The 136,479-nt window shown below is 33.4% G+C and overlaps 2 long non-coding RNA genes and 1 pseudogene across 2 annotated transcripts; 2 read left to right on the forward strand and 1 right to left on the reverse strand.

Annotated features, from left to right (window-relative positions):
- Positions 1-22,047: 22,047 nt before the first annotated feature.
- Positions 22,048-72,427, reverse strand: LOC127840766 (uncharacterized; annotated as a pseudogene).
- A 14,779-nt stretch (positions 72,428-87,206) lies between these two features.
- Positions 87,207-90,273, forward strand: LOC127842928 (uncharacterized). The gene is made up of 4 exons (XR_008031988.1): positions 87,207-87,336; positions 88,187-88,250; positions 89,180-89,254; positions 89,826-90,273. It is a non-coding gene; the product is annotated as an uncharacterized LOC127842928 (long non-coding RNA).
- A 20,202-nt stretch (positions 90,274-110,475) lies between these two features.
- Positions 110,476-120,940, forward strand: LOC127840967 (uncharacterized). The gene is made up of 4 exons (XR_008030647.1): positions 110,476-110,605; positions 117,864-117,927; positions 120,041-120,157; positions 120,506-120,940. It is a non-coding gene; the product is annotated as an uncharacterized LOC127840967 (long non-coding RNA).
- Positions 120,941-136,479: the final 15,539 nt, after the last annotated feature.

The following is a 136,479-nucleotide window of genomic DNA, read 5'->3' on the forward strand; positions in this document are numbered from 1 at the left end:
AATTAATTCGCTTGTGTGCGGTTTCTTTTAAAATCTCGCGATAAATACGTATATCTTTGGTTGTAAACGCAATAAATAACGGTGTTATATATAAATAATTGAACTAATGTCAACGGATAAATATGCCTGGTCATGTAAAATTACTGTTCAATTAAAATTATTATAACTTTTGTTCCTGATTAAGTATCATTTTGAAATAAGTCAAAGACTTAGTATATTTAGTAACGTATTAATCAAACAATTATATATGATATCATATCTAAGCAAACGCACCACATTACGATGTTTTTAATTATGTCCTTAATCGGGTTGTTAATGGTGACTTTCAATTTGTTTGGCAGTAAGTATGTTTAAAGCCACACAACTTATTTGGCATAGTAAATTTAAGTATAAATAAGAAACATATTTTATATATGCCAATTAGAATATAGGTGGTTGCAAGGTAGAAATCCGTCTTTTTGCGCTTTAAAACTTAAAAATAATCGCGTTTGTCGAAATGGACGAATACGTATAGAAATCCTCGGTTTTAAAAGCGGTACAGTTTGAAAAATAATAAATTACTTGCTAATTAGGCAATGATTTAATGACAATTTTGCACACTTTCAAATTGCATCTATATGTATTGATTAACATGTAATTCATTTCAAGGTCAGAGGCTTTAAAATCTAAAGTGTGTGGCTTTAATTATATAACATGAAATTATGGGTCTTCAGCTTTTATATTCCTGCGGTAATAGTTTTGCGTTGGACTTTTGTTCAATCACATTTGCATAAGCTATTTAAATGACTTGTTATCTACCATTTCATCCTGATAAGAATGTACATGATACATGACATCATAAACGTCATAAATATTATGCCCAACCATTTTCGTGAAGACAATCGCAAGCCGTTTACAAGATTTTTTTTTTAATGGACTAGCATTGTTTTATTGATCAATGCAAAAATCAATAAGATTCATTAAACTGTACTTAAGCAAATTGCAGTTTTACTCTAAGAACAACATGTAACAATTACATAATGGTTCATCAAATGCAGGGATAAACAGTGTGTGAATGCTCTCAATCTTAACAAATCTATAGGTTACTACAAACTAATGAGAAAAAAAATCGTTAAACATACGTTTTATTTTCTTCGATAGCTGGTCGGATTTGCTGCTTCAATCTTATCCGAACTTGAATCATTTCTGTATGAGAACTAGGTAATATATTATTTTTCCAGTTATCTATCTTATGCCCTATTAGCGTTTGATTTTCTAATGTTTGTCACTTGAAAAACTAATTTAAATTCCATTCTCCAAACATGCATCCTCAATACCATAATTGATGGTATAATCTGTAATTATTCGCGTGACTAGAGTGCACATATTCATTTAAATGCATAACGCAGTACTATCATCATCAAACGTCAAACGGTTCATAAATTAGCGTAGTGTTTGAACTTTTAAAAAGCGATTACAAATTTGCTTGGCTTACTTAACAAGCGATCTGTCTCTATAAAAATGCATCATCTGTACACGAACATAGATGGTCCCACTTAAACTTATAAACACAAGTTTTCAGATAACGTAGTTTTGTTAAACATTTCTTGGACAAAATCAAATAAATATTATTTTTAACATTTTTGAAAGTGTCTCATGATGGAGCATGTTCGTATGGAATTGCGTTCAGTTAATAAATCTGCTGTAAAATGTATCTTCGTCATTTAGACTTGCATTTATGTGATGTTTCGGCAAATTGTCAGCTAATTGTAATAGATTTTGTTTCAATAGAATACATTATTCCACTGTTTTCCATTAGATATAGCAGAGCAATGCGTGTTTTTCTGTTTTACACGGTGCCACAGAGGTGACAACCGCAATTCTTTATTTATATTGTGGCCTCAATTTAGTAACTTGTGGGAACAACTTATAAAGTTGAGGGCACAACTTCATAAGTTGTGGCTTCAACTTAATAACTTGTTGAAGCAACTTTTAAAATAACTTGTGGAAACAACAAAGTACGTTGTCCCCACAACTTATTAAGTTGAGACCTAAGCTTAGTAACTTGTGGCCACAACTTCATAACTTGTCCCCAAAACTTATTAATGTGTTCATTTAACTTATTAAGTTATTCCTTCAACTTAATAACTTGTGGGAACAACTTATTAATTTGAGGCCTCAGCTTAGAAACTTGTGGCGACAACTTCATAACTTGTTCCACAACTTATTAGTTGTTGCCTCAACTAAATAACTTGTGGAATCAACTAACTAAGCTGAGGCCACTACTTAAAGTTTAACCAATCAGATCGACCGTTTTATCTTTACCGTTTTATCACAATTAGTACCCCTTATACTACTAGGTGCTCGGGTTCGAGCGCCTGTCTGAGCACTATCCCTGTTAGCTATAGATCCCCGGTTCAAGCCCTGTCTGAATACTTGCAATGTAAGCCATGGATTCCAGATTTGAGCCGCTATTTGAGCTTAGAAGACGAGTGCTCAGTATGGTATGTAAGCGACGGCTGTTTGGTTCGAGTCGCTGTGTGAACCCGTAGCTTTCGGTGCGAACGCTCAGACTAAGGTTCGCAACCGGGATCCTTCCCTCACTGTGCAAGTGGTAAGACACAGGCTTGAACCGGGATCCATAGCTTTCAGGCTAGTACTCAGACTGGGGCTCGAACCCGGAACCTGTCACTGTTGGTGCAAATTCTCACATCGGAATTCAAGCCGTCGCTTATAGGGTAAGTCCTCAAACCGAGGCTCGATCTAGAGACCCAATGCTTTCAGGGGTAGTGCTCGTATCGTGATTCAAACCCCGAGACCGTCGAAAACTCCTAATTAGCTTTAAGCACAAGTGCTCATACCGTGATTCGAACCCGGGGACCGTCGAAAACTTAAGCATCTAGTACTCGCCTCGTAAGCGATGGTTCCCGGGATCGAGCCCCGGTCAGAGCAATCGCCCTTTACTAGAAAGGTCCCGGGTTCGAATCCAAAAACCATGGACCCCTCTCTTATGAAGCGAGTGCTTCGGGACTCGAAACCGGGATCCGACGCTTACGTTGCTAGTGCTCAGACCGGGGTTGGAACCCTGAACCCAGTCGTTAACAAGGCAAGTGCTCAGACAGAGGCTCAATCCCGGGATCCATAGCTTACAGGGATAGTGCTCAAACAGGCGCTCGAACCCGAACACACATTAGTACGAGTATAAGGGTACTTACTGTGATAAAACGGTGAAGATGAAACGGCCTATCTGATTGGTTAAACTATGTTGTGGTCCAAACTTAGTAAGTTGTTCCCACAACTTATTAAGTTGTGGTCTCAACTTAGTAACTTGCGGCCAGAAGTTATTAAGTTGAAGGAACAACTTACTATGTTGAGACCTCAATTTAATAAGTTATAGGAACAAGCTATTAGTTGTGGCCACAAGTTACAAAGTTAAGGCCTCAACATTTTTATTATTTTGATCTCTTTTTGCGTTCATCAATGCTATAAAATGTACATCATTGAATTATTTTATAAGCAAAAGTTAACGTTTCGTCAATTTACCTTAAAAATACATGGCTATATTGATACTTTAATATATTAATTAGCGCGCAAAATGCCGAAGTTACAATTTTTTTCAGCTTCGTCATTTTGACTTCAATCAATTGCGGTTCATCATTACATCACATGACTGTTTTGAGCTGTTACGATTGGTTAACTAGTTCGTTATTTTGGGGGTATATGCGCATTGATTTCCCTCTTTGCACAGTATCAAAATCGCGAAATGCCAAAAAATGTAGGTTCGGCATTTTAAATTGGCACCATCGACATGTGTTTAACATAGCAAATCAATACTAATGTAATTTAAACGTATTCAGATTCTAGTTCTCTTAAGCCTCGATACACACATAAATAAAATACAAAACCATGAATATAACTTGTGTCAACCCCTTCAAACAATTAATTCAAATCATTTGGAGTTAAAACATGTTTACGGAGCTCCATGCATAACACACGGCTAGTTCTGAGAAATTTGGTTCTTATTAACCAAGCTCATTATGAGAAAACGTGATTTGAAATGACGTAGCTAAATTGCGCTTAATTGTGTTAATATTGTTTTATTGAGTGCAAGGTTAATTTCCAAAAAAACATTTATTTACAAATGTTTTAACAAATAATTGTGTTATGAACATTGGTAGCCATGGTTGAAAATGGATGAAAACTTAAAATATATTGGTTAAGTTATTTTTAAGACAGATATTGCAATGTTATTAAAGTTGTAAAACATTGTTGAGCTGATTGAACTGATTTATCCAATTTTCTTCGAACTAAGTCAGAGCAATGAATCACAGTTTTACATGACGTATGTATAGTGAATGGTGTACATGACCGGAAGCAGCAAATATTAGCACGTGGCTATAGAAAAAACTGTTTTAATCAGTTTAATAGAACAGAACAGAACTTTATTACGTCTTGTACATAGCACATCGTCTGTCTCAGTCATGTTTTATTTTACATATCAAAACGCCATGTGAAAGGAAACTAATTATACAGTAATAAGTAGTATACAAAACAAATTGAATAATACATAAAGTTTTTGGAAACAATCGCACTTTTAAACAAAATTATTGTGAGGGGTAATCGATTATCATGTTAAAATATTTTTGAAAAATAAACCAAAATGGATGTGGTTTATCTTTCGCATACCATGTGGGTAATATGCTAATGAAACTAACAGTGCACATGTTTGTTTATATCAACTATGGCAACACATTTAACAATCAGACAGGTATATTTATATTATTAGCTTAATGACCATCATCGACACAGATGAACAATCACAGTAGTCTACAATTCCGACATTTCATTGACCTGGGAATTTTTTCTATAGTTACCGTTTTCCCGATATTTTTTACGCAACGCTTTGAGATATTTAGCTGATTTTTTGTATGTTTGTCTTCCTACAGGACCTACAGATGAAGTGTGAAATTCGTTCCGATCCATTGATATTTTGCGATGTTATTGCCTTGGTCTTAAAAAGTTCCTCTATAATAACCGTTTTTCGGAGGTTTATTACGCAACTCTTTTAGATATTGAACTGATTATTTGCCCCTGGAAGCAAAGTAGGATGGATTATAGCAGTCAGACTTTCCGTCCGTCTGTCCGTCTGGTTTTTCATTTTGCAGACTTTTTTCAAAACGCTTTAATATATTGACCTGCTATTTGAAATGTGAGTCTACCAACATGACTTGACATCAGATGAAGTGTGAAATTAGTATGTGTTTTTTTTTTTGGTCTATTGATTTTTGGCGAATTTATGGGCCTTGGATTTAGACAAAAAAACTTACCGGTTCATATTAATGACAATTACACATATAATTTCATATTAATGACAATTACACATATCATCTCTCAAATAGCTTCCAACATTATTTGTTTTTCACAAATTATTAGCGTCAGCAATGTTAAAACCTTCGGCCTCCTGTTTAGGTTGCTTCTCTTTTCTTGGTATTTTAAAAAAGACGTGTCACGTCAACCATCGGTAGATGAAGCATTCAGGATCACATGGGGTAATAGACTTATCCCGGAAAAGCACGAGTTTAGAAAAACCCACTTATCACCCCGGTACAAACAACGCTGGTCCATTATATCAACCAATGATATCTTATTTTAAATCATAACGGTTGATACAGTGTGTGATTTTGAAAGGATTATAAATGCGTCAGCTTTATTTGTACCAGCAGATTAGTGGGGTTTTCCAAAAAGTAGTTTTTTTTCCGGGATACATGTATTGACTGATCGAGGATGTGTGTACAAGGCGATAACAAAACATTGCCTAGGGCTTATCTCCACTGGCGAGTACATTAGCGCTAATCCCATTGTTTATCAGGACAATAAAACACAGCTGCTGTTTTGTATTGAGGGAAAGTAGGCCCTTTTATCACCCCCTGTACGTCGATAATCCAAACTGAGTTGGATAATTCAAACTGAAGAAAAAAACGTCGGCCGAAACTAAAACTGAAACTGAAAGGTAGGTGATTGTTTTATCATTTCTGCTAATTTAGTAACAAAAGGACGTAATTTTTCTACACATGTGATAATAAATGTCTGACACACACAAGCGTTTTGAGTTTTGCAATGATTTAATAGTTTTCTAGTAAAAAACGATAAATTTGTCAGCGGAAAACGCTAATTTTCGTGAAATGCGACCTATGTGTTGAATTATGTACACGTTAATTGACAAAAGAGCGAACGAAACTGTAACAGAGATATGCCAAATTATATCATGAATGTCCTTTAAAATTTTACTTTTCACACCTAATGTGTTTCTGTGTTAAAATCATGTGTTTACAGGACGGGTATAAAATTTAATGGATAATTCCAAACTCATATGAACATTTCTGTGGATAATAACCAAACTGAAAATGGATAATTCACAAACTGCGATGTATTGAACATGTTTTCCAAAGACAGGTTGGATATTATTCTTTGCAAACAACTATTTATAATCAAAAACTCACACAATGTGTATAATAGAATATAAAATACTTTCATCGAACATCAACATTCATTTATTTGTTATTAGTGAAATCAATTTCAACGGAACTTGCATATATATACAATTGAGATTAGAAGCAAAATAAGCATGCGAAATTTGAATTCCACACACAAAGAGATGATATAACAAGTGTTCCATGTCATTGTGGATAGCATGAACAGCATAGAAATTAAAAAAATGTCCCTACGTATAATTTAATCACTTGATTTAAAGGAGTTCGAGTCGAAGCTGCAGTTTAAAGTGTCACTTGCCCCGCTGATTCATGTTTTTGTCACCATATTTGAGGTTTCGAATATTATTTGAGGCATTACTGATCTGATTTATTATACGTTATATCAGAAAGATTGCATCGAATGGTACACAAATATTAAAGGGGCATATCGACGGCTAGTTTAGCATTTTACTTTCCGAAATATATTTACATATTGAAAAGAATATATCAAATGATACACCGTTACGCGCATGCTCACTGACGATAAACGACTTTGACGGTATTTTAGCATAGAACGCTTGCGAGTTCTATATATTTTTATGGAATGACTTTAAACCCTATTGAAACCTTGGTGGGAATAATATTTATGGACTTATAACTATTTTTCTTTCCGATTTCATTAATAACGTATTATTTCTTTCGATTGTATATTAATAAAATTTTGACTTTTGTAATTTAAATATTTGATATTTCATTATATACGAAAAAACCGTCGATTCGCTCCTTTAAACTGGTGGCAAATAGTTTTAGAGCCGAGGCTTGGGCACATAGTATTGGCTTTATTTCGCTACGTGGTAGGACCAAACTGATAGAGGCAATCGTATGAAAATGCTTTTTCTTCATCATTTGAAGGCAGTTTTATTAAATATACATTTTTCAGTACAACTCCTTTGGCGGAAATGGAGATCAATCGGCATGACGAAGGATTTGAATTGTCATTTCAAGACGAAGAAGAAGAAAAGAAGAAAAAAAGAAAAAGTTTTACATGAAAAGGAAACAAAATCATATTTTATGATGATTGTTTAAGAATGTGCTAACATGCTTTTGTTGTCAGCAATTAAATAAATCACGAAATATTTTACAAGAGTGTTCATTTTACATAGATCTTTACATAAAGACATATGGCAGTCATTATCCATCGACTTCCTAATGTTAGTTTGGAATTATCTATACACTAGTTAGGTCATTATCCAATTTGTATATTCTTGTCCCAAACAAATGCGAATATTTTGCGTTTTTGAGCATTGACGCCAATCAACATTTTTTACATACATATATTAAAGGTTAATTCATAAGTCCAAGCATTAAAACATTAAAAACATTCGATTATAATTGTTTTTGGCCTAAAACTTTCGACAATTTCATTTACTTTTTCCAGATTTTCAAACATATTCATTTTATTTCGACGTAATTGTTTTTTTATTGTTATGGGTTTATTAGCGCATGGTATCAGGCAAATATCATTTTATTAAAAAGAAACGTTTATTATGTCACAACTTAATTTATATAAACGTGTTCTTAGAAATAAATGACTGGAGTCTTTATTTCTGACGCCATTTTTTTCTTCAGTCTGAATTATCCTACTCAGTTTGGATTATCGACGTACAGGGGGTGTTTATGACAGAAAAACTTTCAGTAGGCCCATTATTTTAAAAATTCCTTACTCGACAGCCAGCTTGGGGCGGGCCCCTGTGCCTGGGTACGAGCCTGTTTCACCTCAGTGTTATTGCAGTTATTGGTACTGCATAATGAGGATTATACACTTAAACTATACAAGAAATCAAATAAACAAACAAGTCCACGCAACATACATTTCAGCTGGTATTCTGAACAATATTTTGATTGACTTTCTGTTTTAAAAAAGCGCTTCTTTCACAAAAACAGATAACCTAATAAGAATTTCTTTATTACATATGATCATAAGGCTTAATAATCTATACACTGTTGGCCATTTTAGATAGTAAGATTGTATTTATTTATTTTGTATATCTGTATAACATGAGCAGATGAAGATAAATGGTATTCATCTTAGATGCCACGTGATATACAACAAAAACACTATGTTTCTTATCTAATTTTGTGGTTATTGCTGCATCCACCCGTTTGAATTCTTGATGGATGACTTGACATTCGTAATACACAGAAGTAAAATCTAAGACTTTTAGGTACGATATCTAAATATTGTACATATTCAAATGACATTTTAAATTCTGTATGCGGAACATTCTGTTTTCCGGAGGGTTGGGTGGGCATGCGTACTTATTCTACAACATTTATCTCTACAAGCTAACCTTAGTTACAATGACTCAACATATTGGCTCGAATGGACTCTGGGCTTCAGGCGTATTATATCAACCTAACCCTTCCGGGCAATTCCAAGTAATTGAAAGGTAAAGCTTTAAAAATAGTAGCAATGCCGAAGGGAAAAAAATTGTATGTGTCAAATCGATGGTTGAGCGTTTATTGGTATTAAATGTCCGAGTTAAAAAGTTTGTACTGGTTGAGCGATTAATGGTCAAGTGACCATTGATATAAAAAGTGATATCGCTGGTTGTAAAAGGGTGATCGCAAGTGTAGAGATCAAGTAAAGTGTAATCGCAAGTGTAGCGATTGTTGTAAAAGTGTGATCGCAAGTGAAGCGATCAAGTAAAGTGTGGAGCGATCAAGTAAAGTGTAATCGCAAGTATAGCGATCATTGATATTAAGAGTCATGTAAAAGTGTGATCACAAGTCGATTATTGATATGAGCATTGATATCAAAAGTGTTGCGTAAAGGTATAATCGCTGGGTGAGCGATTAATGGTCAAGCGACTGGTAGAGGAGGTTTTTCCTGGCCCGGTCGTTTGATGAGCAATTAAGAGCATTTTTTATTTGGGTAGGTGGTGTTGCTACTATAGCGTCGTTACTTCACATCGGTAATTCAACGTGTGCTCGTCCACCTCAGGTAGGCATAATTTTCTTGCAGCCAGCTTCCACGAGTGAATCATCCAATCTTGCTGGGCTAGTGGTTACCAACGGCTGTTTGTGGTTAACGCTGACGAAACATCTCCCCAAAATCAAGGCAAAACACTACCTGGATTGGGTTTCGGAATCGAGTAAAGTCCTCCATTGATTCCACTTGCTTCCTTTTTCTTCCTCGAAGAATTTCAGAAGATTGCTCGAGATATAATTGTAAACGTTTGTGACGATCTTAACACCAGCACAGGCAGTTTACAAAAGGCGGAATGACGTCATATCGCGTGGTACGGATATTGCGTAATTCTATTGTACTAACGATCTCAACCAAGGCAATCCGTACATAACGAAACAGACAAAGTATTCCGTAATCGTATCTATAGAAACCAGTAAACAACAATCGTTTCCGCGAAAATAAATGTTATTAATTTATATTCAGAAATTAATAAGTCTTAATGACATAACAAAATAACATTCGATAACAAATAATAGTCACTAAAATACAAATACAAATAAATACAATCGATGGTAAGAACATGTAGGTTCTATCAAAGCGGTACTAGAGTTTATTGAACAGTATAATTAAAATAAATTACAAAAGCTTCTTTTACATTTACGCACATAATAAATTATGGATTTGTCACATGAATCTAGTACGTTGTGGAATTAATAAACAGATGGGTTAACATGTACGGCTTATATTTTTTCTTAACTCAGTGTAACAGCGACATATAGATAAAAATGGTATCAATCTAAATCAAAATGATTAAAACATGGACAATAACGTTCTTTTCGTGGTATGGTATTTTGAGCATATCTGACAGTTTCTATTCTCAACAGGTGTGAAGAGACTCTTAATCATCCAAAAAAATAAGCGCAGTCGTCAAGGAAGTAAATCTAAATATTCTTCTTATTCCAAACTGGTTTTGAAAACTTTATACATATTTAATACATAATTATTATTCATATTACCATACGATTCTTGTTTAAAGTTGTCAACAAGCCTTAAACTCGCTAATAAAACCATTAAATTGCACAACGTTGGGATTTTCAAATTCATACCAAATCCAATATTATTTTACATTTGCGTGACATTTGAGACCCAATTTGTATAACCTTTATTACGATCGTTTAAAGCTTGTTTGTATTATACCTTGTATGCCTTTTACATGATGATATATTCATTGTTTGGAATTTTACACCAATATTTTAGAATTTTAACAAACCTATTTTCATAGAATTGATATCTACCTAATTCACTATAAATAGTAACATGTATTTATGTTAACCTAAATCAATCGTTTGGAAAATTTCCAATGAATGCGTTTAATATCATCTGACTTTGTGAAACCTCATACTTCTGAAGAATTATTCAAATTTTCCTGTTTAATTTAAAATGTCAACACCGTTCCCTAATAGTTAAAAATATCAAGCTCTTCAATGTCATAAGTATTTTTCATTTCCTTTTAATCAAAGATCTATCAAGAAACATTGTATTTATAGACATTTGTTTTAATACATCCCTCTTCCGAAATACCATTATTTTTGTTTTTGCAGTATTAACATTAAGTTAAAATTAACCCCCCAAGAATTGCAATATAAATATAAGTAATATAAATGCGATTGAACTTCAGCAGGTGACTTGGCTTAAATATCCATGTTATCAGCCAATTGTAATAACATCAATGCAATATATTTATATATAGAAAATTACCTGAGAATTTTTCATGACGCATAAGCAGGAATGGTGTGGTGGTACAAATAGAAGTACTGTTCTAGACATATATAGATTTTTTTTAAATTTTATCTTGAATATGAATAGATAGAGTTATAAACCAAGAATCTACGTGTGTACTTAGTAAAATTAAGGGCTTATGTCCACCATTTGAAAATTCAGACCGATATTGGTAAACATATAAGTCGTGAAAAACGTTATTGCAACTGTTGCAATCAACAGCACATAGAAAATAAATGCAAATGCATCTGTGTATGTCCTTTGAGCGGTTGTCTTCGACACAAATGTGTTAAACGTATTTATTTCACGAATCCATGTCTTCTTAAGTTTCGTAGTGTTTTAAAATTAACATGTTAACATGTAATTATTATTGTCGGGATGTGTAATATTAAATGAAGCTTTAAGTATACGAAAATCTATTATAAATAAAACTTAAATTAATAGCTTTCCGTAATGCCTTTTGACCCTTTATATCTTTCTTACTATTATTTTCGATTTCTTTTGTTCAAAATTATAAAATATACATTAGAATAACATTATGATCTATTGGCATCAGGAATTACGTTCTTGAAAATTGAATGCATCAAAGACTATGTGCATTTTAAACAAAATTGATTATATTTTAAAAATGGATTTTCCACAGAATCCCTTTTAAAATGGTCATTTTAAAGGAAATTTCTTTTAAAAAGCCCCACATTTTTCTCACTTTTTATAAGAAAGTACAAAAACATTTACGCTGGCAGTACAACCCATCTTACATTCAGACAGGAAAATTGAACTGAAACTTAAATGTTATGCTGGCGGTACAACCTCCCAAAGGTTCACTATAAAAACTGAATATTCTTTGAAAATGTTACGCCGGCAGTACAAACTCCCTAATGTTCATAATCAAATAGACAGATAATTGTTTGAAAATGTTACGCCGGCGGTACCAACTTCCAGCAAGGTATAATCACACAGTAAAAATCACACTGAAAAAAAGGAAGATAAACCACTTTTTAAATGTTTAAGTTCTTAGGTTCATAATCACAACAGATAATTGTTTGAAAATGTTACGCTGGCGGTACAAACTCTCAGAGGATCATAATCAAAATGTTACGCCGGCGGTACAATCTCCCTAAGGTACTTATAGTAAAAATCACACAAACCACTTTTAAATGTTTAAGTTCTTAATTTAATAGTAAATTATACAAGTAATGTAAATACAGAACACACAAAATGATATAACCATTAAAATTTAACTGAAAATGTTACGCTGGCGGTACAACCTCCCTTAGGTTCATAATCACAACAGATAATTCTTTGAAAATGTTACGCTGGCGGTACAAACTCTCAGAGGATCATAAACACAATGACAGATAATTGTTTAAAAATGTTACGCCGGCGGTACAAACTTCCAGAAATGCATAATCACACAGAAAAAATCACACTGAAAAAAAGGAAGATAAACCACTTTTAAATGTTTAAGTTCTTAAATTATTAGCAAATTATAAAACAAGTCATAACAAGGGCTGTTTGTAAAACATGCCTGCCCCCCATATGGGCTCTCCGTTGTAGTGACAGCCATTGTGTGAATATGTTTTTTGTAACTGTGACCTTGACCTTTGACCTAGTGACCTGAAAATCAATAGGGGTCATTTGCCAGTCATGATCAATGTACTTATGAAGTTTCATGATCCTAGCCATAAGCGTTCTTGATTTATCATTTTACTATTTCGGGTCACTGTGAAATTGACCTTTGACCTAGTGACCTGAGAATCAGTAGGGGTCATCTGCGAGTCATGATCAATCTACCTATCAAGTTTCATGATCCTAGGAACAAGCGTTCTTCAGTTATCATCCGAAAAACATTTTACTATTTCGGGTCACCGTGAACTTGACCTTTGACCTAGTGACATCAAAATCGAACGGGGTCATCTGCGAGTCATGATCAATGCACCTATGAAGTTTCATGATCCTAGACAAAAGCGTTCTTGAGTTATCATCCGGAAACCATTTTACTATTTCAGGTCACCGTTACCTTGAACTTTGATATAGTGACCTGAAAATCAATAGAGGTCAACTGCGAGTCATGATCAATGCACCTATGAAGTTTCATGATCATAGGCATAAGCGTTCTTGAGTTATCATACGGAAACCATTTTCCTATTTCGGGTCACTGTGACCTTGACCTTTGACCTAGTGACCTGAAAATCAATAGGGGTCATCTGCCAGCCATTATCAATCTACCTACGAAGTTTCATGATCCTAGGCATAAGCGTTCTTGAGTTATCATCCGGAAACCATTTTACTATTTCGGGTCACTGTGACCTTGACCTATGACCTAGTGACCTGCAAATTAATAGAGGTCATCTGCGAGTTATGATCAATCTACATTTCAAGTTTCATGATCCTAGGCCTAAGAGTTCTTGAGTTATCATATGGAAACCATTTTACTATTTCAGGTCAACGTGATCTTGACCTTTGACCTAGTGACCTCAAAATCAATAGAGGTCATCTGCGAGTCATGATCAATGTACCTATGAAGTTTCATGATCCTAGGCCCAAGCGTTCTTGAGTTATCATCCGGAAACCACCTGGTGGACGGACCAACCGACAGACCGACATGTGCAAAGCAATATACCCCCTTTTCTTCGAAGGGGGGCAAAGTAAATACAGAACACACAAAATAATGTGTAAATTTTCAATCAGTGAAATTCCAAAAATAAAAAACAATACCAGTATACTAATATGTACTCAATCCACCAGTCAGCAGGTCAGAAAATATATATTAAATAGTGTGAATGATTCAATATTATTTATGTCACACTTAAATTAGTTCTCAAAATATACTAGTATTAAAAAATGCTAAACATTTTTTTTAACATGTGAAGTCATTATGAAAAATTAAATATTTAAATAAAACAATCTTTACCGCTATTACATGTATAACCATTCAAAGTTCTTTAACAGGTGAAATTGCTGCAATTTATATTTTCATTACTAAACAATTCTGCCACAATTTTAGTATGCATTGTAAGGGCAAAACTTTATTGTTTCTCTGAAATACTCAAACATCATATAGGACATACAAAATAAAACATTGGTAATCACAAATTAACAAAATCAATTTTAATTCAGCATTTTAAAATGAAGACAAGTTCATACAAAGCATTTCTAAACCGAAATCGAAAAAATGTTAGAATAATGCACATGAACACATTCACAGTTACAATGGCTTACAAAGGCTGACTGAATATGAATTGTTCACCATTAGAACTTATTCTTTTGTCTAGTTTCTTAAAAGAGCTCAGGTTATTTTAAGATATTAAATTGATTGCAACAGTAAGAAACGTGAAATCTCTTTAATTAACTTTTGTTTATATAGCAAAAGAAATTCAAAAACAGTTTTATTTAAAATAATCTCATAAACCATTAAAACCTATAAACTGTTATATACAAGTCCCATATTCTACTGACCGAAATGACATAAGAAGAATATGACCACCACCACTGAACAAAACCAATAATGAAAAAAGCATATACCTAAGTGAAAAGACAAGTTCTCATCAAGCATTTCAAAATGGAATTCAAACATTCTTTGGATAATGCACATAAACAAAAGTGCAGTAAAGAGAATCAAATTGTTGATTAGGGAATATTCAATTCCAACATTAAACTGAACAAAAAGATGTAGAATAATGCTTACACCTAATATGATCATCAGTGTGATGTAAAATTAATGTTTTTTTCTTTTACTTCAAAAAAAGGGCAATCATTTGCATGATTTGATAAAAAAAAATGAAGCTATCAGTCTCACAATTTGATAAAAATTATCTATGCATTTTTTTTATAAAACAGAAATTTCACACCATAAAATTTAAGTTAATTCCGTAACTTGACAGGGAAATGTCTTAGTATGAGAAACCTGACTTCAATCATTCAGAAAAATAACATCAAGTGCCTTACTATGTACTCTGGTTGCAAATATTGATATCAACATTTATTTTAAGTTCATTGCATTTTTAGTCTTGAGAAAATAGGTATAGCTTCTAGATGTGGCAATAGGATGACCTTACATCTGTCCCACCTCTCTCACCCATGAGGACCTCACTCTACTAACTCCATCAGAGTACTGGACTGAACACTCTCCTGAATAAAAGACATCTTGAAATGTAAGGATTTGAATGCTGTTATACAGCCAGGCGATATGATAATCATATGGTTATTAATTATGTCTTTTAAATTATAGCATTAGTACTCATAGCAATTGATACTGCAGAGTCGAATGTACAATGTTTTGCTTGAAAACTATAGTTTGGTACTCACAATGGGATATGTAAAGATACTGCATAAATATACCATTCATGTTTTCAGCGCCAGAAATAACCAATATGATTGTCAATTTGAAATATCAAACACAGTTGTTGTGTGATGTGAAATGTCTTTGCATGTTTAAATTGTCACTTACATAATTGAAGGGTGTCTGACAGACAAATCCCTGCTATAGGTTCAATGAGTGAACGGGAAAAAATGGCCAAAACAAGATGGACTACAGCAATTTATGAATATCTGTTTAAGTTGAAATGGTACAATTCACTGCTTATGAATAAATTGTACAGCAATATGGATAAGTAACATAAAATCTACACACAATAATAACTATCTTTAATTAATTTCAATCGCCAACCATCACGATATGAATGGCAGTTCTTGATGATAATCATTCTGTATTTTTATGTTTAATGAATGAGAAATGAAAACGCCTGTGGTGGGGTAAAATAAAGCAGTTAGTTATTAATAAAGTTATATATATATATTTCACTATGATTTTAAAAGTGTACCTTTTAAGCAAGGTGTTTTTAATACTAACAGTCACTTTACTAGTTGAAAATATGCATGCTGTCAGCTTTTGACAAACAACCAAGAACAGAAAAAAGAGTTTATATGTTGAGTTTCACAATATAAACAAGATTATCATTGCATGCAATGCAAAATTCCCCTACTGGTCAAAACACCATTACAAAATTGTCAGCAACATTGTCAGTGTTGTTTTGATATATCCTATAGTTCCCTCTGGGCATACCGGTAGGGAACTCACAACTGATTATTTATTCACAGTAATTAAAGCTTAATTTTGTACATGGTCAGTATCATATGGGATTTTGCTCATCTCACTTGAAAATTGTACATTATTCGTAAAATATTTTATTATGTTTAAAATTACCGTTAGCATATTTTCGGATCAATTTGGCCGGCAACCATTCCTCTCGTCCGTCTTCAAATCTCCAGAATGCTTCAATGTCTTTGTCCTTTGATGAATTTTCCTTGGACTTCGAGCAATCTGTTTTCAGATAGAATAAAAGACCCTGAACTGATTTGATGAACTGCCGAGCTTGAGCCACCTGCAGACAGTGTTATCCACTTGTCCGAGTGTTGGGTAGAGAAGAGGAAATCATTAGTAATAATATTAAGGTTAATTGTCCATGTAAAGTAAATGTTACTAGTGACACTCCAACACTCAATGTTCAAAATGGGGCACACATTTAGCAAAATAATATCAAGGTTTATCTGCCATTGATAAATATGTTCACTTTGTGACAATAAACAAGAATACTTGACTATGACCAAATATCTATTTCCATTTTTTATAGAAATTGTCCTCAACAATAGGGTCAATAAACAATGAAATTTACAACATGAAAATGGGCCATAATTATGAGAACAGGTTATAAAACTAAAACTTTAACCCATTCTCCCAAGTGTGTTCTTATCTTTATGAGCCCAGCTCAAGTTTTAGGGCCCATGGCTACTGGACTCTCGCTAATTCATAGCCCTAATGATTCAATTTAGGCTTATTTGCCCTTGAGAACTGAGATGCATTTTTAATTGGTAAACATGAATACCTAAGTTGAACCAAATGACAGTCTCTGAGAAATGGACCATAAAAAAATGTTCATCTTGATAGTACAACTATTCATGGTTTTATTTGGGACAGGTGACAATGATAAGCGCAGTCGTCAAGGAAGTAAATCTAAATATTCTTCTTATTCCAAACTGGTTTTGAAAACTTTATACATATTTAATACATAATTATTATTCATATTACCATACGATTCTTGTTTAAAGTTGTCAACAAGCCTTAAACTCGCTAATAAAACCATTAAATTGCACAACGTTGGGATTTTCAAATTCATACCAAATCCAATATTATTTTACATTTGCGTGACATTTGAGACCCAATTTGTATAACCTTTATTACGATCGTTTAAAGCTTGTTTGTATTATACCTTGTATGCCTTTTACATGATGATATATTCATTGTTTGGAATTTTACACCAATATTTTAGAATTTTAACAAACCTATTTTCATAGAATTGATATCTACCTAATTCACTATAAATAGTAACATGTATTTATGTTAACCTAAATCAATCGTTTGGAAAATTTCCAATGAATGCGTTTAATATCATCTGACTTTGTGAAACCTCATACTTCTGAAGAATTATTCAAATTTTCCTGTTTAATTTAAAATGTCAACACCGTTCCCTAATAGTTAAAAATATCAAGCTCTTCAATGTCATAAGTATTTTTCATTTCCTTTTAATCAAAGATCTATCAAGAAACATTGTATTTATAGACATTTGTTTTAATACATCCCTCTTCCGAAATACCATTATTTTTGTTTTTGCAGTATTAACATTAAGTTAAAATTAACCCCCCAAGAATTGCAATATAAATATAAGTAATATAAATGCGATTGAACTTCAGCAGGTGACTTGGCTTAAATATCCATGTTATCAGCCAATTGTAATAACATCAATGCAATATATTTATATATAGAAAATTACCTGAGAATTTTTCATGACGCATAAGCAGGAATGGTGTGGTGGTACAAATAGAAGTACTGTTCTAGACATATATAGATTTTTTTTAAATTTTATCTTGAATATGAATAGATAGAGTTATAAACCAAGAATCTACGTGTGTACTTAGTAAAATTAAGGGCTTATGTCCACCATTTGAAAATTCAGACCGATATTGGTAAACATATAAGTCGTGAAAAACGTTATTGCAACTGTTGCAATCAACAGCACATAGAAAATAAATGCAAATGCATCTGTGTATGTCCTTTGAGCGGTTGTCTTCGACACAAATGTGTTAAACGTATTTATTTCACGAATCCATGTCTTCTTAAGTTTCGTAGTGTTTTGAAATTAACATGTTAACATGTAATTATTATTGTCGGGATGTGTAATATTAAATGAAGCTTTAAGTATACGAAAATCTATTATAAATAAAACTTAAATTAATAGCTTTCCGTAATGCCTTTTGACCCTTTATATCTTTCTTACTATTATTTTCGATTTCTTTTGTTCAAAATTATAAATTATACATTAGAATAACATTATGATCTATTGGCATCAGGAATTACGTTCTTGAAAATTGAATGCATCAAAGACTATGTGCATTTTAAACAAAATTGATTATATTTTAAAAATGGATTTTCCACAGAATCCCTTTTAAAATGGTCATTTTAAAGGAAATTTCTTTTAAAAAGCCCCACATTTTTCTCACTTTTTATAAGAAAGTACAAAAACATTTACGCTGGCAGTACAACCCATCTTACATTCAGACAGGAAAATTGAACTGAAACTTAAATGTTATGCTGGCGGTACAACCTCCCAAAGGTTCACTATAAAAACTGAATATTCTTTGAAAATGTTACGCCGGCAGTACAAACTCCCTAATGTTCATAATCAAATAGACAGATAATTGTTTGAAAATGTTACGCCGGCGGTACCAACTTCCAGCAAGGTATAATCACACAGTAAAAATCACACTGAAAAAAAGGAAGATAAACCACTTTTTAAATGTTTAAGTTCTTAGGTTCATAATCACAACAGATAATTGTTTGAAAATGTTACGCTGGCGGTACAAACTCTCAGAGGATCATAATCAAAATGTTACGCCGGCGGTACAATCTCCCTAAGGTACTTATAGTAAAAATCACACAAACCACTTTTAAATGTTTAAGTTCTTAATTTAATAGTAAATTATACAAGTAATGTAAATACAGAACACACAAAATGATATAACCATTAAAATTTAACTGAAAATGTTACGCTGGCGGTACAACCTCCCAAAGGTTCATAATCACAACAGATAATTCTTTGAAAATGTTACGCTGGCGGTACAAACTCTCAGAGGATCATAAACACAATGACAGATAATTGTTTAAAAATGTTACGCCGGCGGTACAAACTTCCAGAAATGCATAATCACACAGAAAAAATCACACTGAAAAAAAGGAAGATAAACCACTTTTAAATGTTTAAGTTCTTAAATTATTAGCAAATAATAAAACAAGTCATAACAAGGGCTGTTTGTAAAACATGCCTGCCCCCCATATGGGCTCTCCGTTGTAGTGACAGCCATTGTGTGAATATGTTTTTTGTAACTGTGACCTTGACCTTTGACCTAGTGACCTGAAAATCAATAGGGGTCATTTGCCAGTCATGATCAATGTACTTATGAAGTTTCATGATCCTAGCCATAAGCGTTCTTGATTTATCATTTACTATTTCGGGTCACTGTGAAATTGACCTTTGACCTAGTGACCTGAGAATCAGTAGGGGTCATCTGCGAGTCATGATCAATCTACCTATCAAGTTTCATGATCCTAGGAACAAGCGTTCTTCAGTTATCATCCGAAAAACATTTTACTATTTCGGGTCACCGTGAACTTGACCTTTGACCTAGTGACATCAAAATCGAACGGGGTCATCTGCGAGTCATGATCAATGCACCTATGAAGTTTCATGATCCTAGACAAAAGCGTTCTTGAGTTATCATCCGGAAACCATTTTACTATTTCAGGTAACCGTTACCTTGAACTTTGATATAGTGACCTGAAAATCAATAGAGGTCAACTGCGAGTCATGATCAATGCACCTATGAAGTTTCATGATCCTAGGCATAAGCGTTCTTGAGTTATCATACGGAAACCATTTTCCTATTTCGGGTCACTGTGACCTTGACCTTTGACCTAGTGACCTGAAAATCAATAGGGGTCATCTGCCAGCCATTATCAATCTACCTACGAAGTTTCATGATCCTAGGCATAAGCGTTCTTGAGTTATCATCCGGAAACCATTTTACTATTTCGGGTCACTGTGACCTTGACCTATGACCTAGTGACCTGCAAATTAATAGAGGTCATCTGCGAGTTATGATCAATCTACATTTCAAGTTTCATGATCCTAGGCCTAAGAGTTCTTGAGTTATCATATGGAAACCATTTTACTATTTCAGGTCAACGTGATCTTGACCTTTGACCTAGTGACCTCAAAATCAATAGAGGTCATCTGCGAGTCATGATCAATGTACCTATGAAGTTTCATGATCCTAGGCCCAAGCGTTCTTGAGTTATCATCCGGAAACCACCTGGTGGACGGACCAACCGACAGACCGACATGTGCAAAGCAATATACCCCCTCTTCTTCGAAGGGGGGCAAAGTAAATACAGAACACACAAAATAATGTGTAAATTTTCAATCAGTGAAATTCCAAAAATAAAAAACAATACCAGTATACTAATATGTACTCAATCCACCAGTCAGCAGGTCAGAAAATATATATTAAATAGTGTGAATGATTCAATATTATTTATGTCACACTTAAATTAGTTCTCAAAATATACTAGTATTAAAAAATGCTAAACATTTTTTTTAACATGTGAAGTCATTATGAAAAATTAAATATTTAAATAAAACAATCTTTACCGCTATTACATGTATAACCATTCAAAGTTCTTTAACAGGTGAAATTGCTGCAATTTATATTTTCATTACTAAACAATTCTGCCACAATTTTAGTATGCATTGTAAGGGCAAAACTTTATTGTTTCTCTGAAATACTCAAACATCATTTAGGACATACAAAATAAAACATTGGTAATCACAAATTAACAAAATCAATTTTAATTCAGCATTTTAAAATGAAGACAAGTTCATACAAAGCATTTCTAAACCGAAATCGAAAAAATTTAGAATAATGCACATGAACACATTCACAGTTACAATGGCTTACAAAGGCTGACTGAATATGTATTGTTCACCATTAGAACTTATTCTTTTGTCTAGTTTCTTAAAAGAGCTCAGGTTATTTTAAGATATTAAATTGATTGCAACAGTAAGAAACGTGAAATCTCTTTAATTAACTTTTGTTTATATAGCAAAAGAAATTCAAAAACAGTTTTATTTAAAATAATCTCATAAACCATTAAAACCTATAAACTGTTATATACAAGTCCCATATTCTACTGACCGAAATGACATAAGAAGAATATGACCATCACCACTGAACAAAACCAATAATGAAAAAAGCATATACCTAAGTGAAAAGACAAGTTCTCATCAAGCATTTCAAAATGGAATTCAAACATTCTTTGGATAATGCACATAAACAAAAGTGCAGTAAAGAGAATCAAATTGTTGATTAGGGAATATTCAATTCCAACATTAAACTGAACAAAAAGATGTAGAATAATGCTTACACCTAATATGATCATCAGTGTGATGTAAAATTAATGTTTTTTTTCTTTTACTTCAAAAAAAGGGCAATCATTTGCATGATTTGATAAAAAAAAATGAAGCCATCAGTCTCACAATTTGATAAAAATTATCTATGCATTTTTTTTATAAAACAGAAATTTCACACCATAAAATTTAAGTTAATTCCGTAACTTGACAGGGAAATGTCTTAGTATGAGAAACCTGACTTCAATCATTCAGAAAAATAACATCAAGTGCCTTACTATGTACTCTGGTTGCAAATATTGATATCAACATTTATTTTAAGTTCATTGCATTTTTAGTCTTGAGAAAATAGGTATAGCTTCTAGATGTGGCAATAGGATGACCTTACATCTGTCCCACCTCTCTCACCCATGAGGACCTCACTCTACTAACTCCATCAGAGTACTGGACTGAACACTCTCCTGAATAAAAGACATCTTGAAATGTAAGAATTTGAATGCTGTTATACAGCCAGGCGATATGATAATCATATGGTTATTAATTATGTCTTTTAAATTATAGCATTAGTACTCATAGCAATTGATACTGCAGAGTCGAATGTACAATGTTTTGCTTGAAAACTATAGTTTGGTACTCACAATGGGATATGTAAAGATACTGCATAAATATACCATTCATGTTTTCAGCGCCAGAAATAGCCAATATGATTGTCAATTTGAAATATCAAACACAGTTGTTGTGTGATGTGAAATGTCTTTGCATGTTTAAATTGTCACTTACATAATTGAAGGGTGTCTGACAGACAAATCCCTGCTATAGGTTCAATGAGTGAACGGGAAAAAATGGCCAAAACAAGATGGACTACAGCAATTTATGAATATCTGTTTAAGTTGAAATGGTACAATTCACTGCTTATGAATAAATTGTACAGCAATATGGATAAGTAACATAAAATCTACACACAATAATAACTATCTTTAATTAATTTCAATCGCCAACCATCACGATATGAATGGCAGTTCTTGATGATAATCATTCTGTATTTTTATGTTTAATGAATGAGAAATGAAAACGCCTGTGGTGGGGTAAAATAAAGCAGTTAGTTATTAATAAAGTTATATATATATATTTCACTATGATTTTAAAAGTGTACCTTTTAAGCAAGGTGTTTGTAATACTAACAGTCACTTTACTAGTTGAAAATATGCATGCTGTCAGCTTTTGACAAACAACCAAGAACAGAAAAAAGAGTTTATATGTTGAGTTTCACAATATAAACAAGATTATCATTGCATGCAATGCAAAATTCCCCTACTGGTCAAAACACCATTACAAAATTGTCAGCAACATTGTCAGTGTTGTTTTGATATATCCTATAGTTCCCTCTGGGCATACCGGTAGGGAACTCACAACTGATTATTTATTCACAGTAATTAAAGCTTAATTTTGTACATGGTCAGTATCATATGGGATTTTGCTCATCTCACTTGAAAATTGTACATTATTCGTAAAATATTTTATTATGTTTAAAATTACCGTTAGCATATTTTCGGATCAATTTGGCCGGCAACCATTCCTCTCGTCCGTCTTCAAATCTCCAGAATGCTTCAATGTCTTTGTCCTTTGATGAATTTTCCTTGGACTTCGAGCAATCTGTTTTCAGATAGAATAAAAGACCCTGAACTGATTTGATGAACTGCCGAGCTTGAGCCACCTGCAGACAGTGTTATCCACTTGTCCGAGTGTTGGGTAGAGAAGAGGAAATCATTAGTAATAATATTAAGGTTAATTGTCCATGTAAAGTAAATGTTACTAGTGACACTCCAACACTCAATGTTCAAAATGGGGCACACATTTAGCAAAATAATATCAAGGTTTATCTGCCATTGATAAATATGTTCACTTTGTGACAATAAACAAGAATACTTGACTATGACCAAATATCTATTTCCATTTTTTATAGAAATTGTCCTCAACAATAGGGCCAATAAACAATGAAATTTACAACATGAAAATGGGCCATAATTATGAGAACAGGTTATAAAACTAAAACTTTAACCCATTCTCCCAAGTGTGTTCTTATCTTTATGAGCCCAGCTCAAGTTTTAGGGCCCATGGCTACTGGACTCTCGCTAATTCATAGCCCTAATGATTCAATTTAGGCTTATTTGCCCTTGAGAACTGAGATGCATTTTTAATTGGTAAACATGAATACCTAAGTTGAACCAAATGACAGTCTCTGAGAAATGGACCATAAAAAAATGTTCATCTTGATAGTACAACTATTCATGGTTTTATTTGGGACAGGTGACAAGTTGAGCAGACCACCGTGTCGTCATCATTTTAGCACATTTTTTAAATTATACCCAAATTATGTATTTCAATGGGTGAACAAACAATAAACGGTAGATAAATTGCGAAAAACTGTTGTCTAAATCTTAGGATAATTGTGGGAAAGAATACTTCTATTAGCATTAACTTGACCATTGAATAAACAGAAAAATTTAATAGAAATATATTAAGTGTTGTTTGTAAAACACGCATGCTCTCCAAATGGGCAGTTCATTGTAGTGGCAGCCAGGCCATTGGGACCTTTAACTTTGACCTAGTGACCTGAAAATCAATACGGGTCATCTGCCAGTCATGATCAATGTACCAATGAAGTTTCATGATCAAGGCCTAAGCATTCTTGAGTCCCGAACCACTGTGACCTTGACCTAGTGTCCTGAAAATCAATAGGGGTCCTCTGCCAGATGGACCGACAAACCGACCAACAAACGGACCGACCGACATGTGCAAAACAATATTCCCCCTCTTCTCAGAAGGGGTGCATAAAAATATGTATTACATATAAATCATGATAACTCACGTATGATCAAGTGTCAATGTATGTCAACTTATATCTGATCAACTGTCACTGGTGTCTCAAACAGGGTCTTTATGAGGTTATTTGGTACTTGAAGCCTGGACATTTGTGTCTATGCCTAATAACTCAAACTGCATATTCAGGTTTAAAAACATTGAAATATTAGGCAAATTAATGGGGTTGGCATAAGAAGATGTGTGTTCACTCAAAGTGGTCTTAAACCAGTTTTTGTAAATTATTCTAAACTCTGTAAGTCAAGAAATAGTTATCATTTATAAAAAAGATCCATTCATTAAGTGTTCAAGAATATTATAAGAAATATATGCACTTACGCTCTGTCAGTTGACGCCTCAATTCTGAGTTTTCCGTTTCCAGTTTGGAACATTTGTCCTTCATCATTTGAAGCTCATCAACTACCTTGCTGTACTTCTCCTAGAAGTACAAGTTAATATATTGATCTATGAGCAGACCCTTTTTCTGCCGATTTTAATAGTAGTTTCATGTTCCCCCCAAAAAAAAATCTGAAGTTTTTGTTTTTTTTGGCATGCAAACAAACTTTTTTATTCTCACAAGGAAAATTGAAGCACAACTTCCCAATTTCACAGGTAATGTTCTCAAAATGCTTTTTCAGGCTATTTAAAAGATCAAATACTTTTTCATTTTAACATCATTTTCCTTTTTTCCAATCAAACACAAGGCCTTTCTTAATACTTGCAGTTCACCAGTGTAAATACATAAACCAAATACTATTTATTTAATTGCTCATGTTTCTGTTACACAAAAAAGGAAATTAATTAACTTACAAGGAGTCCCTCAGAAGTGTTTGAACATTCCTCATTGGCATCATCTTCCAGGTCAGTTTGCTTTCTTTTTTTTGTAAGTGGTCTGGATCCCAAAAATTCCTTTCTAAAAAATAATCAAAAATTAACTTCAAATATATACAACACCAACATGTTTTACATTGTCTGTGGCTTCAGGGCTTTTTTTCTTTCTTTGGGACCCGCCGTAAAATGGCCCTTTCCCCTCGGATTTTTTTCCCCTCAGCAGGCAAATTAACAATAATAATAATAATAATAATAATAATAATAGTAATAATAACAATAATAATCGTGCTCAATATGAGTAATGTGTACTTTTAAGCGACTAACATTTTTATTCGAGCCGATCGTCGAGTCCGAATGGTGAGAACGACAGCAATTTACCAGTACAAATAAATCTCACTTGTGTAGAGAACGCTACCGTACTATACAAATAATCTTGATAACAAGTAATATCATTTCTCGACTGAAAATGAAAACAGTATGGATATTGATGTCAGCAATATGATAAATATTGACAAAATGAAAAACCTTGACAATAATTCCGTTTCGAATACGCATTGGATTATAGCAATCAAATTCATATAAGCATTGATAAGATAATATGCGAAAATGGGTCTTATGTCATATACGGCCAGCGTAGCTCCATTCCGTATTGTTCGGTATTAAGTCACGTCAAGTTTCGTGGTCGAATTATAGCATGATAATAATTTTCACATTACGCGAATCATATGAGTTTCCCTATATATATTGTATTAACATTTATGTTACACTATTGTGCGATGATGAAAATTGTTTGGATTTTTCGAAACACGCTTTCCTGATTGTGTTAATATAAGCTATGCATTACCGAATGCGGTTGACGGTTAACACAGATCAAATAGAATGAGATAACCGTTATATAATGATGGAACACACAAACTGCAAGAGCGCCCAATATTTATTATTCTATTTGATATACATGTATACACACATCGGCCATCTTCATATAGTTTCACAAACTTTTAAAAGACGTCATCATATTCAATGTTGCGTCAACTTCACGAACTAAGAGAATGTTTAGGTGTTTTTTAGTTTTTTATTCCACGTTATACACAGTTGCAGTATTTCATTGTCTGGTGAATACAATTGTTCCTCTCAATATTTATATCACATATGCTGTCGATTTGATTTCATCAGAATAAGTCAGCGAACACTCAGAAAAAAACCTGAAAACAGTGAAAATTATCCACTATACTATTCATTTTTCGATAATAGACGTTTTTGTTTTGATATTGGGATAAAAATAAAAAACAATCAGTGATTTGATTCTGATTATTGTGAAATGAGAAATAATTATTATTCCAGCCCAAAAAGTACACACCATATACATAACATAATTGATTTGGTAAACAATAATTCGAGAACATATTAAATATCATGCGAAAAATATCAAATAATGGAACATTTTACATTTTATATCGTTTATATATGTGTATATCTAATCAGTGTGCATAGTGAATGTTTTAAGATTTTTGGTACAAAAAAGGTGTATTATTTTAAAGATTTGCACTAATCTTAATAAATTAAATTCAATCAATTCAATAAACGATGACAAATTCAATAGTGATACTTCTGGATACTTCTGGATAACACTTTAATCGGCTTAGCAAATCGACCAGGCTAAAATATGTTTCTTTTCTGCAAATACACGTTAATATTTAACCCAACAATACAGTCACTAATAACCTTTTCCAGACGCGGCATGTCTACGGTACATAGTTTACGGTGACGCTGTGCATATGATGAAAATGCACTAATTTAACGAAGTACCTGCGCAGGCGTGAAAATAATTACACCAAACATATATCCACGATGGAGACACTGTATTATATTATATTATATTATATTATATTATATTGTATTATATTATATTATATTATATAATATTATAGTATATTATAGTATAGTATAGTATAGTATGGTATGGTATGGTATGGTATGGTATGGTATGGTATGGTATGGTATGGTATGGTATGGTATGGTATTGTATGGTAGAGTAGATTAGAGTAGAGCAGAGCAGAGCAGAGCAGAGTAGATTAGAGTTGAGTAGAGTAGAGTAGAGTAGAGTAGAGTAGAGTAGAGTAGAGTAGAGTAGAGTAGAGTAGAGTAGAGTAGAGTAGAGTAGAGTAGAGTAGAGTAGAGTAGAGTAGAGTAGAGTAGAGTAGAGTAGAGTAGAGTAGAGTAGAGTAGAGTAGAGAGTAGAGTAGAGTAGAGTAGAGTAGAGTAGAGTAGAGTAGAGTAGAGTAGAGTAGAGTAGAGTAGAGTAGAGTAGAGTAGAGTAGAGTAGAGTAGAGTAGAGTAGAGTAGAGTAGAGTAGAGCAGCGCAGAGCAGAGCAGAGCAGAGCATAGCATAGCATAGCACATCATAGCATAGCATAGCATAGCAGAGCATAGCATAGTATATATAAAATTGTGCGTACAATTAATTTTGGTTTTTCGTTTTGATGGCCTATCTGACAGCATATTCACAGAAAAAAAAGACGATAAAACCTACGTGATATGAAATCATACTCATTGTTTACTTTGCGAAAATTATAATATAATAGATATACAATGTACCACAATTGTATCGTATCGTAACCAAGAGCTTTGATCTTGGTGATCGTGTTGATCGTTGAATTTCATTGACCGCATTGACATGTGTTCGTGTGCGGTTGCAAAACAGCGAAGACGTAGAAAAAGCATATTTAAAAACCCATTTTCCTAAATTGGAACGCTCTTAACGGACCTATGTAATCGTAAACGGGTGACGCATGGACTTTTGTATCGGGAATAGATCACAAACGGGCGCAAAGCAATTTATCTTCACGGATGGACTGACATCGCATCGTACCAAAGTCTAAACAATCAAATAAAGTCCACGATCAGTAATGTGCTGTTCGTAAAAGAAATTACGACAGTAGAAACATAGCACTTAAGAGATACCAAAATCTGGTTCATTTTATCAATCGTTGCGTCCTTGGCGGACAAAATATTTTGAAAACAACAAAGCATAAAACAAGAAAACACAAAGTTCTTCAAAGGCGTGTTTCAATCTCAAATACACATTATCGACAGTAGTTCCAGTCAAGGACAATACTTCAGTCAGCACACTAGAGATCAAAGTTGAGGATATTAATTTTTATTCAGGGATGTCAATTGTTTACAATCTGGAAAATAGAACCGTGAGTCTGAGAAAGTAGGTTCCTTACAGGGATGAAAGGGAGATCAGCCGCCCGAGCCGTGGCTAATTGTTTTATTGTAGTCTTCTAGTTGCTATTCCTGGTGAGTACATGCGGAATTTTATGCATGTGCATATGTCATTCTATAAAAAATTGACAATGTAATTAACAACGTCAAAAATAAATTAAATCGTCGAACCATATCGTATCGGACAATGAATGTCCGAAAACATATTGAGATACGTCTTTTGCACATAAAATAAAATATGCATGTCGTTTGACTTAAGAAAATTAAAACCAGTCACCAGTAATCTAGCAAATGAGCAATATATATATATATATATATATATATATATATATATATATATATATATATATATATATATATATATATATATATATATATATATATATATATATATATTTCGAAAAGTAGTGAAGAGGTTTCGTCAGTTAATGTTCATGTCCGTGACGGAAGCTAATTTATCAGAAATCAATAATAAAAGACCAGGGAAAATCGGTGTCAACATCATTTCTTCTCAAATGATCGCGCATTCGAACGAATTTGTCACTACGCCCCAATCCCCTTTAACATTTACATTTATCTCAAAATCGATCCTTGACGGCTCAAATACGATTTCCGGAATAATTTTGAGTATTGACAACCCTTAATTATAAAAATGATCTTTCGAATAAAAAAGACACGCTATATTGTAACAAAATACTAACAATTTAAAATAGTTAAACGTTGTCATTTTATAAAATAATTAAGTCTTATACGTGATTTCAGCGACTGACATCGGTCGTAGACACATACACTTTACCGCTACCGTGTACATGTACATGTATATTGAATATCTTGAAAAATAGTAATTTCAAAGCGTGAACTAATATTTAATTTTGAGTATGTTTATTTTTTCATGTTTTTTGTATTGCTCAGATGTTGAGTGTTTCTTTGCAAAATACCAGCATCGGAAAATTGCAGAAGAACTAAGGTTAAGACTATCCCAACGAGCTTTCATGAACTCCGGCCGTGGTAAATAAAAAAGTTATTTCAAAAAGTTCAGTAATACTTGACGTTAATGTTTAAGAAATAGTTTGTTGTTGTTTCTCATATCATGCAGTCTTTACAGTTTATGTAAATTAACGTGTAAACATTCGAACCGGGAAAACACAGGTTTCCGACACGCTTACCTTAATGCCATCGTTAATCCAATTTTTATAACAATTAAGTCGACAACTTAAATCCGATGACGATGTTTATAACAAAAACGTTTAAACGATGTGCATTTCCACTTCTATCTCCCGTGTCTTTATCGAAACTTCCGTTGATGTTCTTTTATCTCCACCAACGTTTTCGTCGTCATCTGTCCAGCGGATCATTAAGACAATACCATTTTATGCATGTTCAAAGTTAAAACATTTCGCAAATAAAATCGATCTTTATTCGTTTAGACGGTTGTTTTGTAATACACGGAAACGCATATTGACATTACGTTGTAGAAATTGTTCTACTTATAGAACATGTCCGTTTGCAATGTGTATGAAACACATACGTCAGACGTCATCAACCTATTACTCAGCATGTTTTAACGCATATTTTAAAGTTATGTTATACACGTTTCCAAAAGATAAATCAATCACATTTTCAACTTTTTGGACAATGTCTTCATCTGTGCTTATTATTCACTGATAAATTATTACGTGTAGCTGTCTATTCTTGTGCGCCGCTTGTGCAGCTTGATTGATAGCTTGCTTTGCTTTTTTGGCCGCTTTTTGTTCTTGCGTGTGGACCTTCTTTTTTCTGATTATGACTTTCAGATGCTGCTTATGTTGCGTCAATGGCTTTGGCGTTTGTTTCCTTTCCACCGCGCACATTTGCGTCAGTCTGGCGATTTCTTTCTTATCTTGCTCCGGAGAATTTAAAAATATATTTTGTATATTTTATATATTGTTTTAATATTAAAATATGTTATTTGACCTTATATGTATCTGTACATGCGGTCTGTGTTTACGTTAAGTATTAAATATTATTGCGTTTTTAAACGTAGTCTTAGAATTGAATTGCCTTAACATTGATCGACCTGAAAACTCAATAGTTGTTTGAAAAACTGATATACACATGACGGTGAACTGAACTACGTAATACGTCGTGCTAATTTACCTTATATTTTCGGCCATAACACATAAGCCAAAATAGACCTAGTCGCGCAAATTTACTCAGAGAAAGAATGCTATTTATGAATTTGCTGACGGTTAAGATACACAAGAGATTAAACCGAAACGAAAACTGAATAAACACAACATACATGTATTAAAAAAATATTTATATTAAGGTTGAATATCTTTGTTTTTATGTATATCAAAATTAAATTACTAAAATCAAACGCTTTTGTTGTAATAAATGCATTTTACATACCGTCAAATGCTTTGCATTATTTCATGATTGAAAACTCATCTCTCGCGGATGTGTTATATTTGTTTGTTGTTACCTCACGCGTTCAGTGCGTTGATATAGATCAAACTTATTTTTGTTTACAAAAACCAATGGCAAAATTATAAACTATTTATTCAACAAAACTTTTGCAAATACAAACAATAACTTCCTTTCAGTTTAATGATTTTAATAACACCATAAGTAAAATCAATGCATTTAAGATAAACTTTAACATATCAATTGGCATGATTGACATAATAACCATGCCCATGTACAAATCGATAAAGCGAATCGCGGCCAACCTTCCTCTTCCGTTATTCGCTCATCTTCAAATAGCCGTCGTGTACATGCACTCTATTTCGACATAAGCTTAAGCACAATATACAAGTCGAATAATTCAAAACATCAAATGGTCAATGGTATTGCATCTTGAAACATATTTTGAATGAGAATGGATTAAACGATGTTGTAAATTATAATTTATTTTTACGCCTAGGCCTCTTGTAACTTCGTCACACATACAGACAAGATGCTCAATATTGAAATCGTAATATAAATGCATGCGTTTGAGGACAACAAGGGTAGAACGCTCGGGTACAGTGACTCTGCCACCTCACTGTTGACGCATGTTTGTTGAATTTAAAACCAGTGAACAATGGATGCGTCTGACACTTGTGCATGAATGCATCCGACGCTCAAGGTATTATTGCGTTTATCGTGCGCTTTTCATAAATTCGTTGCCGAGCGTCTGAGAAGCAGTTTTCGCGCAGTTGTCAAAGAATTTCAACAGTTTTTACTAAGCCTCACGAAAATGTCAATATGCATCATACAATAATATATTCAAAGTACGTTTTTACCGTCTTGATGTTAAAGAATCTGTATGAAAAAGGAACACAGGATAGGTGACAAATCTATCACTCACTTTACAGTTGGGTTCAACAGTTGACAGTTTGCTGCAGCCGATAATTCCATCCATGAATGTGTCAATCGCGGACTGTTATCATTTGCAAAATGCACAATAAAATTAAAATCAACACACCTTTCAGCGACTGTCGTTCATCGTATAAAAACATAAAAAAATGTCAAGAAGTGAACAACTGAAACAGTTTTTAAACTAACAATGACTAATAAAGAAACATATGCTGAATAAGATAATGTTTAGAAGGCCCTTAGTTGTTTAATGTTTGCTAAAAAAACAACAACACAAGCCAATGCCCGCAAACGCACTTACTCTATTTATTCACAATGCAAATATATCGCACGCACACAACTACAAAGTGTGTACTCTTGAATACATATTACTTACTTTCCAATTATAAAATTTTACCCAAATATGCCAAGCAATTATATTCACCAAGTGTTTCAAGACTTCTAAACCCATAATCTAGGCCCAGTTGCTCATAACAACGTTAAGGTATCTTTACCATTAAGCTTTGCATTCGATAATTACCATAAGGCAGCGTAATTTAATCAGCCGTTAAAATGCACTTTTAAATTTGGTCGAAAAATAGTCCGTCAGCAAATGTTCTGACATAGGAACAATGTTCCATTACAATTTGACGTCGCACATGTCACAATATGGCGTTGTGCCTCAAACTTACGGCAATTAAGGCTCAAATATACACCAATAGTGTTTACGACGTGAATCATGTAGTTTAATACCAACATATAAACGCTTTGCAGTAGAGTATCCATATTCTGACGTCATAACGCCGACGGGACAACATATATTAAACGTGTTTTTCTGGGAGCATCACAAAGCTCAACTTGTACAAAGTCTACACAGAGCAGTGTTCATCGCACCATATAAACATTCAAGCAACTGCTTTCAGCGATATATGTTTGCAATGCATCAACACATTCGGAAAGCCTCTCACCGCGATAATGTCTAAGGTACGTGTCAAAACATACGAAATCGCTTGTAACGCATTACAAAAGGCAAAGTTTCAGGTGACAGACGCGTACTATGGCCATATAATGCGCGGTGGCATTGTTTTCCATATCGATGCGACAAAAATAACAGATGCCAAATAGATACTACCCCTACCCCTAACCCTAAACCTAACCCTAACCCTAACACTACCCGTAACCCTAACCCCTAACCCCACCCCTTCCTCTAAACCTAAACCTTCGTCTGCGGAATTAACACCGCACTTTCAAATGTGCATTTTCTCGTTTGGTGTGAATTTATTTGGATTACAATATTCTCGTATAGTGCGTACTCAAATGGTTATCATCGATAATATTAAAAATCATAAATGAGGTTAAAGTGTGCCATATTTATTCTTCATTACTTCATAATTATTGACATTCATTTCATTTGTCTGATTCAGTAAACGCATACTGAAAACATAAACAAGACGATAATGTAGCATTCTTTGTACATGAAAAAAGTTCAAATATTTAGTTAACAGTCTAATTATACGTATTAATACCTGGAAAATTATATGCATGTATGGTGAAGGACGCTGGATCATCGCCGTGGTTTTCGATATCCCAATAAAACATGGACATGCCAGCGTTCATGCCTTGAGCATCGCCTACAGCAGTAGCCATACTCTCATTGTGCTTTTGACTTGACGTTGCTTCGCATCTATTCTCAAACAAAAGATTTGTAGTTGCCAAAGAGAAAGGAATGTCCATCTGGTTGAAGTTATGACGAAGGCACTCACTTTTGCTGAGGTTAACTTAAAATAGATCAGCGTTCGGTTTTTCATGACTTCTTGGTTTACACTAATAATAACGCCCAATCCTCCTGAAACATCAAATAATAACAAACGAAATACATGATTTCACTTAATAAATTTATATCATGCGTAATATTTTAGATATTAACTATTAAAACAGAAGTAAATTCCAGAAGTTCAAATAAGTACTTTATAACATTAAATCCTAATTACCTTAAAATATTAATATCTTTCATTGTTAATGAACAATTTTTGCATGAATGTATGTGTTCGTATTGAGTTCAATAAAAAGACAGAAAAACAGTTTATTTCGACTTATATTTTGTGCATCCGGTTTTAGAGCGCTCAACCTCACACTTGGCCCAGCAATATTCATGAAACATTTAAGTGTAAATACAAATTAACCTCATAGCATTGTAACTCAAATTAAACAATAATAAAAGGGAATTAAAACGTATTCAATTTATTTACCATTTAATTACTCATTGGTAGGAAAGAAACCAGAGCAAGAGAGTTACAATTTTTTTTAGGAACGATTAAATAAAACTACGAACAAGCTTTTGATTTGACGTGGCTTCGCATCTATTCTCAAACAAATGATTTGGAGTTGTCAAAGGGAAAGAAATGTTCATCTGGTTGAAGTTATGACGAAGGCACTAACTTTTGCTGAGGTAAGCTTAAAAAAAAATCAGCGTTCGGTTTTTCATGACTTCTTGGTTTACACTAATCGTAACGCCCAATCCTCCTGAATCATCAAATAATAACAAACGAAATACATGATTTCACTTAATAAATTAATATCATGTGTAACATTTTAGATATTAAAACAGAAGTAAATTCCAGAATTTCAAATAAGTAGTTTATAACATTAAATACTAATTACCTTAAAATATTAATATCTTTCGTTGTTAATGAACAATTTTTGCATGAATGTATGTGTTCGTATTGAGTTCAATAAAAAGACAATACAATATGTCAATTGTCATAGAAACACATTAAATACCAAACCGGTTTCTTTTGGCGTTTTGGTGAGGCGATTAATGACTGGACAGCAACAAACCACCGAATAACTTATGTAGATGCAAGATTGGTTCGTAAAACAAGGTACACATATTAAAATTGATTCGCAAATATAAACGTTTGGGTGTTTTTAATAATTTCAACTTTTTTACATATGCATTAAATCATGTTTTAATCTTAACACTATTAACAAAATGAAAATGAAATAGAAAAAAAATGAGGAAGCATTTTGGAAATTGAGAACAACACAAGTAAGTAATTATAAGGACAAAACAAGCAACTGAAAACAGGAAGTTAATTAACTGAAAAACATCATCATAGGACATATACAATGCTTAGTGGACGGAGGGATTGGGAATATTTAGTCGCACTGCAAAAGTACCGATTGTAAAGCATGGACCTGTTGTGAAGGCCATAATTGTGTTAATAATTGTCAGAAACTAACAGCGCCTTGCAATACACGGCATGGACCTGGAGGATTTGAAACCAGATAATTGGAGACCATTTCAATTTACTTACTGAAATACAGCTTCATCACAGCAAGACATGCATCTGACCGATGTTTGACCCGCGTACGGGACCATTTTACCCAGGATTAGACGCATAATGAGAACGCTCATCCTGAGTGATTCGCAACATGAAGTGTTGTGTTATCAGAAAGGCATTGAGTTTTAGTACACCAAAATAAAAATATACAGTACTCAACTTAAGTAGTGCTGTCCAATGTTATCTTCGATACATATTTCGTCACTTCGTTGCTATGCCGCAATTTTTATTTTGTATGATAACATAATAAATTAAAACACTTAGTTAACCAATGCGTTGGTACATAGTATAATCAACACGTTACTCTTTTGTTGTAACGAAACAAGAATTTAAATATAGCATTTGATAGTGTCTTGATTCGTCCCGAATTACTTCAATGTAAATATTAACTTTTACAATACATGAGGTAACGATTGTACCCATGACTTTGGCGTTTCTATTCCGATTTTATTAAGTTGTTTCCAATTTAACTTGAAAATGAATCCGCTATTACACTGAAATAAAGAACGGAAACATGTCAAATTTGTTCGAATGTATTGTTGAGGTTAAGGCATCCGTAGATAAATAAGTCGAGCGATTTATGCGATTTATGAAAACACAAGCCCAACTAGTTCTGGAATCATTTGCAATCAATAAATATTATTTGAAAAAAAGCAGCATGTTACCAAACTAATTCCGAGAGCATTTTTCTAATTTATTAAATGAAGTTTATGTTCACGTTTAGCTGATTTCTGGAATTTTAACGTTACAAACGATTTCGGCGGAAATAAAATAATTATTCTATTCTTAAATGTTCCTATGACTACGAATATACTTTTAGGGTGATTAGGCGTTTGAAACAGATTAAATTTTTTTCGATTATGGTGATTTACCAAAAGTTTGGTTCTATGGTTTCATCATGTCTTAATATGAAAACGGAACACACCAAATTATGATAAATTATTGACCAGCGTACTTAGAAAACGATTTTAAAAGTGGGTCGTAGAAAATATAATACTACGATGGCACTATGGATACATTACCGCTCCAAAAAGATGGAAAAACAGAACTTGTGTTTTCCGCTCCAAAAAAATTTGTCTTTTTAATGAACTACACAAGCATGAACCCACAATATTACACAGCGAGTTGTACTCGTTATTTCGTGTTTAATTGTAATTTAATGTAAGATTATCTGAATCGTGTTCTGAGAAAACTGGGCACAATGCATTTGCGTAAAGTGTCGTCCCATATTAGCCTGTGCTGTCCGCACAGGCTAATCAGGGACGGCACTTTCCGCTTTTATGAAATTTTTCGTTTAAATGAAGTCTCTTCTTAGCGAAAATCCAGTGCTACTTTGTGTTTAGGCACACATTTTAGAATGCTGTTTTCACAAAAACGAGAGCTTTTACACAAAGTGCCATTTGTTTTATATTTTACTCAAACCATCACAAGTTTTGCAATAAATTTAAACTTAAGTATAGCGCGCTCCGTTATCAAGCGTGTCTTATAAATCAACAACGTTATGCGCCTTGAATGTTCAAGACAAACAAACAAACTTACATGTAACAATCGTTACCAAAAATGAGCAAACATTTTTAGAAATCAGAAACGTTGACCCTCGCGAATTCGTGCAAGCGACATAAACTTTTATGAGTATATAGCACTAAAAACAAACTGTTCTGAGAGACCTCAAGCCAACCGAAAGTTGGAGCGAGGTTAGCTCGTGAGTAAACTGAATACCTAACGCTCAACCTTGATAATGCTGGCAATAGTCTTTTTTAAGCTGGTGTGTATATATTTTCCATACATTTTCTTTGCTCTACACATGGCTCAGTTTAGTAACACCAGTTCCTTCTTTATTTCTTTGTATTATTTTTTTGTTTTATTTCCTAATAGCATGTTGAATGCGTTGGTAAAAGTCCTTTGATTGGGTGATTGAACAAGTCGAAATGACCTGTAATACGGATCTATGAGAATCCCCATTGCATGCGTATTTACAAAACGCGTTTAACCCATGTATTTATCAACAGCAGTTTAATTGAGATAATTTAAATTAATATGTTAGTTTATTTTAAATAGTTTTATCGGTTGACTTGCGTAGTACCTATACATATCGGTGAGGTATTCCAACATACAGACACTTTTGAAGTAAATGAAAAAAATTGATATGCATTTGGTATACCAAATCTTCAACGTATCGCTTTGAATGAACATCCACGGTAATTATCTAAACAACATCATTCAGGAGTAGGCTTTATAGGACTTAGCTCATCGAAACGTTTTTTTTTAATTCTTTGTATCTGTATGTTCCAAAACATGCCCCGAACAGTAATTCTTCAGTGAGGAAATTCAGTACACATATTATGTGACCCGCGTTAGCAACACATGGCTATATTCATTATAAGCGTCATACTTTTTGTTTTGATAAAATAATGCACATCTGCTATATAACTTTACACTGAAGGACCTTAAAATAAATCTTTAGCCTATGTGAATATGTATTTCTTTAGAAGTTTATTCGGTGTAATGGATTGAGAAATATCAATATTTTCCGCGCGCCATTTTCCATGGAAACTGAGTTTCGATAAAAGGTTTCTAAACCATTGGGCACAGTATGTACTCGTGTTTCATTTGTCATCGCGATGTTATAGAGGAAACAGTGTTTGTGCAGTCAATTATTGCTTATTAAAGAGTTGAATAGGCGTGTTTCGCAAACAGTTGTATTATACAGTGAGTTATTTTTAATCTTCAGTTCATCTTTTGAATGACAATGAAATATGTGTTTCAAAAGGATATTGTAAGCGTTTTATTAAAAAAAAATATTTTGTTTGTATTACTTACTTAAATAATACATATTGTTTTTGTCTTAACGTGAATATTGCTGTTTTTTCAATTTACATTGTTAAGATTTAAGGTATGTTATTATATTACAGACAAAGTAGCTTATCATGGATGAAGTAAATCTGTCTGACAATGCGTCTTCACTTAATACCGGAAATGTTACCGATGGATTACCGATTATTATTATTGTCATCTTAACATGTCTCCTCATGGTTGCCATCGCAGGAAACGGACTAGTTTCGTTTGTTCAATATTATAACAAGTACAAAACTAGCACGGACGTATTTGTCACGACACTAGCTGCCTTTGATTTATTTGCTGGAATATGTTCTGTGCCAATGATAATACTCAGTGTCCGCAAAACTGTTTGGCTGCGCGTTGCTTCGGATACCTACTGTGGGTTATATGCCTATTTTGTCTATGTAGCCAGCATAAACACGAGTATTTTACTAACAGCTATTGCAGTAGACCGATACATGAAAACATGTTAGTCACGCAAAAATATAATTACGTCACCGAGAGCTAAAATATTCTGTATTGCTTTAAGCATTATAACAATCAGTTTGTGTTCGCCTGCATGAGTTTCCCGTACATATTCGAATATGCGTTATTATTGCCAACGAAAATCTTTTGGGGTGATAATTGAATATACGTTAGCATTTCTGTTTGTGGTATTGTTCATTACAACGAGTGTCACATACACGCTTGTCGTTTTGGATCTGAGACGAACAAATAAAGTTAGAGCTTCGCAAACTACAGTGACCATGTATCCATCATCGTCTGATACAGGTATAAGCAATGCCATGGTCGGTGCACATACGACGCCACCGACGTTACACTCGACTTATATTATTGACGTAAACGCTGCCATAACGTCTGCATTGAACAGTGTTAGACAACGTAATATAGCGCAAATACGTCAAACAGAGGTCAAGGTGAGATTGGTGACTTTTGCTATGTTTCTGATTACAATGGTATTTGTGCTTTCATGGATTGTGACGTGGATTGCGTTAGCTTTTCCTGATTCGAACAACGGCCTTGTGAGACTGGTCAAAAGAATGTTTGGGCAAGCCCATATCATCACCTGCGTCGCAAATCCGATTTTCTACGCATGGCTAAACTCGGAGTTCCGGACAAAAGCAAAGAGTTTGTTACTTAAAGTAGTCAACAGTCTTGTGGACAACAACTTTACTTAGACAGATTTCTGAAATTATTCCACCTTATTACTGTAGCCGGGTTGTGTATGTAGAACACAAGTGGGTTGTTGTAAATATTCTTTATTTTATAGATGTCTATAACAATGAAAATGATGGCCTGAAAAAACAATAATGAATAACTAATTCAAATTGCAATAATTGAACATTGCAATGAAATACATAATAATCAAATACATTTATATTACAATAAGCAATACAATACAATACAATGTAATTATATTAACAATAAAAGTAAACTCACCAGCGACCTGAGGACTTAAGTTTTAAAATAAATATATGCTGACAAATCGAAAATGCCAACATCTATCTCTTACGAGACTTTATGGTGGAATGAATCTACACTGGTGTATAAAACCATTGAAATTCTATTGTTAAAATATCTCACATAAAAGCATGAAGTGTTTGTAGATCATTCACTCACCAATTAGCACCCACACTGATACTCGCTCACATTATTGCATGGGTTAGTAATATTAAGGGATTAGTGTCAGAGTGAATACCCTGTTACATACTCCCTCTGTTGGAAAAATGGCTCTTGACATTTAAACCATATCACACAAAAATTTAAATAACCAATCCCTACCATCACGATGGCATTTAACTTTTAAGTTCTTCCCTGCTATCGTTATTAGAGCCAAGGATATCCTTGTCGGCTATTCCGGAATGTATAATATACTTTGAAGTAAGCGATATACAAGTTTTAAAAAGTACTAAACAAAAACACACGGTGTGGTTTGATTGATTGTTTAAAATGCATGAACAAATTATTTTTAGTTTGTCTCATTAATAAACAATACGTTTAACTATTATTCACACCTAGCGTCTAGAAAAAAGGCCTTAGCAAACAGCGTAGACCCAGCGGCGTCTCATCAGGATCTGCGCTGTTTGCTTAAAGGAATTTCTGTAAGAAATATTCTAAATATAGAACTAAATATACTAGACATCCCTAAGTTTGGAGATAAATTGTTCCAATTTAGAAGGATGGGAGAGTCCACAAGTCCCAATAAATAGTTTTTTTGTTAAAAACCAAACAATCATTTACTAATAACAATAGCACATATATACACAACGAATTAATTTCAAACAAATGCAGCGTATGCATATAACGACTTTGACGTCACTTTTGGTATATCATACAGAAAATGTACTTGAGTTAATTTGTCGGAAACAACGATCTGAGTTCAGTTTTGTAATACCATCGAGCGCAACGTGACGATGGGCGGTTTCTCAGTTATATACTTACTTATTATTGTTGTTGGTCCATTACTTTCCATTGATTGCGTTAGTTGAGTTATACAACAGTTTAACACAAACATGTCGAAAAATATCCGTTGCAGCTCATACATCCACATATAAACCTGTCCACGCAAAAGTAATTTCTTAAAAGAAAACACACACAAGTTAATTTTCGTATATAAATGATTGTAAGTCGTGTACGTATTTATGAAAATGACATTTTTAACAATGAGGTTCGCTTTTTTAGTTAAATAACTTCTATATGTCCTAGGTATGCACATACCAATATACGGTTACGAATAATATGTGTTTGTTAGGTTTAAATACCCTGAAATAAAGTTGTAATATATTTATATTTTCTAATTGTATGAACATTAAAAACTATGTTTGTTCAATCGACCAAGAAGTCCGAATTGTTTTATGAAAAATTAATTGTGTGTTATGTAATAAATTTAACTTTAATGGCAATAAAGGCAACTATGTATTATATAAATATATTTATTCATATACGGACAATAATGTTCAAGCCTATGTTACACTTTGGATGAATTCATATATCAGCGAGTGAAAAACAATAACGCCGTCGACATGTACTGCATGTTCAGTTATGATAAATCATCACATTTATTTAAAAGATTCACATGTAAAATGCCTGCTGTTAACAGTTTCATACACCATCTGCATAGAGTATGAATTGTATAATGTTTAGGTCGATTTTTATGTTGGCGGAGACTTTAAGTCAATGACCTTCCAGTCAAAAGGATCAAGTCTCGAATGATAGCGGTGCGTTTTTTGACGATGCTGCGAAGCAGCTCGTATCAGTTGATCATACCATGAAACAATAAATATCTTTAAAAAAAGATATACGGCGTTGATTGTATTTGGAGTTTGTGAAAGGTAAAGAGTGCAATGAATGATATCAAGGATAGCGAATGTCTTTTTCTGTGCAGTTCATAGCTGCATCACACGCAGTACGGGATGTAACGCGGAGTTTTCGCGGCTTATTTTAAATTATTACATATTGCTGGTCATAAACCTATAGATACAAAACAGAAAACCAAAAGAAGAATGGAGGTGAATTAAAACATATGAGTCAACCGGCCACACGCGAAGTATCCGTACATATTTTAAATATTTGTACGTGCGTTCTTCGAACAAACCTGTTTTAGTGGTTTATCGGGCATTGCTATTTGATTCGATTATTAGCAGTATCGAGATTCATCGCGCTCATGCTTAATAAATTAGTCAATATGGTGGAATAATCCTTGTTAAATTAATTAAAAATAATATTTGTCATGGTATTTTTGAAAACATATTAAGAAGCATTTATTGACATACCATAATTATATCGCTGGATATCTTCATTTAACATCTTTCTGGTCTAAAGAAAATTCCAGTTCACCTAGTTCACGCTAAAGCGTCATTATTACGATTATTTTACTGGCCGCGAACTCCGGTCAGCACATAAGGTAGTTGTGAAGACGCAGCGATGTATATATATATAAACTCTGACATCCACACACACTGGCCGCGAATTGACTCGATACCTCGCGGGTTGAATGCAATGCATTAAAGTGAGGCCTCGCTTCCACTGCTCTTTATACTTGTACATGTTAACATGTTGACAGGAATATGGAAGTTAGTGCTAAATATGAGAACATAGCCTTTAAGTACAAACGTTCTCGCGGGCTGGCAATCCTCTGAAAATAAAAGGTGCACGCAAAACTGTATTGATGTCGAGATCGAGTGTAAAACTGTTCTATCTATTAAGCCTTTTCATTAGAGATCAAATTGTTTCATGCTGAACACGCAGTAAAACAGTGTTACAAAGACGCGGACATGTTTCTAATGTTCTGGTCGTATGCTCAAATCAGCGTATGGGATAAATGAAGTGTATTAATTCTGACCTAGCCGCGGGAAATTTTATTTGAATTTTATTGGACAGTTACAAAGGTCCGGTAAGGTGAAAAGCTGGCGTATACAGCTACGTCGAAAAATTCCTCACAATGGCGACCTATGTAAATGACCGAGCCTGTCCGATTGAGATAGCTCGATTTTTCTAATCGGCATACCTCGCTGATTATCAATGATAAAGGTATAGGAAGCTCTGCTATAAATAGGAAAGCATATTCTGGGAAAAAGATTTAATAATAGTTTGAAAACGTTAATTTTAAATAAGTTATATTCAATCCATTATATGTTTATAAATCAATGAAACAACTATGCATTTTCTGTATTGTATTTGACATTTGTCGTGATTCAGTAAATAAATTGCGAATTAAAACGTGTATAATTAACTTTCAACGCGATCATGAGTGTAAAGAAAACGAATTATTTCGAGCCTGCCATTAGTAAACGTTGTAGCGAACAGTGGAATATAAATAAACATAATAGTCGTTTGACATCTGTGCAACTCGCTCTTATGCGTGCTTTCTTATTTTGCATATTTAATACATTTTTCAAACAGAAATTACAGAGCCACATCAGTGCACATTATAAGTTTGACTATTCATTCGTTTGTTGGATATTTTTCGCTGTTTTAAACACATATAAGGTCATATTGCGGAGATTTAGTTAACCTTACCATGTGTTCATGGGCGAACTCACGTATTCAAGTGCTCTTACGACTATGTGCTCATACCTACTTTCGGGAATCATCATGAAATTATTGCCGTACTTACCGAACAAACATGCCCAAGCTTATTGAATAAGAGAAAAAAAAATATCAAAAGAGAAAATTTTATATGTTCATGCACATGGGCATGTGTAATCACGTCTGTACACATAGCATCATTAACTTAGGAAAGGAAACAACGAAATAAAAAGTTTGGTATGATATACACGTGAAATTAAAGAGCATGGTGTAATTAAAGAGCATGTCAAGTTTTAATTTATATGCTGAAACGTAATGTTATAACCCACAAACGTTTTACTGTAACAGAACGTTTTTTTAAGATAAGTGGTACAGAAAATACACGTCGAATATCTTTTAAAGAAATTTCTTGTTATATTTGATCGAGAATGTAACCCGCCTCCCAGTTTCGCTGAATGAATCAAGTTCCCCACGGGTACTACTTCCCCGTACCCCCAATTTTTTTTTCGTAACCTACATTTATCGTACCCATTTTTTTCGTACCCAATTTTTTTTTCGTTCTCAAATTTTTGCTCGTACCCAAAATTCTTTCGTACTCATTTTTTTTCCTACCCAAACTTTTGTTCGTTCCCATTTTTTTTCGTACCCAATTTTTTTCGTACCCAAATTTTTGCTCGTAACCACATCTTTGTTCGTACCCAATTTTTGGGGGCGTAATTTTTGAACCCAAAATTTTCGACCCCATTTTTTTCCTACCCAAAATTTGTGTACCCACATACACAATTGTGGTGATGTAGATTAACTTAAAAAGATGCTTTCAGATCAATCCTCTTCAAAAACATCGTCACACCAGTACTGTCAATACTTTGATTTGCTATTATACTGTATTTCATAAGATTTATCCGTGTTGTTAAAATTATTTTTTAGCAATGCAATATGATCAATTGATATTTAAAGATTTAAAAAATCAAACAATGTGTGAACTTTAAATGGTTTATTATTTTTCCGAAAAGTGAACTCCAGGAGGCCGTTTCTGGTACAATGCGTAACTTTACGGACGAAAATGTACGTACGTATAAAGTAACGTACGCTCTTCTGAATGCGTAAGTGCGTTTCTAGAAACCGAACGTAGCGTAAAACTAAGTTGCTATGTTTGAATAATCTCTAAACAGAAGTGTGGTGATTGCGCGGACCCTATAGAGAACACTTGAAGAAATTCATAAAGAAGATTTAATTTGCTTTCTCTTACAAACTACTCGGTAGACTAAATATTTATACATTTATCCTTAAGAAGTACAGTATAAAGAGCAAAGTTATTTCCCTTGTTTGCGAAATTGCGACGAAAAAAAGGGGTCAACTGTAAAAAAATTCAATCTCTTGATTCTTATAAAATTAAGTGTGGCCATTCTTTGCTGTACTGGATATTCTCTTTGTTAAAACAGAATTGCGTAAACCTGAACTTTATATGAAATATTTGTGAAAAAGTTCAGTCACTCATAATATACTTAAACATAATGCCATTCACTTATGGAAACTAATGCATCAATTTAAATTCATTGAAAAGTTTAACACATCTGGCTTTATGTACATATGAACAAAACACAGGGAGAAAGCAAACCATTTTTAAATGTTCCTATTTTTATGAAGTTAAATTTAACTGGTTGAATCATGTCAGGATGACACAATTTATTCTTGCAAGTTCCTAATATTTATGCTATTAAAAATATGTGTACATATACTTGATATTAAATTTCTATTTCATTTAAAAAACATTAAAAAATATGTGTCCATATACTTGATATTAAATTTCTATTACATTAAAAAAAATCAGTAAAAACTGTGCTATTCAAATGTTTTTTCATGTGTTGGGGAAAGATACATAATTATGAGAATATGTTAAATCTGTTGTTCAAATCTTTAATAGTTTTTTTTTCAATTGATTTTTGAACACATACACTGATACCATACATGTCCGCAAAAGCTTTATTTAGTGCAAAACAATCACTTTCTTTTGAATTTATATTGTCTTATAAGTTATGTTTCTGACAAATAACTAAATGTGATTATTATGCATAACTATGGTGTTAAAAGTGAAGAAACAAAAATGATATAATTTAAATTATTTGATTGCAATGGTAGTAAATGCTCTACACAACACAAACATTGTCTATTTTATGTTTCTTATTTATTTGTACAAGTTAATGGATTTAAAACATTAAACATATACATTTACTCATAATAATAAAGACAGTTTACCTTATTCTAATAATTCCCAACAAAAAATGGTATAAAATAACTGAATGTAAAAAAATGAGAAAATTCGCAGCATTGCTTTTCACAATGTAAGATAAAATAAAGTGGGTTTTGCAATGTTTACAGCATTATTATAGAACTTTAAATGGTATAAATGGACATTACAGTATGTACAAAAACACAGTATAGAGTTTAAAGAAATGTGTTCAAAGATATTGGAAAAAAATTGATTGTTGATAGTTTTCTGTCAATCTGTGTGACGACCTATAACGAAAAACGGTTCTAAATAACTTCTTATGACATAACAATTTCATTTGAACATATCACTTAAACTGCATTTAATGTGTCCATATGGTTTATAGGAAACTAAAAAATAATCTTAAAATCAGTAATTACATATTTCAGACAGTAAAGATTACCCATGACCTTAGTTAAAATTTGACACTTCTTCTTCATGGCAACTGCATTTATAATAATAAAATAAAGGATATTTAATGTTGATGATATCATATATAAAACAAAATGAAATAATTGTGTATCGTCCCCATGGTTTGTGTTCTAAAATTTCTTTGTAAAAAACCTAAAAACTCAGAAAAAATGAGTGTAAAGCATACAGCAATAACAAAGTTTTGCCATCAATATGATATAAATATGATTGATTACCGATGAAATCTGATAATAAACAAGAGCACCGCATAGCTGACGCCACGCTGGGCTGTGAAAGCTTGTCAGAATTTTATATTTTTGTAGAGGTCACAGTGACATTGACCTATAACCTAGTAACCCAAAATGAGTGTAGCGTTTAGAACTCATCAAAGTGCATCTACATATGAAGTTTCAAAGTTGAAAGGTGGAATCACTTTGATTTTAGAGTCCAACTGTTAAGGTTTTAGCACATTGCCTACAGCGGACGGGCGGACGTTTGACAACTAGCTGGCTATGACTATAGCTCGGGTTTTCTTCTCTCCGAAAACAGCCTCGCTAAAAATCAGACTTTGAGCATCTTACAACTGTAACTTACCAAAAACAAATCTCAATGGTTTAAAAGTCATAGTGTTTTGACAGTTTTTGTATAAAACGACGTATTTGGTACATTTCAATACATGTTTTCAGTAAATTTACTTCAACAGTGACAACTTTTCAAATCTACTTTAAAATAAGCCATTATTAATATTCAGATAACTTAAGTTTAAGTTGTTACAATAACCATTGCGCAAAGTTAGCCAAGTGTGTGAGCCTTCACCTTTACTTCCAGTTAATAATTACAGCGCTTAAACAACTGAAACTTGATTGGTCATTGTTTGCCCCGTACTACTTAAAAGTACCAGGGGTACTCTTAAGTACACTTCAATGTACCCTGGGTACAGAGTTTTAATCCTGCCTAAACTCTGATGTCATCAAACGCACTTCCGAATACGAAACAAAATCCTCTTTGAACAAAACCTAACTCAATATGCTTTTTTGAGTACGAGTTTCGATATTATCATCGCGGAGGCCATTTCACAGAATGTAAACAGAAACCTTATTAATTTGAAAATAGAGCCAACAACAGCAGATTTAGCCTAAGTATTCCTGGGTATGTTTAAGTATATTTTCTGTACCCAGGGTATATTGTAGCATACATAAGAGTACCCAGGGAACTTTCAAGTAGTACCAGAGCTGACAAAGACCAATCTAACTCAACTAAGCTAACATATCGACAGGTTGTATCTCACAGTCTCTACAGTATATTTTATTTTACGCAGTTTTGACAAAATGATATATGCATGATATTATTTCCAAAGAAATGGATCTTGATGCAGAACTTCTGCTTAAACTGTAAATGTGCCAAATTCAACAATAAAGTGGCAACCGCTGTTAACATATCAATTAAAATTATATTAGCCCAGATTACTGTATAATTGTTATTCATTGACACAGCAGTATAATATAAATGCAACTATTTACAAAATCGTAGATTATACAATTCTAATACATAATTCTTACAGAAAAAGTAGACTTTTACCCATGTTTACAATGAATCAATTCTATCACTCAGCAAACATCACATTCGTTGAGTTCAACTTGGCGTCTTGTGATGGATAAAGCCTTGTTCAAAACGAAAGTGGAATGAATTGTCAACAGGAAAATGGAACAAATCATAACAACAATCGATTCGAATATGTAAAATGTCCTCTTTTAGCAAAACTCCAATCCACAATCGTACACAATAGATCCTGCACAATCAACGCAGGATTTCTGTTACAGTATCTTCCCATGCCCTACCAAGATCTTAATATAGATAAAGGTTTAAATTAACTAAAATGATGTTGCGCTCGTAGATTTCGTAGTCTACGTTCGGTTATCCGAAATATTGGTGCATACGCCGCCATATTAACGCTAAATTACTGATTTACGTGAGCCCTTGAGCACACGCAACTTTACGTGCAACAATACGGTAAACGTAACTTAACGAAGTTTATAGAAACGCTACTAACTGAACATTTTGCACTTACGCATGATTTTTGAACCGTACGTAGTTTTAAGAAACGGTCCCCTGGTGCTTGTATCGCAGCACTTCTTTGTAATTTTAATATAGGGTAGCCCACACTTGATCTAATAATGTATTATCAATTTTACTTTGACCTGTGTTTCGGTCATCAATTAAAACTCTGTACACGTGTATATACAAATATAATGTCTGAAAAAAATCGAATAACTTACATTAATGAAAATGTTACATGTATATTAACGTTAATATTATTAATGTGTTTAATAAAATTACGGAAAATAATATTTTGCTAGTTATATTTAATTATTTAAATTATATAAACAAGTCACTTAAATGTTTTTTGGTTACCCTTTGCAAATTTTTGCATTAAACTGAGAGGTCAGCATTCTAAAATTGACATTGAAATAAATAATTAAGAGAATCTTTAAATCAAGCGCAATATTGGTAATTCAATTCACTACTCTTGTAGTGTGCATTTTTGGTTGACATTCACTCGAAATAGTATATAATTTCCTGATTGAATTAAGACATCATTATACGGTTTATAAATTAAGACATCATTATACGGTTTATATTTTAAAAATGTTTTTTTTTAATTAAGCACTATATTTAAAAAAAAAAGAATTTGTTGTGTCATATTTGTAAGGACATTGCTTTGTAAAAATATTTAATGTATTCAAATATCTGCCGAAATATCATCTGCTATTGTTAAGAAGATATACAACTGAAAAGAAAAGAACGCAAAAATCTGAACCAATTTAACGTTTTGTTAACTGTAAAATATAAGTTATTCAATGTGACCAATTTGATACCTATATTTCATTATCTGGAAACACATCCCAGAACACTCGTCGCAGCTTCCAATTGTGCGATCTCGAACGGTTAAATGCACTGGTCAAACGATCGTATTTGAGCTAAATGAGGTTTAGTTTCGTTTGTTAGGCACAGATGAAATTGATAAAAGAAAAACATGTGTTAAAACACGCTCAGTAACTTATAACTCCCAATTTGTTTTTATCAAATGTTCTACTGTCTTCAAAACACTATTGTATAATAAATTTAGATGATAAAAACAGCAGGAATATAAGCACAAATACACACTTTTTTCTTTATATCAAATATACTAATTTATAATGAAATAGCACAATTTTGGACTCATATTCCAATAAAAATATGCCGTACATGATTAAAAATTATCAAGACATAACAGGAGCAGATATTATATTAATTATTTAAAATATTCATGTTAAATTCATTTATTTATATCAGAGAAAAAGGTATACCATGATTATTTGTATGCAGAAAGTGATTGCAAACGTGTCTGTATCAACTAACCTTGTGTTTCGATAAGCCTTTACAGCGTTTTGATTACTTGTATGTTTGGTACACATAGCATCGACATCATAATCATAACGCAATCACGAAAGTTTTTTGGTATAATTAAAATGAAGTCGGATTCACATAGTTCTTGGAAAACACAATAACATAAACGTCCATTTCTGTTTTCATAGTGATTTATTTCTATTGATAAAAATTCTAATAAAAACGCTTTCCAATGTCCGCACACTATTCTGAACTACCAGATACATGCGGCGGCCATAACGGCCGAGCGCCGACCCGCTACAAAACAAACGGTGTGCCTTCTATCCAACAGTTTGCGTGATACTGTTTAGTACCTCGGTCAGAATACAGATACATACAATCAAACAGTCGATTATTACGTGCGCCAATTTTTAAGGGCCGTGTGCAAAGTCACGTGTCTAACAATTGCATCATAAATATGACATATGCAACGGACCAAATAACGAATACTTACGAAATGTTTTGACAAACAAAGGAAACAATGACTCATATCCGGTACTTATTGATGTTGGATAACCGAAGGCAATATATTATTGATCTCGAGTGACTGCCTTTTTAAAGATTTATGAAATTTGGTTTATTGCGTTGATACAAATTTCGATTATTATATTAATAAATGATAATACTGTTGGTGACGATGGTGATAATGTGAATGAGAAGTAACTTGATAAAAGACCGTGTAAACGCATTTTTGTTATAGTATAACAAACCAATAATAATTTAATAAACCATCTGTTACGATTATAATCATTTTAATGGACCATTATGTGAATATCTGAAAATACTCATTTAAGGCGATATTTTGTCACATTATGATTTATCAGTTGGTATTGCCATTGTACATATTACGCAAACTGACAGTTTTACGTTAGCAACTGTGTACGTGTTATGAGAAAAAACGATTTACAATCGTCGGTGATAAACCGTATCAAATTTACTATTTTGATGAATACAAGTTTCTTTTTAATAACAATTTAATCACCATAAAGAATGCCGATGTTTTCATATACACTTCAACACCGTTATTTCGAAGTCGTCGGGACCGTTAAAAAAACTTCGGATTAACGATAATTCGAAATAAACATTTGACAAAAGACTTCTTTGATTCTGTAAAAAATGAAACGTTGTGGAATTCACATGGTTCGGTTACACGCTTACTGAAAAGCGTAAACTAGTCAGATAGCAATAGATTTCCACTTGTAACAAACGGAGGAATAAAACGATTATTTTTCTTGTTTTTATTTTTGTCTTATTACAGAACATATAAAATATAATGAATAGCACAAATATACATTTTCGGAAATTAATTAACATTTTTTTAACTAATACGCGATGTCTCTCTGAACACCGGTGTTCGCGCAGACAACAAAGGTGTAATTATTGGCTTTTGACGAGCCACGACAAAGGTGTGAAATTACGCTCAGTATTTTGCAGTTTTTACTTCGGATTAAAGATTGTTAATAAGGTGCGAATTATAGTGTTGGGACCGACTGAATCACTTCGAATTAACGATTTCTTCGGTTTAACGAAGTTCGGATTAACAATGAAATTTTACATTAAACAAAGAAGAACCAGTATCGGGACCCGAAAAATACATCAAAATCATCATCATCATCATCATCATCATCATCATCATCATCATCATCATCATCAGCATCATCATCATCATCATCATCATCATCATCATCATCATCATCCTCATCCTCATCCTCATCCTCATCCTCATCATCATCATCATCGTCGTCGTCGTCATCATCATCATTCATAATCTTTATTAATAACATCGACATCAGCCATCTTTATCATCAACATAATCATTACCGTTAGCAAGAAATAAGTGTCATCGGCAACGACATCATCATAATTAGTTTACGAATAACAGCCTGAGGTCCGTATATTTCATTTGACGACACAATACAACCACCATCTTATTTAGGACGGTACTTAAAAAATTTAAATCGAGGAAAAAAGTGTTTTCTGTTTCTTAGATTTTCTTTGAACATACATGACTAAATTAAACGTAATACCAAACTAACTCTCTCTTAAACACACGAGGATTTCGATCCCATCTTAATGCCAGTATGTCTGTACATCTCAAAATAGATCCAAGTATTAATTTCTGTTTAAATGATAACGCCGTCTGTGAAAAAATTGACAGTGCACAACTTGCTTATTTTAATGCTAATTATATTTAACGTAATCGCGTAGAACAGCTGCACTTTAATTGAAAAAAATAGTGCAGCTTTCATTTACTTTACGAACTTTTGTTAAGAAAAACAAGACATAACTATTGACTTACATTGAAGACTATTTAAATGTCTTAAGTTTGTCGATTGGCCCGATACAATTAAGGCTATACAAATCTTTGAGGCAAAATTGAAACATATCAGTTTGCAGACAGGACTTACGTAATTTTAATAAGGTGAGGTATTCAAAAACAAGTAAATGCATTTTTAAACATAGCAACAAGATTCAAGACTAGAACTAGATTTTTACTGTAGGGTGTGTGTTTAAAGTTGCAACAAAGGAATAAGCAATTTGTACGGTAAAACTTGGGACGTAATGAAGCACGATGTATTTACTCTTTCTAAACAGGCTAGCTCTTAATGCTTTTTTATTTTTATTGTTATGAGTGATTGTAGCTTTCTGCAAGCTTTCACACACACTTTTATGTCATTACTAATGGGATCAATTATTGTTGCGACATTATTATGGCTATAACTCTTACATATTTTGTGTCTATATATCATCAATATCAAGACAAAACTTTCATAAATTGTTATGTATCCACGTAGCGGGGAGTATGTGTTAAGTAAGTGGATTTAAATGCGTTGTCCACACAGGATGATGGGTTTGTGGAATATGGACAATCATAAATTTGAAAAAGTGTGAGGTATGACGTCAGCAGCTGAAAGTCCAAACACAACAAACTAATTATTAAACGTGTATTATATGTAAAAAGCTAAACATCATTAAGATTGGTTTTGAAGAAATGCTCATCTAAGCATATAAGCATACATTTATCTTTTTGTTTCATTTAGATCATGATTACCCTTGTCTATACTCATGGGCACATTGTCTATCGCATCGCTCAATTAACCGTACGCGCTCAGTATCACTTTCGGTTATTTTGCCCTGATATAAAAACAGTGTTGTCTTCTTTTATAATCTTTGTAAATCGGTGTCATATATGTTAGTTCTTTTATGCTGAAATACACAATTGTTCTTTGTATAGTTGTTCGCAAAGAAATATAAAGTATCGCCAGCCTTTACTGTGACCGAATATAATAAATATAATGACAATCCTGTATTAATTGCATATACGTGAACCACACTCGAAAAAGCCGGGCTAAGTGTGTCTCATTACCGTAATTGAGATCAAGTGAGAAATATCCTGTATCATTATTTTCAGAAAATTATATTGATTGTGATATCATTATTGTCAGTAATTGAACTTTTAATGATATCTAGTGTGTTATTTGATTGCCTATTTATTGACAAACATGTGCTATGCAATCATTTCATTAGAGCAATGCATTGTAGCTGTTAATTAATAGTGGGTAATGGGTTTGCACTTTTCAAAACATGGAATAATAAATAGTGTTGTTTTGCCTTGTCTTGATTTGATCAAAAATGCGTGTACAACACGCAATTTAGTACGATGCTAGCGTTTTAGATTTTATTTATTATGGAGGTTACATTTGCCATTTTGTATGTTACTAAAGAGCTTCATTCTTGGCTGTTGAATACATTTGAGCCGTGAGGAAAGGGGGATTTAATGCATTTGCGTAAAGCGTCACCCAGATTAGCGTGTGAAGTACATACAGATTAATCAGGGTCAACTCTATCCGCTTTTATGTTGCTTTTTTCTGTTTAAAGAAGTAGTTTCATAGCGAAAATAAAATTCAGACGGAAAGTGACGTCCCTGAATCTGGGACGACAATTTACGCACTTGTATTAAACCCCTTTTCACAGAACGAGGCTCTTTTGTTTCATTGATAAATACTTTGGTCAATAATAACATTGAATTTTTAGCTAAACACATAAAACATTATATATTATCAATTTTCATGGTGTCACGTAATCGTTCATAGTTCATAGACGACACATAGTTACTAGCAATGTTCATTACTCTTAAATTACCGGTGTGTAGCCTATTATTCGATATCTCGTCATGCGCATAATGCCAAGATGACGAGTTTTGCATTAACTACCATTTTCTCGCGTCACGCATGGGACAAGTCGGTCCCTTTCTTTTATGTTGGTTTCTCTGCATAATGTAGGATAAAATATTCAACAACACCATGTATCAGTTTCTAGTCCAATTTAATGTCTAACATACTTAATATTTTCGGTTATACAAATACAGTCTGATAGCTACATGATCGTATCTTTCTCGATCCGTACACCTCCAAGTCTAAACGCTAACTGTCTTGTTTCCCTCTAACATCTGGCCCGTGAAACTCAGTTATGAATCCCATTGGTCAGTGTTCTATACGTGCTTGTTCCTGATTGGCTGAATTTCAACCTACTGGAGAGGTCACTATTCAAGTATGCATACGTTAATGAGCGTTGTGGTACAAATAATAACTAATGCAAATACAGCCTAAGGCTTGTGTCAACAGCATTGTAACCCCTTTGTTGTTAAACACACACCAGATCCAAATATTTAATCTTTTGACCGTGATATACTTGTCAATATTTCGTACATAAAGAAAACCCAAATATTTCACCCAATTTCTCATCATTATTTGACACAACTTATCCTCTCAATTTGAATTTTATGTATTTTAGGATACAGAAAAATCTTTAAGAATGTAAGTATGGAAGTAAACGAAAACCTATTAATACATACGATGTAGAAAATCAAACACGCAAACATGAAAACATCAGTGACTAAAACATATATATGATGAATGACTGCAAATTATTAATGAAAGTTTTAACGAATGTTTCTGCTGAAATAATAAAACTTCAGAATATTTAAACAGTCAATGTCAATCACAATGACGTGGAATGCGTCACTGATTTGGGAAATCCAATACGAATAGTGTACCATTTTTGACATCTTTGCTGGAGGCGAAGTGGCGTATGGGTGGAGAGATGAGACGTCCGGTTAGAGAGTATGTGACATCTGGTTGTAGATGGTGACATGCAGTCGATTGAAGACGTCGGCTTCCGAATGAAGACGATGATGGTCGGTCGGAAAAGCTGTTGGTCCTCGGTTGTCACACGATTTAGAATACTTCAAACGTTTATTATATAGAGTTCTGAAGAATGTCTGCGTTCATGACTGTAGTATTATACTAACTGTTTATGTACACGTAATTAAGGTAACACACATATATATAAGTTCATAGACGATAAAATTTTCATTAATATATGTACAAAGTACGCGCGATTTTTCATTATCAAGTCCATTCATAGCATTGTATCTTTAAAATCATTTTCGACGACGCGTGAAATGTCCATTAACAGTCCACTCGTTGTATGGTACTGATGCTGGTTCACAATTTGGATCCATGTCGACAATGTTGGATCCTAATTGAAGTCGTCTGTTACGTCATCTGATTCTCGACGGATACATCGTCGTCGAAGATATCTGTATGTCGATGACATATTCTTCTTCTTTGTCGGGGTGTTAAGATCTGATCACGATCTCAAATGCGTTATGAACGCATGTTGCTGCAGGCAAACCACGCCAACCATGTCAGGAGCACTGTTTTTCTCCTTAACTTGTATCGCATTGGCAAATCTTATAGGGTCAATTACATCAAATGATAAATGGGCCTTTTATTTACATATTAATGGAATTTGCTATATAAGCACTCAGATTACTATTCACACCTATGATAAGATATACCCTAATAAAGTTAATGTGCTAAAGGAAAAACTATACGCGTTTGTCTATTCAATGAAATGCATTGTGCTTTATTATGTTTTATTTACTTTGAGAACAAAAATTTACAAACAAAATCCCTTGTCTTAATATAGTTATTCTTATAAAGAAACGAAAAAGAATAAACTACATATTCGCTCAGTATCAAATTGTTAATGAATCATAGCAATATAGTTGTATCTTTTACATTGTACTAATAAAAGGTCCACTACTTTGCTTTTAAGGATATTTACAAACTGTATTAACATGTTATTTATGCCTAAAATGGTGTTTACCTGAGCGCTGTAGGGCATAAGCTAGCGTTGGTTAATGTCGTTGTCAAGTGCGTTGTCATAAGCTTGTCAAGGTAAATAATACAATATGAATATTTCCTGAGAGAAGGCGAGGCCCTGTCTGCCTATTTTGAGGGTTATTTATACCAATTTCGTTACGTACTCGCCTAATTCGTGACCCACGCCTGTCATCAAGTAATGGGCGTCAACCATGTGTATCTTGGCATTCATAGACAGATAATGTACTTACTAATTGTTTGTATGCATTTTGCGAGTCACGATTCTTATATTTTACGCATCGGAATGTCGCGTTTCTTCCCTCTTAATGTACCTACTAATTGTTTAGGTGCATTTTGCGAGTCACGATTCTTATATTTTCTGTTTGTTACATATTACTGAAATATAATCTATTATATCACCCGTAGACTTAAATATGACATTTTCATTTCATTCTAAACCCGTAAATCAATGCTAATGACGATACATTATCAAAATCGGACGATACCGTCCTCTATAATCCTGTTTTTACATATATACTACATATACATTCAAAACATATTTCTCTATATACAAAATTTTTGGGGTCTTTAAGTCTCGACATCTACCTCGCTTTATTTTGTAGTCCATTCATTTACATGTGTTCAGCCATTGTCTGAAGGCACGTGAAAATTGCTTTCTTCATTGCGTTATTTGAACGTGAAGTCTTTTTTGTCAATTTTCGTTTTTTTGTGTTTTAACGCTACCGCGTCAATTTGCATCTGATCGTCTGAAGAATCATTTTCAAACCTACGTACAGGTGAGTTTTGTGAATTACCGTTATTGAAATGCAACGTATCTGATTCACTGGAGCTTGACTGTATATCCGCGAATTGTTTGTTTCTCAAATGTTTTTGCAGTTCCGCAAGCGGAATATTTTCCTCGTCGTCCGTATTATCTCTAATCTGTCGGGTCTGTTGCGTAATTACAGGTAACCTATGTACTGACGTATTTGAATCGCTATCAGAAGATAATGTGTCGTCCGCAAAGGCTAAATTTGCTTTTCTAATCGGGCGCATTAACGGTTGATTTATCACTGGCCATTCATCGATATTTGCGTGCCTTATTTGATCAGCGTGAACTTTAATAGTTGAGTTGTCTAATTGATTCTTTATTACGTATGTTAACGGCGACTGTTGTTCGATTATACGATAATATGGCCTCCATTTACTGTCTAATTTATTTGTACGTTGAAAGTTTGTGTAGTAAAGGGGGTCATTGATTTAGAATTTAATATCTTTCGTATTTTTATTCGCATAATCAGCTTGTCTACGTTTCGATTTTTGAATTTGGGCACATACCTTTTTAAATGATTTGTGTTGTTCTTCTAATATTATTTTATGATAATCTTCACCGTGATATTTACGTCTAGGCTTTAACAAGTTGTCTATTGGAAGAATAGGGTCTCTATTAAAAAGTAAAAAGAACGGTGTGTGCTTCGAAGTCTCGGATGTACAAAATCGCATTGCCGCTAAAGACATGTTTAAATGTACGTCCCATTGTTGTACATTTTCTTGAACCCGTTTTGATAGTATATTGTTCATAGTCCCATGTGAACGCTCGTTCATGCTATTAGACGCGGGATGATATATTGTCGTCTTTACGTGGTCAATGTTCATTGATTTTAATGTTTCAGTGAAAGCTGTGCTTGTGAATTCTGTTCCGTTATCAGTTATAATTCTTATAGGACAACTATGACGGCAATAAATCTCGTTCATTAACAGGTGTATTACGCTATCAGAAGATTTATCAGGCGATGCGAATGCTTCTATGTATCCTGAGAATTGATCTACGAAACATATTATATATCTATTTCCGGAAAGCGTTTTCGGATATGGACCGCATATATCTATGGAAACAACTGAAAACGGAAACGGCGGTATTGAGGTATCCGACGATATGGGAGCTTTGATTGCTTTTAAATTTCTACTTTGACATATAATGCACTTAGATACATACTCATTCAATTCTTTGAACATTTTAGGCCAGTAATATTTCTCTTTTAGTGTCTGAAAAAGCCTTTGAGACCCAGGATGCCCGTTTTCATCATGGTATTGCTTGACAACTGAACCAGTTAGGTGTTTAGGTACAATAAGCCTAAAGGTAGGTTCTTCATCGACGCTCGATATATAGTATAATATTCCATCCACCATAATAAATGTATCATCTTCGTGTTTGTTTGGTCTCCCTAATTTTAATCTCGTTGTAATCACAGATATGTGTGGGTCTTTTCCTTGTTCAATTTCCATGTTACAATCGTTTATTTTATCGGGTTCGATTGTCTCGTTATTTATAACCGTTTGTGGGATCGTGCTATTATCAATTATTTGTCTGTGATCGATATGCGTAGAGTCAATTATATTAATTTCGCGCGTCTGGTTTTGTCCATTTATTTCCGAACTAATCGTATAATGTTTATCGTTAATATCTAATTCTATTTCCGTTTGTTCGTCTCGGTCATTCGTTATTTTGGTATTTGGGGGTCGGCTTAGAAAGTCGGCAATTATATTCTTTTTTCCCGATATATACTCAATTTTGCAATTGTAACCTGCTATACTTAAGGCCGATAATTGTATTTTCTTGTTTTGCATCGGAGATTCAAGAAGGAAATTTAACGGGCGATGATCCGTTTTGATAACAAATTCGGCGTTGTGTAAATAATGGTGTAATTTATTTAGACTGTTAAATATGCTGTAACATTCTTTCTCAATAGTACTATATTTACATTGTGTTGGGTTTAATCGGTGTGATAGAAAGAATAACGGTTTTTCCCCTACATAATCTCCGGTTTCGTTATTCCCGCATTTTTGAGTTAAGCAAGATCCAATGCATTTATCAGATGCATCAGTATACAGTATATAACCTTTTTTCGGATCAGGGTATGAAAGATAAATGAGTCTTGCGTAAATGAGTCTTTTAATTGTATGAAACTATCTTCGCATTGTTTTGACCATTTAAATGGGACATTCTTTCTCGTGAGATTAATGAGTGGCTCGACTACTTCTGAATACGACGGACAGAATCTCCTATAAAGTCCTGCAGCACCTAAGATGGATCGTACATCGCGCACGCACTTTGGCCTAGGGAATTGTCGGATCGCTTCTACCTTTAACGGATCCGGCCTTATACCATTTTGATCTATGATGAAGCCTAGGTATCTAGTCTCTCTTTGTAAGAATTGACATTTTGATAGTTTTAGCTTTAGGTTATGTTTACTGAGACTCTGTAGTACTGTATCTACGTGTGATAAATGAGATTGCAAGTCAGGTGAAAATATTAGAATATCGTCTAGATACGCCACAGCGAAGCTCTCACAACCTTTGAGTACTTTATTAGCCAATTCTTGAAATATAGCACCGGCGGAAGAGGCACCGAAGGGCATAACATTAAATTGAAATAGACCCCTGAATCCCGAAGCGAAAGCCGTTTTTTCTCTGTCCTCTTCCTTTATAGGTATTTACCAATATCCCGATATCAAATCTAAACTGGTGAAATATTTACTTTTACCTAATAACGCCAATATATCATCTATTAATGGTAATGGATAGGCAATTGGTTTTGTAATTTTGTTTAATTGTCTAAAATCAACACAAAACCTTTTCTCGTCTTTATTATCTTTGTTTGGGTCATGGTTATTTTTCTTTTTATCTACTAAACAATAGGGAAGCTCCACGGACTTCTTGATGGACTTATTATGTTTGCGTCTAGCATTTCGTCGATGGCATTATCTATGAATACCTTATTGTTTAATGGTGTTCGATACGGCCTTAATTTAATGGGTGGATGATCCCCTGTATCTATGGTAAATTCTATCGCTGAAGTTTGTGTTAATTCTAAATTATTTCTTGCGAAGAGAGTTCTGTGTTTTAAGAGTATCGGTAGAATATTTTCTTTTTGATTTTCATCTACACGTAAATCTGATAAGATTTCATCTTTAGATAAACCTGATTTCGGCTGATTATTTTTAATAACTTCTTGTACCGAGCATATTTCATTATCCTTTACCGAATTTATTCGCCCTATGGCACAGTGTCGTCTAAGCCTTATTGTTTTGTGCGTATTGTTTATAATTAAAATGGGAAATTGTCTATCACGCGTTGTCTTGACGACTGAATTAACAATTGTTAAACCGGGTTCATTATCAAAGAAAGAATTGCTTATTCCATTGAATTCATAATTCGTATTTGAACGTATGCAATTTCTTTTAGCTTGAGCAAAGAGTCTATATGCAGTTTGTGGTTTTAACACAGTCTGTCTAGTTAATCTCGCTATCGTTGAAAGATGTACATCTTCTTCTAGAGGTACATAACAGTTATCAATACTCAAACATCCTAAATCAAAGTATAAACGGACACCATTATTTTGTAAAAAGTCTCTTCCTAAAATAACATTTTTATTTATGTTACTTACTACAATAAACATGTGCTCTTTATATATGCCCCCTATTTTGAATCTCAATTTTACACTTCCGTGGACATGTAATGAATTTCCATTTACCGACTTTAGATTTACTTTTTTCATTATCAGTGCTGGTTTGTGTTTTAACATATCATAAGTACGTTTACTCACGATGCTAACTTCAGTGCCCGAGTCTATCAGGTTTCTAAATTGAAACCCACCTGTTGAAATAACACAAGAATTTGGCACTACCACACAAAGCGATATTATATGTCTCGACTTTTTCATTCTTACCATAGACCCCTTTTTGGTAAGAATTTCCTAGTTTTTTTCGATTAATGTACGTTTTTCTTTGAGTACATTCTCTACTAAAGTGTCCTAATTTACCACAATTCCAACAATCAATTTTATCTTTCCAATTTTTGTCATATTCGATCTTGCGCCTGTTATCGTTTTGATTTATCGTATGACCGTTCCGCCCTACCGTATATGCACTTATCTCGCGTTGCTTACGGCGACAGATTTCAATAGAATGACCGTGTTTCTTGAAATATGTGCAAACAATAGATGACCTAATATAATCGATATCTGTCTGAATATTATCGGTCGTAATGTTATAAAGTCCATTTATTTGTGATCGTAACTCAAACCTAGCTCTGACACTTTGCTCATGTATAGCGCTTTTTAAAGCATTTGATAACGTTGCATGATTTTCGCGCATTAATTTAAGTCTCAAATAATCGTGCGATAATCCGTCGATAAAAATTTCTACCAACTGTTTTTCTTTATAGTCTAAATTTCCTTCAATATTTTCGTATGCGTCAGTCGCAAGAGATAAAAGTCGCTCAGCGTATTTTTGAACATTTTCGTCGGTCCTTTGTTTAGTCGTCTTTAATAATGAGAAAGCGTATTGTGGGTCTTGAATTTCCGCGAATCTTAATTTAAGCTGTTCCTTTAAATCTGTCTATGTCCCTGTCGTATCGTCAGTCAAAAAACGATGTATGTAATCACTAACAAGCCCATTACTAGATTGGTAAGCAACAAATTGTAATTTATTCTCATCTAAATTGGTAAGTGTTCCATATTTTTCTACATTTTTAATCCAATTTTTAAATTCTTTTGAATTTCCATCAAATGATTGTACAACCTGCGAAATAGTCTGAGTGCTTATGGCCGTTTTAACATCTTTAATTTGTTCATTCAAATTTTGAAATAACTCAGGGATTATTTGATTTGCCATTTTGATACAAGCGTTAGGGAATAAAACAGTCACTCAGCGGAAGTTGCAGAATATGTGCGGTCTGATGTCGTTGTTCCCGGCTCACGGTTGTTGTTACTGGTTACAGAAGTTGCCGAAACGGAGTTTCTTCGCGTTGTTTTTTTTCATGGCTTCGTAATCGTAAGTGGTAGTATTTCTTTGTTCGAATCCTGATCACGGTATTAAACCCCTTTTCACAGAACGAGGCTCTTTTGTTTCATTGATAAATACTTTGGTCAATAATAACATTGAATTTTTAGCTAAACACATAAAACATTATATATTATCAATTTTCATGGTGTCACGTAATCGTTCATAGTTCATAGACGACACATAGTTACTAGCAATTTTCATTACTCTTAAATTACCGGTGTGTAGCCTATTATACGATATCTCGTCATGCGCATAATGCCAAGATGACGAGTTTTGCATTAACTACCATTTTCTCGCGTCACGCATGGGATAAGTCGGTCCCTTTCTTTTATGTTGGTTTCTCTGCATAATGTAGGATAAAATATTCAACAACACCATGTATCAGTTTCTAGTCCAATTTAATGTCTAACATACATAATATTTTCGGTTATACAAATACAGTCTGATAGCTACATGATCGTATCTTTCTCCATCCGTACACCTCCAAGTCTAAACGCTAACTGTCTTGTTTCCCTCTAACATCTGGCCCGTGAAACTCAGTTATGAATCCCATTGGTCAGTGTTCTATACGTGCTTGTTCCTGATTGGCTGAATTTCAACCTACTGGAGAAGTCACTATTCAAGTATGCACACGTTAATGAGCGTTGTGGTACAAATAATAAATAATGCAAATACAGCCTAAGGCTTGTGTCAACAGCATTGTAACCCCTTTGTTGTTAAACACACACCAGATTCAAATATTTAATCTTTTGACCGTGATATACTAGTCAATATTTCGTACATAAAGAAAACCCAAATATTTCACCCAATTTCTCATCATTATTTGACACTGGACATAATTTAGAAAACAACCATACAAATCTTCTAGCATAAGGCCGTGTTTCTGACCTACAACATTTGATAATTGCAACATGTTGAATAATTCAATGATCTCCCATGACATTGATGTCCAGGTGATAGTCGTGGTTGTGGTTGAAATAGAAGGAATACAGGTATATGTTTAGATTGAAATGAAAAACATCGTACCTTTTATCAATACGAATTCATACTTTTATCTGAAAGTCACTTACTCTTATTCATGACGCGTTTACAAACGGGGATAAATCTGCTCGAAAACTTAACAGATACGTAATGATTATTTTTAAATTGTCAACGTTTTAACGACATATTGAACTATTAATGAAAAACATCTTACAAATATAAAAGTATGAACATAACCGTTATCGTAAATAAAGTCATGGTATTAAACAAATATAAATGAACAATATAACTCATTAATGTTTTCGACAGAATATATAGCATTTCCAGGTTTTAAGCAGAGGGCCAGATAAGATGCGTATTTTCGTAAAATACGCATGACAAAAAAGAAAATACGCATGACTTAAAAGTGTGTTGAGTAAAAAAACTCCTTACTAAATTCGGATTACGCATATTGTGCAAATTCAATGCGTATTAGCCGTTTATTACATGCATATAAATTCATGTAAACATGACTGGTTTCCGTCATTGTGTCCACACCGGTAAAAACGTATTGACATCACCATCTATGTATAGAATGTGGTTCCCGACCTAATTAACTCCTCAGTCAGAACGGTATCATTTCATGTTGGCCCACGTAAAGGCCGATGTTGATACAACGCTGTACTGTTGTGAATCGATATACGCTTATTGTGAAAACATTCCACATCACATTCGATAAAACCCGAATCGCCCAACTTCAAGCATATAATTTTTGGTATCAGTTCATTTCTTGTGTGGCACTATGGACAAACCTTTTACCTTCAAGCACTTTTTAAATGGCGCCAAAATACACATATAATAAACAAGCTTTGAGGGCAAAGGTTAGAATATTTCGATCGTGGCTGTACAGTGAGTGCTAAATAGTGGCTTGCCAAATCAAGACGAAAAAAAGAGATTAATGGCTGCTTCTAAGCCAAGGGAAAAAAACAATAAGAAAAACTGTTAAATAAAACAAAAGTGATTGCTTTCTTGTGTACAAGACTGCTTGTTATAGCGAGTTAACATTACACGTACAATTTATTATCAATTCTGATCATTTGAACATAAACACCCCTTTAAATTATCGGATTTTGATTTTGACTAATCAATTAAAACATTCATGAGAGAATTACCCCTCGGCTGAAAAAAATATCAGGAGCTCTGGTTCTAAGTGCCCATGTGTTAATTTATTCAGTTTGAAATCTCACTAACCGGAAACTTAATAAAACTTATGACAGTTGCAATTTGATCGATATTGTATCTGCCTGAAATTTTCGTTTCTGGAAATGGCATCGACATCCTTTTTTCCAAAAAGTCAATATGTCCATCTAGTCATTCACTTTACAAACATACATTTTCGTGTACATGTATGCAAAACCAGAAATGTATGCGAATCTGTAACAGATAATCAATGACAATTAAAACATATAACAGTTTGATATATTTATAACCTAAACAATACTAAAGAATAGCAACATACCGATCAATTGAACTTAAGAAAATAAATTTTTCTGTATTGTAATTCATTTTGAAACATTTAATTATCGAGACATATGGTATTGAAAAGAAACAATTTATTGAAAAGCCTTAAAATTATAAGATACAAAGCCTTATAATTATGAGATGCACAAATCTGAGGGCTATATAAATAATTGTTTCCACGTCTAAAATCGTAAAAAAATGTCACATATACACGTTGTTTTACAATATATACGGCGCAAATGGCCAAATGCGTCAGCAAGAGAAAATATCTGATCGGAAGCACAAAGCAATTACACGCATCTTACAATGCATGTGATCTTTCCAGGAAAAAGTCATTTTTATCATGTTTGAGATAAAGGACATTTAAGAAAGCAGCTACATATTCACGATGGCGCGTAAAATATCAAACACCATTCATTATAACTACTCAATACGATTTCAAAGTAAAACCAAAATGATAAGCAGAATCCTGTTAACATACGCTTACACATTCATGTCTATGGGACATAGAGATAACATAGTAGTGTGACAAAAGGCAAAAAAACAAAAACATTTAATTTGGCTCGTAGTACGTGCTTTTTTTAATCTAACGGTTCTATCACTATAAACCCATTTTTATAGAAACGCAGCGCATTTTAATCTTAGTACTAATAACAGAAAAAAATAAGTTATAACCAGTGATACTATACTTCAATGTAGTTTTCATTTAATTTTTACCTGTTATTACTGAACTTATGTTACACTCAATGCCTTTCGAATTATCATTATCTATCGGTCCAGTCTTATAACCTCGCACCAAAGTCTCTTTCTTTAGTTTCAATTCATCAGACTCCAACGAATGTGTGTATAAAAACGATACAATGAAAAAATAACATTATGATCCATTTTCTACAATTTAAACCAAGTATTCATTCCTTAATTCATAAATAAAGTAATATTGGTTAAACTTAAATTTATTCTTAAACTATATGCGAGGGTACGGTAAGTATTTTGATGTCTAGATTAAATTGGTATAAACAACTATATGTATGTAACCGGTTTAACTTGTTAATAGTTGCGTGCAACCCTATATTTAGTATATGGGCGACTTCGATCGCAAACTATGGTTTCCAGGGTCTGACTTAACTGTGACCGAATTCACTTTGGTTTGACGAAAGTGACGTCATCTGTTCTCATTGGATGAACAAAACAAAAGCGGCCATACCTCTTGATCAAAGATGGCGGCAAAAGGTAACATGTGTGCGCGCTGTTTCTTTTTTTTTTTGTTTAATTTGACCATATCTCTTGCAATCGGCGAAAAAATAAGTTGTCCAGATGTGTTTATCGATGCTGTTATGCTACATTAAAGTAATATATGTAATATAAATGAATATTTGGTGAGAAAATGCCCATTCAACTGGATTAATATGTTTATGTACTGCACCCATCAGAATCATGTTTCTGAACACGAAGCGTTAGAAATAAGGTTACAGAAAAACTCAAAGTTACACTCAAAACAGTTTTTGAAAGTCCACTTATGCTTTGACAGCGTTTGTAGTCTCGATTCTGGCTATAGCTATCAAATATCCGTAGCCAGGCTGAACCAGGTTCATAAAATTCAAGCATCATATATGCACCGACTTGAAAAAAAATGTATTGTATCTTATGACATCTACATGTACTTTATAAATCTGTGTATTTTGGTGCTAATTTTGTGAATTTCTAGAATTCAAATCAGAGTTTAATAGCAACTCTTACAGTACCATCAGGGTAACTTGCTAGCCTCAGCCTATCAGACTATCTCTGATAAAGTTGGCTCAGTCTCATGTAAAATAAATAATCTAGAGCTATAAAATTGTACATCTTTACAGATGGATGCTGAGACAGTTCAGATAAAGTGGACTTGCTATATCTGCCATCAGAAAGCGCCAGAGGCATTCATTAGCATTATTGGAGGCACAAGCAAATTCCAAACAAAGTGGAATTTTCATTGACGGGGATAACAGGTATTGGTGCTTAAGTAATAAGTATTAGCCTGTAAAATAAGGAAAGATAATAGTAGATTCATAGATTCATATCCAACTTTATGACTAAAATTGCTAACATGACGTTATGTTTTCTGTATTGTACATAAAGAAAATAGTGTGGTATATTCTACAATGTTCTTAAGCTTATGTCAAATGATAGATTATTCCGTAACACAAATCGTGGTTATAATTGAATCCGTGAATAAATGTCAGAACTTGCCGCTAATTAAAGCAGCAAACACACATATGCTTCCCAATGGACTGTTTTCTTGTTAATAGTCAATTATTGATGTGATTGTTTATATGTAATTCTATTTGTTATCATTGTTACATTTTATTCAATATAAAGACTTGTAATATAATCATAACTTTCATGCGTTAGAATGATAGTAATTATCATTCATGTATGGTTCATTTTACAGGGGCTAGTTTCACTGTAAATTTATACAACATTTCAGGATATACCGTCGATGCCTACAGTGTAATCTTTGTTTTCATGCAAACTGTGCCAAGTACGACCTGGAACTGATAATAACAAAGGAACTGAGGGATACAATTTGTGAAACCTGTACAACTGCTACATGTAAATTATTGCTAAATAACAAATTTTGAACACTGTTTAAAAATGTCTACATGATGGGAATTTGTATCGAATGTCCCCTTAGTAAGGTAGGCATACAGTACTCGCACTATGTGTATTTGTCCTACCAGGAATGGAAATAAGTGGTTGCCCGTGAGACTGGGGCAAGTAGATTTTGGCCTGGGCAACTTTCAAAAGTTGGTAGTCCGGCTGGGCAACTAAGCTTGAAACAATTCAGTGCGATGAAAATTGAATACAAATTGGCGACCATGGATCAGCAATGATTTAAATATAATTCATTATTAAGGCATAGGAAATGATTAAATTCATGCTCATAATTATTCATAATACATTAAAAGTGTGTAATGTGAGTAATTTTATGTAATTATCTATTATTTTATTTAAAGAATGTAGTATGTACACATGACACAAAATGTACATATATCTGGGCTCGTTACTCTTTTGCTGGGCAACCAAAATACTAAAAACTGTTGCCCGTGCTGGCAACCAATAGTAAAAAATGAGTTCCCATCCTGCCCACAGTCTGAAGTGTTATGTTTCGATCAGCTTTTCTCTTTAATTAATTGCTGAAGCTAATGACTTAAACTTGTTTTAATTACTGTTGTAAACAGGATGAAGACTTTAACAATCAGGGGCCCCAGTGGTGTGCAGCAGCTGTAGTGTACAGATGAAGTTGCAGACATCTTACTATCTAAACATGCAGGTAATATACTCACAAATACTGTGAATAAAAACTGTTAATACCGTGAAGTGTGTTTACTCAAAGTATCCCCTGCTGAGGGGGATATGGGAATTGTGACCGTACATATGTCCATCTGCCCTGTTTGTGTCCGGATCATAACTATGTCATTTATTAAGCGAATTTCATTAAACTTGCTTCAAATGTTCCCCATCATTAGACGATGTCTCGCGTTAAACAACCCGAGTCTGTACCGTCAAGGTGACGGTCACAATTATAGGTAAAATGCCTATATGGTAAAATGTTTTCATCCTGGACATGTCCGGAGCATAACTTTGTCATTTCTTAAGCCAATTTCATCAAGCTTGCTTCAAAGGTTCCCCATGATTAGATGATGAGTCGCGCTTAAAACCAAGGTCAAGGTCACGATGAAAGGTCAAAATATCTATATATGGTCACATGTTTCCACCCCGTTGGAACAGGTAAGGATTTTATTATTATTATATGCCCATAATTATGTGTGTTTTTAACATTGAAGGTTTATAAAATGATAAACAATAAATAATCGATCAGTTAGCATGTGTCAATGAGTTTTAGATCCGATTCCATCACTGGTCGTAATGACATGCACTGATGTGTAATGACCTGTATTGGTTTGTAATGACCTGAATCGAGCTCAGTGTCCAGGCACTGTTGGAGAGGAAATGTCTCCGACCGTGAAGTTCTTGTACTGGGAATAAATATTAATTTGTTGCCATGAACTATAAGGAATTTTTAGAAATGGTCTCTCCATGTTGACTTAAATCTGTGGATGATAAACTTTTAAGTACCGTTGAAAGATGTTCAAATATTGTGCATTTGTTAAGGCGCTAGCCATGGTTCAATCATCTAACGAAATGCATCAAAATCTATCATGGTTACTTAAATATGTGGATGAGAAACTTTTAAATAAAAAGATGTTTGTCAGTTTGTCAGAGTCGCTAAGTCTTACCTTCAATGTTTACTCAGCCTATGAAGTGCATACAAACAGTGTTTCACAACTGGAAAATATTTGTTTAGAGTAACCAAGTTTTGTTTGCACTAGGTGGCCTTAAAAATATGTATGTTTTTACAAAGACTTAGCATTTGCATAATGGCCTTGTTTCAAGCTTACTGGTAAAAGTTCAGTGAGTTCAGTCTTCAATGTCATATGTAATGTGCAAATTGTCATGTTTTAGATCCCTCGACAAAACAGCTGTTGAAAAACAGTCTCCTGTCAAGTAACTGCAGTCAGACCAAATGCATGTCCAGTCAACCTAGTCCACCTGCACCTGAAAGCCACATGCCTAAAAACCTTCAACAAGATCACGCTGAATGTCAGCCAAGTCAGTCAAGTAACAGCTAACATTCTGCAATTACTATTCATTCATGGACAGGGAATCAGGAAGATCTCCTTGTTTCTCTGCGTCACGAAATGGATAAACAATTTAGGAAAACAAAAAAACATACTGTTCTTTGGAAGGAAATAGTGCAAGAATTGATCAAGACTTTGAACTTTAGTGTAACTCTAACCCAAGCTATGATCAAGTACTTTTCTTTGAAGAAAAAATGGAAGGAAATTGTAGATAGCAAAACAGGAACTGAAACAAAAACATTCAGACACAAAACTCAATTTGATCTATTGTATGGCACTAAAGCAAGCACAAAACCATAGGTCCTCCTGTATAGTGGAAAGCCCTTGTTTGAAAATCTTCAGGCTAAAACATCTACCGGTACAGTTGGACATACTTTATACTTTATTTTGTTGTCAAGTGTACAATAACAAATTTCAATACTCTTCATTGTATTAACCAGGTTTTATACTATGCTGAAAAAGCTGGTTATTAGAATGGAAGACAGGCGGGCGGCGTTCAACAAAATTGCATTCACGTTTTTGGTGTAAGCTTGTATCATTGCCATAATTCAATAAACACTTATGGGATTGGTTTGAAACTTTACCGAAGTATTCAGCAGTATCAGACAATCAAGTAAGCTCTTGATTTAATTAAGTGCAGATCAAGGCTCTTGTTTGACTTAGAAAATTATGTTGAAGATTTTAGTACAATATACTATCATGTTCATATATCATGAAACACTTATGGGATTGACTTGAAACTTTACGGAAGTATTCAGGCGTATTCAGGCAGTCAAGTTGCATAACTCTTGATTAAATTTAGTGCAGATAATAGCTCTTGTTTGACTTAAAAAATTGGGTAAAAGATATCTGTGCAAGCTGCTATCGTGGTTATATCTTGAAATCATGCTTTTGGAGCAGTGCCACGTTTTGTGTTCCAAAGTTGTTTCAAAAATTGATAGGATAGCCAGATTTTTTATTTGTTTGGCCCAAACCTATTGCATTGTTGGTACACGAAAGAATATCATCAATAGCATGTTTAACTCTTTATTCAATTTTTAAGCTATTGATATTTATTAAACTAGCCCTGGTCCACATTTACCTTTCTGTGTCAAAGGTTTAGCTACAGAAGGTAAACTACATGTACTATAAAACATTACGTCATTACCAGTAGTTTGTGGTGCTAATTTGTATCACAGAGGTTTATGTTTTCTATAGTTTTTATTTGTTATTTTAGAATAACATTTCTACAGTCAGAAAGACATTATACTCGTAACATATTTTTACAACATAATGTTTGTGTGTTTTTCAAGGCAGCCGGTGTTCAAGTAAACATTTAGAGCTGCAGTTTTAGAAGGAGAAGATGTGATTGATTTTCTAACAAGTCATAAACATTATTTTACCCTCTACTGTCATTCAGAGAATGATAACATAGCTGGACCATTTATTTGTGCAAGATTTTTGTCAGTTTTTGTTATGTAGCACATCATGAGAAGTTTGGTTTATGATGTAAATGTGTTCAGGGTGAACACTGAAGTCTATGATATCTACATTTCTTCATTTGTGATTTTAGAACGCTGTAGATTGCAATAATAGTGGTTGGGAGGCCTCCGGTTGTGACGGGTATTCGATATTTTTGTCAGTTTTTGTTATATAGGACAAGTTTGTTTTATGATGTTTATTTGTTCAGGGTTATCAATGAAGTCTATGATATCTATATTTTTTTCATTTTTGATTTTAGAATGCTGTAGATTGCATTAATAGCGATTGGGAGGCCTCCGGTTCTGACGGGTATTCAAGATTTGTGTCCGTTTTTGTTAAAGCATATCATGACAAGTTTGTCTTACGATGTTAATTTCTTCAATGTCATAACTGAAGTCTATGATATCTAAATTTTTCATTTGTGATTTTAGAATGCTGTAGATTGCATAAATAGCGGTTGGGAGGCCTCAAGTTATGACGCGTATTCCAAGATTTCAGATTTAGTTTATTTACATAAGCATAAACAAGCTTAAGTTAATAACTGATTACTTTAATTTCTTTTTGGCAAATGACCATTGTAAGTTGATACTGTTTCTATTATTGAATTGAAGAAATTTGGTGCTGTTACTGATTTTATTAAAATATAGACATAATTCATTTTCTTGATTTATTACTAAAAAGAAACATTTTTATGTTGCAATCTTCTCTATCTGCAATAGATAAAATGACCATGTAACTTGACACTGACTGCAACTTTACTTCTTGACATTTAATTACATACCAATAAATGTTCTGTCTGCAATACAAATGATAAAGGATAAGGCAAACTGTAAAATATATGTAAGTCATGACGTGAGTAGTTTGCATCAAGAAACTCTTGTTTAACAAACGTAATCTTCTAACAATCCCTTCGTGTTCATTTGCATAGACATTAAGCCTATTGTTCGGATAATTGTCTTCTTGGATGTACTCCTCAACATCATCATCTTGCAGCAAACACAAATTATGTAAAATGCAACCTGTGTATATAAGCTTGCATATGTCTTCAGCATCATGCAAAGGGACATTCTGTAATCTACGAAACCGACCCTTTAAATGTCCAAATGCCCGTTCTACAGTGGATCGCACGCTAGAAAGTCTCCTGTTAAAACGACTTTGTTGTGGTGTCAAGTTGCCAAAGTTTTTAAAGGGGGTTAGTAGCCAGTTTCTAAGAGGGTAGGAACTCTCTGCCAAAATAAAATGATCATGAATGATAAGACGTCCTGCTTCTGCATCTGCATACAGACTGGAATTCCTTAAGAGACGTGCATCATGCATACATCCTGGCCATCGTGTGTACACATTGGTGAAATTCATGTCGTGGTCCACGACAGCCTGCAGATACAAGGAACACATTGTTTTACACTGAAATGCGCCTCAGTAATATAGTAACGTCTATGCTAAATAATTAAATAAAATACAGCTGTTAATATAGCACTTTGTTATATTCTTAATTGCAGTGAATTACCGAATTAATCACATAGTAGTAATTTATTACATAGTCACACCATTACGTAAAGTGAAAGAAAGTCACTCTTATCTAGCCTTACCTGCATATGCATTGATGGAAAGCCTTTCCGATTGTAATAATCTCTGTCTTCTTATAAAGCTGAAGAGAGTGCTACGTGGCAACCGTCTAAAAACCCAACTACACCTGGGAGTTCGCATTTCTCCTCCACACATCTTGCAGTATCAACTCAAATTAAAATAAAGGCAAATAAATATACAGCTTTTATCAATACTTAACATTTTTATTCATGTTCGCCTTTCCTGTACAATGCTATGATTCTATCCCTTTAAGGACTTCTCATTGAGCTTGACCTTAAGCATCATTTACGATGCTTATGGCTTTATCCTTAAAAAATTGCCACCTGTGCAATCATTTGTGCAAACAACTTATCAACACTCTAGATTAATTCAGTAAATAAATACACTGCCAAAAAATCAGTTCATGAATGAATGCCAGACTCAGAATACAACTCATGATATTATCACAGGTCCAGAGATTAACAAATAGTGCTAACCTGGCCTCCATGCTGTACAATTGCATCAACAGTCTGTCGAATTGTTGCATGAACTGTTGACATTGATAAGTTGAATGTGTGAGCTACCTCCCGCATCGATTGTGTATTAGCCAAGTAACACAGTGTAACTAGTAACTTCTTGTCAGGCGATACATTTTCATGGCGCCCACTGCCCGTGACAAGTAGACTTGTCATTTCAAGCAATATATCGAATCAATGTCTTGTTACTCGATAGTGGACATGAACATCGTCGATAGTTTCTGGTAATCTCATTTCACGTATGACAGATCCCATGTAATCTGGTACTTTAGGTACATAATGCCTTTTAAGTGATGTGAACATGCAACACGCGTTTCTATTCAAACTTTGAGCTCGATGTAAAAGTTCATTGTCGTATTCGTCGTCAGTAAACTCGTTGATAATGAAATTGAGCAGTAGCTCTTTCCTCATTGTCGCCATCTTTAAATAACCCATCCAAACTAAAGTGCATTCGGTCGCTTCCCCTTCCAGACATGCGTATTACAACTTCCGTTTCCAGACTAAAGCGCGCGATCGAAGTCGCTCCATACGATTTGCGGGAAAGAAGTCGTCCATAATGGTCGCAGTTGTAATTCTTCAATTCTATTCTGTATTCCATAAAAGTATGTTGTATTTTAACTATGTAAATGTATTATTTGGATGTTAGTCTAGATGGCCATTGAATAATGCTTTTGTCAGTATTGTATTAAGTAGACAAATTTGGTTGTTTACTCTGACCTTGGTAGTGTTCATGATGGCAGCATATTTTCATAATTTTAACAGTCATAACAAAGATCACTTTCTTCACTATTTGCATGCACTTATGATAACATATGTTAATGTGATTGTTAATCTGTATTTATTTATATCATTGTAGAATATCTGTAAATGTAATTTCAGGGCTTAGACAGTGTTGTGACAGTTAACGTTGCGACGGCTTTGAGAAGCCTCGCTGTTAAAAGTGTTAAGATAAATTATTCTTAAAAACTGAATTACAATTGCAGTATTATTGTTATTATTAAATATTGAGAGAAACATATTAAAAGACATGTAAGAAACTAAGAACCCAGCTTATTTGTTTAATATATTTATTTATATTTAAAATATAGAAATAACACAGTAAAAAGCCACATTGTATACATTTTCAAACAATCAAACACAATTTTTAAAAAAGTTTATTTATTTAACAAAATTCATCGTATTGAACATTCGAAAAACGAAAGTTTGTGTCATAACATGTCAATAATACCTAATATTATAAAGACTATAAATACTTTTGTTTATAACTGAAAACTCTTAACGAAAATAACTTAAATACAAAGCAAAGATATATCACACAAAAATGCGAATAAAGCAGGAATCACAGATTATCCTAGCTGCGTTGTATACCAAATGGAGACCGATGTCGCAATGATATGGCCTGCCCATATTTACGCCCATATCAACTGTAAAATGGCGACAACTCCCGTCATGACAATACTGGTTATCGGCCAGGACGAGATACACGGTGAACTGTTGTTCCCGCATGTTGTTCCGCTGGCTAAAATTAATCCATTTAAATTGATGAAAATATAAAAAGAAACTCGAATGAATGACTTCACGGTCGATGAAATCTACGTACGTCGAGTAAAGGGTCGTACAACTGCATCAGGCAATACATGACATCGTTTACAACTATATCGGATATAACTGATAACACTTTCAGTCTTATTACGTGTTTCCGGGCCAACCGAAAACTTTTTAATTACCATTAAACTGTTTTTTTTTTAATGTTTATTTACCGAAGTTTATTAAGAACCTTAAACGGACCCTTAATATATACGGTAATATACGTTTTAAGCAACTCCCGCATCACTACCTGTTCCAGTTCCGCCAGCAACACCGGAGCTCATTCCACCACTATTTTCATATACGTTATTGTTATTGCTAGATCCACCTCCTTCTGGAGCGCCGGATCCACCTCCAACATTATTCACTGATCCACTACCATCTCAACCAATATTGCCGGCAGTGACCGATCCATTTACACTGAGGTTCCAAGCTCCTGGTGTTGTCCCACTATTCGCTATTCCCAACCCAGTTGCACCTGCTGTGGTTGTATCAGGCTGACCAGTCGTAGTAGTAAATCCTATTCAATATACACAATCATCCTCAAAAATGTACAAACATAGATAATTGTGTCCTTGAAATGCAGGGGTGTGTGATAACAAATGGTTTTCGTGTTATCTTTGTAATGCCTTCCGTTTGATCAAATACGTTTCAAACAAAAAAGAAGTTTCATTCGCAAGTTATCATGAGTAGAATGCCAGTTTGTTTAAATGTTGTTTGTAAAATATGTTTATTTGCCGACATTTATAACCTTAACATGAACATATAGTACATATGGTAATAAATGTGTCAAGCAACTCCTGCATCACTACCTGTTACAGTTCCGCCAGCAACACGGGAGCCATCATTACAGATACGTTATTGTTATTGCTGGATTCACCTCTTACAGGATCGATTACTCCACCGCCAATAAATGCATAAAATAAATTATCAGAAGCTAAATTTGATTATCTAGCTGCAACAAGCCCTTATTATAATTAAATGACAACACAACACTTTTCATTGATACTTTTTCCAGCAGGTCCAAATGAATGAAACCAAACATAACATTACACATTGAGGAAAATGCAACCTAATTCTGGAAATGTATATAAAATACATATTAATAAAGCTATATGTCTAAGTATGAATAATCAGATCTAATTATGAACTAGATTGTCGACATTGCTATTTTCCAAGCATCTGTCTTTACACATGTGATTTTAAGAGAAAGGATTTGTTTTAGAAAAGGGTTTATTTTTATGCAACGTTATTTCAGTTTTAATATGACGAAACATTAATAAACTATTTCAACAAAGCAGTTGGATTTTTAATATTCCATCAGTTTCAATTGCGATGTGCTTTTGAAGGAGTGAACGTTTTTGTTGCCCAAATCATTGTTATAGACTAACTTCTTTATATAAATTGAACTTGAAATTATCCGACGACAAACATGAAAAGCTTTCAGGTACTTCGACTTAATGCTGTTTTAAGGGCATACCAAAGGCACAGCCTTCTTTTCGTAATATATTTTTTTAACAAATAAGTTTCAGGCACTTACATTATTTTTACAAATACGTTATCATGAGTTTAATACGAGCTCATTAACGTATTAAAATCTTTTAACAGTATATTTGTTACGATAGATCTAAAAACTAATATTATTAATAACCATAAAAAAGCGCTGCAAAACAAACATTTGTGTCCTTATGATATATATTATGAAACTCCTACATGAGATATTTAATGCCTACATACCGTTAACCGAAGGCAGAATCGATTTACGATTGTGTGAATGAAACCATATAAGGCGATAAAGGCTTCACACGAACAGGCCGAGCCTGACTAATTTCGAGAATTGACCCTACTGGAGACCGCCATCCGTTTGGGACACGAGTTGAAAGCTGACACACGCGGTCTGGATCACTTTGAACAAGTTCAAGAGACGTCGGGCGATTCACAATCAGTAGATGTAATACGTTTAGATATGATTGAAAAGTCGACTTCAGGATTTATAACACTAATTTTTGTGGTTCATACAAATTATGTGTTGTGACCAACACTCTTTTTAATTGAAATAAGAGGTAGGGTGAGAATGGCCGTATAAATAGCATTAAATACAACAACACGCACACATAATACTTTGACAAGTTCATATTATATTATTTAATACCATATCATTTGAAAGAATCACCCAATAAATCAACAACAAAAATAAGACTGTCGAGACGTTCAATATCCGATAAATACAGTATTAGGTAAACAGGCTTAAACAAATTCAATGATTATTTAAAATAAAATCAATGTATAAAATACGACAACTGAATTATATGTTCTATTAAATTAGATAAATGACGAAATTCTACATACTTTGAAGCCATTGTTTGAGTTGTCACCACGCTGCAAGACTATGCCGATAAATTAGCAGAGGCATACGCATTCATTTAACTGTTTCAGTTACTAGCTAAGATAATCAAGTATTGAAAAATAAGGTGTCCTTCTTTTGTGGAAGGCATAGTAGTTGTTATCTGAACATTTTTACCGTAAGAAATTAAAACAACCCTAAACAGTATGATACATCATAACATCAAAATCATCAACATTTCTTTTCGGATAATAATTCCTAAAGTTGTTATTTTTAATTAATTCTTAAAAGGGACATAGTTTTGAACTAATATTTAAAGATGAAACTTAGATCTTTATAAAACAAAGTTCCGCCTTAAGTGGACATCGTTTGTAGAAAACACACTAGCCAATACAAGAGCTTTCATAGTTTTCCTCATCTGAAAATCGACCAAGCAATAATCAAGGATGCAATTATCCATATAACAAAACCAAGCTCGTTACGAATGAAATAATCATTCACGGATACTGTGTAGGTCCCTTCTATAAAAACAAACAAAACATTTGCTTTACCATGCCCGTCTGCAAACAATACAGTGATCCAAACTGAGTTAATGTTTTCGGTTTAAGAACAAGATCTCCATAAATTTCATCAAGTACTTAACAGTTATGACAGGGTCAAGATTTGTGTCAACCTACATTTACTTTCTTTAGCTGTCGCAGGATCCTGATATAAATCTTAACATAACTCTTTTAGGATAGCAACCAAAATTTATGTCCGACGAAAATACGGTACTAACGCGCACTTTCTTAGATATAACCCTTTATCCACATGTGTGGTCTATAACCATTAAGCCCTAATCCGTAAGTGCTTTAAAGGCGTCATTTGCAATATGCGCGTCTGTTGTTTAACTGTGTTCGTCACACGTTTTTTTAAATTGAGCAGATCACTATTTTCATATTTCATTTATCATTTAATTATTCCTAAGGATAATTATTCCTTTGGGGGTTTGTGGACTCGTGGTAATGGTATCCTGACGTTACCCTTGTCTCTGTTTTGTCTCTGTTTTGTCTTGTTGATCTTTCTTATCTATGGTCACTGTGCATGATGTTTTTTATGTAGTACTTATAGTTCAAGTTTTAGATTTTACTGTTTCATTAATTGTCTTATAGCTATACACATAGGGGTAGTTTTATAGCGTTTTGTTGATCTTTCTTATATATGGTTACTGTGCATGTTTTTTCGTAGTACTTATAGTAGAGGTATAATAAAGTAGTTTTAAAGTATAATTGAGTATGTTTGATCGATTCTTTTGAAACAGTATTGCAAAATGTATTCGTATCTGCGATACGTTAAATGTTCTTATGTAAAGCGCTTTTGAACGTGCACTTTTGCATGAAAAGGGCGCTATATAAATCCGGTATAATAATAATAATACTTAATTCCTATTTAATTAAATAGCTAACGACTAATTCCAAGTGTACTTAAAAATGAATAAAATTTGTAATAAATAAAGTATTTCGATTGTGTTATGAATATTATTTTAGATTGATGAAAATCACAATTGTATTCGATTGTTTAAAAGAAAATTGGAGTCAGATTGTCTCGTTATTAACTAATTGAGAAATACAAATATTAAAACAAATCGTACTTTTCTGAACCCAATGAAGCCTACAGCTCAACGTCTGCAGCACGTGTGCCGCAATTCAAGAACACATCAGGCTTTGGAAACGCTGCAATATTTAAGTGAACATTTTCCTTCAATCTAGTTTGCCTTCAGCGTGTCAGCATTACACACAATTAACTATTTGATACTTTAAAGGATGGTTCTTTGGAAAACGTTGCGATCGTTACGTCGTAAGATATTCAAACCGTTTGAACTACTTACGAGACGTCTTTATATAAATTTATCAAATCATTTAAAATGCCAATCAATAATTGTGACAGTGTATTTGACAGTTAATTTTGAAACGATAACATATTTTTTTTCGGCCGAGAAATAGTGATTGGCCCTTATAGTAAAATAACAAAAATAGTTATAGTCATTACATGTGTATTTATGAACCGAAATGAATGGTTGTTTTATAGATGTATAACTTTATTACTCAAATGGCATTGTCAGTTGAGCGGTAAAATATAGGGCCTCCGTCGCGATACAAGTTCGTTTACAGGTTCGAATCCAGCTGGAGTCTTTTATTTAAAAAGTATAAAATTATACATTATTTTAACTAGTTTTAATCAAAATCAATACAAAATGCCAATTTATAAACATCGACGTATTACGACGCGAATATGAGACGACGACACCTTTGATTGGGCTCTAGTTTTCTTAAACATTTATTTTTCTTTTAAAACAGTTTTATTATTATTAGCTGCAGTAACGTCCAAGTGATAGTTATTATTGATCGAAACCATGTTTATGTTTGATGGCATGCAAGTTGTGCTTTGTTTTGCTAGGCGACGTACAATTGGATAACAATGTATTTGTCAAAAAACGTTGAAGTAACGTTCAATTAAGATTTGTCGAGTTTGAAATGTTATACTCATTTTTGAAAGCACTCTTTGAAATCAGGGGATTATGATCACGATAAAAGGTACGGTACTTTCATAAAGAAGCATGGGCCGGTTCGTGGATGACTTTTGCTGACCTTTGTTGGTGTGTGTTCGTTAACTTAAGCTTGATTTAAGTTTCATACAAGTGTTAGTAAAGTTACTTTTCACTTATGAGTTTTTTTATACAAGAAGCTTTACCGATCTTCCTTGACAAGTGTTTCACTTTTCAGCTAGTATATGCATAACAAACAAAATATTGAATTATGGTGAGTACATGTATTATGAAGTTAAGTTAACCGTTAAAAAAACAAATCATAATTACACGTTTCATGATCGGTTGCTGTGTATATTGTTTAAGTTAGTGTTGTGTGTGTTGTTATTCTTACTCTTGGCGAGTATATACGATCTTAGTATTTTAAAACAACACTATAAAAACGTAGATACATAATACTAGAATACAAGTTTTAAATAAAGATCTATCAGATGTATATAACACATTCTGATAAAGTTTCTGGAGTTTCATTTTTCTTATAATTCAAGCTCGATTTTCGAGGGCATTTCAACGTAAACCACAAGTGAATATGCCATACCTTTGCCGCAGATGAGAGATAAAAATGTTCGCTAAATATATGACCATACGTTATATAGTCAACTTTCATAAACTGCTTATAAATATGATTACGATGTGAAACATCATTTGTTAAAGAAAGCATTCGGTATCTCATTTTGCTCGTTTCATGTTGCTCACCAATGAACAGATATCCAGACTTACCTAGTTTTCATATCGAAAAATTAAATTTTGCAAACGTAGTTTAAAATAAATCTAAATAATGGATAGCTTTTACTTAACTACTAATGATAGGCAGTATATTTACATGGTAACTTTTAGAGATCACAAATGAATAAATCACTTCCAATTACTGTTTTCTGAATGTAAAACGGAACATTTTGACTGTCGAAATAAAAGGATTCGTTCAAACTGTTGCGTTTTCGTTAAAGGCATTGAATGTGTTTATTTATAAAAGTTTGATACTAAAAATCGTCTTAATAAATATAAAAGCAACAACATTCCATAAGCAAGCCATAATGACATAAGATGGACACATGACAATATGGATCCGATACCTCTAAAATTGTAATCAAGCATTAAGTGAGCCGAACCCGGGACGTCTAGTAAAAGTCAACGCTCTACCTCTTCGCCACGGGGACGTTTGCTTAATATTGTCGCACATGGGAGCAGTGTCTTTAGTTGGTATTTGGTCCAATTATCGTAGTTTACACACTTACTCAGATAACGTTCGGAATGACAGTCATTTACAAAATAAGGAAACAATTACACGTAGTTCATTGCAGTTTTACGCTCTACAGTGCAAAACATTCCTTAACTATTACAGCTTCGTGATTTGTGCGGTTCTATTTTCATGGCTTATACGCGCGTTTAAAAAATTATTTTCAATATGTTTTTCGTTTGTCATCATTTCTCGAGTCGAGCATATGAGGTAAGTTTCTGTTCGCCTCGGCTACAGTTACGAGGGTTTCGAGTCATGTGGTGTCACGTTTGAGATCGATATGTCTCTAGAGACAACGTTATCAACAGGTCTCGGCGAGCCTTGATAATAATGTCAATCTTGACAATATAGTTGCCAAGTGTTTGAATGTGCGGTGGGTGAATACAATATGTCTCGACAATTACTATGGCGTACCATTTGGGTCAAAAGTAAACAAGACCTACGAGGTAAATACAATAAATGTACTTCAACGTACAATAGTACGTCGACGTACATAAATTGTACTTCAAAGTACAAATATGAAATACACTGCGAAGTATATATTTGTACGTCGAAGTATAATTTGTACGTCGACGTGTATATTTGTACTTCGTAGTACACATTTTCTGAACACTCGTCTCTTGAGCCGCTTTTCCTTCAGATTTATTTATAATAAATGTTTAAAAAAAAATTTAATTGATGACAAAATAAATAAAATATCATAATGAAAAAAAAAGAAGTTTGAAGTGTTTAATCCATTGAAAAAGAGTATATACCGATTTGAAGAAGATTCAAGGTTACCTTTTTTAAAATTAAACTTATCAATCATATTATGAGTAATTATTGACCATGCGGGTGGAGTATCACGGTCCACGCATTACTGTGTAGGAAATTCCCAAAGGTAGTCAAACAGTTACCAAAGTATTACGGGATTAAAAATGTATAATTAACATACCTGGTTTGGTCGTATTTTCTGATAACCATAATTTTGCATAAGTCAGAGGTTAATTCCGCCTCGCCAGGTCAATAGATACGCACAATAGCTATGAGTTAGCGGTCGATAGTCGCATAAATTGGTATAAAGAAAAATAATAATAATGTTCAATAAATACGCACAATATCTATGAGTAAGCGGTCGATAGTCGCATAATTTGGTATAAAGAATAATAATAATAATGTTAAATGTCCAATAGATCTAAAAGCAATAGATTTTAGGCGTCTTCTGACTGACTTACACTTAAGGGTCGGTAAAAACTGTACTTCAAAGTACAATTTTGTACGTCGAAGTACAAACAATTGAACTTCGACGTACGTCATATTGTATGTAGAAGTACATTTCTCTTTTTACCTAAAAGGTATTGTTGACTTTCGACCCACAAGATACGCCATAAATTACTGTACCTTTGACTCGGGTAAGCGCTTAAAAATAGCCATGCCCATCTTATTAATTAAAGGAATAATGAAACACAAACTATTATACGGAGATACATTTGTGTCACCATCAGCTAGTCTCCTAAAAGCAAGTTACTTATTGACCGTACAGTATCGGAAAATAAAATATGGCTGTAGTATGAACAATAACTTTTACTATTTATGAAATTAATGCATTGAACTTTAATCATATATTAATCATGACGAGTTAACAAACATAAATTTATTGCGACTTTACCCATATAGGACCAGTATAATACCTAATCTTAGTAATGTAACAACGAGCAATGTACAATGCAAATACATTTATTTATTGATAGCGTAAACAATCAAATCAAGATAATGCAGGTTGACATTAAGGGTAGTCCGATTGACCGGGACCATCAGAATACAATTAGGTCAAGTCAAAAAATATTCATCGGCTTGTCTGACAAAACAAGGGAAACGAATCAAGAAGTTATTTTATCACCAATAAGCTGGCTAAAAATTCAGTTATTTTGTTGATATACACTAACAAAATTGTATATAGAAACAAAATGACCAACCACAAAGTCTTCAGAGAAGACACCTTTTCTGTGCTGTTAACAAGGGAGTAGAATCACGATGTATAATCACAGGAGTGTTTATCTTAGTTCCCCTTTATTTGATTGAACAACATAACTCTCGCTTGCGGAATTGAAGTGTTAGCAGTTGACATTCATTCGAAGATAAAGTCAGTTATTGATGTGTGTTTGTTTAGTCAATTACTTTATTGTAAAACTGTACATGTTCATATAGCAAATGCAGCATAATTGTGTAGTTGTGTGATGGAAACTTTACAAGTTTACATTATCAGTCATTTAGTATCGTTAAGTTGTTTGCATTACGAACGAACGAATAATAAACATTTTTGCAGTCGATTTAGACTAACGAGGGCGCTTGTGTTCATTTTTGGTTGTGTTACATTACGCATAATTCAACATTTGGATAGGTGGTGATGCTACGGTTTGTTTTAATTAAATCTATTTTTCCTTATACATTAAACCGATGCCATAAGAATCGCTACATTTTATCCATGCGTGAATGCAACTGGCAAGAATGTTGCCATTTAAAAGGAAACCGTTACAATGATTCAATGACAGCTACGTACATTCGGAAACGATGTTGGCGTTGGAGCTGCCACTCGGAACTGATTCGAAATTAAGTTAGTGTATATAAAGCCAAATAAAACTCCAGAAAAAATGAAAGAAAATATCAGTTCATATGTTGGCAATTTATTTTAGGACAACTGAATTGTCTATACAATACAATACGACACATTGTACACAATATGCAACCAAAACTAGGATAATCGCTTTAAAATGGTTCATGCTTAGCATGTTCTTGACTAATGGTTTTGAATTAATTCATCATAGCTGGATTGAATCGAACGCATGAGATTTATTGAGTCGCTCTTATGTTCATTTCGTGGGTGTGACCAGTTCGCGATGTTTTAAAGGAAAGTCTTAAGAATGCACACAGAGTTTGGATTGAAATCGAGAGGTTCTATGCGGTAACCATATCCACTACGCCTCAGCGACCTATGCATAACTGTTGACCAGTATGCCCATATCGATGTACGATACTATTGTTATATTTTGAAAAATATATTGTTCTTTTATGTTAACTTTGGTGGCGCTTTTTAAAATTATAAACAAATGTTCATATCGAGTATCAAAGAACCGTTACAAAACTGCTTTTTGACAACCGTCTTTAATTGTGCAAGCAGGTGTACTACGCCTCACTATTCGACGTACGACGGGAAATTGTTCTTATCATTTAATTTGATTTTAGTAGTGATTGATTTATCATTTTGTTCGCTTAGATGGCTTAACTTATTAATAGGGGATTCTCAACTACGCATATTATTGCAAAAACAAAACATGTTCATGATGAAACAAAATCCTTAAAATGACATCCGCTGCGACGCGTTCAATAAGTATACTCAAATATTACTATATTTTTCTTGTCTAATCATCACGATACATGTTTTATTTGACACCATAAACGTTCTAAAAGGAATAGACGGACGGATCCATGGAGCCAATAAAAAAACAAACACAAAGCAAAATGCATAAACAGGGGATTGATATTCCATATGAGGAATCATGTGGGGAATTTAAAGAACCTATTTCGTATTGTTCATATTGGTAGGCAAATATAATGGTCATAAAATGTGAACGTCATATGGGGATTTTTTCTTATCAGTTAGTGCTATCGATTTCATTGTAATATCTTTATTTGCATAATGATACACTTTGACGTAGGCAGAGGGAGAATTTTATGCTGTGGCAATCTCAGTAATTAATATTTAATGTACAATATGGTGGCGCTTTTGTCGTAGTATACCGGCATATATGTTGACCAGTTTATAAAACCATCTAGCCAATATTTGTCACAACATTTTTAAGTTTCAAAATAGCATGCATTAATCGTATAGCATTTGCCATTATCACAGCCTGACATTAGACCAATTTAGTTTGACACTTAGGAAACTAGTTCATGTAAGCATTTCCATGTTCATGGCATTACATTGTTGTGAAAGGTTTTTGCCTGTTGTGAACATTATATTATATAAACGCATATTCCAATTCTCGTATTTTGTTATGTTCAATATTTGATTAAAGCACAAATAGTGAGCAAAAATGTCCAATAATCTCTCAAGTTGTGCAAAATCATCTTGACATACCTAAATGAAACATTTATTTCCACCGATACATCTCTTATTGCAAACTTCCTTGTGAATAGATGTATTTAAGATTTTGATGTACTTGAAAACTGATAACCTATGAAAGTGTACTTCTTTTTATAAACAGATACACAGATCAAATGAAGTCGGAATAAAACGACAACTTGATTGAATAAAAAATGTAACGGTTAATAAGATACGAAACAATGTAACAGATTTATGAAAACATGTAGTTTTATGGGCTTATTGTCCGTGCAAAATTGGTCACGGAACCCATTAGATGTTTTACAACTTATTCATTAGTACATTTGTTTCCAGCCTTATCTCCCAACATCAACACACAAACATGGCGAATGCGAGTAAACATGGGTTCCGACAATGAGCGTTTTCCAGGTGATTCTAAATCATATACAAGTAAGACCTATCTCTTAACAAGTTTTTTTGTTTTGCTCATGTATTATTCAAGATTGCCTTGTATGGCCCACTGTACAGTGATTGAAATTATTTTTCTTGCATCGAACGTATCTGATATTCTCCATTTATCTCTTAAGTAAGGTAATACTAGGTTCAATCTGGTATTCGATGTTCAATACATTAGTTCACATGAATCTGACATATATGTAGTGATGGAAGTATACGTTGCACTTAATCAAAAATCAACAGAGCTGCTCGATGCATACTATATGCGTTCTTACTTTTTGAGACTGTTTGTTGTTCCCTGTAACAATTACTTAAATATATATAATTGCAGTATTTATACAGTCGACCGTTTTATTTTCGTGTACGCACTACCGATTCCGAATCTCTATTTAAAGATGTTTCGTGTTTACCTTAACATTAAGAGAAACAATTAAACACAATTTAACAAAATGCATCATAGTCGGGAACGCTATCGTGTTTTACTTTTTATTTGTTTTTAATATAAATTGTGCTATATATCTCAGTAGTTTACTTTACAAACATATCTTACATGAATAATTGTATGCAAATAACAATTTTTAAATTGTTCTCTTTTTCATGCAAAACCTTGAGATTGTTCACCTGTTAATAATAATCACACGCAGTCCGTAATGTTAAACATTGAACATAAAATTGCATTTTTATTTTCAACACAACATAGGAAATACACATACACAAAAATCACATTGAAAAGAAAACAAAAAGAAAAATGTAACAGCATTTTTATCGTGTAAAAGGAAAATTGATACTGAATTGTTTTATTGAGCAAATACTGGAACGTATCGGTTAATCGATTGCTGGACGAATGTTTTGACCAAAGGTATTACAACTGACCGACACACGCAGCAGAATTATGAGTGTTTTAAATAAATTAACGCATCCTTCTCTTCTTTTGAATGTGGAATTTACTTGTTTTACAAATCATAATATGCTTAAGTAAAATGTTTTTGTGTCAGTAAGTTTCCTTTAAAGAATGAGTATTTATTATTCAGCTCGTTTTAAGTATCCCGTTATCTTTATTTGAATGGGGATTTTCTTTTTTTCGTCATTGCGAAATGGACTTAACGGCACTCAGAGCTCCATATAAGGATTTAGTTTAAAGGGTATTTTAATCCCTGAGATTATTGTTAAAGAGTATTTTACTCCTTAATGTATTAGGAATATTGAGGGGGTATTTCCTCAGGTTCCTTTATCATCTTCTGAGTTGTCAGATAATAAATTTACTGCGTTTGAAAGTTATTTCTGGACAGTTTGGTGTTCATTGGACTTATTGGGTCTATCTTCTTTGATTTCGTCAGACAATGTGTCACCACCATGATGTTTAGTTTTCTATTCTAACTTATCAATCGCTGTGACAATGAGATCGCCTAAAATAATTTGAACCATTCTAGAAGCATTATAATATTTATATATATCGACATTTTCTAAAATACAGTTATTTCCTGTAGAAGCCGCTTTTGGTTTAAACGTCACTTGTTCGAACCTAAATCACGAGGGGCCGCCATTTTGGTAACAAGCTTCTTTTGACTGACTTACATTTGATTCAAGGGTGAATTTACACTAAACACTCAACTGGATTATTGGTGAAACCAGTTATGCACTTTAATCGATTAAAAATACGTACCAAGATTTGTATTGCGTAATGTTACATACTGGGCCAATGTTTAAACTTGTATCAATGCGTTATGTTACGTACTGGGCCAATTTTTAAATTTGTACCAATGCAATGCGTAATACGTAGATACGCATCATATCTGGAGCTCTGGAAGGCACCGTACCCTTTAAATGCACTTACAGTACGCCTCGATATATAAAAAAATAAACATGTTAAAATAAATGGATAGATCAAAGAAACCAATACTTATAAACACCGCAATTTACCGACATAATTGTTTTACTTTTTGCACTATATAATATTTTTAGATTTAAAGTTAGCATACATATAAGAAGACATATTACGGTGATTGGACGCCAATTCAAACGTCAAATTGGTTCAATTTGATATTGCTCTTCGGTTTGCTGGTTTGCTTCATTTTATATCTGTCAGAATATGGAATTTTTATGTGAAACATATTATTTTATCGATACATCTATACGTCTTATGGTGGTCAAATTTGATTTGCAGTTGCAATAAAATACCGAAAGTTACAGAATATCAAGACGTATATAAAACCGAAATTTAGTTTGTTATTAATCGATTAATTAATTACTTTGTAGAATGAAAAAATCGAGGTATTATGAGTTCAAAAAACAAACTTATTAATTCAGGTAAAATATGTCTTTTCTAATATGAATAACTTTGTCTAACACGTATATATTTTTTTTCTGATGATATAAGATTCATAATTAATAAGAATATATGGATATATACGAAGAATGACACCAACGAGACACATGGCAGTAAATATAAAACATGCTTTAAACATTAAAGAGCAAATAAATTAAGTAGGAATTAACGCATTGGAACGGTAAATGCATATCATTGTGGTTTCAAAATAATCGCACACTTTGAGAGCTCTTTAACAAACGTTTTTTTTAATAACGTTCCAACTCAAATCCTCTGCTGTAGAGATCTGCTATATTCAGCACTATTCATATTTCAATCAAGTCGAATGATCGTTCATTTGTTTTTAAATCATCTTGAAATATCAGCATGGTCCATTTGTTTGGACATATCTCACGTTTCAAACTTCATATGATACAGGGGGATAGTGTCTGTAACATAAAAATGAATACGTCTTATGATAAATTGCAATGTCTTTGTAATATATGCATTGACTTTTTCTCAAACTCAAACAGAGCTCTTGAGATAAGACGTAACATTAAGGCTGTTTTTTATTTGAATCATGCAAATCGCATCATGAAATACCAAACACGGCCTATACGGCGTGGATATAATTTTGTTATTGTTTTCTCCACACTATGGTTACGACAATAGATATAAATTAAACAGCGTATCGGGTGTATTCAGAAGGAGTTTGCGCGGATCAGACATAACAACGTAAGTGATCTTGCACTTAAATTTATTGGATATAATTAGTAACAATAACTTCTATGTATTTTAATAGCACCGAAAATATATTAACTGATAGAAAATCTGTAAATAAATAGATGAATATATATCTGGCATATTAACTGATTTTGACATGATAATATGGGTGTTATTATTTTTTTATTAATTTGAGAATTGTATGACTTTATAAACCCCTATTAAATGCCGTTCAAAGGGTTGTATACAGTTGTTTGGAATTCTATTTTCGTCCATAACTATATAAATTATTGTTTAGTTTTTGAGTTTGTATTTACATTTTCTTTTTTCATGTTAATCGTTACATGAAAGTTTTTAACTATGCTGTTCTCAGAATTTGAACTTGCTTGCAATTTTGTCTTTTGTTGTGAAATCAACGTTGATACGCACTTAAACCAGTGTAAGGTATTCAATTGCAATGAATTATATTTCAAAAAGCATTCAAGTATATTTGTATCCATAAATTCGCATAAAACGTGCACATTTTTGTTATAATTATTGTTGTTATCCATGATTTGAATTTGCATCAAAATAAATTAATCCAGAGTATTAATAAATGCCGGAACTTAAAGATTTTCGCAACAATTTTTAAAGTTATGGAAAGTACTGTACTGGTAATCCTTGGGGAGTATACCATACTATATTACAAATATTATTATAAAAATTGATAAAGAAATTCATGTGCAGTGAGCAAGTTCTACATATTTTTGTTTTGTGTTTCGTTTTTGGTATTTTCTTTTATATAAAGTCACAAAACCGTTGATGTCTCTGTTTCAATTTCGACGCGTTTATTTATAAATGATTTTCTTAATTGGATATACAGATGAAGGCTGTAACACTGATAGTTGGCGTTACTCTCTTAATGTGTTTACTGGACTCGGTACAAGGTACGTCATTTCGGTTGTAATACAATCAATACGAATATTTTGCATCCCATATCAACAGTGACATTGACAAATGCCGCACGTTGGTGTAGCAAGTTTTCAATTGTAATGAGCTCACAAGGCGTAATCCGACTCTTTTTTTCGCGAGGTCACGTTTTATGTATTGTTCTATTTTTTCTTAAGTCTATTCTCAAAAAAAAGAAGAAATGATGCTTATGCTATGATTAATATATGAGTAGTATATAATAGTAGCATTAGTTTTGAAAATTGATGGGCTTATCTTACCCGACTTGGAACATAAAATGTTTCCACCAAGGCTCCGCATTCTATATTCTAAACCACGTAAAATTAACTAACCTTAAATATCTGAAGCGAGTGTAAGCATTCTCAACGGCAATATATTTTAATTATTGTCAATCACTTGGCGTTTTTTCGTTGAAATGACGTTTTGATAAATAAATACATAAATAAATAAATATATATAGAAAGTCAATTACACAGCTATGTTTGTTTATAAAATTATAAAACATTCTTATACGCGTTATCATTCCGTTCTATAAATATTTTAAACGGACATTTTTTATATCCAGTTATTACCCTATATATAATATTTCATTGTCACATTGCAATCATAACTAGGTCTACGCTCAACCATGCACTATTTTAATTATGTTCATGAACATGTTGACATATTTTCATAAACGCATTGTTGCTAATAAACAATCTTTTAGCCCTTTTTGTTGCATAATCTATAACTATGATTTTTGCAGTCTGGTTTGAAACGTGTTTTAATGCAAATATATTAGAAATTAAACTCGTTCGTGCAACCTGTTTATATGACGGAAAACTCAACAGGTCTTGATTATGTGTTTAATATTAATGCAAACATAATTGAAAAACAAAGCTTGACATGAACTTGCACTTTCCAACAGGAGTGAGTACTCCGTCCAATGGCAGTGCTTTGACAACCGCAGCCCCAAGTACCGGACTGGTAGCAACTACTGCTGGTACTGAATCAATATCATTGATTGTTTATTAATTGAATTTTAAATATTATTCAAAATTTATTTAGTTAATAATTTACTTTCATATTTGTAAAATCCATTTGTAAAATTATACTGAATTCGATAAGGACATGACAAAAACAGAGAGACAGTTTTAAACGCACACATGATTCTAAACCTGGCAGAAATATCCCTTTAACAAAATGTTTACCTTTAGAACTCGCAACTTCCTTTTTTAAATTGCTTGTGAGTTACAAAATGGTTGTTATATTCCATGTTGGTTAGTTTAAAATAATAATATAAGACTAAAAATGCCCTTATAGTTGATTGAACCAATCTATCGAGTTAAAAACAACTTATGTAAGAGAACAAGAGAACCAATAAATTACCAATATTTTTATTCACTTTCAAATTGTTGAATTTGCTCCGTGCCGTTGCTTTTTGCAAAACTTATTATATTACAATTGTCAAAGCACACAAATGATATTAAAATCCTCTTCCTCTTGACAAATTAACACAAAATATTTTATGATAGATATAAATTTATATTAAACCGCATCGTCTTACTTTTCAGCAAACGGGACACAAGGCGGAAACAGCGGCTCACAGAGGTTTTCGTTCACACCGTTTTCCGTCTTTATCATGGCCGTTTTTTTCGCCACTGCAAATATTGCTTTGGCTTAAGTGGGTGGCATTCCAGCCGAGCGTATGACTGACGACCATTGATCGCTTGGAGAAACTTAAACAAACGAGATTTTTTTTCTCGACTTATTTTCTGTTTTCAGACTTCGGGTGGTGCATTTACAATTATAGTGTGTGATATGCATAGGCCGTGTTCATGCATTGTTTACCGTGCGATATATAACATGGCATGCAATGACGAAAACATGTTGTTCGAATGCCAGTGTTATTATAACGCGTACTGTGCTTGCTTCCATGTATCTGCTTGTTTCTCAGAAGAACTGCGTTACATTTGCTGACTTTAATTATACAAAAATGAAAGAATATCCACTACAACTGTTTATGTTTAATTATTTTGTTATTTTTATACATCCAATCGTTATACTTGTAATGACTCGACACCATATTTACAAGCCCATTTAGTCGTGTATTTTATTGTTTTCATTGCGTCACAATATTTAAGGAATCAGACTTTAACCACTCAAAGGCAACTATCTAAAGTAAAAAACGATACGCCCATGGCACTTTTTAATTAAACTATTTAGTTCAGTGCTGTTTTCTTATGATTGAAGCTTGCAAAAACGTGCACGGTAGAATTAACACAATTACTTGTTTTGGCCTCTCCCTTGTTTTAGTTTTCTCTTGCACCAATCGTATTCCGTCCGCCTTTCTGTTCAACGGAGGTTTAAGATCTCAACCGAATGTCCATATTAACTTTTAACTAAAAATCGTAGTAAATTGTTTTCTAGCGAATAATTCCATCTGCAAAAAAAAAACACACTTGTACGGGGAAGTTATTTTCTTTTAAGTTTGCAATCCATATAAATTAATTACTGTACGTGTGATGATTTTATTGTAATAACAATTTCGCATTGCAATAAAGCTCTCCATCCCGTTTTGCAATACGATTAAATGTCTTTTATTTTCTAGTCAAAGCTTACAACTCTGTCTTATTTTGAAAATAAAATCATTAACTTCTACATTTGTGTATTACTTCCAATCAATTTGAATCAATATACAGTTGTGATGAGTTTAAGAAAGACGAATTAATTGCAAAACGGGCTGTTATACAAATTATGCATTGTAATAACACACTGAACCTATTTGCAATACAGTTATGGCATGTTTGGGATTCCTTCGCCTGAGATATGGGTTAGAATATCTTTCCTAGGCGAACGATAAATGCTAACAGAAAACAAAAAAGATAATACACAACTGTGCATATAATTTTTTTAAGATTGAATTATTTATGGTCGTGTTAACTGTGTTCCTTCTTTCCTTTTTTAAGGAAAGGCACTATCACAAATGGATTATTCTGTTAAGAAATGGATTTGTATTTAAGCGTTGTATAAACATGCGCTAAAACACGGGGAACCATCCTCTAGATCTTATTATTCAATGGTGCTAATTCCGTTATTAAAACAACATCAAGGCCTTTCTGGTAACCAAGCATGTCATGTTCCACTTATCGTAACCATATTCAAATACAGGTCCTAGTGCCTTAGCATGGATATTACAGATTCGCTGTTTTATGACATGTTCGTGATTTAACTAGCCCATATATAATAAAAATATTTTTTTTAAATTTAAACCTATCTGTGAACCATCTGTATAGATCAAATAATGTGCAGTCACGTTACTATCAATATTTTCATTAACTTGCGTTTGCAGATGGCTCTTTTATCAATAAGTCGAAGCTTATTGAGACTTTATTGCATGTAATATATCACAGGTGCTAAATAACTATCAACTAAATATGCCCTAAAAGATTTGGGTACTGTTTGGATTCTTCTATACATTGACCGTTAAAAGCGTTAGCCCAAAATTAAATGATTGCAATGTTGACTGTGGTTCTGTATGTTTTTGGTAACAATAATACGGTTAGAACACTTTCTTCTCTGATTTTGTTTCTGAAATGCATTTTGTTATTTAAAATATCTGCTTTTTATGAATTACCTAAATGACAAGGTAACTGATATACACCCATGTACATTTAACGTGTTTGTATCTTTCTTATATATTCATTGAATAACACCTGAAGTTATCGCAGAGTACAACATGTAATTGTTTATATCAATTCCGTTTTCATCACAACTTGTTCATTAACGTAGTAATGTCGTTTAAAATCGTACCTATCTACCAAATAAAAGAGTAAAACTGTGTTAATGCAATTCACGATGATTTGTTTCAAAATACAACGATAAAGATGCTCTTTAAAATAATCAAACTATTCATCTCAAAACAAGAAATAAGAAGCATTGCCTTTATTAAGTAGATAGTGGGCGTGTGGTAACGAAAATTATATAAAATATATTTTTCAGCGTGATTTCCGAATTGTTTTGTCTTACCGCTGCATTTAAAAATCAAATAGCTTGGTTTAGGTGTAGAAACTGATATGAGCAATTCACTATGCTGATTGAGCTGTAAACACTCAAAATCTAGCATGATAACGAATGGTTTTTGTACACATATTTCAATCAAGTCACAGGTGTTAAATGTTTCAAACACATTCATGTTTATTCTGGTTATTTATGACTTATATTAACACCCTAACCAAACATTCCTTCTGTCGACATTAAGGAACTGCCTCTTTACAAAAAGTAATCATGCTATATCCATCCCAAAATTAGTTCAATAAATCAACGTTTACTAAGTTAAGTTTTATTTCAAAGTAAAACGCTTGCGTCGTGTTGACGATAGGACTAGTTCTCTTTGGGGGATTTTTATTCATTTTAATTGCCAGTGTACAAAGAGAAACTATTTTGATGAGTTAAAAGGTGTTTTTGCGGTGCATGTGACGTGTACCACACTATTATTTGGAGTCGTGTCTGCGTTGAGCGTTTTACTGCTAAAAAGACATCGTTCCAAGAAATATAAGTTGTAGGAAAAGGAAAATCTACACGAAACACAATAAACTAGTTGCCTTATTAATGTAAAAGCTAGTTTTCTAAAATCACAGCACCATATAAATTATTACAGATTATTGATGATTAATGTTGCTTTTACAACTACAACCGCAAAACGTAAAACTTCAAGGGCCCATCAAGTTTATTTTGCAGGAGATACCAAATAGTATGTGAACACTCTAAAATATGATACAATACTTTATATTTAGATATAACTATGGAATGATATTGCAGACCACATAACACGTTACTTCAATTCTTTTCTTGGAATGGCATGTTCGCAAACATATGAGACTCGCTCTGAGAAAACAGGGCTTAATGTAGGTGCGTAAAGAGTCATCCCTGTGTTGTCCGAACAGGCTAATCAGGGACGACTTTTTCCGCTTAAACTTGATTTTCGGTAAGGAGGGGCATCCTTGAAACTAAAAAATATATGAAAGTGGAAAGTGTCGTCCCTGATTAACCTGTGCGGACTGCACAGGCTAATATAGGACGACACTTTACGCACATACATTCAATTTTCTCAGAATAAGACACGTATTATCCTGTATGAACAATTGATTATCATTCAAGTACTATTTTATTAAATGAATAAGACTATCGAAACTAGATGATGTTTTTGAATAGTTGTACTCAGTATTTCGTATTATCAGGATTTATCAACAATGTGATTTAGCGCGAGATGGCGTCAATACACATTGTTAAAAAATCATAATTTTGAGACGGCATTCTTATTGTCTATAGAAACATGTATGCATACTTCTTCTTTATTTGTTTTTATAAGGTAATCTGACAAAACTTTAACTTATTGGTATGGTGGGGGACATCTTTAAATCGCAGAAAACATATAAAAAAGGAAGTGACGAAAACCTATATGGGTAATTTGTTGTGGGTTATGCGACAACTCACAATCAGAATACACATGATTATACTGACTGTCAAACGTATGATGTTATGACTATTTTAACTTGATTAATTATTATGTAGCAATCGGTTTTGGACATTTGCAAATGTCGTTTCGCAACTTAGAACGATCAGTTTCAGTTTACCTTGCGAGAAACTTTAAAAACGTTATGTGCAATAAATTGTTCATTTCATAATGAGACGCTATTGAAAATGGCGATTAATTGAGTTACGTGCGATATATTGACACGTCCTAACTCTGGTGACTGCACCATATATAAGCTGAGATCATGTTTACCAATATATATTCGGCCCATAGTTTATGCATCTGCAAAGGTACGTTGATATCTGAATACAATAACTTGTTTTTCAATTATGTTTTAAATAAGCAAGTCAATTATTTAGAAAAGCATTAATTGCATTGAAATAATTGTAATAAAAGAATACAAATTCGCTCTGTTATGTTTCCCTTTGTATGTATTCTAAGAAAACACGGAGTAAGTTTTATTTACTAGTATGTTAACATATAATTAGCGTCAACATTACACCGATATATGTTTGGTGCGGTCGTAAATACAATTTATGATATGATATGAAATGTATATTAATGCTTACCTTAATACTTAATGAACTAGCTGTTTAAGTGAAACATATAAACCTAGAAGTGCACGTCGTAAACTATGTTTTAAGTTGCATTGTTGCAATGGCTACAAAAGAAGATAGACCATGTTATTAGGCAAGTACAACAATTGTTATACTGATTAAGAGCTGCTTGTGTGTTTGCAAGGCATTCATATCTTATTTTTTGGAAATCTTTAAGAAGAAAATGGTTATAAATTGAATAATACACATAGGACACTGGCATGAAGTACTTAAAATATATCTTCGAAATTGCATGCACCATGTACCTTGATAAAATCGTATTTAATAATCTACATAAAACGTCTAAAATAACTTTAGTTATTGTTTGACAATATCAATACCTCATCATAAATACCTGTTTATACTAACAATATAAAAGTGAAAGTCAAATATTGGAATATGCGTTACTGTCTATAGAAAGCTGCGTATGAATGTATTCACTGTTTTGCTGTACCCGTACATAGATAGGTTACTTCATTTTCTCATCTAATAAGCATTGCACAATACTGATCTATAAACTTATATGTTTGTAAGCTATGACTATGGATCTCGTTTTTATAAATGTTATTCTTCTTTATTTAACAAAACTAATGCAAAAAGATTTGATCTTTACAATCAATTAGACCACTAATTGCACTTATTATCAGAGCCTAAATATAAAAAAATAATATAATATTACATAAATGTATATACTGAAAAACACTCAGTGTAATCAACACAACTTATATTAAAAATAGTATAAAAAGCACCCGTTGAACATTTCTTAGGTAAATAGACACGCGCATAGTTTGTATATCTTCGAAATGTAAATACGCATGCATTTTGTGTCATATTACTCCGTCAGATTAAAGGGATCATTTCATGATTTGGTAAATTGCACAAATCTAAAATAAAATGTTTCAGATTCGCAAATTTACGTTGGAGTTATGATTTTTGTGATGAAATAGTAATACTGAACATTTACTATGCTCTTAAATATCCATTATATGCATCTTTTGACGATTTAAAAACATGAAAAGTATAAAGCGTTGCAACGCGAAACGATTGAATAATTTGAATAGTTCTGTTGGTGTTGTTATATTTTGTGATACAGCGAACATTGCTTATATAAATTATAAAATACATCTTTGTTACTTTTTTCTTTCTTTAATTTTATTCTTGTTATTTACTGTTATTTTAGATTCGATGTTTACATTTATTAATATAAAGCATTTTATGACAAACTTCAATACAGGCCAAAATATGTGAAAATGTCCCTTTTAGAGAAATACGCATAATTTCATATCACTTTGCAAGTATTGGAGACATGCAAACAGCGTCAGAGTATGTGAGGTGGAGCGATTGGAAATGAGTTACAGTTATAATTTGGAAATCGGGTTAAACAATATTTAATTGGTTTGACAGATAAAGGCTCTTCTGTTGGTTGCGATCGAAGTTCTCATTGTCGGTTTCCAGGGTTCAGTCACAGGTGACATATCTATCACCTGGAAAGGACAACTCGGAAATGTTACAACGGGATCGGGTTCAGCGGGATCAGGATCTGTTTCATTAGGAACGGGGTTTGATACTTCGGGATCGGTATCTAGTTCATCGGGATCTGAAAGTGGTACATCGTGATCCAGAAGTGGTACATCGGGAAGTGGTACATCGGGATCCGGAATTGTATATCGGGCTCCGGAAGTGTAGCATCGGGACCTTGGACTGGCTGATCAGTATCTGAAAATGGTAAGTCGGGTTCTTGTACCAGTGTACTCTTTATGTTTTCCATGTTTTGAATATACCTTACACCTTTTCAAATTTCATTAGGTAATACTGTATTGTCCTCACTGAAAATCAATACTGAACGTACGCAATGTGCGCAATAAATATCGAAATTAAATTATTAGAATCGCCATCACATATGACATTTTCAACTCGTGTTTGTATAAACCGAACAATTCCGTTAAATCGTTGGCACGCTTTCTATAACATAGAGCGCAAATATAAAAGTTCAAAAAAATAAAATCTATTTAATCAAACATAAAAATATAAACGCTATTTTTTAAATTTCAATAGAAATATATAGTTTAAATATAACACGACGCGCGTCTTTATGGTCATGGTGTTATGATATCGAAACCAAAGATATCCGTTATTTTATTCATAATATAATATAAAATACAATATCGAAAATAGGATAACTATACAAAAAAAATTAATACAAAATTTGTAAATATGTGTTGCCGAGCAATATCTTAATAGTATACCACGAAAAGGAAGCGCTTATAAACATTTTTATTTTCTTTCATATGAATATATAACGTTTACACAACGAAATCCAACATATTTGTTTTATATTAATTTTAGCTACTTACGCACCAGGTGAAAACATAGGCTCGCCTTCTACCAGGTACACACCGGTTACCGTTCTTGTCACTGTCGGAGTTTCCGCCCTTGTACAAATCGTATGGTGGTAATTCGTTTAGTACAGCCAGCGTGATGTGATACATTCTTTGCTGACATTTTTTTCCTACTTTTCGTCAATAACTTCACACTGAAGCATGACTGTCCAACATTAACTTGAAAAGTGTGGTAAATGCATTCGACTTAATAACAAAGTAAAATTTATACCTAGTTTCCAATGTATTGATAATCATGGCACATGAGGTTTTTAATACCCTGCTACTATATACCTATGGTTTAACTTCTACCTATTTTGCTTGATACAAACTGGTATTTTAAAATATGCATTAATCGAGGACACTTTTAGGTTAATCTTAGCAAGGATTGTGTGGAATTGTCTGTAATGTATTTATTGTTACTATGTCTTAATACTTATATAAGTTGTATTTAATTGGCATGATATGAGGAAAACCTTTGTTTTTCGAATGTCAATTACTTACAGTGTATTAAGATGCACTCTTTGTGTTATAAAATTATAGTCTAAAATTGTTTGTTCAAATTCACGCATTTTGAAATTAGATACTGAACACTTCTGAAAGTTATTTCTACTTACTGTGCATGTTATCTCAATATCAGCATTTATTATACAACCAACACACAATATTAATTTGTTTATTGAACTTTCTAAATGTTTATCTTACCGGTCATATAAAATCTTCCAACAGTTTTTTAAATTTATTTTTAGTACATATGACACATATACTAATAATACATTATTTCATTCTATTGGATATTACTTTGATTGTGCAGTTACGTCCTTATACCTTAAGTTTAAAAAAAACTGAACTGTTCGAAACACATTTATGAGTATACAGCACATTTAAAGTAACACATACATCATGAGTTCAGACAATTGATTAGAACGGGATATACAACTATTATATGATTCTTCTCCATTATTTGTATGCCCATGCATGTATACACATTTAAAGTAGTGACAGACATACGTCAGAATATATTCATATATATGTTGAAACTGATATGACAAGAAAGCGATTTGAGTATCAGAAACAGATGTTCTGGATGAAAAGGTATCAAGACATAAGCACATGTACATGAAGAAAGTTGTCCGCAGTGACAAAGACTCATATCGTTTGCTTAATTTGGTGTACAACTGAACTGCGTCAAAGTGGTTTCCGTTGTTAATAAGATATTCATTCAAATGCAGAAAAGTGTTAAGTGTTGGAGTGTCAGTAGATATTTAACTTTAACTTAGGTGAGAGCTCATGATTCATCATGTTCCTCTAATTAATTTAAGGCCTAGTAAAAGCTCAAACCATTCTCTGGATATTACGTCGTGTTGCCGTCCGCTAGTTTCTGACGTTAAGGCAATTTACAAATTACATATACAGTACCAGAGACAGATAATACAAACAACACAGCTTTAACATAAACATAAAACAATTTTATCTTCATTAACCGTCTTGAAACTGTCACTGTCTTTAGCCAAAGTAAGACCCTCAATAGTTAAGTTTTGGGTGACAAACAATGTATCATAATTTATCAGAATAATGCCCACATATGACTACCTAAGAATACCTAATTGTGTTAATATAGCTACCCAAACGGTTAAAGGGGCCTTTTCACAGATTTTGTCATGTTTTGAAGTGTGTCATTAAATGCTTTTTATTGATAAATATAAACATTGGATGTAAAAGGCTCCAGTAAAAAATCAAGAATAGCATTTAAAAAAAGAAAAAAGGTAACCCTCAGGAGGACTCGAACCACTGACCCCTTGTGTCCCTGGAGTAAAAAGTCTACGACTTAGACCACTCGACCATCCTTCCGGATACAATTTTAGACGTATTTTATACTTTATATAAGCAATCTTCTTAGTTTCCCAAGATGTAACGACAACAGCAGAACTCTCCAAATTATTAACTAATTTCGCGTTGCAACGCTTTATAATTTTCGGGTTTTTTGTTTGGCAAAAGATGCATATAATGGCTGTTTTAGTGCATGGTAAATATTCAGTATTACTGTTTCCTCACAAATATTATAACTAAATCGAAAATATGCGAATCTGAAACAACTTTATTCAATTGTGTCAATTGACCCAAACGTGAAAAGGCCCCTTTAAATAAAATCCATGTGATTTGTCGCATAATAATGCATACACAAAATTTCGAAGAATTGGTCTTTGTATTTTAAGTCGTAATTAATACGACGTTTCAAAGTCCACACACTATTCAAATTAACTAATTATTCGTCCATTAAGACAGAAACCCACCCCAAAGGTGGGGTCCTGATGATAATCCCCAAGTGTCTGTCTTGTGTGTTAAATCCTTTCTCACTGAATGCTCATACAATGCAGTCAGTAATATACATGTATACCAAGAGTGATACACAAATCGGGGTGACGCCTGTCAATATGATTCAGCTAGAACGAGTTGCTTTACCTGATATTGGGTCATTGTATGTCTACTTGACGTTGGCTGACATATTTTTTGCATTTTAAAACATGTGCTTGTCACAAAACACTTATTAAAAAGCTATGTAACGTATTGGACCGCCGAATCACATACTTGATGTTGATGCATTACTTCACAACCTTTACCGACATGGTATAATTTTGAACCAGTAAGTAAACATGAATTAAAATATTGTTGGCGTTCTTTCTTATGTTATATGTTACTCTTCATTGAGTGAGGACACTATGGTCTAGGGTGGAGGTCTTGACGTAAAGGGTTGTCCGAATCTCAGGGATTGCCAAAATTCAAGTCCGGACAGGATACGAATAAATTGCTGGTCCGATATCTAGGTAAAGAAATTCAAGTTTTGTTTTAACTAATAATCTAGCAACAAATCCAGTAATGTTGCTGACATTCATTAACCAAAATTGATACACGATAATGTGACGTTAACAAGGGAGTAAATTCGCATAGTTCAATGATGAATACCGTTGAGCTTTGTTTCCCTTTATTTTATTGAATAGCGAAATACATACTTGCGGCTTAAATACTACAGTGTTTTAGTTGACACTCCGAAGGTCTAATTAATCTTGTATGTTTATAAATAAATGTGTTTGTTATCCTGAATGTTAAGCTGTTCAACTATAAATGCTTCCACTGCAATATAAAAACGAGTGGGATCTATTATATAAGAAACATCATTTGTCTCTTTTTATCATACTGAAAAGTTTAGGGCCGCCATAATTATACTCTCTCTAGTCTTGCTATACTTTTTAGGTTTTAAAATATCCGAGAATATTAATGGAGTTATATTTTAAAGGGGCATTTTAACAGAATATGGCAAGTTTTTAAGTTTGTCATTAAATGATTTCTATTGATAAATGTAAACTTTGCTCTAAAAAGCTCCAGTAAAAAATCAAGAATAAAATTTAAAAAAAGAAAAAAGTAACTCTCAACAGGACTCGAACCACTGACCCCTGGAGTCCTGAAGTAAAAAGTCTACCACTAAGACCCCTCGACCATCCTTCTGCATGCAATGAAAGATGTATTTTATACTTATATATACTATACTTTATATGCAATCCTCGTAGTTTCACAACATATAACGACAACAACAGAAGTCTCCAAATTATTCAATCGTGTCGCGTTGCAAGGCTCTATAATTTTCAGGTTTTTATATCGTCAAAAGATGCATATAATGGCTATATAAGAGAACGGTAAATGTTCAGTAATACTGTTTCCTCACAAATATCATCAACGTTTTTAAAAAATTTCAATTTATCGAACATAAAAAGGCCCCTATAAGATCAGTAAAGGTAATCGTTTGGTCACGGCATGTAAAATGTTATGGCTTATTCTGAGGGAAAAGTCGCGTAAAAGTTAGCACGTTACGATACCTCAAACAAATCAATGAATTAGAACGGGCTGTTCTTAAGCGCCCATCTACAGTATTTAGGAAATATATCACACAGCTATCTCTTATATCATAATTTGATGATACAAATATTTTCATCCTCGGTCTGGGGAAACGACGCTTAATGCATGTGCGAAAAATAGTTATCCCATTTCCCAGAGCGTAGCTAAAATGTATTTGTGATAAGTGACGGCCTTTATATAAGAAAAAATTAAATCAGTATGTATAAGACAATTACACGACATTCAGTGATTTTATGAAATACTCAATATTTAAATGTTTGTTTTCTACGTATATGTTTTAAAAGGTGTTTCATGAAAATGAAGATTCTTTAAAATGCGTCCATATAGTTTAGTACTGCAGCATCGAACGCTGCTTACCTGAGTATTAAAGTGTAATAAAAAGTTAGAGAGTGAAGTAAAGACCTTACCAATATGTCGCAAGGTAATTGAATCATCTAGCATGGGGTACTGCATTTCTAAACATACGACTATTCAGTATCATCAACAAGAATATTCACAATATCCACAGCCCCGTCTTTAAGAAAGGCAAATATTGAAAATCAAATGCCTCTCATTTACTTTACGTGTCTAAAGAATAAGTCGAAATTTAGCTGGAGTTTCACCAACACCGTATACTTATGGATACGCTTGAAAGTTTATTTGATGGGTATATCCAAATGATGTTGCCTTAGTAGTAATCTTGAGAAGGCTCATAGAGTGAGAGACGATCCCGACGGCTTCTGATCTCTTACCGGATACCATATCCACTACTCCTCAGCGACCTGTGCATAACTGCTCACCACATCGTCGATATTGACATACGATTATATTGTACTATTTTATTTTAAACGACATGTTAATATTTTTCTACTTGTATGCAACGTTGCATACAACAAATCAATAAACAGACTGACTACAAAAGGTGGTACGATTTGGTGGCAACATAGACTGGACAGAAAGAAAACAATGATCGCATAACCAACATAAACATAAAAGGGGCCTTTTCACAGATTTTGGCATGCGTTGATAAAACGCCTCAGTAAAAAAAACAATAATTAAATTAAAATAAAAGAAAAAAAAGGTTGGTCCTCAACTGGGCTCGAACCACTGACCCCTGGAGTCCTGGAGTTAAAGTCTACCGCTTTGACCACTCGGCCATTCATTGCTCACAAAATTAGTGATGTATTGTATACTTTATATAAGCAAGTCTCGTAGTTTAACAAAATATAAAACGTCAACAACAGAACTCTCCAAATTATTCAATCGTTTCGCGTCGCAACGCTTTATACTTTCCAGGGTTTTTAAATCGTAAAACGATGCGTATAATGGATATTTAAAAGCATGGAAAATGTTCAGTATTACTGTTTCCTCACAAATACCATAACTAAAACGAAAATTTATGAATCTGAAACAACTTTTTTTAAATTTGTCAATATACTAAAACGTGAAAACCCTTTAAGAAACATATGTGTAATTAAATAACCGAAATAAGCTTTGAGTTTTTCAAACGTTCCTTTTAATGTAGAAATTACTGAAAGCTGTAGGGCTCACTAATTGAATTCACGCAAAATGGGATTTGTTTCTTATCATTGAATTTGATTTGTTAAACGATAGCTACTCAGCTGAATCACTTAGATAGCCTTACCTTTATTTAAAAGCGGATTCTCATAAATTTGTAGTCAAGAAAGAAATTGCTTACGATGATACATGTCCTTAAAATAACATCCGTTGCGACGCAATACATAAGTATTATTAAACATTTATATAGTGTTCGTGTCTAATCATTATTGACGAATGTTTTATTTTACATGAGCGAGTTACAGAATTCTTTACAAAAAATTGAATATGTGTACGTGGTTACTATTTCATATATGTAACATTATGTGTTTAATTTGAATACCCCATTTCTTATCGTAGCATATTGATAGACATTTTAGGTCATACGATGTTTACGTCATAAAGGGGTTTTTTCTTATCAGTGATTGCTCTTTGATGCATATTGATAGTCATTTAAATTGTGATTTCATTTATTTACAGAATGATATTGTAAGACGTATGCATAAAGGGAATTGTTTAATGTAAAGACCATATATTTTATCAATTTCTAAGGAACAAAGCGGTTGCGCTTGTTTTCCAACTTTCATTTTTTATCGAGATTCCCTCAATTTGACACTATTTTTGTGTACATTGCATAATATATAGCTTTTGGAACAGCGACATATCGGAAACTTGTCATGAGTCGTATATTCCTACGACAATACATTCCATTAAGTTAGGGACCGGTATGATTTTGTACAATAAAATGCCTATTCAAGCAATCATGCATAAAACGAGATCATATTGTCCGCGTTACATGAAGCATTGATATATCTGTAAAATAAAATGCCTATTCATGCATACAACGATATCATAGTGTTCTCTTTGCATTAAGCACTGATATATCCTTAAGTAACTGAAGTGAACTGCTGACCATTCACGTAGTTTGTCATGTTCCTAATTTAAATTAAGCTCACTTATTTTGCAGTCACGTAAAATAATCTGTCAATTTGTGCAAAATCATCTTGACACATCTAAATTAGTAAATTATGTGCGCCAATAAACCTCTTATTGGAAACTTCATTTTGAATCTTGTATTTAAGATAATGATAAATCTGTATTTTGATGGCTTGATGAGTTGCCATGTTTGACAAAAAACCACTAACTCATCAAAAGTCAATATGGATTCATAAGATCGCACACAAAATATATGTACCTATTTACTGAAAGTAAACAAGGCAAATAAGAGGAAATTGGCTACTTTTAGTTGTTCAGTATCACTGCCATTGGTGTTTTATTCCGGTTAAAAATAGACGTTCTTTACTTTTGTGTTTTTAATATTTCTTAACCTATGTGATGGGTCTTGCTCACACTTAAAAAGTTGACCTGCATGACCTTCATCTGTAGATGATTCGGATGTTAAGAACTTTAACAGCGCCGTAGTTTGGCCAAAGAATGGCGGTTTGTCAGTGTATACACTACATATTATATAGTATTAAAATGTTGTCATGTTAACACAAATATAACTTACATCTGTGTAAATGTCACTCAAAGTTTCAATTTGTAATAACCTTTATGTGCATTTGATCGGAAGAAAAATGGAAAATTAAAGATAATGGAAATGAGATCCTATAAAATTTCATGCAATTGTTTTCATGTACCTTATTAAATCGGTTACGTATGTTGGCGACGCATATAGCTATTTCGTTTTGTCGTTTTGCAAAATTCTATGTAAATGGGAAGAAAATGCATACTTGCGTTGAACATGTGCGTTAATGCCATTTTCTGACTGGAATTTGTTCGTAATGTTTTAAGGATCACATTCGTAAAACGGGAGTTAAAGCGGCGTCCTGCATACGGCAAAAAATAATAACTCGATTCATGTCAAAATAATGCATAAAAGTAATGGTCTGAAAACACACGTCTTTGAATATCGCTTAATTGATTCACTTCAGAAAAATTGTTGTTTCCATAGATTAAATGCGAATAACTATGTTTCTAAACTATGTTCTTTTCTTGTTCTCATAATCATTAAAATGAAAATTGAAATATAAAACGGCGTTGGAACCACTACTACATTAAGTTGAATTAAGTTATTTGTCATTTGTGTCCACTGTATAATACTATGTATTTCCCTCTCTGTCAAAATATGTGTTTGACATCAATGTCTGGGATACATTTGTTCTTTGTAAGTCAAAATACAGAAGGGAGGATGGTTTGATTGAGCAAATTAACTTTTAAACATAAACACAGTGTTAGAAAATTTTGCGTTCAGACGGGAACCTAAAATTGTAAGTAAGATCGACTGAAATAATCATTAAAAATCATCTATGTTTATATCTGCGTAGTTGTCTGACCAAGGTGTTGACATTTCGGAAAGGCAAAATTAATATTGGATACATTGCCAGACAGAAGACCAGATTTCATAATTCTTAACATTTCATTTGCTAATTTGAGAAATTTCTTTTTCAAACGTTGGCTTCATGCCTGTTTCTATTGCTGATACCCACTGTAAACATTCATAAATACGTTATATGTTACTATAAGTATAAGAGTGAGTAGAGTGGTACGCTAGATCTGGATTTTTACGGCATTTGTAATAAACCATTCATGTTGCGATCTGTAGCAGTCTGAAATGATCGCATATCTATGCATTCAATTTATTTGTTCAGTGTTTTGCACAGGGATACAGGTGATGAACTTGTTTATGCAATTTAGTTAAGTCATAAGCGTACGTTGTTGAAATATTACGGTGATAACAGGACTCACATAAGATCTGGGCATTTAGCCGGGAATTGTGAACAACTTTATTGAAAAATAATGGCCTAACTTTAAAAGTAACACAATCCCTCAACTGGTTCTTAATTGTATAGTTTTAAATAAAGTTGAACCAGAAATTCAACACAGCATATAGAATAGAAGTGAAAACATCATATTAAACAGTAAACCCATACACATGTTAACATAGTTTGATCGTATAAAGGGTGGATATATAGTTACTATTTTGAACTAGCAAACAATAACGTATCGATAGATCGATAAACAAATATTTCCACAAATGAGATACACGCGATTCCGACCGACAAACACTGCAAAGTTATGAGTGCGTTTTAAAAAAACTAGATCAGTTCGTTGTGTTTACTTTTCTTTAATTTGGATTTCACTTGTATTTACAGATCACGAGTTGATAAAACCTCATGATTTGTTTCTTGTCAGAAAGTTTCCTTTGATAAATGATTAATTTTCAGCTCGTTCTTCGTATCCCATAATCTCTATTTGAATGGGGATTTTCATTTTTCTTCATTCCGAAATAGACTTGACGACATCGTATTCTTAACACAAACTCCCAGTATGCCCCAATAAATAAATTTGTTATCAAAGAAACAAATACTTATGAACATCAATGTAAACAGGTAAAAGTCATTATAATTTTTGCATCAAATAATAAATTTTGAGATACATCCATCTGTCGTTTGAATACAATTAAAACGTCGTTTTATTTTAATCAGTTTATTCTCTTCGGGAGATATTTCTTTTTAAATGTAATATCTTTCATATGGAGAAGGATTTTAAAATTTGGCATTAATGGTAATACCAGGAGTTTATCAATGCATTTCTTAGTTGATAGGTGGTCGTATTTGATGTCCATTTGCTTTGAAATACAAATACACAAATGATATAAATGTATTGATTGAATTTCAATCTATATCGAGCTATTTTGAGTTTGAAACATTATGTATGCAGTAAATACTTTTCCCTTAATAGAAGGCTGGAAATTCTGGTGCTAAGTATTTCTGATGTTTTTCAGAAGTCACATGAGTCGTAATAAATATTAAAGTATAAACGTATATATATAGGAATAATAAAACTAAACCATGGAAAAGGCCTTTGAAATACAAAAGGTTTAAACCTGTTTAAAGGAGAGCAAAACCGCAAACTTAGCCCATCAATACCTACTCGTAAGAAAAGGTATAGAATTGACATAAAAATAACAGAAGATAATAGCGATACTATGTTAGTTCTTTCAACTGTATAATAAATAAATCAATTAATCAATTGAGCCGCACACTATTGTAAGTTGTTTAACAAATGTGTGTATACCGAATGCTTTGCTATCATGAAATATGCTACCGACATCTGATGTGTGAAGTGTTGAATGTACGCAAGCACAGTACATAATTCAATAACGTCTAATAATCGTTCAAATGATCAAAATCATCACGAAATATCAGACAAAAATTCTTTCGTTTTCACAAAATAATCTCACCTAAAAAATACAAACGGTCTAGAGTATATCGTCTAAAAAATGTGCATGTCTCTTGAGAAACCGCAATGTTTTTGCAATAAAGGAATCAAACTTCTAACTGACTCCTTAAAATACTCAAAATTAAGGCAGTATTTATTTTAAAGGCGTTCGTGCGGTCCCACAGATTAACGTTCGTGATATTATCCATATATATTTTTATTTATATAAATAGTAATATTAATTACTTGGTAATGTCTGCCCTCAGAAATATCACTCTGCAAAAAATATGCACACAAACTGATATGGATTTTTATTGGTTTTTGACATATAGAGTATACATAGTTGGTGCCGAGACGGAGAAAGTTTATCCGGCGAGGCTTAGAAAATGAAAATAGGGCGAGCTTTATTTTCATTTTCGGACCGAATCGGATAAACAATTTTCATATCGGCACCCTGTAGTTATCCTGCATCATTTTAAATTATGTCTTTAACACATTTTATAAAAGAAAATCGATTTATTGGAATAGCAAAATAATTATTCAAGTCGGTCCTCCCGGTACACAATATTCCTGACGACTATTAACTAACGATTGTGTCACGTAAAAAATAGTTCCAGAATAAACTGTTCCTTTTTATACTTTCTTATTTAAATAATTAGGAGAAATAAAAAATGAATGGATTATATGATGAATTTATTGCTAGTAATGTAAATAAATACAACATAAAAATAAAAACTTATTTTTTTTCATGTTCAAGGTCGTTGACTAAAACGAGTGTCTGTGAAAACGGACGAACTGTTAAATGTCACACTTCACGATGAATTTTTTTCATATAAACTAAAAAATGTGAATATTAACAGTTGCGCTTGAATATAATGATATGGATTTTCATTCAAATATTTTGTTAGTTTGTTCGATTTAATGATATTTTATTAAAATTAATTTAATTTAAGACGACAGAAAATAAGTGTATATGAGTAGAGTGTTACATGTCTATTTAAATAAAGGAACGCCATATATTAATGGTTATGAGTAAATTTACTTAAAGGCAAAATTCACTACATTGCCATATGTTTGCTTTCATTTTATAAACATTTATTACTTTTACTATCATTTTGTTTTGACAAATCATTTCTCAGGAACTTCGCCTCTTATTATGAACAATTATCGCAAAATCAGTAATCAAGCATATATTGTTTGGTATAAGTTATAATTACACAAAAAGATTGACAGACGCCATAGGGATACATTTTTCTAGTCATTTCTGCTTCTATACATGTATGTAGAACAGGACCGATAATCTACACAGCATAATTAGTTACAATTTAAAATATTAAGTACAAGTATTCGTTTGATCCAAACAGTTGAAGTTTTATCGCACTAGTCCGATTGAATTGGACAAATGGTTGAGCAATATAATTGTTCACGTCACACTAATCTTAAATGTTCCATTCCTTAAACGTATTGATGAGGCTATAAGTGATGTGATATAACCGGGACAAATAGTTTGTTAAACGCGGAAAGACGGACATAGTAGAATTTAATATATGTTAACCGTTCTCGATTATATATTTACCAATATATACAAATAACTTTATTTGAATTGCTTAAATAATGGTTTATCTATTTTGAGATGTGGTTGCTTCAAAACCAGTTTTAACGTTTAATTTGATAGTTAACCTCATATTCACAATATACATAAATAAGCACAAGATCAAACCCATTAATTTAAGCTGGATTGTATCAAACGCCTAATACTGATGGAGACTATCTTGTTGACCGCTTTTCGGGTTTAACCAGTACTTGATGTATTAACGCATGTAGACAATGAGAATTCTCCTAGCGTATTGATCGAGCCCAAGAACTTTATTTTTCTAGGCAGATACCATATCTACTAAGCCTCAGCGACGTTTATATGACTGCTCTCCGAACGTCAACATAGATAAACGGTACTAAACTAATATTGTATTTTAAACGGTATACGCTTTGATTTGCGTACATTCTTCCCACCCAATTGCATTTTCTCTTACGAACTCTGCATGCGTACAAATCCACAAGCGGGCAGATGAACAAAGCGGTACGATTTGATGGATCGATGGACTGGGCGGATACAATATGCAAAACTAACACACAAGCATAAACATATTTCTGTTATCTAAACCCCGATATATGAAGTAAGTTTCTCAACTTTGCTTTCAATATTTAAACTATGGACAAAACGCCTCACTATTCGAGCGTAAACAGGTTGTGTCTTATCAGTGACTTCAATTTGAAGAATGATAGATACTCATTTTAAACGTTTAGATAGCATAACTTTTTTTAAGTGGGCACTCTTAAAAACATGAAGGCACGAAACAGAATGTTTGCGATGAGACAATCTCCTGGGAAAAACGTCCGCTGAGGCGCAATCAATAAGTACACTTTAACATTAATCCTGTTTGCATGTTCAATTAATTTAATGATTTTGTTATTTGACACAGTATTAAATGGATTGACGGACTGAGCCGTGCTGCTTATAAACTCATATAAAGCTTTAGACATATGCATGTTTCAACTATTTTAATATTTTGCATCATGTTGCCAATTTTAATAATCCATTATTTATATGCATATTAAAATACATATATTGGTTATCTGATGTGAATGTCATATGGGGACGTTTCTAAATAGTGGCTGCTCTTATTACATATTGAAAGTCTGTCAAATGTTGATCCCTTTTATTTACAGAATGATATGTTAAGACGTATGCAATTAATAAATGTAACATTGAGACCATCTCATTTTTCAATCTCTAGTATCCCCTGTTCTCACAGAACTTCAACTTTACGACGATCATCCCGATCAAGCCACGATCTGAAAAAGGTGAGCATGTTCAAAATTAGCAAGGTGAGAGCGTAGAGCTCTCCGATCATGAAGACTGTACCGCGATCATACTGCGCTTATGAAGACTCCACTACGTTTCTCCTGCGATTTGTCACGATCGGCCACGTTTTCGATTACGCGTTGATCCTATTAGAAGCGGCGCCTATGTGTGAACAGGTGATAAGGTAAACAGCGATAGTGCTTATTTTCAAATTGTCGTTTTATACCGGCATAAATATTTGTGAAAATAGTGAGACAAACAATTAAAAATTAGTACCAAACTTTTAGAACTTTTAGAGTTAAAAAATGTTGCTCATAAAAGCACAAAAAGTATTTGCTACAATTAGATCTCAAACTCGAGACGATATTTGACACTTTGGACACCATTGCAAGTAAGCATATAAAATTGCATAACATTTAATTGTTAAAAGTTGTGAACATTACAATTAAAAAGCGCTTATCGTACACGCTTAATACATATTCCCCATTAATAAATGTTTTATCAATGTTTATCGAGAAACAGTTCCGTTTATTCAATTATATTGTGCGTTAGGAAAGGCAACCAATTGTCAACTCGTCATTGTGTTGTATATGTATCTGACAAAATATTCTGTTATATCAGGGTATGGTTTTGTTTCACAACCATAATGAATTTTGACATTGATGCAGTGTGTATGTATTATATTGAATACAAATATTATTTTATTTTCCGTTTTGTATATAGTTTTAATAGTTCATTAAACATGTGTAGAGTAAATATGTGCAGCATTCAAAACAAAAATGTGCTTGCTTGTCATATTAAGTAAATCGTTAGGTGCCATATTTGAATAGAGAACACATATTGAGCAATAACGCCAAATCTATTTCAATGTGTGCAAACTTATCTTGAAATATTTAAATGAGCCTTTTTTTTGGGCCCATTAATCTCTACTTACAAAATTGCTGATAGTAGTTTTAAAATATATATATAACTGTGCCCTGATGATTGCATTTGTTTTCTCAAAACACCTCCAAAAACACCGAAACTGACTGTAAAAGCACTAAAGCTAAATTGCAACATATTATTCAAAGATTTCAATGTCAATCTCAAACAAGCGACCGAAACAGTTAAATTTGGGTTCTTTTGTTTTTTTTACATTTTCACTTTCGTAACTCTCTTGCTTGCAGTCGCACTGTCAATGTTTTCTGTTCTTTGGATGGTGGATTGTGACATGGCAGAAATGTAGAAAGGTTTAGTGCCAGATGTATTGTTAGCTTTGACCGACGGATTTCCACGTCATCATCAAAAGATTCGACTACAGAGGGAAAAGGTATAAATGAGAATGATTTCATGTCAAAAATTATTTTCTGATTTTTAGACTTGGATGTTACCAATATATTGGCTGCATTTTCCCAAAGCTTTATTTTTTAGTCCTAGAGACGTTTGTTTCAATTTTGAAATGTCTGTTCGTTTCATTTTAAGGATGTTGAGACTACTAAAAAAAGAAGCTGAAAGTAAATTTAACTATGTTGTAAGACATTTTGATATATTCATATTGTTTAAATAATACGTTGTTATGTATCGTTAGAACGAGACCTTTTTTTTATTGACTGTCATGAACATTTTTTTAGAAAAAAAACAACAACATATGACCACTCTAGAAGCCGAATCTGTTTTAATTTAATCATACTTAAATTTGATCAGATGTATATATATATATATTGTCCAATGATTTAATGAATTCATTATAGCTGGATTCAATCGAACGCATAAGATTTATGAAGTCGCTCTTATGTCCATTTCGTGTGTATGACCAGTGCGCGATGTTATGAAATGGATTGAAATCGAAAGCTTCTAGGCGGAAACCATATCAACTGCGACTCAGTGTCTTATGCATAACTGTTCACCCACATGCCCATATTGATGAACGATACTGTTGTAATAGTGTAAAAAAATAATAATCAAATTATAAACATATGTCTAGAATTTCAGAACCGTTAGAAAACTGTGAGTTTCGCCAAATGTCTTTAATTGTGGACTTTCGAAGCATATGTACTACGCCTCACTTTTTGAACGTACGACGGGAGCTTTTTCTTATCAGTGACTTTATTTTTGGAGCGATTGATTATCATTTTGTTCGCTTAGATGGTTTATGCTATTTGATAGGGGATTCTCAATTACATATTTAATTGCAATAACAAAACGATGAAACAAAAACCTTAATATCATCCGCTGCGACGAATTCAAAACGTATACTTAAACGTTACTATATTTTTCGTGTTTAATCATCATGATACGTGTTCTATTTGACACCATACAGGCCCTTAAATAAATAGACGGACGGATCGATATTTTCATAAACAGCAGATTAATATTCCATATTGGGAATTATGTGGGGAATTTAAAGAACCCATTTCATATGTTACATAATGGTAGGCAAATATATTAGTCATAAAATGTGAACGTCACTTGGGGATTTTTGTTTTCTTATCAGTGAGTGCTCTTGATTACATCGTGATCTCTGTCGTTGCATTATAATAAACTAACACGTATGTAGAGGGAGAATGTTGTGTTGTGACAATCTCATTAATTGTTCTAAAGAATGCTTGTTTTTAAGTTTTCGTATTATGTCGGCATGTATTTTGGCAACTTGATATAACCATTCAGCCAGAAATTGTTACCACATTTTTGGAGTTTAAAATTATAATACACACAGCATTTGCCATCATCACTGCCCTGACATGAGACCAATTCAGTTTGACAATCAATAAACTTGTAAGCATATTCATGTAAAAGGCATTACATTGTTGTTACAGATCACCTGGTGCGAGCATTATAATATATACACGTATATCGTACGCGCGCATTTTATTCATATGCCCCATGAATTATTATTAAATTAATGTTAAACGAGAATCAGTTCCGCCCGTTGCTACTTTTGTGTTTTATAATGATAAATTTGAAACTCATCATGTTTCGAATATGCATATGACAATATATTTCATTATTTTATCAAAAGAAAAATGTCTAATGACATGTATACAATACAACTACTCTTGGATGTTTAGGTAGTAATACATTTAGTATGTCCAAAATAATGCATAAAACCAATATCATATTTTGGCTTGGCATGTAGCATTGCTATCTCTTAAACCAAGTGAAGAGTACTGATGTGAAGCGTTTAAATAAATATGTACCTAGCCTGTCAAATCACGAATATGGTTATGTGCAATACCTTAATTGAGCACAAATATTGAGCTATAACGTCGAATAATCTCTCAAGTGGTGCAAAATCATTTTGAAATATCTGAATGGGCTATTTATTTGCACCTATAAATCTCTTATTGCAAACTTCTCGGTGAATAGTGTCTCTAAGACAAAGATAAATCTGTATATTGATGACTTGATGACACTGTCGTGCAGTTTGTCGTTTACACAAGTCTATGTCAGAGGGTAAGAAAAACGAGTGCATATTCACTTGATACTATAAGTAAGCGCTACTTGTTTTAATTGCAATTTCTTCGTTATGATTGCATACTCAAATAAGTTAAACTGGAAGTAAGGCGGAACCGTCCTTATGATATACGGGTAGAAATAGCATTAATTATATGTACATGATAGATTAATTATGCACGTAATGGCGTTAAAGCATAATTCTTTAAAAATCGCTTTAGCTATTAACCTGACTGTATAACTAAAATAATGTAAACGTATTTTACTCATCGACGTCGACCTCCCTCTAATATGAACTGGAGAACAGTCTTGCACAGAGAGTCGTGGCTGGTGACGTGTCCAAACCAAGCTAGATTTCGTCGTTTGACGGTCGCCAGTAGGGGCTTTTGTGCTGTGGTCATGTTGCGGACTAGCTCCGTGTTGTGCTCCGTAAAGAAGATGCGAATCAGTCTTCGGATACATTGATGTTCAAATACCTGTATCATGCGTTCTGTATCCTCGTGAAGCGTCCACGTCTCGCAGCCGTATAGTAGGATGGAGATTAAGAGGGACTTTTGAACCTGTACTTGGTGGGGAAGCTGATGGCGCTGCTTGTCCACAACTTGCTCAGTCTGGCCATCGCTGCGGTCGCCATGGCATTTCCTATTCGGACTACGCGATACTGTTACTATACTTTGATAGGATTGCGCCCAAGTACTTGAAGCTGATCACTTATTCTAGCTTCTTGCAATTCATGTTGATGTCTGCACTGTTGTTGGTCGTCCTGTTCACCATGATCGTCGACTTCTCCGTGCTGACCTCCATTCCGTATGTTCTTTCTCTTTCATAGAGTCCGTTGGTGAGATCTTTAAGTTTACTGTTGGTGTCAGCCATGAGGTCAAGGGAAAGGTTTAACAGTACAGGAGAGAGCAGACATCCCTGAAGGACACACACTGATGTCCTGAATTAGTCCCCCTGCTGACCGTTGCGCTGCTGGCGTTTCCGTAGAGTTCATGAATGACTTTCATCAGGCCTTCGTCAATGTTAAATCCTCTCATGACATGCCATAGGCCATCAGACAACACACGGTCGAAAGCTTTCTTACAGTCGATGAAGTTGTGGAAGAGCGTAAGTTTGAGTTGGAGTTGGTTCTCAATGATGTTTATGCAGCTTAAGATCTATTCAACTGTGCACCGCCCAGCTCTGAATCCAGCCTGCTCTTCGGCCAGCAGTACCTCTGTCTTATTTTGCAATCGATTAAGGATGATGCGTAGCATGACTTTGCTGTGGTTACTGATTAGACTAATGATGCAGTAATTTTCGCACAATTTAAGGTTACCCCTTTTCAGTAGGGGTATGACCAGTGACTGGGTCATCTCCTTAGGCCACTTTTGCTCCTCACAGAGCAAGTGGCTTAGTACCGTCGATGTTGTAATTGCTGCCTATCCCCCGTGCCAAATGATCTCGGTGGGGACGTTGTCTACTCCCGGAGATTTCCCTACCTTAAGATTGCGCACTTCCTCTGTTATCTCTGTCTCAAGTATGGGCGGTCTTTCGTCGTCTGGGATTGTTCCGAAGATGACTGGAGTTCGATTAAAGCGGATAGTTGTAGATGTCACTGCAGTATTCACTCCATCTGGTTAGGACTGCGGCGATCTCGGTAAGGAGATTCCCGTCAGCGTCTGATATAAAACTGACCAAGGGCTGACAAGGGTATATATATGTTAAAAAAAAAACCCACATGTTCCATCCAATAAATGTTTCACAATCTATATTCCACCGGTGAAAAGTAAATATATTATAACAACTGCATAAAATTTAAGTATTTAAACAACGACACCCTGTTCTACGCTTTGTATATCGACCTGTGAGATATTAATTAAGAAACCCAGTTCTTTTTGTATCACACCAAGTTCCTACCATTTGAAACAGGTTAATAACGAATGTAATTCCTGACAAAATACGTAATTTGTAATTATATGCGCATTAAATGACTACATTTCTGTGAGAATGGTAAACTAATTGATATACAATGCTTAAGTAAACTTGCATTCTTTGGTTGTCTGTTATGCTCGTATATTTATTCGTTTCACCTATTGGTGGTTAAGGTGTGTTATACAGTGATACATGTTATACAATTGTGGTTACCATGTTGTTATGTGTCAGATATAGTTGAATTCGTACACATATTTACTTGTCATAAGATTAGCAGTGCTAAGGTACAGAGGTCAACTATCGCCTGGACATTTAAGTAGGAATCTTGCAATAAGTAACGGGTATTCACCGCTCTGTAATAATAACATTTTATCTGCATACAAAATGTCCCTCGTTCTTGATGGTTACATTCACATTGCATTATGTGGCTGTCTGGCATGCTCGCATATTTAAACTTGTGTATCTTATCCTAATATGCAACCAAAACTTCCGTATAGAATAGACGAACACAAAGTCAAATATAAAAAAAACTCCCAAAAATGGCACCATAGTTTGTTTGTATAAAGAGAAATTGCATATATAATTCGTTGATCAAGCAAACAATTGAGCGTAACGGTGGGTCGATGGCTCGACTAATGTTTTTACCAAGCGGGTAAACTGTATCCCGACCAACTGACAAACACTACAACGTTTTGAGTGTTGTCAAAAAAACAACTCAATCCTTAGGTTGTTTATACTTCCCTTAAATCTGGAAAAAAGTTGAATTTACATATCACACTATGCTGACGTAATATGATTTGTTTATTGTCAGTGAGGTTCCTTTGAAGAATGATGATTTTTCATCTCGTTTTAAGTATCGCCTAATCTTTATTTGAATAGGGATTATATGTTTTTAAGTTATTTCACAATATATTTGATGACAACGTATCCTTGCCATGCACTCCCAGTATGCTTCAATCAATGAATATGTTCAATTAAATATGTAGATTTAAGGAACCAATAATTATAAACAGTAATTTACAAACACGTTTTAATTAATATGTTTACTGCATCGAAGGACAAATTAAAAAATTTAACTTTTTTCATACCTATTGGAAGACATGTATCTATCTGTGTAGTTTTCATTACACTAAAACATTGTGTATCCCTCGTGAAGGAGTGCCTTTTTCTAAGGGTTTCATTCTCTCTCATTGAATAAAAGCAATTAAACAAATTGTGACGTGTATTTTTTTTTTCTTTCTTTTAAGGGGGGTTCTGTTGTATTGGAATATTGTCGAAATAAGGCTTCCGAAACACTGTTTTCTACGGTGGGTGCATTGTCATATTATTTAATTCTCTTCTGTACATAGTGTTTGTTTGCTTTATGTAATATTTTATTTGAAAACGAATTTACAAAGACGGGATTTTAATGTTAATAGCACGGTAATTCAAATACATGTCTTAGTTTTAAGTGGTCATTTTTGAATACCAACTTATTATCTTAGAAATCGATATACACATAATTATTTCAACAAGAATTTTGCGCAGACAATATCGAATTATTTTAAGTTTCAAGAACATATATATGCAGCTAACATATCTTTGAAAGAGGATATATGCATATTTAAGTATAATTTTACTCCAGATACATAACAAGGGAGTACGAAGACAAACAATTCAAACATACAGCAATGATTTAAGCAGAAATAACCACATTGGAACGGTAAATGCACACCATTGGGGTTAACAGACTTTCCAAATCCCGCACTTAGTTCACGTAAAAATGAGAAACAAAAATGACAAAATAACAGACGACTTTTGTTTTATTTTGTTTGTGTCCTGCATCACATGAACACTCAATGTATCACTTAAACCGTACACATTTTAAGTTGTTAAGCAAAACTCATTTTAACTTATGATGCCACTCAATACAGCTGCTGAAGACATCTGCTATATATACGATATTAAAATTGTATACAATCATTATTTATATTTAAATAACGTCAAATAATCGTTAATTGAAATGGTTCAAAATCATCTTCAAATATATCGCTATAAATGTGTTTTGCCAGAATTGTCCCATATTGCAAACTTCATATAACCGAAATCCAGGGGCATATTGTCTTTTATATAACGATAAACATGAATCGTTATAAATTGAAGTGTTTTAACAGAAGAATAGTATCTTTGTATCAAACTTGAAACTGAGTTCTTGAGATAAGACTAAACATTACGGCAGTATTTTATTTAAAGCGTGCACGTCGTACCATGAGTTACTTAAGTCGGCCGAGGTCGCGTGTATATCTTTGTGTTATTGTTTTTCTCAAATTATGGTGACGACTATAGATATAAAATAAAAGGCGTCTCGGTTGTATTCTGACGGCATTTGTGCGGTCCAAACATAGAAACGTTATTGCTCTTGTCTTCAATACATGTATTCAACATAATAAGTAACATAAACTACTTTGTAGTTTCTGGGTTGAATAAGTTACTCTATAGTACTTGGATTCTTTGACGATTCATTTAATGAATATGATTATATATTTTTATTTTATTTTTGAATTTCGAAAACTTTATTTCCAGTGATTCGTTACTAAAGTTGCAATTCATTATTTATTTAGCTTTTTCAAATTCAACTGGCGGAAATAAAATCGACATTTCTAAAATTGTTTTATTAAAAAAGACCTCATAAATAATAATGCGATACAAATTAGTATAATGCTGTTTCGTTCATTGAATCTATAAAGCGATTATCATGATTGAATAATTCTTAGTTAAAGCCATATCATGTTATCATAATATCAAGTAAATAAGTGAAATTGTCATTTTCAACTTCTTAATCTTATTAATGAGAAATAACAAATCGTCAGGGTGGCTTTTCTTGCAAATGTATTTTGAGCCAATGTCTTTTATAACACATGATTTGAAATCGCTTCTGGCAGTGAATAAAATGCTAAAAACTTATACAATTTGTTTTTGCTACGATTTTGAAAATTATAGAATGTACAGTACAGGCAATAATTACAGATTAAACAAAACTATACACACGAAATTTGATTGAGACGTTTCACGACTTAATTCCATTTCGTTGAGCCTGTTTCACTCGTTTGTATTTTTATTGTGTATGTGCATTTTTTGTTTTTTTAATGTAGAGGCACTTAAAAATTGTTGTCTGTGGAGATTAATTTTTGAAGATTTAAAAAGCATATTAATGTATAAATGATTCAAACTTTGTTTCACAGATGAAGGTGGTACTACTGATAGTTGGCGTTTCTCTCTTGATGTGTTCCCTCGACGTGGTACAGGGTACGTTGGCAGTATTAACTAACACCTTATTTAACATGTCATCACAATCTATATCCCATGCCAGTATAAAACAACAACAATGAATAATTTGGATCCTATTTTGGTACTTGTGTACAATAATGAACACGCGCGACATAATGACGTCATTTTGGATTTTATCGCACCTTCACATTTGTAATTTTTGGTGTAGCTGTTAAACCCGGGTTTTCACCTTAAATTAAAAATTAACATTGCGCCAGAAACAAAAACGAATAAACACATTCGCAATATTTCATTGGCTGATTTGAGCATAATTTCCGTAACATCGGCAACACCACTACGTCTTTGTAGTAGCATAAATAACAGAGAACCGTGTGGAGAAATGCGGACTACTCTCTGCATGTTCAGATGAAACTTTAAGACACATTTTGGTCCAGTTACAATTAAGCATTAAGACTGCACGGTCAGTGTTGGGTGAGTAAAGCGTCAGACGGAATGTACTATCAATAAACGCCTTATGTTGACAACACAGTATTGCTTTCAAGATATCAAATAGCACGATGTTTGGAGAAAGAACTAAATGAAAGCGTATCGCTCGATGCCAGTTATCTTGTTTTGTCAGACAAAACTACCGAAATAGTATAGTGTCCATGATAGAAGTGAAATCGTTTAATAATCTTACCACTGATGTGTGACGTACGCGTTGAGTCTGTCTGAAAATCGTTCCTGCCCGAATAGGCTACCGACACTTGCTAGTTTGCTTTAAATCACACAGTGTGATTTCAATTTTCTATCGGAAAGTATCGCGGTTTGATATGCCATGTACACGACGCAATTAGATTTTAAAAGACTCGCGGCGTTATGCGAAAATGAATCGAATGCAATATTCTGCTAGCGCAGTCCAGCAAGCGTATCCGCGCATATTTGTCAGGAAATGCATACTGAGGAGGATACTCAGTAGATCCCACGAACAATTGAGTGTTTTTTTTTATAGTGGACAGAGTAGCCCTTGATCAGACTGCGCAAGTGCAAAGGATGTGCTTGAGCTACGCTTTGCCGCATAAGCAATAAGACCAATTTTTGCATGACGCAAATGTATAATTGTTATTTGAGTGTGTGGAAAGAAAACTGCGTCCTTATTAAATACCATACATATGTTACATAAATTCATAAATAAGCCAGGTGAAGGCACACATGATGAGATATCATGTCGTAAAATTTGTATCCACAAACACCCTTTCGTGGTTTAATATACGTGTACTGCATAACAAATATTTCATGCGGTGGATATCCGAATAAAAAAAGGAAACAAACATGACAACACTTTTTTTATTTTATAACTTAGAAACTTTTAAAATTTAATATTCTACCTTATTTTTAAAGTCCGAATATGCGCCGAATATAATAAAAAGATATTTTTTGTTTAACATTGATTTATGTTTGATTTTTTACATGAGCTGATCTTCAAAAGAAAAATAGAAATGATGGTAATCACAGCTTAAATACGTGGATATGTTTCGAATGTAGAGGAGATTATCTTTCCTAGGACCAGCAATTGTTTTCACTAAGGTTTCAATTTTCAGTGTTCTAAACCTCGCAAGATAAACTAACCGGTTATGTTTAAGATCTTGCGCGAGTGTAACATTTTAAGCTCAATCATTGACAATATAGTTATTTTGTGAACAACCATAAGGCGTTATTACGTTGAGCGACGTTTTTTATGAAATGGCATTCAGTCAATAAGAATGTGATCGTTTATTATACATTCTGTTTTATTCCTTAATATATTTAATTAAATCGGAAATTGTGTACTACCCTATGTCTGAAATTGTATTCTTGTCGCACCGCAAGCAGTATGAGATTTAAGTACAATCATGCATCCATTTAGTTCCGTTCATGAAAATGCAGACATATGTTTATATATAGTAATCGTTTATAGCCTTCTTATTTCTATAGTTTAGAACTTATAAATGATATTTTCCAAATGGTTATAAAATATGGTTTAATGTGAATATAAAGTTTAAATCTCTTTAAATCAATGAAACCTAAATACAAAAATCAATCAGTTTTGATGGAAAATATTGCCAAATTGGTTGATACACAAATAATGTAAGAAAACAATACTATTCAACAGCAGCATTGTCGACAGTCTTAACCACGGCCCCAAGTACTGGAAATGGCCCAAGTAGTAGTGGCAGTACAACGGGATCGGGATCCGTTAGTGTTAGTGTCCCCGTGGCAACTACTCCTGGTACTTAAACAATATCATTAATAATTTATTAAGTGACTATTTTATGTTAATCAGAATGTATTTAGTTAATATTTTACTTACATATTTGTAAAATCCAATACATTGCAGATTGTATCGTCCGTGTAAAACGGTATTATACTGCTTTTGATCGGAAAATAATAAAAACAGAGATACGTTTTAAACGCACACATTATTTCAAACCTGGGAGAGCTATCCTATTAACAAAAAAGTTTACCTTTAGAATTCGCAACTTCCGTATTTTGTGAGCTACAAATGAGTTCAATATTCCATGATATATTCGAAAAAATATTCTATGATAAGTATACAATATATTAAATTGAATTTCAGCCAACGGGACACAAGGCGAAAACAGCGGCTCACAGAGGATTTTGTTCACATCGTTTTCCGTCTTTATCATGGCCATTTTTTTCGCCATTACAAATATTGCTTTGGCTTAAGTGGGCGGCTTTCCAGCCGAGCATGTGTCTGACGGCCATTGATCGCTTGTGTGATATTTGCAAAGGCATTGTTCATGAATTGCTTACCTTGTGATATATAAACGTGGCATGCAATGACGAAAACATATGTTTTTAGAATACCAGTGTTATGTGAAATACATAGAATCCAAATATTTATCTCACATCAAATTTGTTAAGAACATGCTCCGAAATTAAAATAACAATTATGCCAATCACATTTCCTTGACATGCTATTTTATTGAAATATTTGCTATGTTTATATGGCTATGTACTGATTGTATTCGCCAATAAAATTGTCTGTCTGTCTGTCTATAACGCGTACTGTGCTTGCTTCCATGTATCTGCTTGTTTCTCAGAAGATCAGCGTACATTGCTGAATTAATATTTTAAAAATCAAACAATATCCGCTAAAAACTTTTTGAAGTTGATATATTTTGTTAGTATCATAGATCCATGCTGTATACTTGTGATGACTCGATATAGTATTCACAAGCCGATTAAGTAGTGTATTTTATTGTTTCCATTGCGGCACACTATTTGCGGAATCAGACTTTTACCAATCAAAGGAAAAATATCTAAATTAAATACCGATAAGCCCATGACGCTTTTATATTTAACTATTTAGTTCAGTGTTTTATAATCGAAGCAAGACAGTGCAAGGTAGAATTCAAAAAAATTACTTTTTGGGCTCTCCCTTGTTTAGTTTTATCCGGCACCACTCGTATTCCGTCCGCCTTTCTGTTCATCGAAAGTTTCAGACCTTAACAGAGTGGCCAGAGTAGCGTTAGGTAAAAATCGTAGTACATTAGCGAAGCGACAAATAAACACTGTAGTAATATATGAATAAAAAATGCGTTTGATGATAAGCTTTACCTAACCCAAAGGTTTCTTATAAAAATATGTATTATATTTCCATGAGTACACCCAATTATGCACGCTGTCGCTTCATGATAATTTGTATGTTTAGAATCATTGTTTGACCATATGTAACGTTTCCACCATTCCTTATATTTTTTATTGGACGTTTTTCTCATAACTCAGAGAGATAACTAGCTCAGCAGTTATCTTTACAAGACAGCGAATGACGTCCCTTTATTGCTATACATGTAATAAAATGGATTGAAGATGTACGTATGTTCCTTTTATCAGTCACATATACTTCTCGTAATTTAAGTTAACGTTTTTCTACCAACTTAATCATAACACTACAGAACCAGTTAAACTAGTCGTAAATATTAATTATTAATGCTATTGTATACAATGTCGATATAAATGCGGCAAACCCAGTTGTATTGTTATTTACTTGTGTAAAAATTGCCGTGTTTGTTTGTTTTGGTTTAAGTTTTAGAGCCCCAATTACTTGTAATAAACATATGACCTCGTTTCGATTTTTCACTTGAAGACTCAACCAGATTTTCAATTATATATGATATATACCTTATGCCTCAGTCACAGATACTCCGGTCGCCGGCCGATGTGTCCTATCTCCAGGCATCTGGAAGACTGGACACGTCGGAGCCGTCCGCCGTCCGATGAGTGACACAGTTTAAAAAATCAGTCACAAATAGACAGCGATCACCGTCCGATCAGCGGCCGATGTTTTTTCCGCTCATCGGGCTGGCGATCGCACGCACATCGGGTCATTTTGTAGCATCGGGCGGCGTCCGGATTAATTTTGTTATTTGTTTTACCCCACATCGGGCCCGGGAAGGAATAGAGTTGAGATCGAAAAAAGATCGAACGATCAACAAACGGTTATCGCCCGGCGTGCGCCCGACATCGACATGGGCCCGATGCTACAATTGGCCCGGTTTCCGTGCGATCATCGGCCGGTCGCCAGCCCAATGAGCGGAAAAATACGACGGCCGCTGAAACATCATGTATACGTATCTTTAAAAAGACTTTGTAAAGACTAATGGGGATTTTCCAACAGTGTACATGCCTTTTGTACATGAATTAGCTGTTAAAACGAAACTTATATTTCCATTTTATAAAACTCTACTTCACCCTACTTCACCCTTTTTTCATTCGTGTTATTTTACCACCCACTCAATGTGTGTGAAAAAAAAACGATGGAGACGCGCAATGTCCTTTAAATTAGACGAAATGTTGAACCGGTTAAGACAATTGATCGTATTAAGGTTATATATCACATTTACCGATTAATATACAAGTCATGTTCGTCAATACGTCACGTTCACGTCATTCATCCAATGTATGATGCCATTGATAAAATAAAGATTTCTTATTAATTTTAGAAACATACAATGAACCTTTGGCAATAAGGCCCAACCAAATAAGTTGTTCGGACAACGGAGTGACATGAGCTGGTAGAGAAATAAAACACACAAAACAAGTAAAAGTAAACCCTTGATTTAGTCAACATATAACCCCACGGGGTATGCTTTTAAGATAAAAGATTGAGGACCAACGTACGTATGATGTCGCATCCACATACCAATAACCCTTGGGGCTTCAGGTAGTAACATGTAAACGTTGTTAATACTATATTTCTATATATTTCTATTTAGACCATTTTTCCCCCTGCGAATGATAATTGTTGAACCCGGACGCTTTGTTTAAACAGGCTTGGAAGAGGAAAAGTGTACTATTTCACACACCAATTATCAAACCCCTTACTATTAATGTTTCAGAGAAGAATATTTTAAAAGTTTATTGATAGTTATTACAATAATCTATATAAATAATGTGATAGTGGGACAAGTTTTTACACCAGGGACATGATGTTAACAGTTGATTTCGGATATTTTTATGTTAATTGAGGAGAACATTGAGCATATCTTAGATGATTTCAACACATTCAGTTTTAACTATACTGCATTCGAGAAAAAGTTATGTGCATTAGCTAGCGTATAAATATATAAAGTTTGAAAGGGATTTAGAATGGATTAATTTAATGCTTATAACTTGCAGGGGTGATAAAGTTAAGGCTTTTGCCTGATTCCAGGTTTTTTGTTCTCAAAAGTTTACTTTAAAATCCATGTTAGTTCATTTTGTTACCAAGGATGATAGTTGTAAAGCAGGTTATAATTGGTTAGGAATCAAAATCTGTAAAAACATTTACAAATTCTCTGAGCCTCAGGTGTCTTAGGCCCCCTTTGAACCTATAACATTGGGACCAAACGTGGCCACCTGGCTGACTAACAAAAAAGTTCAGGCTTTTCATTCTGAACTCAATATCACCCCTGTATAAGTGAACTTCGCAAATTGTTTTACATGTAGCTATATTGGTAACCTCAGACCTTATGTTGTATGACATACATTCTTATGATCAAGACAATTACAGAAATATATTCAAAATCAGCTAAAAGTTGTGTCACATATTGTATATTGTACCCCCTATAACCCCTTTAAATCGATCCACCGGCCTTTCAAAAATCTGTTCACAGCACATACACCGCAGGAGTATGCAGCATGTACACCTGAGGAGTACGCGGCATGTACGTCAGAGGAGTGTGCCGCAGCCTTAAATTTGCTATGTACATGCCGTGTACTAGTAACGTACTAGCTTCTCCACCAGTGTATTTTCCTGCATATCCAGCAGTATGCAGGATGCGGCATGAAGTACACTGCAGAGCTCATTTACATGTGAAAGGTGTACTACAAACGTACATCAGGTGTATTTGCAGTGTATATGCTGCGTACCAACTTAAAAGCATGAATTAAGTACCTTTCATGTACGAAGTAAATCACATCATATTCGCAGCAAGAGTACACTGCAAGTAATACGTGTTCTGTAAGGGTTTCTTTAAAGCATTACCGAGCATAACTTGTATTTCCGGTGAAGATTTGCACTTTTTGTATACACAACGACTTTAAGCAACTAATGAAGAAGAAAATGACATTACTGTCAGCATTCATCTGCTATTGTTGTAAAGTAGTTTACACTTATAATGTCTAATTTGGTTGTCATTGAATGCATCAACTATAATACACTTAAAAGCAAGAATTAGCTCTCTAATTTGTACAGAGTATGCCCTTCCGTTATATGATATGCCTGGCTCTCCTCACCAGTGGTTATTTCCTTAAATCACACGCAAGAAACCTAATTTGTGCTACTTACATGCATTAGTTTGTTTCAATTATATTCCGAAAACATGTGTATTCCCCCGGCGTTTATTGATGCGGGATTCATATAGCTGTTGGCCCATCTGTCCGTTTGGTTGATCAGCAGTCCATATCAAATTGACACAAAAAGACACTTTTCTTATAAAAGCAATGTTAGTTCCTACATAGATTTGATAATTGCATGGATTTTGTTTTTCTAATCTATCAAGAAATGATGATGATGATGATGATGATGATGATGATGATGATGATGATGATGATGATGATGATGATGATGATGATGATGATGATGATGATGATGATGATGATGATGATGATGATGATGATGATGATGATGATGATGATGATGATGATGATGATGATGATGATGATGATGATGATGATGATGATGACGATGATGATGATGATGATGAGTTAGGTCCTTATTTCCTTGTTTCAATTTCGCTTATCGGGATCATCATAAATGTTCTAGTTTCTATAATGAAATTGACTTGAAACAATACATACTTAGGGGGATTGTATTGGTAGTTTTCGTACTTGCATTTCATTTCTTCCTACTTGTGGAATGAATTGTTCGAAAAGAGGTACAAAGACAATGGTCATGGTCGTTGTGTCTCTTTATTCATCTGTTTATTGATATTGAATGCACCGGGCATTATTGGTAGAGTTTGCTTAAAGGTGTGTGTGGTTCCGTCGTTTTACCTTGTTCGTCTTTAACTCACACATTGCACTTCATCAGTTCGATACGTGAACTCATTTTACTCAAGACCATCTTTCATAATCAAGTTTCCCAATCACACTTAGGTGTTGACATGATTTGCGATTATATGTTTGATCAAAATTATACAGCTAATCTATATTTCAGAAATAATACATTATGAAGTTTGAGACAGTTGTACATATTTTCTTCACAATACCATGTTGTAAAAATGGAAATTTTAAACCTTAGCGTTATAAAATGTATACACAAAACATATTAATGGATATGTTGTCATGGTCTCTTTAAAGTACCACTTATTATAGGCATGTACTCTCTGAAGACCGCAGAAGAAAGTTTTGTTTAAGTCTATGCACCTGAACCTTCTTTGGAGAACTGGGATTGTTCTTCATAACAAGGAAGTTTTGTTAAGTACTTTAATACGGAGTAATGACTGAGCACTTCAACCGCTGTGATAACTGCGGTTGTTCTTCTTAACAAGGAAGCTTTCAAACAACTGATATATTAATAATAACAATCGTTCAATTGAACCTAAGTGATGTCGTCAGTTCATACGCAAGTACACAATACCATCAAGTTCAGTATGTACTTTAGGAACAGCTTTTTCTATTTAAAATATTGTCTGCTTACTAGTTCTTCTGGGGGACTAATTTTTGTACAATAATAAACGCTTTAAAACAATCCTCAAAACATCCTATGCAAAGTAATTTAAGTTGACGTGACCATTTTAATGGATGTCAAATGTTATCATACTATATTAATTACACAGCCCTCTAAGACAAGACATTCACGCATATAACTGTAAACTTAATTGTGTTCATTAAAATACAATGCTTTTGATACCTCGAGTGACGACATAGACTTTTTTCTTGATTCAGCGAAAGAGATTGGCCTTACATTTTCAGACAATATTATCTACAACACTTGGGAAATACATTTTCTAACGTAAATTTGGGAAATATTTCATTATTTAAAAGTCGCTTATACAAATTGTAATTTCCTTGGCGGAATGAGGCTATGCAAAGCCTGTACTAAAGTACAAAGAAGAACAGAAAACAGCACAATAAGCTTTACATTTTTCTTTGTTTTTGAGATTGACCTGAACTTAGAATTGAGAGGAATATAAGAAGTAGATCCGTTGAGTTTATAAGGCTCAAAATTGTACTGATATTAATGGTATCTTTAAACATAAACATAATTATTTCTCAGAATAGTTTAACCATTTAGCTCGAATATGCACACTATATTTAAAGCTATACTACTCACCCAAATGTTCGCGTTGGTGTCTGGGAAACGCTCTGGTTACGGTAAACTTGCATTATCCCATTTAAATGTTTCTATTTAAGTTATTACTTTAGAGTTTTGATCTTTAGTTACATCAAAATAATCACCTTCACCATGTTCTAAATTCTCATTCTTGTATAGCTTATCTGAGCATATAGTGCTCATGGAGAGCTATTTTAGGATATTATCACCATCACCATGTTATACGCGTCCATCCTTTAATACACCTGTGCTTTTAGGATACCATGATGTCCGTCGTACGTCAATCTATTAATTTGCACGTGCTTCCGTTGTTTGTTCTAACGGTTTCTTCTCCTGTAACTGTAAATAGATTGTCATGAAATTGCTAGGGAATATTCCTTGGAGGACACTTTTCTGCGACAAGAGGTTTGATATTGGGTGTTAAGCATCATATTGTGGTCTTTTACATGTACCAAGTTAGCTCATATGATTTGATGATTTTTAGGGGAAACTACTTTATTGATGTTACAGTGAAAACTTTTAAAATCTTTGAAATCACAGGGCTATATGTTTATTACTTTGCATGTAACGTCTTATAGTGGTCTTGAAGCGTGCAAAGTAACGTATCATACAGCTAAGTTTGTTCAAATGTGGACTGTTCTGAGATTTTTGGTCAAAATGAGGTACATGGACAAAATTGACTTTTTTACATATTCAGAAAGCTCCATGTATGGTACACACGGTACAATTAAGATGTTTGCAAAATTTATCAGTTTAAGGTTCAAATGGCTGATTAAGGAATGCCTCTTAAAACACACAACAAATAAACATTTCAAATTCTTGATTTATTTTCATGTCAATAAATTATGTTAATACATTTGATAAAAAACTAAGTATAAAGAAGTTCAACCTTGTTTTAATGGGTATAGCTAGAACATCATATATAGTTCTTAAAATAATAAGTTTATCTTGCTATTAATTATGTTGATGACTGCAGCTTTAAGTTAACCTCTGAAATCAACTGGACATCCTGAGTCTTTAGCCTCAATCAATTTACTGACAAGTTACAAAACAACTATCAACTAAAGAAATTAACTTAAGTTGTCAAGTCAATACACTTATCACAACATATTATAAGAACTTACATAGCCTGCCCTTGGAATTTTTATTCCTTTGCTTGGTGTGTACCTATTGTCTTCTGAGGCACTTGGTGAAGAATTTTGAGCAGACGCGACTGTCTGCTGCTGCAGGCCATTAATATCTGGAAAATGTACAATAATGTATACTACCCGCATCTCATCATAAATTTATTTGTTCATAAAACCATGTTTTGTCAACAGCCATAGCCAACCTGCAGATGAATCAATAATTAATCACAATGCATTATATTAGATCTTAAATCTTGCATCAACTTTATGTTTCAAATGCAGGATAACCCTGCACTTCAAGTTGTCTCAACTGGAAGTCTGAAGTATATAATTACAGAACAAATAAGCTGGCTTTTTGGAAGTTCTAAGTCAAAGTTAGGGATCAATTGATATACTCCCAAGGTTCCCTAAGTGCTATCCCCATAACATAAAATTGTTAATTATAGTGTACCGGTACATAGAGCATGAATTTCCAAAAGACATCAAACGCCATGATCTTGGAAGCCAACAATAAATAATTAATTTTGTTTAAAGAAGCAGTATACCTTTAATGGCTTGCTGGTACTTTTCTCTCAAGTTGGTGTTGTCAGTACGCAGTAAATTTAGTTCTTGCTGCATGTTAGTAATTTGAGAGGTTAGGTTGGTTACTTGATTTGTTAAATTCATGCAATTGGGGCAATTTTCGGTAAGAAATGAGCTGTAATTGAATAGTGTAGTATAATTAGGAGTGTCAGATGTTTTTGTTGCAGAAGTAGGTAGAATAAAAGGGGTCTGAATAGTATCATGTGGAGTGCATGGTTGGCTGCTGTTATGTGGGGGGATGCATAACTGACTGATGTTACCGCGAGGAGTGCATGCCTGATTGCTATTGTTGAGTTGGATGCATGCTTGTCTACTGCTTTGTGGCGAGATGCACATGCTAGTTAAAGAAAACAAAGTGGTTGGCGGACTGTTATGTGTGGTGCATGTTTGGCCATAGTATGGTGGTGTGCTGATATCAAAAGTACGATAATTCAGAGGACTGCTATGTGCCTGCTTGACTTATGGTTTGTGGGATGCATGTTACTGTGTTAAGAGTAGGGGTCGAGGGTATGACCGAGTCAGAAGATGAAGATGAAGAAGAGGATTCAGAACCTACATGCATAGCATCATGCTCAGGGGGTGTGTTGACATATTTAGCTATTTCCGCAAGGACACTTCTCGCTGCATGATTAGCTGCAATTATCTTTTTCTGACCGATAGTCTGTTTAGTACTTGCAGTGTTGCAAGTATTCTCCGAAGTTGCTTTGTTCTTTTTGGCAGCTGATCCCATTCTGTCTACATTCTTTGTTTTAGGGCCCTCTTGGTATTGCCTTGGCTTATCTAACTTAGTCTTCTTTTCTGAAGAAAGTAAATTTGGTTCAGGTCTTTCATTCAATATTGGCGTTTCCTCAGCGGCAATGTCACTTACTCTACTAAAAATGATTTGCTGAAATGGTTCTTTACTGACCAGCTATTTTCTGTATATTTTTAAAAATGTATAATATTATGTATATATAACAGATTAAAAAATCCTATAAATCCACTTGAATTCACAATCTGCAGTTTTTGTGCCGTTTTTTTTTATTTATTCTGGATCATAAATCAGACTGATAGCATGTTGTCCAGTTGGATATGTTAATTTAAAAAAATCTGGTAAAATACACTCCAAGTAAACAATATAGCAGCATGGCCGGGTTTTATTGGAGCTGTTCATCAGCATGCAGTAGTGGTAAAATGCAACACTGCTGACACCTATGGCACTGGCTTAAGCGGTATTCTTTATGCTTTTCATCCATAAATATATTCAATGATCCCAAAGGACCAGAACAATAATAACTACACTGTTTTATTTGAGGACACTTAATAACTGCAGGGGCACATACCTTTAGCCTCCATATCCAGCTTTCTTTTCAAATCAGTTTTGTCATCTGAAAAGTATTAAGAAATAGGTACTGGGCCTATAAACTAAGGAAATCATTCAATGTTGAAATTTTGTTTCAAGCTGGTATGTATACGTGTACCAGCTAGGCCTATTGTTTGAGCAAAACTGTTATTCAAGCCATTATCATATTCTTATCTTTTAGTTGTTAATTGCTGATATGGTTATAAATTTATTGTCGTAAATTAATACAGACTTGTCATTCTGTATTGTAAAGTTACTTAACTAATAATGAATAAAATTACCATCTATAATGGCAACAGTTGCTGGAAAGTTTCCAGCTCTCTTTCATGGTGCAAGGCACTCATCCCCAATCTTAAACTGGGTTTTTGCCCCTGTGGCGCCATCCTTTGTTTCAATCTTCTCACTGGTAAATACATGGAAGTACTTCAGACAATTGCTTTGTATCCCTGTATCCTTACAACAATCCATGACCCTTCATGAATAATTAAACATTTAAAATTTAAAACATGGTTATTGATATTAATAAGTCAGGGTCGCTGCAAAATAAACATTCATTCTTACAGCTACTAGCTATTCCCATATATATGCACGAGACAGGTGAATTGAACTGTAAAATATTAAATAAGTTACTGTACCTGATGCGAAAATGAAGCGAATGTTAACAAATACATTGTACATACTACACCAAGACGAACATTACAAAATATACTCTTGCAAGATCGTGGAAACGAACTGCGGGGAACGATCAGTTTGGTCCTGCATGGTCAAATACATGTACTGGTTGGCAGAGGTCCAGATAAAATATGCGTATTTGCGTAAAATACTAATGAAAACATTCTAAATACGCATGAATTAAAAATTGATGAGTGAAAATAGAATATCATAAAAATTGGCATACGCATCATGCGCAATTATCAGATGGACATGCATGCAAACATGCAATGCCCAATTTGGATTAATTATTTGATAATCAAGCCATTTCAAAATGCATGTTTATGTATACATGAGTAATTATTTTCCTCCTATGCATAATAAATTGGTAAGCCAACAGCAAATAAGTAAGTTAATATATTACTGATAATTATGGGTTAGATGTTCTTAATTAGAAATACAGCATTATGTTTTCTGCATGTTCGTTAAAAACACTCGTGCAAAAGTCTTTTTTGTATTTTAATTAATTATTCAGCTAAAAGTCATGAGTAAAATAATCCTTGCTAAAACAATTATCTGAAGCTTTCTTAATTAGAGACCTACAGCCGGACGTTTTTCACATATTTTTAACGATATCTACAAAAATATGTACGCTGATCAGCAACAGTAAATGGCACTATGCCAGACCAAATCATAAAGGAGACGTGGAATTGTGAGAAAATGTACATTAATAGTGTTGTTGATTCTTTCATAAAAAAAATCTGAGTGGGGTAAGCGGCCGCTCAGACTTAACTTACTTGAATGCGCTCTGTTGTTGGATAAATGCGTGTATAAGAGTGCTTTATTGGTGGATTTTTCAGTGCATATGTAACTTTCAAAATCGGACCAGTTTGTAGAAGACAGACAGTTGACATACTAAGTATGATTTAGTGTTTGATAATTGAGTGTATAACTTTCATAGTTGGACCAGTTCTTAGCAGACAGACGAGTGTGCATAATTAGTGCGCTTTATTGTTTGATTATCGAGTGTTTAATTTTCAAAATCAGACCAGTTCTTAGCAGACAGACGGGCGTACATTCTAAACTTGCGCTTTATAGTTTGATTATTAAGTGTACAATTTTCAAAAGAGGACGAGTGCTTCGCTGTCAAGCGGTAGTTACAGACTTAGTGCGCATTATTATTAAAATATGTTTTCACTGTTTGCATCTAAAAGTTATTTAGAATAATTAACGATACTCTGATTTTCAAGTAATACTGCCTTTCAAATATCATTCATATAGGTACATGACTTTTCAATCTATTATTTAAAATGAAATTTCATATCTAGTTAATTTGTGTTAATTATTCACATTTGTAAGTGTTGTTTGTAAATAACTCCTCTACGCTTAATTCTACTAGCTCTTTATTACACCAATGCAAAACCGAAATGCATTTTACGTTAATTTAAAATGTTAAGTTTACTCGCGCTCCCAAATACAAGCTGCATTTAATATCTTTTTATTGCAAATAGTTGGTGTAAGTATATTTTCTCTATCTCTTAATTCTTGAACAAAGTATATATGTAATATGTGTAAATGTAGACAAGATAGTTTTTTGTCAATTAATTTTCAACAGTACAGTTGAAGAATAGTTCAATTCATTTGTTATTGATCAATATAATTGAATTTTGACAATTGTTCCCTAAGCTGTAAAGGATATTTTTATTTACATATCTTTACTTTTTCTTCTTGATATTCATAATATACCCTAGTAGCTGGGACTGTGTGAGGTATATTAACCCTTTCCCACTCAGATGCAAAGTAAAATGGTAATGTGCAAACAGAATAAAACCAGAACAGCTTGCGAGTAACTCACCTGTCAATATATTAAATACCCGCAACGGAAGTTAGACAGTATAGATAGATAGATAAATACGAATCTAAGTGGTTGAGGGTTAAGTTACATAATAGCCATATATGGTAAGTTCAACCAGGCATAACTGTACTTAAAGCTAAGAAATATGAAATATCACGCCAATTAAATTTATATATATTGTATAAAACTTTCTTGCGGATATTTTAAAGTACATACTTTTGGAAATTGTTATTTCAAGAGCTAAGCCGGCCTTCAATGTTGTAATCTGTTCTTTTTAAGCATGCAGGCAGCATGCTGATTTTCATACGAAAATAAATTCTAGACAAATGTATACATGTGCAAATTGATCTCTTTATTCATATTGATACCACTGTATAGCAATTGCTGATCCCTGCAAAGGGCTGTAAACAAGGGGTTGATATGAAATTCACAATTTAAATTATATATTTTGTGTTAATTGTTAAAAACATGCATTTAATACTCGATCGATCCTATAATTGTGAAATAAATATATCAAACAATTCAACTAGCTTTTATCACTAACCATGCACTGATATTTACATCTGACATAGAGCCCAGTGAGAGGGTAATTAATTACCCAGGAATCATGACTCTGTCAGTCTGTGATGGTCATTAGAGCCCATTGAGAGGGTAATTATTTACACAGAAATCATGACTCTGTCAGTCTGTGATCATTAGAGCCCAGTTAGAGGGTAATTAATTACCCAGGTTTCATGACTGTTCAGGGTAACTCGTGCTGGTTTTCTAACTGTATCAGAAACTACCTGGCTGCATGAGTAAACGGAGTGGTAAAAAGTTACAGACTGGGGTTAGGCATCAAGCAACTGTCAGAGATAATGAGGAAATATGGCTAAAGGTTATTTCATTGGTCTGCGGTCATTAAATTACATGCAACAAAATGTGTGAAAAGTGACCAGCACAGGAATCTGGGGCCTGCATGACTCTAAACTGCATTCAACGCATCTCTGCATGTACTTACCTCTATCGAACAGTCTGGGAGCATAATTGGTACGTTTAGACATCATGCAAAGTGGTTAAGTTTAAATCTTTAGAAATCAAACACACGATAATTGTCGGTTCGAAATGTTGATTTTTGCGCCGAAATACCCGGTATACGGAATAAGCTACGGAAATATCCGGAAAATACCGAAGGTAAAACAAATGAAATTCCTTTTGTACCCTTGTGACTTAGCTGTTGAATAATGTGAAAATATTCAGTGTTTTTCTTGGTGCTGTTCTTTTTCTATATACTAAACGTAGAAAAATACAATATATTTTATTTCCAATTCACGGAGATGTACGAAACTAGTCACCGTAAATTCCGATATTCCTTCGTATTGGTATGGTTTCCCGCATTTAATTCTATCGGTTTAAGAAATGTATCCCAAGTGGCGGAAACCAGTCGTTCTCTGATATGTTTACACATACGTAGCTCATTCCGCTAATAATTAGTCGATGTTAAATAAATATTTTTGTCTTTGCAAACCAAATATTTAACAAAATGACGACTAATACAAGCTTTAAAACGCTGGAACAGACGTCGCCACTGGCAAAAAGAAGAAGTGAGTACGTTTAATCAAGTATTTTAGATTCGATAGTCCTTGTGATATGATTACGCGATTTTTCGTGTACAATATTGACGTAAAGGTCAGAGACTGTGATTGATTTTTGATTAAGCCTATAAATCCATGGGTAAAAGTTTTCAGGATTTTTCAGGATGCTCATATGAATTATTGATGTATGATCTTCATATACAGACTTCGGATCATTAAATGAATAAAATCAAGAGTGTCATGCATATATATCAGTTAGTTTTAGACAGATTTAGCATTATATATTCATTCTTTTGAAGTTGACGATGATGAATGCAGACTACATGGCCAAGTACAGATAAAAGTAAGAGTTAATGCCAGATGGCAGGTGCGTCCAAGAATTCTACACCTACCCAGTTTTTGGATTTTAAACTTGAAAGAGAGGACCAGAGTCATCACAACAACAAAACAAATGACATTCAATGTACAGATGCCTTTGTTTATTTATATACAAACAAAGTTGCAATGCTTTTAAACTACTTGTCAGTTTTAATTTCACGTATCTGTTTGAATTCATTGTTCACACTGACACATGTATTGCAACTTTACTTTATCAGTTTCAAATTATATAAAATGCCTTGTTGACACACACTGACACACACACACACACACACACACACACACACATATATATATATATATATATATATATATATATATATATATATATATATATATATATATATATATATATATATATATATATATATATATATATATATATATAATTTATTTATTTATTTACTGACAGGATGGAGTTTCACCGGTAGGGGACAATATTGCTTGACAATCTCTTGTTGTTAAAAAACAACGAAATAAAACAACATGGCCACCAGGTGCTGGGGCAGTTTTCTTAACAAAAAAAATGTTGTAAAACATTGCAAAAACCACCTTCTCATAGTGCCTTAAGACCTTTTGCGCTCTTGTGTCTTTTGTTGTATACCTTCAAGGCCAGGCAGGCCTTGGCCTGGATAAAAACAATCAGATTTTTAGTAAAACAGCACTTCCCATGGCTAATCTTAAATCATGACAATAAATCAGTTGGTTCTTTAGTTAACCAAATAACGCAATGTGCGCACATTTCATCCTATCCACGCTTTCCGTTCTGCCACTAGTGATTTAAAATAAAACTCTACAATAACAACATCTTTGATAAAATAAGTAACGCTGCTCTGGTCACAGTGCACATGATACATGTATAGTTTTTTGAATTGAATTATACAATTGACATTGTATCCAAAATTGTGTATTTTATCTAAGGCCAATAACGGACTGTATTATACTGATCTATACATCGTATCGTAAAAGCTGTTTCTTGTGCAAGTATGCTGTCTCATCATGTTTGTCTCACCAGCTCACATTGAAATTGTGTATAATAGGTTCTCAAAATGCATAATTATGAATCTTTATCATGACATGGCAGTGATGGGGAAATATTTGTGCTAAATAACAGTCTACATGTATTTCAATGATGTCTGTCAAGAGCCACTTATTCAGAAAACGGATGCAATCTTTATTAACTGATATTCCCGACAATCCACTTTAAGTACTCGCAGTAAACAAGGATCTGTGATGGCCCTCATGTTTTACTGAAGATGTCTTATCAAGGGGTTTTGACGTAGATTTTATACCATAATTGTATGCAAAGAGAAAATTGATGGCAGATATAATTGCGCACATGTTAATGTTTGTTGCATGGTCATGTGTTTTGCATCTTCCTTCCATGTCAACATTAGTAGCTTTCACGCAAATATTCTACGATATCTGCCAGGCCCAGGATGTTAAGTTCATAATTATAATTACGGATGTTTGCGTAGCTATGAATATTTAAAGCAGTTAAGTAATGGAAAAAGGGCAGTATATAGTCGCATATATATGTTTAATTTGGACTGCTGAGATAATGCTGGAATAAGGCTTATTAAAGGACAATGCCCCATCAGCATACCATTTTTTATTTTTTTATGTTTTATTTGTTTTTCAACACATTTTATTTCGTGATTGCATCTACATACCATATGAATACTAACAATAATGTTTTGCAATCAGTAGTAGTCATCGATGACAAACCATATAGGGTAGTGAAGTATCTTGTAACATTACAATTGCATGTAGTCGTTTTGTATTAAAACGTACATAATAGTGATATGCAAAAAACATAAATAAGGAAAAAACATCTCGTTCGTATAGACAGAACAGAATGTGTACATTATCATAACAGATTAAAAGGCATGCAGACACATTAATATGTGCCTACAGTTATATGTTATAATTGCACCAAACAATAAACACAATTTCTTTCAAAATTTCTAAGTTATTGCCCTTGTGATTTTGTCTTGTAAAAATGTGAACATGGAATATCGCGATTCTAATACGAGGTATCATTACGAGACTTAATATGTAGAAAAATTGAAGTTTTGGTAATAAATACTTGAAACTAAACTTCCATTGTCCTCGGAAAAAAATCAGGCATGAAAGTGACTGCCTAATGTATGCTCATAAAGTTTATGAGTTTTAGATGATTGTTGGTAAGTTATACCGTTACTAATGTGATGTGTGCAGTAATATTAGGTACACCTGTTAGTAACTGATGGAGCATTGGA

Source organism: Dreissena polymorpha, chromosome 8 (genome assembly GCF_020536995.1).
Source record: "Dreissena polymorpha isolate Duluth1 chromosome 8, UMN_Dpol_1.0, whole genome shotgun sequence".
NCBI lineage: Eukaryota > Metazoa > Mollusca > Bivalvia > Myida > Dreissenidae > Dreissena > Dreissena polymorpha.